The sequence below is a fragment of the Populus alba genome, chromosome 19, assembly GCF_005239225.2.
Source record: "Populus alba chromosome 19, ASM523922v2, whole genome shotgun sequence".
Taxonomy (NCBI): domain Eukaryota; kingdom Viridiplantae; phylum Streptophyta; class Magnoliopsida; order Malpighiales; family Salicaceae; genus Populus; species Populus alba.
In genome coordinates, this window is record NC_133302.1 from 8308328 (window position 1) to 8452506 (window position 144179).

Consider the following 144179-nt stretch of genomic DNA (forward strand, 5'->3'; position numbering starts at 1 on the left):
GTTCCATTAAAGATGGTTCATAAAACACCATTTGAATTATGAAAACCCAATTTAAAACATTTACATATTTGGGGCCATCCTATTGAGGTTGAAGTATATAACCTATATAATTAAAAAAATTAGATCGTATAACTATAAGCAAATATTTTATCGGCTATATAGAAAATTCTAAAAGCCCTCAAGTTCTATTGTCCCTCAAACACTCTAAAATTGTTAAGGCAAGAAATGCGAAGTTTATAGAAAATGATGATTCTAGTGCGAGTTATATTCCTCAAATGACACGATGGGAGGAAACACAAGATCAAGGCAATACTTCTGTGAATAAAGATACCTTGGTCATTCCCCAAGTATATCAAACCTCTGATATTTTACAGGAACATTCAATTCAAGAACTACCACCTCAAGAGGAACAATTGAACCATAAGTTCAACATTTACAAGTTATGGGTGAAAGTGAAGGTGTATAAGATCTTCAAGAGAAAGAAGATTAGCCATATTAGATGACTGTCTAGTATACCTAATTGAATCTAATTTTGAGGTTGAACTAAAAAATGATCCCATTATGTTTTCACAAGTTATGAGTGAGGTAGACTTTAAGGTTTGGTATAATGTAATGAAGGAAGATATAAAATCTATGGCTGGAAACCAAGTATAAGAAATAGTTGAGTTACTAAATAGAGTTAAAATTATAGGATGTAAATGGATCTATAAGACTAAATTGGACTCAAATGGTAAAATTAAGAGACATAAGGCTAGATTGGTAACTAAGGATGTCACACAAATAGAAGGCATTAACTACCATGATACATATTCCTCTGATATTAGAAAATGACTCATTTAGAATTATAATGGCTCCAGTAGCTCATTTTGATTTAAAGATACACCAAATAGCTGTGAAAACAACCTTTCTAAATGAAGATTTAAAATAAAAAGTATATATGGAGCAACCTAAAGGATTTTGTTATGATAAAAATAAACAATCAGTTAGCAAGTTAAGAAAATCAATTTATGTACTAAAATAAGCCTCTCAAAGTTGGTATTTAAATTTTTATAATGTTGTTACCTCTTATGGTTTTATTGAAAACATTGTGGATAACTGTACTCTCGATTCCCTTCCATAATCTGTCTTTCGATGCACCAGACTGTATATAACTTAAAATGAGTGGTAGTAGATTTATTTTCTTAGTTTTATATATGAATGACATCCTACTTGCAACCAGTGATGGAGCTTTTCTAAAGGATACTAAATAATTTCATTCAAAGAACTTTGAAATAAAGGACATGGGTAAAGCTAATTATGTTACAGGTATAAAGATTCAAAGAGACATGTTTAAAAGGACATTAGGTATGTCTCATAAAGCCTACATTAAAAGAGTTCTAGAGAAATTCAAGATGAGTAAGTGCAAAGATAATACAACATCCATAATGAATGGTGATAAATTTAATCTAAGTTAATGTTTGAAAAATGACTTGAAAAGCAAGAAATACAAAACATTCCTTATGCATCTTTTGTTGGCAGTTTGATGCATGTTTAGGTATGTATCAAGCTTGACATAGCACTTTGCAATAGAAATACTTAGTAGATATCAAAGTTATCCAGGAATTGCTCATTAGAAAGCTACCAAAAAGTTATGAGATATCTATAAGGAACTAAGAATTACATGTTATCTTATAAACATATCGAGAATATAGAAGTGGTTGAACATTTAGATTCAAATTTTGCTAGATGTCAAGATTCTAGAAAATCCTCTTCATGATATATCTTCATGCTAACTATAGGTGCGACATCATAAAAGAGTGTCAAACAGACATTTGTTACATCATCCACAATGAAGACAAAATTTATAGCATGTCTTGAAGCAACTTTACAAGCGAAATGGTTAAGGAATTTCATCACATAGCTTTAGGTTGTGGATTTAATAGCAAAGCCATTGATGATATATTGTTATAACTCAACAACTGTTTTCTTCTTGAAAAATAAAAGCGGGAGCTGTAGTAAATATATTAACATAAAGTATTTTGGTTGTTCAAGATAAGAGAAATTAACGATTTGAGTTATAATATAAACTAAGATTAATGAGTTGGTTTTATTTTAATTAGACGTTAAAAGAAAAGACAATGATATTAATTGGATTAAAAACAAATTATGATACCTTGAAAAAAAACAGTGCAAGCACGAAATTGGATAAAAAAAATGGTGAAAAAAGTGGACCGAGTTAACAAACATGAGAAAACATAACAGGAGAAAAAACTAAATATATATAAAGATCTAAAATAAAAAATGATAAATAAAAGAATGAGTGTGGAAATCAAAATAAAAAATAAATTAGAGGGCAACTAAATTTTTTCAATTGAAGGGTATAATTAAAAACAAAAATAACTCAAGCAAAAATGACAAAAAAAAAATAATGAGAAAAAACTAAACAAAAATAACACAACATAAACCTGGATTGAAAGGTGGGATCAAAAACCAATAAAACTTTTATAAAAGACTTAAGACAAATAAAAAAAAATACAATGAATAAGAACCAAATAAAAAAAATAAATGCATGGAAAATTGAAATTGAATAACTAAATAAAATGAGGAATAACCCTTATTCAAAAGGATAATGGACAAAAAAAAATTACACGAAAAAAGGACAAAATATTTCATTGGGAGGATTAAATTGAAGAGAAAAATAACAAATATATCAAAACATATTATTCCAAGGTCTTTTTTTATTATTACCACTATTATTATTATCATCAGCACAATTATTGTTATCACAACCATTACTATTGTTATTGTTGTTGTTACTACTACTACTACTACTACTACGATAATCATCACTATTATTAATATTATTATTACAATCATTATTATCATTGATATTATTATTACAATCATCAATATCATTATCATTATTACTATCATAATAAAATATTATTTTTACCACAATTATTAATAGTATTATCATTAATAATAACATTATTAGGATCATTATCAATATTACTAATACTAATATCATTACCTTTACCGTTACTAATATTATTATTCTTATTATTATCGTTATTATTGCTCCAACTACTATTATAATTACCATTATTATAATAATTATTATTATTACTACTACTACTATTATTATTATTACCACCACCATCACCACCATTATTATTATTATTATTATTATTATTATTATTATTATTATTATTATTGCTCCAACCACTACTATAACTATGATTATTAATATTATTATTGAAATAAAAAAAACCTATAAACTTATTCTGAATGGTAAAATTACCAATATTATTATTTATTACTATTATTGTCAGTATTAATATTAGTAATATTATTACTACTATTACTACTATCATTATTATTGTTGTTATTGTTATTGTTATTATTGTTATTATAATCACAATTATGAATATTATCATCACTATCATTATTATTATTAGCACCATTGCAATCATAATAAACTATTATCATTGTCACTATTATCACTATTAGTAACATTATTACTATTATTAGTAATCATTATTATTACTAATATGACTAACATCATCATCATCATTGTTGTTGTTGTTGTTGAAAAAACAAAAGCCATAAATTTATTTTGAATGATAAAGTTAAAAACTATAAAAACTTTGACAAAAACGCTGAGAAAGAAAACCAATAAATCAAGAGAAGAATGATCAAATTGAAATTTATATTATCATTGAAAAAAAATTATAAAATTGACTCGAATGATAAAACTGAAAGCATAAAAACTTTGACAAAAGAGAAATTAAACAAAATTAGAAATTAAAAGGAGAAGGATTGAGCAAAAAAATATTATATATAGAAATTAAAATTAAATGATTAAATTGAAAAATCATAAAACTTTAACAAAAGAAAAAATGACAAAAATAAACAATCAGAACCTAAAAATGCAATAAAAATGACTAGGATGCAACTTTCTATGTAGGAGAGAGAGTGAAAGGGGGGAAAAGGGTCATCGACGATAAACTGATCACCTTTATATGATACATGCCAATCATAAAGAAAAAGTGCACGACATAGCATAAAATGAGATGGGAAAAGACAATTTTTCATCACCAAGAGGCGTCGCACATGTTGCTAAAAGTATGAAGCGCCTCCCATACGCTGACGTGTGCCACGTGCCAACAACTTTTTAAATTAAAAAATATTAATTAAATTTTAAATTAATTCATCACCATAAACCAACCCTAGTAATTACAAACAAAAAAATAATAAGGAAAAGACATCAATACCCTTATTTATATGGTCTATATCAAAGGTAACATTTGGAATATTTTCATGATTATTTACTCATAAACAATCATGATATTTGATTAAAAAAAACACTATAGTAAAATTTGAATATAAGATACAAGATTGAATAAATATTCTTCATATCACCTACAACCAAATATTTATTTGATGTCAACTTATAAATAATAGAGCTCCTTAAACACAAAAATTATATCTAAAAATCTTACCAATACATATGGAATTTAAGACTAATTTTATCTCAGCTACTAGATACTCTTATTGTAACAGCCCGGCCCAACATGCTGAATATTGTCCGCTTTGGGCCTTACAGCCCTCACAGTTTTGTTCCTGGTGACGCGAGCCCACTTCTAAGCCTGACGCCCCAAAACGCGTTCAACATGTTAGCATCAGCACTACTAATAAGGCCAGCAACACATCCCTCACCCGCCGATGTGGGATCTTACACTTATACATAACTTTTTTTTTTTGTAAAGGGATTTCTTTCAATTTAGAATTTAGATTTTTGTTAATCAAGTGCTAATTTGTGTTTGAGTTAATTTTAATTTTGTTCCAAATACAAGGCATTGAATCCATCCAATCAAAACAGAATTCTGTGTGAAGTCACATTAGCAATGTCTAGGGTGGGCACATTATTCACGAAAGTCAACATCTAACTTCAAAAGGATAATGATTAGGGTAGTCGACAACTCATATATTTTTAAAAGTCATTTAATTTTTATTATTTAATTTTTATTATTATTTTAACTCATTTAAATTTATTTTTCATCTTAAATTATGGTAAAAAAATATTTTTATATTTTAAAAAACTACAATTTAATTTTTTTTAAACTGCAACAACTTTTTTTTATTTTATATTTTTATTAATGTGAGTGTCTAGGTTAGCTTGCGTACACATCGACTAATCCTACAAACTCTAAAGTTAATAACCATATAAGTCTTCATTAATCCTGAAGTTTGTGGAACTCGAATCAATAAACTTTATTAATAAACCTTAATAGTGCACAAAATATCAATTTTTTTTTTTTGGGTATTAGCACAAGTCTTTTAAGTGTTTATAGGCTACCAGCAACATCCTCGAGGAGGGAATAGGCCAGAGCAGCATGACTATAGACTACCAAATTTTCTTATTTTTAATATATATTAAAGAACTCTAAAACGTGTGGTGTTTTCACTGTAGTCGCCACTGTAGCTTTTTTTTTTTTTTTTTGCAGCAAGTTTTTTTTTTCATTTTTTTCAGCAGGTTTTTTTTTTTTCGTTTTTGTTTTTTTTACATGTTTTTTTTTCTTTTTTTTTACCCATGTTTTTTTTTCGCAACAAGTTTTTTTTTTTACATGTTTTTTTTCTCTTTTTTTTTAACCCAAAATTGATTTCTTCTTCTTTTTTTTTGTTTCTTTTTTTTTTTAATTTTTTTGTTTCAAAATTATCTTTACTAATTTTTTTTTTTATATTGAGTTGGTTGAAAATTTAACTATGTAGTTTTTTTTAAAAAAAAAACATTGTGGATTGCTATAATATTTTCATACATTGTTTTCTTTTTTCTTTTTATGATTTCTTTATTTCTTTTTTTTTTTTTCAAAATGGTCTTTGTAGATTTTAATTTTTTTTTATATTAAGTTGGTTGAAAATTTAACTTTGTAGTTTTTTTTTTTAAAAAAAAAACAATATGGATTGCTATAGTATTTTCCCACATGTTTTTTTTAAATTATCTTTATCAAATTTATTTTTTCAATATTGAGCTAGCTAATAATCTAGCTTTAGCTTTCCCCACATGTTTTTATTTTTATTTTTTTTATTTGTTTTTCTTTTTTTTTTTCAAAATTGTCATTTTTTATATATTTCTTTTTTTTTTCCGAATTATTTTTGTTGATTTTATTTTTTTACTATTGAGCTAGTTGAAAATTTAGTTTTTTTATTTTTTTCTTTAAAACACTATAGCTTTCCCCACGTGCTTCTTTTTCACTTTTGTTTCCTTTTTTTTACATGTTTTTTTTTTTTATTTTTTTTTACCCAAAATTGACTTTTTTTTTAAATAGTATTTTTTTTCTTTAAAACACTATAGCTTTCCCAACATGTTGTTTTTTTTCGCTTTTGTTTCCTTTTTTTTACATGTTGTTTTTTTCATTTCTTTTACCCAAAATTGACTTCTTCTTCTTCTTTTTTAAATAGCCTTTGTCGGTTTTTTTTATATATTGAGCTGGTTGAGAACTTAGCTTTGTATCTTTTTTCAAAAAAAAAAAAAAAACTATGGATTACTACAGTGTTTTCCTTACATGGTTTTTGTTTGGCTGTAGTGTTTCCCCCACATGTTGTTTTTTTAAATTATCTTTGTCGAATTTATTTTTTTAATATTGAGTTGGTTGAGAATTTAGCTTTAGCTTCAGCTTTTCCCACGTTTTTTTTTGTCTTTTTAAATTTTCCCCATGTTTTTTCATTATAATTATAATTATAATTATATTGTATTATATTCTATTATATTATATAACTGTTTTTTTCTTTTTAATTTTTTTTAATGAACTTTTTTTATTTAATTTAGTTTGTTAATGTTTGATGGTTAACCTGATTTAACGTGTTAGTTTTTTTTATTTAGTTTAGTTTGTTAAAATTAATTTTCTTTCTATTTAATTATCAGATTTCCATACTTTTATGACACGTATCTTGGGCTTGACGGGTTAACTTGGTTTAATTAGTTAACCCGGTTAATTCTGGGTAAACCCGTCATTTTTTTTTTCTGTTTAGTTATCAAACTTTCATGACGCGAATCTCAGGTTTTACAGGATGACCTGGTTTAAAGGGTTAACCCAAGTAATTCAATTTTTTTTCTTTTTTTTCATTGGTTTTTTCCTTCCTGTTTTTTTCCTTTGTTTTTTTTAATTAATCTATTTAATTATCACACTTTTATGATACGATCTTATAGCCAAACCCACATTCAATATTCTTGGGTTCGGTGTTGCAGTCAGGCTCATTTAGATTTGAGTCAAGCAAGTTTAATTTTATTATTAATATTATAAATATTACTTTTAGGTCAATCGTTATAGCCAAACCTAAGATTCTTGGGTATAACTTTACAAAAAAAATCCAAAATTTTTAAATTATTATTTTTTGTAATATTTTTATGCAAAAAAATAACCTGCGGCATCGCGCGGGTCAAGTGTCTAGTGTGTGTGTGTGTGTGTGTATATTATGTGAGAATGTTAACGGCATGAACACTGTTACTCTGTTTTTTTTTTAATGGTGTGGTGTGATATATATTTTGTTATAATTATAGATTTAAAAATATTTTATTTAATTAATACACACCACAATTTTCTACGAGTTTTACTAAAGATTCTCTCAATTTAGATAAGAAAAGGCTATTTAAAAAAAAAAACAATATAAACTATCAAGTGCACGAACATTACAAAATTTTTTTTTATTATAAATAATATTTTTCTATTATTTTTTAGGCTTAAAATATTTACAAAGAAAAATGAGAATTTGGAATGTGTTATGTTATAAACATATCAAGTGCCTCGTTAACATTTTGTAGAGATATGCTTGACAGAAGGATAAAATAAGTACACAAAATCAGTAGAGGGACCTATTAATTCAACAAATTAACATAAATATATAATCAAATAAATATTTATTGGTGCATTAATTTTTTTTATTATAAATTATAGTTTTGATTTTTTTAAATAAAAAAAATAGTTGTAATTTTAACATATTTTTTATTTTTTCATGAAAAAACCTTTTATAATTTTTATTAAAAAACTGAAAAAAAAAGGAACTAGCTAGAAATAAAGAAGTAAAATAGTTTTTTTTTTGTTATTAAACATGCATCCTTTTTTTTTATTCATTATCAACAAAACATACTATTCCAGCCCCACCTTTTAAGGTAAATCCCTTCTAGGATGCATCCTGATTTGCAAAAATGATAGAAACATTTGTTTTATAATCCTTTCACAATTGCAATTGGTACACTTACACTATTTTAATTATTTTATTTATTAGAAAATAATATAAATTATATCTTAAAATTTTATTTAATAACTTAAGTTAATAAGTTGAGATGATTTTTATTATATAATATTAGAATCTTAATAATTAAACGGTAATGAGTTCAAATTTTACCATCTTTATTTATTTGATAAAAATTAAGTATAAAATAGTATAAACCTATACAAGTTTCAAACTCAAAATATTTTATAATATAAACTCTATCTTGAAACCTCATTTAACAACATGAAATTTTGAATTAATATGATTTTTTAACATTAAAAACTAAAATATTTTTATCTAATTTTATACAAATAAGAATTTCTTGCCTTTAATTTCTAAAGTCAAACGAGAGTCAGGAAACGTGGGTGGCCCTTCACTATTACAACCACTTTGAGAGGACCCAGTTAGCCATGCTATGGTGTTGTGTTGACCTAATATAAAACTTGCAAGAATTATAATACCAGAGACATGTGAAGCGTGATGACCAAGCTTGGAAGAAATATTCATAAAGCATAAAATTATTAGGGTTGCCACAAGTACCACGACTCATGATGTCAGGGAAGACATCAGCAATGGCATATCCTCCATTACATGGTTATTAAGAAAGAAAAGAAAAAAAAAACCCATCCAATATACATATAAAATTGTGGGATTTCTTTTTTCTTGGATCATAGTTGGGAATGTCATATAGAGCTATCATGCATAATCTTAAGTTGAGAGCGATAGTTTTTATTTTTAGGTGTATTTTAAAAGTACATTTTACTTGAAAAAACATTAAATTGATGATTTTTATAGTATTTTTTAATAATTTTAAAGTATTAACATAAAAATAAAAAAGTATTATTTTAATATATTTTTAAATAAAAAAAATATTAAAAATCACTGTATATTATAATCTCAAACACGCAATAGATTATATAAGAGACCATTTATATTTTAAATGGTAGGTAAAGAAACACCAATTAGAGTTGCCTATTAAAGTGAAATTCTGCTTAGATGCCTACTAAATGAAGAACTTGAAGACAAAAGTAGTGGCTCGTAGAAAATTGACAATGGATTTGAGATTATTGGGTATCTAAGGTCAATGTAATAGAAGGAAAACAACTTATGTAGGAAGACAGCTAAAAACAAGTAAGAAGAAAGGTTCAAAGTTTAAAATAAGACAGGAGAGACATAAATAATAAAAAATAAAAAATATTTTTTTTATTTTTTATTTTGAAAATATAAAAATTCATTTAAAATTATTTTAAAAACAGATTTCTATTTTAATCTATACTCGGAAATTAACTAAAATTCTAGTGCTATAGAATTGGTTATTTTTGCTTCCCAACCAATACCAACTACCGAATAATCCATATGTGCGTGTATATATATACCAGCAGACACATATATGATAACAAAAAAATTATTTTAAGTTAAAAAAGGGTTAATAGAGTGTTTGGAAATGTAGGCTAACCCATGCTTTAAAAAAATTAATTTTTTTGTTAAAAATTAATTATTATTTTTTATCGTTTTGATGTATTGATTTCAAAAATATATATTTTTTTAAAAAAAATTATATTTTAAAATAAAAAATATTTTTTAAAAAAACCACAACTACACTTTTATTCATGCCCAAAGCTTGAAAGCAAACAAGGAAGAAAGATAGACAATATACTCTCAATTTAGCTTTTTGAACCACTAAAATAATGTAGAGGTGGAGTAAGATGAAGAAAGTATCCTTTTATGCCTTGTCGCCCATCTCTCTCGCCTATACATAACACACAGATGTATTATTTGCACTTAATATATATATATATATATATATATATATATATATATATATATATATAAACATGAAAATGGTCTATCTATGAAACCACGTAGGAAATAATTTGTTAATCTTGCATAGAAGACTAAATAAATTCTGAACTTTCTGCTATTCTTCATGATAATAAAAAGAAGTTGACATTTTGCCACAATTCATTGCACTTCAAAGTCTTCCAACTCAGACTTCGATAAAAAAAGAAAGAAGAAACTTAACTGGGATCATTTATTTTATGCTCTCTATTCTTTACGCGCAAAACTGGAGATCTAAAACTCTTCTTCCAGTCCCTACAAGGTAGAGTTTCTTTTTCTGGGTTTGGTTCCTTCTTCTTGCAGGCCATTGACCTTAGAGGTATGTGGTTCTAGAGTCATTAAAAGGCAGAACTAATGTTTTGGTCTTGTCTTCACTATTTTTTCTTCATGTGAATGCGACTCATTTCTGTTTGGTAGGCATGGAGAGAATATCATACAGGCTGCTCCCTGTATTTGTTCTTGGTGTTTCCCTCTTGTTTCACCAGTCCATGGGGCTTAATGCTGAGGGGCAATACCTCCTAGATATAAAGAGTAGAATTGGTGACACCTATAACCATCTTAGCAACTGGAACCCTAATGATTCCATTCCTTGTGGGTGGAAAGGTGTGGATTGCACCAGTGATTACAATCCAGTGGTTTGGTGTCTTGATTTGAGTTCAATGAATCTTTCTGGCTCTTTATCACCAAGTATAGGTGGATTGGTTCATTTGACACTTCTTGATCTTTCTTTTAATGCTTTGTCTCAAAATATACCTAGTGAAATCGGAAATTGTTCGAGTTTGGAGTCTCTTTATCTGCACAATAACCTTTTCGAAGGCCAGCTCCCTGTAGAATTAGCCAAGCTTTCTTTTTTGACGGCTTTGAATATAGCCAACAATAGAATATCAGGTCCTTTTCCTGATCAGATTGGAAACCTTTCCTCTCTCTCACTATTGATTGCGTACAGCAATAACATCACCGGATCATTGCCTGCTTCTCTTGGAAACCTTAAGCATTTGAGGACTTTTAGGGCAGGGCAGAATTTGATATCCGGGAGCCTACCTTCGGAGATGGGTGGATGTGAGAGTTTGGAGTATCTTGGTCTTGCACAAAATCAGTTAAGTGGTGAAATACCAAAAGAAATTGGAATGCTCCAGAACTTGACAGCTTTGATCCTTTGGTCTAATCAGCTTTCCGGGTCTATTCCAATGGAGCTGAGCAATTGCTCCTATTTGGAGACCCTTGCTCTCTATGACAACAAACTTGTAGGGCCTATACCCAAGAAGCTTGGAAATCTTGTATATCTGAAGAGGTTTTACCTCTACAGAAATAACTTGAACGGGACAATTCCAAGAGAGATTGGAAATCTGTCTTCTGCATTAGAGATCGACTTCTCGGAGAATGAGTTGACTGGAGAGATTCCGATTGAGCTGAAGAACATAGCCGGGCTGTCGTTGCTTTATATTTTTGAGAACATGCTTACCGGTGTCATACCAGATGAGCTCACAACTTTGGAAAACCTGACAAAGCTTGACCTATCAATCAATAATCTCACTGGTACTATTCCTGTAGGTTTCCAGCATATGAAGCAGCTGATCATGTTGCAGTTATTCGATAACTCATTGAGCGGTGTCATTCCTCGAAAACTTGGAATCTACGGCAAACTTTGGGTGGTTGACCTGTCAAATAACCACTTAACAGGAAGAATACCGCGCAATCTTTGCAGAAATGAAAACCTCATTTTGCTGAACATGGGGTCAAACAATCTCACGGGTTATATCCCAACAGGGGTGACAAATTGCAGGCCGCTGGTTCAACTTCATCTTGCAGAAAATGGCCTTGTGGGAAGTTTCCCATCTGATTTGTGCAAGTTGGCGAACCTCTCTAGTCTTGAATTGGATCAGAACATGTTCACTGGACCAATTCCTCCAGAGATTGGTCAATGCCATGTTCTGCAAACGCTGCATCTCTCTGGTAACCATTTTACTGGTGAATTGCCAAAAGAGATTGGCAAACTGTCCCAGCTGGTGTTTTTTAACGTCTCAACAAATTTTCTCACCGGAGTGGTACCGGCGGAGATTTTTAACTGCAAGATGCTTCAACGGCTTGATCTCACCGGGAATAATTTTGTGGGTGCTTTACCAAGTGAGATAGGAGCCCTTTCCCAACTGGAGATTCTCAAGCTTTCAGAGAATCAACTTTCCGAGCACATACCTGTGGAAGTAGGAAATTTGTCACGCCTAACGGAATTACAAATGGGAGGCAACTCATTTTCTGGTGAGATACCGGCTGAGTTGGGTGGCATTTCAAGCTTGCAGATTGCCCTGAATCTTAGTTACAACAATCTCACCGGGCCAATCCCCGAAGAGCTTGGGAATCTTTTATTGCTGGAATTCCTGCTTCTCAACGACAATCATCTGAGTGGTGAAATCCCAGACTCCTTTGATAAATTATCTAGCTTACTTGGATGCAACTTCTCAAACAATGACTTGACAGGGCCTTTACCTTCCCTGCCATTATTCCAAAAGACAGGCATCAACAGCTTTCTCGGGAACAAAGGGCTTTGTGGTGGACCTCTTGGGAATTGTAATGAATCTCCACATTTGTCATCTCATCCCCCAGATACTGAAGGGACAAATTTTCGTATAGGAAAGATAATTGCTATTATTTCTGCAGTCATTGGTGGGAGTTCTCTCATTTTAATTATAGTGATTATATACTTCATGAGACGTCCGGTCGCCATGGTTGCTTCTTCGCAAGATAAACCATCGTCTTCTCCAGTTTCAGACGTTTACTTTTCCCCCAAGGATGGGTTCACTTTCCAGGACATAGCTGTGGCAACTGACAATTTCGATGACAGCTTCGTTTTAGGGAGGGGAGCCTGTGGAACTGTATACAAGGCAGTCTTGCGATGTCGTCGTATCATTGCAGTTAAAAGGCTGGCGTCTAACAGGGAGGGAAGCACTATTGATAATAGCTTCCGTGCAGAGATTCTGACTTTGGGAAATATCAGGCATCGGAATATTGTGAAGCTTTATGGTTTCTGCAATCACCAGGGCTCCAACCTGCTTCTTTATGAATTCTTGGCAAGGGGAAGCTTGGGAGAATTGCTCCATGGATCATCGTGCAGTCTTGATTGGCGGACAAGATTCAAGATTGCCCTCGGAGCTGCTCAAGGTATCGCTTATTTACACCATGATTGCAAGCCTCGGATATTTCATCGTGACATAAAGTCCAATAACATCCTGCTTGATGAGAAGTTTGAAGCTCATGTCGGGGACTTCGGGCTCGCTAAGGTGATTGATATGCCACAATGGAAATCAATGTCTGCTGTTGCCGGTTCTTATGGCTACATTGCTCCTGGTAAGATATCCATGGTTTTTGTACTCATGATGCTTCTGCATTTTCCAACATAAATCTAACTGTTACTTGGCTTTTGCTTGATAATGCGTTTCAACCTGTTTTTTAAAATGTTTTTCAAACTGATTTTATCTTAAAAAACATTAAAATGAATGCATGATTGCCTTATTTATCAACAAATCAAAAGCTTGAGCTCCTACTGATATTGAACTTGTGAGTTTCAGGAAATTTATAATCTCTACAAGAACTTTTTAGCTCTCCGAATAATTTTTCCTTGATATTGTTGATGAATAGTTTTGATCTCAATGACAGAATATGCATACACCATGAAAGTCACCGAAAAATGCGACATTTATAGCTACGGAGTAGTCTTACTAGAACTGCTGACCGGCAGAACACCTGTGCAACCACTAGATCAAGGCGGCGATCTTGTGTCCTGGGTAAGAAACTACATTCAAGTTCATTCCTTATCACCTGGAATGCTTGATGATCGAATCAATCTGCAAGATCAGAATACAATCCCTCACATGATTACTGTCATGAAGATTGCTCTAGTCTGCACAAGCATGTCTCCTATGGACAGACCAACAATGCGAGAGGTTGTTTCGATGCTCATGGAGTCGAATAAACTTGAAGGACACTTCGATTCCTCCTCCTCGCCTTCACCGAGTCATCATTCTAATTCTAGAGATGAACTTATCATACATGGGTAATAAACGACAGTGTTTTGATTTTCTTAGAAGCTAATTTATCCTTAGTGTAAGTAGCACAAACCGCATTGTATATTCCTAACACCATGATATTGCTCATCTCCATTTTGGTTGTCTAATAATGAGCAGTGCCTTCAAAGGCAAAGTAACTTTTGTAGTTCTTATTTGAAAAATTAAGTACAAGAAAGAGTTTCCAGTGAGATGATATATATATATATAGTGTCTATTATCTTCAAAAGACTTATCAGAAATTAACGAGTTCTTCATGTTTTTTTTTTGCAAGATCTTCTTCATTATATAAATTTTCATCATCATCTTCATCAGGTTTCCATAGAACATCATCATCGTTGAAAGGTTCTTGCTCATATTAACATTCAATCAAATTGATCAATTTTTATCTTTTAGATCCTTCACAAAGACAAGTGATTGTTTGGATGAAGTTTTTAGGAATAGATCTAAAGTAAGGTCAGCTTCGAGATAAGTCTCCAAAAATGTTCCTTTTTTCTTTGCGATTCTTGTTTGTGTCTATCATAAACCAAAATAGATATTCTTTATCACATGAATACCTGTAGTCATACTAACCATGAGGATTTGCGTGAATTGATTCAATGACAGAGTGGTTATGGGTGTCATCCCCAGTGTGTACCTCTCTTCTTCCCTGGTTCTTCTTTGCACGTAACCCTAGTATCTTAAGGTTGGTGGTAATGTCATCAAATCTGGTATTGATGTTGTTATACCCAATTTGCATTTTCTCTTTAAAGATGCTATCGCTATTGAATAATGATATTGCTGATCCCAAATAGTCTGCAAGGATGTTAACCTGTTCTAATACCACCTGACGCAGTGTATAGCAAAGATAAAACTAGGATTTTAAAACTCTAAATTTATAGACCAAGCTATAAAAAAATCTAGAGAAAATTCATTGGTATTTTATTGAAACTGAAAAATAGTCTTCATCCTTATAAATTAGATATTTATATTTATATTAGTTCTAAAATCCTTACAAAAAAGTATTTCTGATTAAAACTTTTCTAACTGATATAATACATGTTAGGATTTATAAATAGTAAGTTACTAATTAAATTAAAAATTTTAAACTAATTAGAAAATATAAAATTAAATTACAAAATTATCTAGAAAAATAATTAGTTCATATGAATATGAGATGCTTTCCGGGTTTTTTTGCTTTTTTTTTTTTTTTCAAGTTTTACCTAGTAAACATGCTCCGTAAACTTTTAAAATAATTATTCTACGTCAGTATTCCTTGTGTTTTGCCCGGGAAGTGTAGTCTTCCTTTGGCACAACAGCCTGCAAAACATTTAAAAAGAAAGTCCCTTTAACATTTAAGGGTATTGAAAGAAAATATTTAATTTCCAAAAAAAAACAAAGCTATAATTAAAAATGAAATTTGTACAATAACTTTTACTAATACGAGTTTTTTAGCATAATTTAAAAAATTTCATAATCACATACACAATTAATGTGAATTTTTAATTCCCCCCTCCCATTCCTTAACATAAGGTTTGCTAATGAACCAAATCAGATTTTAAGGATGTTTAAGAGTATAATAGTAATTGGTTTTTAAAATATTTTTTATTTAAAAATTTATTAAAATAATATATTTTTTTTTTTTTAAAAATTATTTTTAACATTAATATATCAAAATAATTCAAAAATATAAAAAATTTAATTTTAAAAAAATTCATTTTTTTTATGAAACACAATTTTGAATACAATTACAAATAAATTTTTTATTTTATATTGCGTACAATTGCAAGTTACACCATAAAAAAATATAATTTTTATGTGGTGCGCTGCAAAAATAAATCATTATTCAGTCATTATTTAGGGTTCATATTTAAAATTATAACAATGATAACAGTTCAAAATATTTTTTTCTTAGAAATATATTAAAATATAATTTTTTTTATTTTTTTAAAAATTATTTTTGATATAGCACTTTAAAATAATCTAAAAATATAATTTATTTTTTATTTTAAATAAAATAATTTTTAAAATTTGAAATGTTAAACACACCTTAAAACTATATCTCTTCATGCTATGGCGCTTTCAAGGCGTAGTCGAGTCAAAAAAAAAAAAAAAACAGTCATCCTATAAAATAGTGTCAGAAAAAAAATGTTGCGAAAAAAATTAAAAACATTTCAGCTGTAGGAACTAAATTGAAACTATTTACATAATTGGGGCACCGAACTGTATGTTCTCCAAGGAAATAACTTTACACATCGCCTAATAAAATAAAATTGCTACAAATATTTATTTTATTTTAGGCAAAACAATTAAAAAGAAAAAAATATAAATATATTGAAACTTTGAGCCATTTTAGCGTATAAGGACAAAAGCCAGCTCAGCAAAAAGAAGCTACATAGATACGTGTCAGAACTAACCGAATCTCCTTTAACGTTACTCCAATGTAATGGAATTATCACCGTACAGTTCAACGGCTCTGATCTCTCCTCACCACCCTCCATCCGCACTATATAATCCGCCACCCCACTCTCTCTCCTCTCCAGAAAATTCCAGAAAAAGCGAAAAATCGGAGGAGCAAAAAGCTCGGAAACAAATAAATTTCTAATCTTTAATTAGCTGCTTAAGGTTTTTTTTATCTGTAAATCGAGTTCTTCAGAATTTTCGTGTGGGTTTTTACAGCTGTTTGATCTGATCTGGAGAATTGGCTGTTTCATTTCATGACTGGAGTTTGATCTTGGTGAGAAGAGAGATAGAGATCGAGATCGAGATCGAAATGATTTCGTTGCAGAGTGGTGGTCGCCCGGCTGCTTTTGGTTCGGCTCGCGATGACGCCGTCGGTGGCTTCCAGCTGAAATTGGAGCCGTCGGCTTCTTCTTCGGCTCCGTTGAGTTTGTTGCCTTTTAAAGGCCGCGATTCTCATCATGAAGGTTAGTCAGTTGCCTTTTAAAGGCCGTGACTCTCATCATGATAATTCTCTCTCTCTCTCTCTCTTATTAATTCTTATCATTTATTTTTTTGCATTTAAGAAGTTTTTGATTTAGGATTGTATTTTTTCAGATCGGTTAATTTTGAAAATTTGGTTCTTTTGGACGCAGTTGTTGATGAAGAAGCACACTTGACGCTGGCGCATAAGCTGTACAAATCTGGGAATTACAAACAAGCGTTAGAGCATAGCAGTGCTGTTTACGAGAGAAGTCCACAGCGGACTGATAATCTTCTTCTTTTGGGTGCTATTTATTATCAGGTTGTTTTCCATTTTCATTTATTTGTTAGGGTTTTTATTATTATTTTTTATTATTTTTTTTTTTTCTGTTTTGGCCAAAATTGTAAATTGTTTGCCTTTTTGCTTGCAGCTGCAAGATTATGATATGTGCATTGCAAAAAACGAGGAAGCTCTTAGACTTCAGCCGCGTTTTGCGGAGTGCTATGGAAACATGGCAAATGCTTGGAAGGTAATTAAGATCACGTGGGTTTGTGTGGAATTATGGATGTGTTTGATCCCTACAATTAATGATAGGGATTGATTACTGATGAAGGTGATATTTTGTTTGATAATTTTACAGGAAAAGGGTGATATTGATCGTGCAATTCGATACTATTTGGTTTCCATTGAGGTTAGTGTGCAGATATTAAACTTTTTCTTCCCTAACTAGATTTTTTTTCTTATTATTTACACTTGAAATGAGTTGTTTAGGAAGTTTAGAAATGCACAGGGTTTGTTAGCTGATTTAAACTCCATGAATGCTTACTTTAAACAGGCATGTGATAGTATTAAGTTAGTTGGACAATAACCTTGTAATTTTCTTTTATAACTGCACTACCTTAACATGCTAGCTTCTTGTTTATGATAGTAATGATGGTTGTGTTTGCAATCTTGGTTGCAGCTTCGACCCAACTTTGCTGATGCTTGGTCAAATTTGGCTAGTGCATACATGCGAAAGGGAAGACTTAATGAGGCGTCACAATGTTGTCGTCAGGCCCTGGCATTGAATCCTCTTCTGGTAATTTTTGTCTAACATGGATTTATGATGATCTGGATGACTGTCAATTAGATGGGCCAGAGGAAAAGAAAATTTATGATTTCAGTATTCTTTATTGCTCTATGCTAGCAACCAGGTGTGGATGGTATTACAAATGTGGTGAGGGTTCATTACTTGCTTGATTTCATCAATTGTCTTGCAGGTTGATGCTCATAGCAATCTTGGGAATTTAATGAAGGCTCAGGGATTAGTGCAAGAAGTAAGTGTCAATAAATGAGTACTGCAACTATGTTTAGTTTCTTAGTCCTTATTGCGTTTAGTGATTAGCCCAGACGTAAATTATTTGGGCTATGGTATATGGTCTTTTAAACTCTGTTCATACCCTCATTGTTTACCATGCCATATAGCTAGGAGTAGGATACCAGTGGATCTTTTAGCATCCAAACCAGTCCATTGGAAATTTAGCACTCCAGTTTGAGTGAATGACTGAAAGCTCTACTAGATTCACCTGGCCCAACTTCTCCATCTCACTTGTGGGAGAGAGGAGGTCATTGTTTCCATGTATATGTTTGTGTAGTATGCGTATGTCCTTTCCGGCAAAGTTACTGATCATTATAATTCCTGTGTGGGACTGTGTCTTAATTCACAGTTCAATACAGATATCAAGTTGTTACCACAGGCCAGGGCTCAGATGATGGTTGATCTAGTTGTAACTTCCATGTGAAGACACCAAATTGTCAGAATCTAACATTTTGTGCAGGCATACAGTTGCTACCTTGAGGCTCTACGGATACAACCAAGTTTTGCAATTGCATGGTCAAATCTTGCTGGTCTCTTTATGGAGTCTGGTGACCTTAACAGAGCACTTCAATATTATAAGGTATAGCTGATCTCCACTTCAATTTTTCAGCTCTTTTTTTTCAGTTGAGTTTTGGTTGTTTTCCCCTTTCTCTAGAGTTTGCTTTGACTATCTGCTTCAACTGCCATCACTTTCTAAAGTTTTCATTTTTTGCTGGAATATTGCATCAAATATGGTGTGTAGTCATCATGTCTAAACATTGACAAAAAATCTTCTTTGATTGCTTTTGGTAATCAATTTCAGTCAATTCTTTCCTTTTGGAGCTAGATTTTGACTGTCACTTGTGAGCTATGAATGTCACCAGTATCAATCTGAATCTGAATTTATTTGGTCACCATATATCATATTAAAGTTTGTGAATGATCTCCATTTGTAAATTTCCTGGTTCTGTTTCTTTCGCAACTGTTATAATGCTTGCTGATTGCGTTTTGTAATACTAAAATTGCAGGAAGCTGTAAAACTTAAACCTAAATTTCCTGATGCCTACTTAAATCTTGGAAATGTTTACAAGGTAAGCTGTGATGTCTTGTGTGCTTAAAGTGGAGCAGCTGCTTCTGCCTGGTCTGGCATTGGTCTATGTAGGAAACTACAGTTTTTCTTTGCCCTTTTCAGGCCCTGGGAATGCCTCAAGAGGCTATTATGTGTTATCAGCGAGCAGTTCAGACACGACCAAACTATGCGATGGCTTTTGGTGAGCCTCCTTTGCCTTGCTGCCACAATTTTTCTAAACATTCCAAATTTTTCTCAGTACTAGACAATTAAATGCTGATTGGATATTTGTATTGCTTAACTTGTATTTTTTCCATGTCCTTTCTGTGGTGCACTTCTGGATTATCTTCTTACAATCCATCTATTGTTGGGTTCTTCTTTTGTTATTATTGCTATTAAACCATCAATACTATTTCTTTTTTGAAAATGCAAATAATGTGACGCTGTGTATAACAAAGATAAAGCAAGGGTTCTAAAGCCTTAAGGTTACAGACCAAACTGTAGAGAAATTTGGAGAAAATTCTCGGGTATTTTATTGAATCTGAATAATAGTCTTCTCATCTCCATAAAATAAACCAGACATCCCTATTTATATGTTAGTACTAAAATCACCTATAGGAAAGGATTCCCAATTAAAACTTTATTTAATAGAATCCATCTAGCATTAGGATTCCTAAATAGTAAAATACTAACTAAATTAAAAGTCCTAAGCTAAGTAGGAAACAAATAATTAAAATCCAAAATTAACTAGGAAAATAATTAAAACAGGAAAACAATAACTTCATGCTTCATATGAGGTGCTTTTGGGTTTCTTTGCGGACTTCTTTTCAAATTTTGGCCTTGTTAATGTCCATAAACTCTTGGGATGATTGGTTTATGTCATAATGGTTTCTAGATGAACCTGTTTATAGTAAAATTTTGTGGTTGTGCCTGCAGTTGTGCTTAGACCTGGACCTTTTGTTTTCCAACTCTAGTAATTCTAGTTGTTGCTTCATTCATGCTCATTCCTGATTTTTCTATTGTTTTATTTGTTCTTTGGTTGATGATTATATATGGAAAATTTATCTTTAGGAGAAAATATTATTGATTTATTGGCTGTGAGTTTACTTTTTTCCATACATTGGCAAGCTGGATGTTAGGTTTTGTTAGGTATGGGGTTAAGAAATTTGGAGAAATGCTAAGTTGGTAAGATTTAATGGTTAAGTATTCAGGGTGTAAAAATGTTAAAGTGAAATGTCAAGGATGTTTGGTAGGAGTTGAAAGTAATAGGGGGTCCCACTTTAGTTAAATCAACTTTTCAATTACATGTAATCATCAAAAATATTAAATAATATGTATCTATGGTTCAAAATTTAAGATGGAATCGGAATGATAAAAAAAAGTTGAAAATTTAAAAAATAGGGAAAAACATAAAATCCAAACTTTTCCCCCTTGAAAAATCTGTTACTTCCCCCTCTCCAAGGTCAACATTTAACCCCCATTTTAATTTGTAACCTCCTTTAAATCTTTCCCTCCTCTAAAAAATCTACCAAACACTAGTAAAGGTGAAGGAAAATAACAAGGTTAAGTTTTTCACCTCCTTTACCCTTGTGTACCAAACATATCGTTAGGAGTGTTGGGGGGGGGGGGTTACTTCTCATCTGCTTTCATGTAATTCTGGTTGAAGAATTTTTATTTTCCTCAAACTTTTTGGCCTGTAATACGGTGCAGGAAATTTGGCTAGTACATGTTATGAGCGAGGCCAAGTGGAGTTGGCGATTCTTCATTATAAGCAAGCCATTGCTTGTGATCAGAGATTTTTAGAGGCTTACAATAACTTGGTTGGTCTTTCTTTATGCTAGCAGCCTTTTACTAGTCTTGAGTTCTTTCAATTTTGAATCTTAATTTTCATTTTCTTTTATATTCACTAACCTGACTTTCGGATTTATTCTCTAACTGGAAGGGCAATGCATTGAAAGATGTTGGTAGAGTGGATGAAGCACTGCAATGCTATAATGTAGGTTGACATTTCCTTTTTTCACCTTCTGCAATTTGCTTGTTTAAGTAATTTCTAACCTTCATCTCTTGTTGGCTTAAGCAATGTCTTTCAATACAACCAAGCCATCCTCAAGCACTTACCAACCTTGGGAATATATATATGGAATGGTATATGATCTTGAAATCTTGATATTTTATTTTTAATTAATTATTTTATTATGTCAAATATATATAGGATTTGAAGTAAATTGAGTCTTTATGAGAGTTATTTGAACATGCAGGAATATGTCTGCAGCTGCTGCTTCATGTTACAAGGCCACTTTGGCTGTCACGACGGGGCTGTCCGCTCCTTTCAATAATCTTGCTGTAATCTATAAACAACAGGTAAAGACAGCTGAATTGCTTCCAGTGAGCACTTCTCTGATGAACTTTCCTTGAACTGAAAGGACATTGCACAACAGTTGTTTTCCCCTGTTAATACTGTGTTTTGATGACAGTGGATTTCCATTTTTCCTTGGATGTTCCTTCTACATTCCTTTCTTTTTCTTGACAGGGAAATTACTCGGATGCTATATCTTGCTATAATGAGGTTCTTCGAATTGAACCCATGGCAGCTGATGGACTTGTAAATAGGGGCAACACTTACAAGGAGATTGGTAGAGTAAGCGAGGCAATTCAAGACTACATTCATGCTATCAATATTCGGCCAACCATGGCGGAAGCACATGCAAATTTGGCTTCAGCTTATAAAGACAGGTACATGCTAGTTACTAGTTTGAGAATCCAACGCAATTAGAATAGCTGTTGGATGTGCTTGGTGGGTGGAGAGAAAAGGAATCACTTAGTCGAGTGAGTCTTGGTTAGTTTCCCTAGTTTGATCTTGTAATGGGAGTCTCATCATGTTGATCTGCAATTGCTTGCTATTCATAAGGTTTTTCAGAGAACTGTTTATTTAGCTCCTGATTCATCAAGCTACCAGGTTATGTTATATTTGATTTGCTGCAATTGTGCTTAGAGCTTTCTCGAATGTTTCTTTGATTGCACTTGAGTGGAGAAATATGTTTGGCTAGAAATCAACTATTGAGTTTGAATGCATCAAAGGTTATGGTATTGAAAATATTCGTGTTGGCTATGAAGGAAGCGTTTGGGATTTATTTATTTTTTTTGCTAAAATTTAATATGGTTTGTATGTTTTGGATCGTTTTGATGTGCTGATGTCAAAAATATTTTTAAAAAATGAAAAAACATCATTGACATGCATTTCGGCACGAAAAGTTATTTGAAAAGCAACCGCTACCACACTGCCAAACATACTTGAAAACTAGCTAACTGCTGTTGAATTTGGATTTGTATTGCATGCAGCGGACATGTGGAGGCTGCTATAAAGAGCTATAGGCAGGCATTGCTTCTGCGACCAGACTTTCCAGAAGCAACATGCAACCTTTTACATACATTGCAGGTATTCTTTAAAATTGATACTCATACTGCACTGTCCTTCTAGAGGGTTTAACCTGGATTGGTATCGATTCGATGTGTTAGATTTATAGTGTAAAAGCCATACTGTTTGACTTGTTGAACTGAGGTGCTTATTTCCTTTTATTAGTTAACCTTGTCCTGATCAATACTGGTTGTATTCTGCATGCATCAAGGATGTGATTGATTTATGCATAACATTCTCTGTCCACAATGCAATGTTTGGTGTTGATTCTGATGAATTTACTGTCAAATATGCTGCATCTCCATCTCCCTCCTCTCTCCTTTCGTGTTTATGTATTTGTTCATAAAATCTTCCATTTCAGCTTGTTTAAGCCCTCCTCTCTCCTTTCGTGTTTATGTATTTGTTCATAAAATCTTCCATTTCAGCTTGTTTAAGCTAATTAGTTGGATGTTGAAGCACTTTGTTTACTACAAGAAAAGTTTTGAACTGATTTCTTCCTTATTTCTCATTTCCCATTTTACAGTGTGTCTGTTGTTGGGAGGATCGCGATAAAATGTTCGATGAAGTCGAAGGGATTATTCGGAGACAGATTTCGGTAAGAATTTATGATGTTTGTTAATGTTCTTTTTAAGTTCTTTCTTCATTTTGTTTAGCTTTTGAATACTGTTACGTGGAGTTACAAACTTTTCTAACTACCCTATTAATTTCAGATGTCAGTTCTTCCTAGTGTGCAGCCTTTTCATGCTATAGCATATCCTATTGATCCCGTGCTTGCGCTTGAAATCAGGTCTGATTATTGTTTTGGACTGGGCCGTACTTGATCTCTATGATCTAAGCCTTATTGTTCTTATTTTTACACCTATTTTACAGTCACAAGTATGCAGCTCATTGCTCCATAATTGCATCTCGTTTTGCACTTTCTCCCTTCAAGCATCCTGCTCCTCTTCCTGTTAAGCATGAACGTGGAAGTGGGAGACTTAGAATTGGATACGTGAGCAGTGACTTTGGCAACCATCCGTTGTCACACCTTATGGGCTCTGTATTTGGTATGCACAACAGAGAAAATGTTGAGGTTTGTAAATTCAATTTTCCACTGCAAGGGCTATCTAGCTTTTTATTTTTCTACATTTTTGGGCTACAGGTGCATGTTATGACTAACAAGATGTGCAGATTTTCTGCTATGCTTTGAGTCCAAATGATGGTACTGAGTGGAGACAGCGTACCCAGTTTGAAGCTGAGCATTTCATAGATGTATCTGCCATGTCATCAGATATGATTGCCAAACTAATTAATGAGGACAAGATACAGATCCTTATCAACCTTAATGGGTATACCAAGGTACACAGTTCAGAATTTTCCTAAAAATTTAACCATGTGATGTGGGGATGAAAAAAGACAATAAAGGGAATTGGTCTTTGATTATTTTTAAGTTTAGTGCTGCATGATTATTTTATATTTTTGGTGTTTTGAAATATTAGTATTTATTATTCAGTAGTTAGAGTAGAATTTTAGTTTCCTTATTGAATTAGGACTACTCAGTGGGTTTTTCCTTATTTTATTTTTATGTTTCTATAAATACACACTTATCTAGACATTATGTTATCGTTTATGATATTTGTCAAATACATCGAGTTTCTCTTAAATAATTGGCAATCTTTATTTTGTGCTCTTGTTGGTGGTTCTACACTTTCAACATTCTGAGGCCTTTTTACAATTGTAATCATCATTAGAATTTGAAGTCTGTTATTTTTATAGGTTGCTTGGGATTGTGTCACTTGTTTTTATTTATTTTGCTGGTGTAAACTTTTGAGTGGTTGATGTCTTTAAACAATGGTTTTGGTAAATGTTCATATTGACTTCATACCTGTAGCCTGCTGGTACTGTTACTAATGGTTTTATCCATTCTAAATTTGCAAATCATTGAGTTCCAGCTTTTAACTTGCGTTCTGTGTATTATGTCCATCCAGGGGGCCAGAAATGAAATATTTGCTATGCAACCTGCACCTATACAGGTTTCATACATGGGATTCCCTGGGACTACAGGAGCAACATACATTGATTACTTGGTCACTGATGAGGTTGGCAGGGAACAAGAATCTAAATTTGCATCACTATCTGCTGTGTTATTGTTTGTCTTTGTTGTCTGAATTCTGATGCACCTGCTCCTTCCTTCCAGTTTGTTTCACCCACCCGTTTCTCGCATATTTATTCTGAAAAGCTGGTTCACCTGCCACATTGCTACTTTGTGAATGATTATAAACAGGTTGGTCCCAGACTATCTATTTTGCTTGCTTCATTGTGGAACATGAATATTTAAAACCACCACTGTTGCTTTCAGAAAAACCTGGATGTGTTGGATCCAACGTGCCAGCACAAGCGATTGGATTATGGTCTCCCTGAAGATAAATTCATATTTGCATGCTTCAATCAGTTGTACAAAATGGATCCTGAAATCTTTAATACTTGGTAATCCAAAGTCAAAGGACAGCCCTGACATTTAATTCATTTTTATGACTGCAGGATTTTAATACATGGTATCTTACAATTCATATTTATTTTTAATATTGCAGGTGCAACATTCTTAAACGCGTACCCAACAGTGCACTTTGGCTCCTTAGGTTCCCTGCTGCAGGGGAAATGAGACTGCGAGCATGTAAGTGAAATTTTTCCTCACCTCTCCCAAGGATCACAATAACTCTCTTAGCATCCGGCACGTGGCCTTGTGTTAATGACCATTGGACTTTGTTCAGATGCTGTTGCACAGGGGGTGCATCCAGACCAAATTATTTTCACAGATGTTGCCATGAAACAAGAGCATATCAGACGCAGTGCTTTGGCAGATTTATTTCTCGACACGTAATTATTACTCTCTTACATTCACTACTGAATGCTGTCATTTGTTGCCTTGGGGCTTCTTTGATGTTGATGGTTGGATTTTTCTTTTAGGCCATTATGCAATGCACATACCACAGGGACAGATATTCTGTGGGCAGGTTTGCCAATGGTGACCATGCCCCTTGAGAAAATGGCTACAAGAGTTGCTGGATCACTTTGCCTTGCCACCGGACTTGGGGACGAGATGATTGTTAACAGGTGGGGTACAAAGATGAATTGAGTTGGCATGTTCCTATGCCATACGCTTTGATTGCTTGCTTGCTTGTGAGATTTATCTTCTCATTGTTTTGCCCATGTTTACAGTATGAAAGAATATGAAGAGAGGGCTGTGTCTCTTGCATTAAATAAGCCAAAGCTTCAGTCCCTGACAAACAGATTGAAGGCATTCCGAATGACTTGCCCTCTGTTTGACACAAAACGCTGGGTAAGCTTAAACAGAAGCTTTATTTTCTCAACTACCATGCTTTTGTTTTGAGGGACAAATGTTCAATCTCTCTTCGCCTTTGCAAATGCAGGTTAGAAACCTGGAGAGGGCATATTTCAAAATGTGGAATATTCATTGCTCAGGCCAGCAACCCCATCGCTTTAAAGTTGCTGAAAATGATTTTGACTGCCCTTACGATAGATAGAACAGATTGGATAGACGGGATTGTAGATAAGAGCAAGAGAAAATAATCAAGAATATTTAGGTGAAGGTTGGTCAATTATTCAGATGAAATTGTGATGTGTTTACCATGTCCATGGATGAATTCAGTTATCTAAACACACTAGTCAAGAAATGAAATGATAAAATTTGTGCTTGCTGATCTCATACTGATTCTTTCGTTAATCATACATGCATATGGATGACAATGTTAAGTATGTGTGTGCTTCTGAAGAGAGATTCAAGCCCAGGTCTGAAATTGATTACATCATACATATTTTCTAGTTACCAAGATTCTCATTATCATATAGCCATGAAGGACCTGAAGCACATGTTAATCTCAAAAGAACCCAAAATAATTCTTTTATTATTATTATTATTGTTGTTGTTGTTTAAAATGTATCGTATGAATAATGTTGTACAAAATTTCATATATGATTATATTTCAAACATACGTCTACCATTCATATATAGACATGTTAGTCTGTAAGAAAAATAAGTGTGAAAAATTTGTTAATCTTTTTGATGAGCATGAAATTTAAAATATTAATATGGCAATAATATATATTGCCATGTACACAAAATATGAAGTAAAATTACAAATGGCAAATAAAAAAGGAAAAAAATACTTTAGGTTTGTAAAGGAGAAAAAAAAGATTAATCATTTACTAGTAATATTTGCTGGTGTGATTTTTTTTGTGGTTATTTTTGTGGTTGGATAATGATAGTTTTTTTCTTGGGAAATTTAGGGATTCTCAAATATTTTAGTTGGTATTTTTGTAAAGTAAAAGTGCAATAAATATATAAAAGAAAAGTAAAAATGCAATAAATATATAAAAGAGCATTGAATCTTGGTTATTCATTGTTGTTTTGGTATTAAATCAATTATTTTTTTAAGAAAATAATGTTATGTTTATACATTGAGAATGAAACAATTGTAGGATGCATGGTATTTATAGGAAGGAGAGGTTAAATACCTTTTGTATATGTTTGGTGAAAATGCATAAAAATAAATATTTTAGATTTGTAAAGGAGAAAAAAAAAGTAAATTCTTCATTTCCTCTCTTAAACCACTTGAATCATGTTTTTCTCTCTTAAATCAACACTCTTCCTTAAACTAATTACTTTAAAAAAAAGAAAAAAGAATAGAAGATAAAAGAGGAGCTCCACTTCTGGAAAATTCAACTAGAACAGCTACTCTTTTTTTTTATTATTATGATTTAAAAAACGGATGTTCTATTTTATCATTTTACCCTTATTATTATTATTATTATTATTATTATCCCCAACACATACTTGGCTGTCAACCTAAATTGCAAGGTCTTTCTTAAATCCGATTTGACCTGTAATTTTAAACTCAATGTATTACTATATGTCAACGATTCCTTGTAATATTTTATCTCTAATAATCAAATTGAAAGAGAATTAAATTGAAAGATATTAATACTATAAAATTAGACTATATAATTTTACATCAAAAATTTGAATTTAATATACCATTTTATTTACTTAAATCATCATGATTTTTAGACCAATCAATTGATGACTTTCATTCATAACCATTATAAATATTTGCTCTTATTTTTCACCATTTTCAGTAAAAAAAAAATAAAAAAATACCGTGATTGTTTGCGGGGCTTATACCGACAATCAATGTTTTTTGCGTTAAAAATCATACATCATTTTATTTAAAATTCTACTATATTGTTGTTGTTGTTATTGTTGTATAACTATTTTCACCCCAATTCATAAAGATTTCTCTTACATAATTATTTTACCTGATTGAGGAATTTACATAGTTCATTACTGGTTTGTATTTCATATACTGATTGTTGTTTTATTTCATCCAAGATCTAAGTGAAATTTATAAAAGTTATTACCCCCATCTATAAAAAAAATCCTTTTTAATTATCATTTTTTTATCATTTCTAAAAACTGATTTACCAGTTTTAGGTTGGTTTAAATTATTATTCTTAATATTACTATAACTATAACTATAACTATAACTATTATTATTATTATTATTATTGAAAAAATTAAACTACGAAACTGGAAGGAAATAATTAAAAATTTTAAAGACTTTGACAAAGAAACCAAAAAAAATAATAAGAAATTAAAAGAAAAAGGACCAAATTGAAATCACTATCATTATCATTGAAATAAAAAAAAAATTATGAACTTGATTTGAAGGATAAAAATGAAAGCATAAAAAAATTTTTTAAAAGAAAAAGTGAATATAAATATGAAATTAAATGATCGAATTGAAAATCATTATATATACAAATTAGAAATCAATGGTTAAATTAAAAACACAAAACTTAAAAAAAAAAAGAAAAAATAAATATATAGCAATCAAAACTAAAAGAACTGACTAATATCATAGTATTTTGAATAATTAAATTACTCTTATATATACTAAATTAAAAAATCAATATATGACAGAGGAATATTCTCTTTTTGAGTGACAATTCTCTCTTACTAAGAAACCATCGTCTCTCTCTTTTTGAACCAAAATTAAACACAAAAATGTGGTTTTTTTTTTTTTTCCTAATCAAAGACAAATATCTATGAATTATGAGTTTTTCTCAATCAGGAAATTAGGGTAATTTTCTATGAATTGATTTTTGAGTCATCAAAAGTATGCATTTCCTTTATATAATGAAAGGGTTGTTTGGTTTTTAATAAGATGAAACTATTGAGTATTCTTAAACCGCAACATGCTTCAACTTTTGGTGATTGCCTGGACATGCTTCACGCAGCAACATAACAAAGAGTTTGGCAAAGCAGGCTGAACTAGCTAGGAGTTGAAGTTGCATAAATGCGACTAGACACTATCTGATAGATTCGAAGAAGTTATAGGAGTTGAAGATCTCGTGGAAAAATAACTAAAAAAAAGCCATTTGTAGATGCTCTTGTGAACAAAGCTGGAAGATCTTGTATATGAAGTTTTTATGAGAAATAAATTGTTTGAATATTCTAGCTTGATGTTGATAATATTTGGAAATCAATGGATTTTTGCTCGTTGAAGGATTCTTTAATTTTTTTAAAAAAGTAAATTTAAGATTTCAAATTAAAATTTAAGCCTAATACTAAAATTAATTCTTAAAAAAAAAAACCTTTAAAATTGATTCAGGTCTAATAAGAAAAAAATCTTGTATTGCTCCTTCATATATGTGAGACAATGCTTATAACTTAGAGGAAGTGAAAGGAGAAAAAGAGAAATTATAAGTTGTGTTCACTTTCTCTTTTCTCCTTTACAATTTCTTTCTATTCCATCCTTTAATTAAAACCACTATTTTTTTTTTTTTGTAAAAATAGTTTTTTGACCCTCCTTTAAATATACCTTGTTGAATAAGATTATTTCATTAGAAATATAAGATATAAGACTATAACTTTCAACTCTCATTCATCAATGGAAGCAAGCAATATATCATCGGCTTCCATTCAATAATAAAAGCTACAAACATAGGTTTCTTTCCAATGATAAAAAGTAACATGACAATGACTTTCATTCATCAATCAGAATAAGCAATATATCATTGGTTTCTATTCAATAATGAAAGCTACAAATATTAGCTTTCATCTAACAATAAAAGCAATATAACAATGACTTCTTTTCTCTCTTTCTCTCTTTAAGAAAACAACACATACTGGCTTCATTCAATATTAAAGCAACATAATTATTGTTTTCTCTTCAATAATAGAAGCAACAGACATCGACTTCTATTCAATAATGAAAGCAACATAATTATTAGTTTTCCATTAACCCTTTTAAAATATACTTTTGTCATCTTTACCAATGTTTATCAGGTGTAAGTTGTAAGATTAATATACAAAATTAAAAAGATTAAAGTACAAAAAGACCTACATGGTGTTTGACCTTTAGATGCAATATCTGTTGTTGTCTTCTCTTGTACTAGTAGAGACAAATATCACCGATAAGTTTCATGAACAACAAAAGTGTCATTTTAATTCTCATCAAATCCAAATTTTAACTCACTAAATAAAAAAAATCCTTAAAGTTTCATACATGTACATGATGTTTCATTTGTCATAATTTATATAGTGCCGAATTCTAAGCAAAGGTTGACAATTAATTATTTTTGTCACTTCAGTCTAAGCTTCTTAGAATACTATTTTATGTTTTGATCATAACTGGAGTTGTAGAACTCGGTTTTAAGAGCGACTTGTTTCGTTAGAAAATTAAGACATAAGGCTATAAATTTTATGAAGGATGATGAACCCAGATCTTTCATTTATATATAAATTTTTTTTCATAACAATAACATGTGGGATTGTCAAGTAGATTCTAAGATAAACCTTCTTTTAGTTTTTAGCCCATATATGGAGTTTCGTAGCTTCAAATTACACAAAAGCAGTTGAATTTAAAAGATAACACCGATACCTACAATTTTAATGAGATATGCATTTCAAATTTTATTATTTTTAAAGTCAAATTATTTTTAGCTTTACTTTAACAACCAACCAAGTGTTTTAATGCATCACTTCATCATTCAAGGCACCTATTCCATTTCAATATCCTTTTTAATACCATTAAACATCAATTTTACATTAATCAAACTAATTAAATTTACCATTCATAAATAAAAACTTTCTTAATCAAATCATGATTCAATGACTACACATAGTAAACAACATAATTCCACCATAACAACATTAAAACACACAACTAAGGTTTATAATCTCAATTTCACATACACTAGCATCTTATATCACATATTGATTCAATCTAATTAACTTGGATGAAGTTCTTAGGGTGATGAATCAAGAGACAAATGTAAGGAAATACTAAGTTATCTTCACTTTCTCTTTTCTCCTTTCACTTCCTCTAAAATTCACACTTACAATTTATATTCTATTCCATCCTTTAAATTTTTTTTTGATGGTTTTGATCTCCTAAATCCTTTAAATCTATGTTTTTGTGTTTACCAAAAAAAATTGTAAGAAATTTGCAAGGCTTCCTCCTCTCTCCCTAGCATAACAGGCTAGTTGCAACTTGGCTTTCCTTTGGAAAGCCAAGTCTTCTATTTATACTCTATAAATCCTTTATTTGTATATTAGACCCTCATAGTTTTCTTAGTTGTATATTCACCCTTTATCTTTTTTGTTATTTACACATTAACCCCATATTTTCCTTTTATTTCCACTTTGACCCCAATTATAATATCTTTTTCCTTACATTGGCCCCAATATTGCCTTTATTTTTACATTGGCCCTATAAACTCTTCCTTTCTAATAATTTAATGCTACACCTTTTTGCTCATTCTTTCCCCCCTTTTAATTAGAGTTTTCTTTAGATTTAATTATTTATTTCAAGGTTAAATTGTCCAAGATCCATCACTAATTTATTCTAAATTGAGGCTGAGTTGTTGCGGATTTTCATTGAATATATATAGTAAATTTTTCTTATATAAATATTATAATATTAATTCTCAAAGCTATTATATTCCATACACAATAAATTTTCTTTTATTAATTTAATATGTTAGATTTCTTATTATCTATTTATATTTTATCCAGGAGTTTATATTTTTTTGACATATAAATGTTAATTGAAATGCTATAGAAGTGTTTATAAAATAAAAATAAAAATAAATTTGATCAAAGATTAAATTAAGCCGGGACTGGTAACTCTGCTTTAACCCGAACAGCCACCGAGACTGCACAACGCCATAACCCCAGCCTCAGCTTCAACTACTCTACCAACTGAACCACAAAACACAAAAAAATGCTTCTCCGCTCCACAAAACCTCTCCATCACCACCTCTCCGCCACCAAACTACTCCTTCTCCGCCAACTCAAAACCCTCCCCTCCACCACCACCAACAACAAAGACGCCTACTTCTCCTTAATCCACAACATAACAAACATAATCCGCAAAGAAGTCTACCCAGAACGCACCCTCAACAAACTAAACCTTCCCATCACTTCAGAACTCGTTTTTCGTGTCCTTCGAGCTTGCTCTAACTCTCCTTCCGAATCCCTCCGTTTCTTCAACTGGGCTCGCTCTTATTACTCTCCTACAACTATTGAATACGAAGAACTCATCATAACCCTTGTACGTAACAAGAAATACACCTCAATGTGGAAACTCATAGCCCAAGTTAAGGACAACCTCGGCGACAAATTTTCTGTTTCTTCTGACACTGTTTGTTCTATCATCGAAGAGTATGGTAAACATGGTTTGATAGATCAAGCGGTTGAGGTTTTTAATAAATGTAGTCGTAGTTTAAATTGTCAACAAAATGTTTGTGTTTATAACTCCTTGCTTTTCGCTTTGTGCGAGGTTAAAATGTTTCATGGTGCTTATGCTTTGGTTAGGAGAATGATTAGAAAGGGGATAGTGCCGGATAAAAGGACTTATGGGGTTCTTGTAAATGGGTGGTGTTCGAGTGGGAAGTTACGAGAGGCGAAAGGGTTTCTGGAGGAAATGAGTAAGAAGGGGTTTAATCCACCGGTGAGAGGGAGGGATTTGTTGATTGAAGGGTTGTTGAATGCAGGCTACTTGGAGTCGGCGAAGGATATGGTTAGGAGGATGATGAAGGAAGGGCTTGTGCCGGATGTTAATACATTTAATTCAATGGTTGAGGCGATTTGCAATGCGGGGGAAGTTGATTTTTGCGTTGGTATGTATCATAGTGTGTGTAAGTTGGGGTTTTGTCCGGATATAAATAGTTACAAGATTTTGATACCAGCTGTTTCAAAGGTGGGTAGGATTGATGAGGCTTTCAGGTTGTTGCATAATTTGATTGAGGATGGGCATAAACCATTTCCTAGCTTGTATGCGCCAATAATTAAGGGGATGTTTAGGAGAGGGCAGTTTGATGATGCGTTTTGTTTCTTTAGTGAGATGAAGGTCAAGGGACATCCTCCGAATAGGCCGGTGTATACAATGATGATAACAATGTGTGGACGTGGAGGGAAGCATGTGGAAGCAGCGAATTATTTGGTGGAGATGACTGAGATAGGTTTGGTGCCAATTTCTAGGTGCTTTGATATGGTTACTGATGGGTTGAAGAATTGTGGGAAGCATGATCTTGCTAAAAGGATAGAGCAGTTGGAAGTGTCTCTTCGCAGTGCTTGAATTGACAGCTGCAAGACATTACCAATTGCTTCATTGAATATGGATATTGGTATCGGTTAACAGCATCAAACTGAAGGCTGATATGATTGCTGCTTAAATATGAAAAAAGCTGGCTAGTATCGAAAAGGTATATTTCTATCATGCTGCTCTTAATTCAGTATTTATGGTTATGAATTCTCAAGTATTGGCAACATTTAAGTTCAATTTCACAGGCTTGTGTCTGCTGACATGCACTTTTTGGCCCTAGACATGGAAATTGAGATGTTTTTCTTCAGAATAATTAGAGACTGATCACATAAGCTTTATTCCATTCTATTTTAATGCTCTGTTTCTTTGCTAGCAAACACAGTGCGTGGGCATTTGTGAATTTCTTTGTTTTTTTTTTTTTTACTGCCTCATGTAATTAATTCCTTATCCAAGTGCCTGTTTGATAGAGGCTGTTGTTTGATGTGATGATTACCAGTCATTCTCAGCATCTTCAGTAGATAAATTCATTAGTTATGCTAATAGGTTAATAATGCTTGCATACTTCCACTTGAATTGTCTCCAGTCAGTTAAAAAAATGTGTCAAGGATTGCCATTTGCAAATGTGGGATTTACAGTTGGTTGTATTTTCTGAACAGACTGTAGATGTCATAGAAGCATCATTGAGGTTCTGTTCCCTGTCAAGAACTTATTTCATGAGAGATGAACTAGCAAGGGGAAGAGGGTCAGTCAGCTTTCAAGACCTGCACTGGTTTTCTGATCTCACAATTCCTTGCAGTACCATCTTAACTTTCATGGCATGTTCCCATTTCAGGTTTTTCTTTCTATTACATGGCCAGATATCGTTTTGCAGCTACAGGAAATATGCTCTAATGTCTGGGTATTCTAGATAGCTCACATGACTGATCAAGCATATGCCAAAGGGATATGAATGTGCTACATTTCTCATCTATATTATTTTCCTAGATATCGATGGCTTGCATTCAGCCTTTTTGGTACACAGAATTTCTGATTCATGGCATCATCTTTTAGCATTGTATAGGCAGTAGATGAAGTGTTGAGATGCGAGTACAGAGCAATTTCACAGCTTGTCTTTTGAATGTTGATGCATCAATCTTCAAAATTGAGCATGATATCTCTAATCTAAAACAAGTTATTGTATACACTAGTATTTTGCCAATTGACAGTTCTTGATCTTTGAATTTATATGCCTTATTCGTAGTCTTCACAAGTCGATGTTTGGAACTTGCTATTAATTAATGGTTTGCTAATTGGACTGACTTGCTTTAGTTGTGTGATGAAAAAACAAAGCAAGAATAAACTAGAGCTGTACGTAAAAATAAATTGGTTTGTTAAAAGATTGGTAGTTGATAATGACATTAATTACACAAAAACAAGACAGTTTTTGTGGATTTCCGTGTGGTCGGTGATAATGAAATGAAGAGCCTGCTTGTTTTTATATTTTTAAAGTATTTTTGAAAAAAAAAATGATTTTTCTTAAATATTTTTCGTTGCCTTAAATTTTTTTTTTTGTTTTCATATAGTTTTCATGTGTTGATGTTAATTTTTTTTTTTAAATAAAAAAAATATTCTTTTAATGTATTTCCAAGCAAAAAACACTTTGAAAAGTAGTTGCTATCACACTACCAAACGGGCTCAAAATCCATGGAAATTTCTGTTATTGCAGTGATCCCAGAGACTAGGTAAAAGCTTTACCTTATTTTTGTATCTCACTAATATAGTGACTTGTCAAAAGTTGCTTATAATTGCCAATGTATTTCCTAGTTTTGGGCATCTGTACCCAATCTTGTTTTTAAAATAACATAATTGGAGGCTGAGGTCAACTGAAATAACATCTTAATATCACTCCAAACAAATATTGATCGCACCATATCTTTTCAACTTCCAAAATTTTTTAATGAACTTGTCTTTTTTTGATGAATATCTTTTGTCGAAATAACCACGACCCTAACACCTGAAGCTGGACTACAGAAGTAAAAACCATCAGGTTTTAGTTGTATCTGGACTTTTCTGCCTTTCTTTAATGATGTATGGTGGAATATAACAAAAGTATCCATTTTCAAATTGTAGCTTTATTGCATATCAGTGGAGTTGATTAGATGTCTGCTTCGAAATATCATGCTCCAATCTAAAATGTCTCAGTTTTGTGGTTCAAGTCTTAAACAGTTGGGACTATGCAGAAACGAGGAGCAGATGGCTTCATGTTGCTCTTCATATTTCTCTGGGCATCCCAATCTTGATAGATCATTGTGTGAAAAGACTAGGATAGAAAACAGCAACAACAACAGCAACAGTTTCGTATCGAATTTGGATACGAAACTTTGGTGTGCGTTACTCTATGTATTATACACGTATGTTGTATGGCCTGTGTTCAAGCATTTCTGGTGTTTACATGTGCTTCAGAGTGCAATCAAAATTTGGAAAAGAGAATCAGCACAGAAAAGCACATGAGAAACCAGATTATGTATTATGGGTATATATATGACATAATGAGGAAACATTGCTAAGCATAATCAAATCAAGCTGCCAGTTTATGGAAGTCCTGCATGTGTCTGTTTTTGGAGAGTACTCACTACATTCTTTCCCAATTGGAACGCCTTAGTGAGAACATCAGGGTTGATAGGTGGATTAGACCCAAAGACAGCATTTGCATTGGTGATGACGCCAGGATTTTGGCTACTCAAAGCAGCAATAGCAACTGCATTAGTCTTTGCACCATGGAATTGAAAATGAACTGAGGCCAGTTGGAAACACGAAAACATCTCCTGGGCTCAAGACTTTCGTGATAAGATGATTATCTGGATTTGACGTGACAAAACCAACATGGAGGGTGCCCTACAAACCTAGCAGAATCTCTGTTGCTCGACGGTGGATGTGGGGTGGGTTCAGGCCGCCATTTGGTGGCATAGTCGTCTATGCGAGCCAAAGATAAGCCCCAGGTATTTGATCAACATTTAAGAGTTACATTTGATCCAACTCGATTCCTAGTGTTTCTAGGAATGTTGAGCTCCGAAAAGAAATCATTTGCCGTGGCAAGCTTTGGGTCTTTGCGGAACTTCCCCCATTCACAAACGCTGTGAAAACTGTTAAAAGCAATCTGTTAATTCGAAGAACACTGAAAAAACTGAAAATAAACATTGATGGTAAAAAAAAACAAAAGGTAGTTTTTTCTTGAATATTTTTTCTAGTTGTATGGGCTTGACCTAAATGATTAGCATTTTGCAGTAGTTTGGACCAAGTCTCTAGATGACTGGAATTTTAACCCATTCCAGACCTAGTGTTAACCTGGCTTGTCCAATTCTGATAGGCATCTCCTTTATGTTCTTTTTTTTTTTTTTTTTTTTTTTTTTCATATTTTTATGAGTCACCAACTCAAATTTTCCATGCATAATTTTTCTATGCAGTGCAGGTAGCATTTTTTTACCCAGACCATCACTAATTTTTTTTTACCAATAGCAAGCATGCCATAATAATAAATGGCATAACACATCAACTAAGAGCCACCCATGTTCAATATCAATATCAATTTTTCCACCAATTATACAATCTTTTTTACATGAAGAAATTCCAAGATTTTGGTGTATAAATACACTTAGTCACCAAACAAAAAAGCCAGAGCACAACCAAGTCTATAAGCCAGAGAGCATTTTTTAGCAAGATAAGTCCTAGCCAAAGCTAGCTAAATGTTGTAGAAGATAGCCAAAGGCTATGAAAGCCAGACCAAACTAGGCTAGGCCATTCAACTTCTAGACTAGATACGCACTCCTTAACTTTCACTTTATTTTTCTTAACCTATATATATTTTCCCTCTACATACATATACATGTATATTTCTTGACCATATCTTTCACCGTCACATGTGCTGAGATGTTAGTTGTTATTAAAAAAAATATATTTTATACAATACCTACCTCTTATAAAAAATGAATCAAATATAAAAAACCCTAGCAAGTTTTATCTCTTCATCATGATCATGGGCGCGACATATATATAAAGTGCCATGGACTAAAAAAGAAGAGATAGAAAAATTAATCTACAAAGAATAACTTAATAATTTCTTAAGGAGATGCAACTGAACAAATATTAAAAAATCATTATGATGCGTTACTAGATAAACTAAATCTTAGAAATTGTATCTCAACTCTTTTTGAATTTTCCTTGACAATTTCTTAAGGAGATGCAACTAAACAAAAATGAAAAAATCATTATGATGCGTTGCCTGGGATAAGCTAAATCTTAGAAATTGTATCTCAACTCTTTTTTTCATGTTTCCATGAAAATCTCCATGTTCCCATGAAGCCTCCATGTTTCCATATATATCCATTAAAATTCTACTGGTTTCCATGACTACTTGTCTGCAAAAAATCAAGAATCATTTTCCAGGTCTCGTGACAATTTATTTCCAAAAAAGGATAAGAGATCCTTCTTCAAGTCTCCATAATCACTTGTCCCCAAAAACGATTGGGATCCTTCTTCAATCTTTCTAACCACTCGTGGAACATTTTCATCTAAAATATGTTCTCAAAACACATATATAGACCATATTACTTTTACACTCATTTTCTTGTTACTATATTGCTTAACTTCATAGGCAACACAATTAAATTCTTCTCTCCAAAAAAATTTGATAAAAATTTATATGAAGAAATTTCACATATAAAACATTAATAAAAAAGGCCTAGCCACGATAACATTTTCATGCGAGCATGACCAAAAAAAGATAATATTTGTGCAGTAAGTATTTCCCCTTATTTTTGTTGGTAAAAAACTTCAAAACATGCATGTTTCAGAGGATTTTGATGGAGTGGAAATGGCAAATAAAAATAAAAATAAAAATAAAAATAAAAATCATGGGTTCTCGAGTCATTCTCTTTACATTTGGTGTACTTGGATGTGTAGAGCAGTCGGATTCAGGAGAGAAAGTTCATACGGTATTGGATCAATTCAATTCAAATGGATAGCATCACTGAGAGAAAAGAATGTACAAAATACTGAGTGGGATTGAGTGCTCCTATAGTGTACATAATTTACTGGAAAGTCTCCATTGATCCTATCCACAGATATCTTGAAAAATTACTGAAATCTGCATGTCCTTATCTTCTTGCCAATACTTCTAGCACTTATAGATAACCCTCCCTGAACAAATTATGGAGAGCCATTATAAATTCATAGCGATTGTTGTTTGAGTAATTATTGTTTAATCCCTTTGTTTTTAGAATCATAGTTAGCTAGACCCTTTGGTTTTAAAAATCGGCAACTGATGAAAGCTAATGACTTCGAATCCTAGGTAGTTTGCTGCAAATATAAAATTAAAATCTTGTATGAAGAATTTATAAAAACTATTAAAGTGGTCTTGGGTGAGGGAGGCTCAAACTCTCAGGCCACACGATAACTAAGAAGCTGCGCCACCGCATCTTTTCAAGTGCGTTTGGTAAATGTGGTGGATGTTTTCTAGAATGTTATTTATCAGAATTTATTATTTTATTTTAATATTAATACATCAAAACTATCTAAAACCATCTAAATAGAATTATTTTGATGTTTTTTTAAATAAAAAACAATTTAAAAAACACTTTAAAAATAAAAACTACAGTGATGCCAAACCGGAGAGATATAGGTGTAAGATAATTCAATGTAAACAATCAACTTGACCACCTCGTCCAGCATTAGTGCTGGAAAGTCTTAAAACATGGTTTTTAAGATTTCTATATGTATAACTAACCCAACTACTCTTTTGTCTACAATCTTATCCAATGTAGTTAAAATAGAGGGCCCTGCTTACTTCTGTGTCTGAAGGCCTCCTTTACTGGCTCTGTCATTTTTTTTACTCACAAAAATATGGATGATTACACATTAGGTATGCTTTCAAAATTGTTTTCTGCGTTTAGAATGTGCTAAACATACATTTCTCTACTTTATTTGGTGTGTGGTTTCAGTTGGTAATCTACTTTAAGCTATGATCCAATCTTAGACGAGTTTAGTAGGCAGCACACTGCATCGTTTCAACTTGTACACCTACATAATTAAAGGGGGTGAAGTTGACCTTATTGTTCAGGAAAATCCCACATCTACAAAGAAAATTATTTCTCCACCTAATTCTTTGTTTCCCCCTCCAAATTCCGGTAGTTAGATTAGAGACAATCTTTTTTACATAATGTCTTCCCTAGAATAATAAATAGGCTATGTACTGACCTTTTTCTTTCTTTTTTGGTCTTAAAAGTCGACATTTATAGTTTTCACATACCAAGACTGGTGTATTTACAGTATATTTTTCTCATATCCTTCCATCCATCCATCGGATTCTAATTTCTAATTGAAATTGTTGAAAATAAAATTATTAGTCAAAGTACTTCACTTACAAGTTTAAAATTTTAAAATCGATATAATTCACATATAAAAACTTAAAGAAAAAGAGATTAGAAGTTCGAATCTAGCCAACTTCATTCTCTTTAGTAGTAAAATCAAGCACAAAATATTAGTTGGCGGTGCAGTTTTTAACCTTAAGAGCTTTTACTGTATTAGAGTGTAATATGAGCATCATAAAACCATTCTTCTTTGTCAATGACGTCATATACTCTTGGAAGAACTTGTGATCTTACTCTTACATCATTCTTTTCCCCTTGGGGCATGAAATGTGCTTGACAGAAGAAAAGAAATTAGACTGTCTGAATCTTTGTGTTTGTTTTTATGGTTAAAATCATATTTCATAATATTTTAAATTTTGTTTTGTTTGAAATTTATTGCTTTTAATGTTTTTGGATCATTTTGATATAATTTTTTTTTTTTTTCAAATATTTTTAAAATAAAAAACATTTTAAAAAACAACCATTACCATACTCGCAAACACTTACTTCACAGTTTTGATTGTGCTTGTTATTTTTGAAGCTATTGCTCTTCCATAGTTAAGCAACAAGGATACTCCACTTCTGTCCAAAACCAATTGTTGCATTTAATTGCAGGGATTGGACATCAAAGACACAAAATTTTATGAATTGTGGTTATGACAAAGGATGCGAGGATGTTTCCTGATATTCAAGAATTTATAGTAAAAAAGCTGTAGAAGCCCTGTTGAAATTTGGTCCCTTTATAGACCCAAGAAGTAATTGTGTGTATGTTTAGACTTGAAACATGGAGAGGGCTAATTAACGAACTTAAACATTATATATGTCATCCAAGATAAGACAGGAACACATTGAGGTTTATAGGAAACCATTTTATTGTATTTTAGTATTATAACATAACAACGAAGGTTGCCAGACATTGTAAAATCAGGCTACTAGTCCATGTTACACGTCTTAATCACTCACTGTTTCCTCCAAACAGTTTCTGAAGATAGTTCACTATCTTGAGGTCCAAATGGAAGGCCTTGGCAAGAACATCAGGACTGATGAGAGGATCGGACCCGAACACTGCATTTGCTATTGTAATAGTACCAGGATTTTGGCTGCTTAAACCAGCAAAGGCAACTGCAGGGGTTTTGGCAATATTGAGTTGGAAGTGAATGAGGCCAAATGGAAACACAAAAACATCTCCAGGGTATAAGACTTTGCTGATGAAACGATTATCTGGGTTTGATGTGACAAATCCAACATAGAGTTCGCCTTCGACGACTACTAGAATCTCCGTGGCACGAGGGTGAGTATGGGGTGGGTTTAAGCCACCATTTTGTGCAAAGTCAATGCGAGCCAAAGAAATGCCGAGCGTGTTAAGCCCTGGTATTTGATCTACGTTTAAGAGAGTAACATTCGATCCAACTCGGTTCTCTGTGTTTCTGGGAATGTTGAGTCCTGAAAAGGAGAAATCATTTGCTGTCGCCATCTTCGGGTTCTTACAGAATTTCCCATTTACAAACACTGCACAAAACAAATGCTGGTCAATTCATGCATGCATGAGCAAACAAGGGAACAATTTTCATGTATAGCAGCTTTTTATGAAATGTAAATGAAAGATGTAAGAAGAAGGCATTACCGGCAGCCTTGGGATCATTGATGGCTACACAGAAGTCCTGAAGGGGACTGGGGTCAAAGGCAGAGGCAATTGAGGATGCCAAAGCCAAGAGAACAAAAGCTAGTAGGAAATGAACACTTCTCATTGTGGTGAAGCTCTATAACTTAACACTCTTTTAGCTGTTATTGCTTGAGTTGAGGGGGTGAGATTTCTTGCATTTGAAAGGAGTCTATTTATAGACTGGACTCAGTGAACCGATCTTGCATTAAAAAGTCTTCCAAATACTGTTATCTGTTTTTTAATTTCTGCGATATGAATCTTCCTTCAACCACTACATGCATTTGTCATCCTTCGAATATTCTATCTTCTTATGCTTGCATCACTAGACTCTTGGTTACGCAAGATGTCTTGTTACAAATTTAGATGTACTTTTTTCCTATTTTCTATGACCAATTATACCTGGGAAAAAGCCATAATAACAGCACAGAAAAAGACTAACCACTTTTTGACCCCTTAATTATAAAATTGTATAATCGAATCCTTAGTTGATCAAATTGGAAAAGCAAGTATGTATTGTACAACAAATAAAGTTGCATTAGCCAACATTAATGAGTATAATATCCTTTGTATATCATCTGGTTTTGATCATATAACGCACAATATTCCTACAGGTAGTGGTAAACCTAACGCAATTGATAGTTTAAATAAAATTGATAGTTTAAAAAACTTAAATTAAAAGACAACCACTACCACAATCTTTATATTTACCGATGGAATTTTCCATAAATATTTGTATTATTATTCCATTGGTAATTAATTTACCAATAAAATCACCGATGGAAATGCTTCGTCTGTGAATCTTTTGTTAATAATTTTTTATCCGTCGGTAAGTCTGTTGGTAATAAAAAAATATTATTACCGATGGATTTACTGACGAAAAAAGCGCGCAAAAAAAATAAAATTATCTGCTTTATTTGGTTGGTATTTTCCTCTGAAAAATACCGTATGTAATTCTATCAGTAATTATTTAAAAATATATTTTTTAAAAATCCATTTTACAAAACTATAAAAATAATTAAATTAATATAAACCAACTCTCTATAATACTCAAAACGTTTGGAAAAGAAGAAGAAGAAAATCAACTCAAACAAATTTGCAACAAATAAATAACATGAAAAAATAAATTCAACTAAAAAAATCATGTGAAAAAAATAAAGTTGCGATTGCTAAAAATTTAAAAATTCTATAAATAAATCAACTAAAAATTGATCTCATATGGAAAAAAATCCTACAAAAATATTCATACAATTATTAAGAATACAAAAAAAATAAAAAAAAAATAAAAAAACAAATATAGTGAAAAAAAACATGAAAAAAGAAGAAAAAAAGAAAAATCTTACCTTAATATGGTTGTAAGTGAAGCTAAGAAGAGAAAAAAAAAATCAAATTCATAAAGTATATTAATAAAAAAAAACTGAGAAGAAAAAAGAAGAAAATAAAATAATAAATACTTGAGCATGTAGGAGAAGAGAAGTAGTTGAGGAGAGAAGAGAAGAGAAGAGGAAAAAAATGGATATTGATATTTTTTAAATATGGGGAAGAAGAAGAAGAAAGGAGCCTTGTCTATTGTGAAATTAAGAATTCTAAGCTTTTTATTAGGGTGTTTTACCACAAAATATTTTAATTATTCCGTCGGTGATTCTGTTTGTAATATTTAATTTAAATTTTCAATTCAATCAAAATTTTTCAGAAATCACCAAATATCACTGATGACTTTTTAATTTGTCAATGATTTTGTCTGTAATATTTAATTTCATTGAATTTTTTCAGAAAACTGCCAAATAACACCAATGACTTTTCAATCCGTCGGTGATTTTGTCTGTAAAGAACAATAATTAACAATGCAATTGAGAAGTGAACAATTTTAGATCTTTCTGGAAAATACCGATGGAATTTTTCGTTGATGATTCCCTTTGTAATTGACATAATGAACAATATTCATGGTTTACCAATGATTTTACTGACGGATTTTACTGATAGACTTTATTTCATTGGTATAAATGGCATGTCATTGTTTTTTTTTGCTTTGTTTTAATTTTTTTTCCTACTGTAATTCTCTCGGTATATATAAAGAGAATATTTCCGAAGGTAAAATTTGTTGGAAATTTATCGACGAAAATATTCTCTCGATATTTCTGTTTGTATTTATCAATTTTCTGATGGTGAACATAACTTTATAAATGAAAATTTTAGAAGCATAAGATTATCAACATCTAGAGCTTACATATGATTTTAGACATTTAAGAGAGATTAAATGAAAATAAATAATTATAGTTGAAGGGAACTTGGATACTCCGAACCTTTATAAATTTATAAATATAGTTATCATTAATTTTGAAAATTCTGAAAGAAATATAATACTACTAAAAATTTAAAATAAGTAATGAAATAAGTAAATTTAGCCTAGATGAATTCCAAAAGATATCTTGATAAAAAATGAAAAATCTTCAAACAAAATAATAAGTGCTATTGTATACACTAATGATACTGTATCTAGGTAGTGAGAACTAATAATATATATATTAGAAAAAAGAAATTATCAATAAATAGGATTATTGAAACTAGAGGAATTGAACTCCATATATTTTGATATCAATGCCTTGGATTAAAAGTAAAAGTAAAAGTAACAGACAAAATAAGCTAAAAAAAAAAAAAAAAAATCTAATGATCAGATTTATTGTGACCTGAGACTCATTAAAGGCATCAATTTTGGGCAAGACATAACTAATATCTCTCATTTTCAGTATGCCGATGACACTCTTATTTTCAGTCCTGATAATTTCTCTTCTCTTCAACACATTAAAAGAATTCTAAGATGCTTTGAATTGATCTCAGGTTTGAAGGTAAGCTTTCATAAAGATTTATCATTGGTGTTGGAATTGAGGATCCATTTCTGTTTTTTTCCATGGAAGTTGGAGTTCAAGAAGCTCTGCTCATACTGCAAATAGCCTTATGTGTCGGAAGGAGGGGTTGTCTTTCAAGTATTTAGGCTTGCTTATTGGTCTTTTGTGGCCTATTATTAGCAAAATAAAATTTAGATTAGCTAATTGGAAAGGGCGTCATCTATTTCTTAGTGGAAGGGTTTGCTTGATTAAATTAGTGTTGAACAATCTGCCAATTTATTATCTTTCCATGTTTTTTTTTTTTTTATAGTAAACGAGAGAATTATATATTAAGCAGCCCCATCAAGTACGTGGAGCTGAAAGAGAAATATAATACAATGTGAATACAAAAGAAAAGACCAAAGCGACGAGGGACCTAATTAGTTAGTCCAATTCATAATACATTCATGATTTCTAAAAAGATCTAAGCATGTGTAGCTGAAATTTCTAACTGAGGACTTCAACTAGAAGACCAAATGGTGAAAGGTCAGATAAAAAATCATATCCCAATCTAGAGCCTTGGATTCAAAAATTAGGCAGTTGCACGCTATCCAAATTGACCAGTACAAACCTTTACAGCGGAGGGTAAGAGCATGTTGCTGAAAATTTTCATTGATCAAGCCGGACCATTCCTATAGATTTTGATTTGGGTCTTTATGCAGACAACTTGAGCACCTGAACCAGTTTAAGAAACAATCCCAAAGAGACCATGTTATAGGAAACCAATGGAAAAGATGATTAGTTGTGTCAGTTTCCTTGCAGCAGAATGGATAGTGAGATTCCTCATAATTAATGATTCTCCTCTCAACTAAAAAGCTTCTTGTACTTAGATTGCCATGAAGAAGAAGCCATATGAACACATCCACTTTTGAAGGGGCATAACCATTCCATAGCAGAACAGGGGAGTGATTATTTTTAGTGGCCGAGAGACTATCAAAGAAGAGGCAACCTGATTGAACTGAGTACATGCCAGAGCTGCAGAATTTCCATAACTTGCGGTCTACACCATCTGAGAAAACGAGACCACGTTGTACCTTTGCGATCAAACTCTTCCTCATGCAGCATTCATGGGGCAGAGGGGTCTTCTCCAGGATAGGTTGAGAGATGTATCTGTAAAATTATATATATCTGCAAGGCTTGTTTTTTTGCTACAGGGAGAGGTTATAAAGTCTGGGGAATAAGAGTTGGAGAGTGGTTGTAGAGCCTAGCTAAGAGTCAGTCCAAAACTGAATGTTCCTCCCATCACCCACCTTGAACCCGACATTTGCATATAAAAGATTGGCTATGTTTTGTGTTGAAGAGATCGCCGAAACCATGCCATGCCAAGTTGGAGATAAAGAACTTGTAAACGCAAGGATACCATTCATAAAGTGAGGTCGGTATTTTAGAAGAATGTGTTCTTGCCAGCCTCCTGCCACTCCATTATCTAGATTCCATAGCAATTTAAAGAGCAGAGCCAAATTTTTGTTATGGATGGATCCCAGCCTGAGACCACTAGAAGATTTACTCTTTATTACCTTGTGCCAAGCCACCTTAAAAATGCCATGAGATGTTGAGGTTCCCTTCTAGAGAAAAGACCAAGTTAGAGAAGAGATGATTTTAATAATACCTTTTGGCATAGAGAAAATAGACATGTAGAACAAAGGAAGAGAGCCCAAGACTGATTTAATTAGACATAACCTTCCTGCCATGCTCATAAAATTCCTTTTCCATGTGCTTAGCTTTGCTATGATTATGGACAACACTGGTTTCCAAGTAGAGAGTCTGCTGGGATTGACTCCGAGAGGTAGTCCAAAGTACTTGGCCGGGAAAGTATTACTACGATAAAAAACTGAGTTCGCCAGACTAGGGGTGTAGTCATTGTCCAAGTTGATACCTATTAGTGAGCTTTTATAGAAATTAACTTTTATTCCAGAAATGATCTCAAGCCAATGAAGAATCATCTTGACATGTAGAATAGAGGAAAAATCAAAATCAGAGAGTCATCGACATATTGCAAATGAGTTATGTAATGTCCTAAAGCAGTCTATAAGCCTTTAAAGTAACCTGAAGCTGATGCCATATTGAATAAAACCATCAACCTCTGAACTGCGATGTCAAATAGGAAAAAAAAGAGAGAGTCCCCTTGCTTGAGACCCTTCTCCAGATTGAATTCCCTACTGGGGGAACTGTTTATCAAGATGGCTAATTTGGAAGTGGATAAGCATTCAAAGATCAACTTTCTCCAATGTGAGCCAAAACCCATGTATCCCATACTAGTGTCAATATGTTTGGAGAAGTGGATCAAGACTGTGGCTTTGATGTGTTCTGATAGATGTAATCAGTGTTAACCATTTATCAAGACAGTGGATGCCATGGACAACCTCATTTTCTATCATGAACCCGTCTAAAATCCGATGCCCAGCAATGAATGTAGACTGGTTAACAATGATTACTTCTATCAGAACACATCAAAGCCTAGTGGACAATAGCTTTGCCACTATTTTATATAACCCATGAATCAAGCTTATCAAACGAAAATAGGAGAATTTGCTTGGCCCTTTTGTTTTTGGAATCATAGTTACAAAGGAAGAGCTAATACCCTTTGGCATTTTACCAGTTCTGAAAAACTTTTTAACTAGCATAAAAACCTCTAAGCTGATGATCTTCCATACCTTTTTATAGAAGGAGAAGGTGAAACCATCGAGGCTAAGGGCTTTGGAGAACCCTGAACCTCCCATTTTAATTCTTTTACACGCTGGTTTGCGAAACAAGGAGGAGAAGAAGTTGACAATGCCTTTTTTGATATCATTTGAGGAGACTAGGTGACTACCATTATGTTCAATCTTATTAATGTAGTTGCGGCCTTTCCTTAGACTTGCTAATATGTGAAAAAAAAATGAGTGTTCTTATCCCTTATTTTGCACCAGTTTTGAAGGGATTTTTGCCTCTAGATATCTTCAACCCTTCTGTTAACCTCCCATAGTTTAGAGTTCAGCCCCTGGGGCTTTATTTTTTCAGTCTCAGACAAGGGACGCACTTCACTTAACTTTTCAAGCGTTGTAATGGAGTTCTGGATGTCTGCAAGTTTTAGATTATGATCCCTGAAAGTGGATTTATTCCATTGTCTTAGCTTTTTTTGCCATGATCCCCAACCTCTTAATCAATCTAAAATCACTTAGAAATTCCTTGCAACTATTACATTAAAGGGCCTCAAAATCTGTTAAGAAAGAAGAATAGATCTTATCTCTGTCAAAATTTGTTATTATCTTTCCATGTTACCTATTCCAACTAGTGTTGCTGTAAATATTGAAAGAATGATTAGATCTTTTCTCTGGTTTGGTGAGGAGGGTGGAAAGAAACCGTGTAATGTTAAATGGGCCTCAGTTGTTCTTATAAAAACATGGGGGGCTTGCTATTGGATCTATAAGACCCAAATCCAAGTTCAAGTCAACCCACACCCAATTTAAGTTAACCTTGATATTGGTTGAACTCACCCTTTATTTTTAATATTATTTCGGGTTCTTAGTTTTTGTTAGCAGATGGACTTTGTTAAGTGTTTTTGCTTTTTCAATTTTGGTCGGTATGCCTTATTTGTTTCACGAGGCTATCTTTTTAGTTTTGATTCGATGTTTTAGACGCTCCAGTATTACCATGTTTCAATTAAGTTTAGATTTTAACAATGCTATGAGTATTATGAATTATTATTTTTATTTTAATTAGTGATGAGAAGTTTTGAATAATTATTTGGTTTTATTAGTTTTGAATAACATAATATTTTGAAAGATTATGAAATGCTAAGTATTTTTAAATAACTTACTCTTTTGTTATGTCCGTTATGAGGCTTAGCGTAGATGAAGTTTCTTTTGACACTGCTCCTGCGTTGCCGATCATGGACTTGAAATTCAGGTCGTGAAAGGATCTATCCTAGATAAAATAATTCCCTACTCTTCAAATGATTGTGGAGATTTTGATCATTAGGTTCAGGTTCATGGAAGAATGTTATTTGCAATATACATAATTTGGAAGCTTCTCTTAGTTTTCCATCCCCTCTTACTAACCTTTCTAGAAGTTCATGGTCTAATATTATTAATGTTTGTTTCAATGATGAAGAACTCCAGAACATTGTCAAAAGGGAGGTTTGTATTTTGATTGGGAATGGTAGAGATACTAGTTTTTGGCATGATGTTTAGCTTGGAGACTCTTGTTTGGCAGTTTAATTTCCTAGCTCTGCAGTCTCTCGGTTGATCAAAAGTCATTTGTGGTAAATATGGGTATGGAATTTCAGATGGAAGAGGGCTATTAGAGGTACAGAGGTGAGGTGTTTTAAGGATCTTTTCAACAAGTGCTGTCCTCTGTGGTTCTACATTGTGAAGTTGCTGATAAGCTGATTTGAAAACCTAAATCTGTCAAGTCTATGTGTGGTATGTTATCTACTTCAACACAATCTAATGTATGTAATTCCTTTAGTAGGATATAGAAGGGACTAGTTCCTCTTAAGATAGCTATTTTCTGTTGGATGGCAATTTTTGGTAAGATCAATACTAGAGGAGTTTTGGTTTGCAGGGGAATTCTTGATGCTAGAGATGCTAGCTGTCCTTTTTGCTTGGTCTTAGAAGAATCTGTAGACCATGTTCTCATTCATTGTCCTAATACTTTGCATATTTGGGCTAGGTTTATTGATTGGTGGAGTATATCTAGGAAATTTGTCTGATATGTTTCAACAACGGGAACATCTTGTTCTTGGGAGATTTCAAAGAAAGGTATGGTTCATGATTTTCTTTGCAATTTCATGGTCTATTTAGCTGATTCGTAATGGATTAGCCTTCAATAAGAGGCTGCCTGATTATGATACTGCTTTTCTCTTAATATTGACTAGACTGTGTGCATGGATCAAAGCTATTTTCTCATATTTTCCTTATTGTGCACTCGATCTATTAATCTCTGCTGAAGGCTTAGTTTGTTGGGATAATATCATATGTTTAAGGGTTCTCACCTTATGAAATTCTCCTGATTTGCATACTCTAAAATGGAATGTTGATGGATCTTCTAAGGGCAAACTTGCACCTGCTGGATTACGTGATCATAATGGCATAGTGATGGGATTTTTTTTCCAGTCTTTATAGGAATTAAGAAGTCAAACGAGGCTGAAATACTCGCTGTAATCAAAGCCCTAGAATTATCCTCTTCAAAGAATACATTTTTGGGAAGGAATTTCATTATTGAGTCTGATCATTTCGCCTATGTTGTTAACGGGATGAAGAAGCACCATTTTATGCCCTGGAAATATCATGACTTGTTCATTTGTGCCTTTCGTTATGCTGATCTTTTGGGTTCTGTATCTTATTAATGTCATGTTTTAAGGGAAGCAAATCATATGGTTGACAATCTGGCCAAACAAGGAGTTAATAGAGCGAGTTTCTTGCTTGGATTTGATATTGTGCTTCTTTTACTCTACTCCTTCCATTTATGTAATTTTGATGGCTTTGATATTAAGTGAACATATGAAGATTGATCAGGAACTGTTGCTGGTGCCTTACCTCGCATGAGGGTGATCTCTAAAGCTTTTTATTGTCTTGCTAGGGTCCTTTGCCATTTCTAGGCATAAACTCTGTTGCTTATATATATATATATATATATAAAAGATCAAGAAACTGTGTATTATACCTGATCCTGTCTGCCATTTTCTCACCCCCCTTTTTTTCTCTCTGGCTTGGAACCAAGACCACCACTGCACCAGCCTTCACCTTCCCTCTCCGGCCACAACTTCCTCTCCTGCCCCCCGGAGATCAAAAAACGCAAATCACACACTCGGTCCCCTTCATCTCCCCTCTCAGCCGTTCTTCTCCCAGTCACAACACAAACCTTCAGCCCCTCCGTCTCACTCACTGTTTCTCTTCCCCATCGCCGGCCAGCACCCCACAGATCAACTATACTGAGAACTAGACCACGAACGCCTACTAGGAACTCTTACAACAAGAAGTAGTGCCCCAACAGCCATATCACCGGCGTTCACCGTTGGATGAGGCCAATATTTGGTTATGTTGTGCACCTCATCATTGTCTTCATTCTGACCGCAGGGATCGTTCAGATCTGTCGCCGTTTGCGAAATCTAATTGTTTGAAGGTTTCGGAAACCCCTTTTAGACCTGTCACCGTCGTCAGCCGATTTCTCATTCTTCTACCGTTGGATCAACTTGATTTTTGGGTATATTATGTGTCTCTATAGTCCCTACATCCAGACTGGAGGGATTGTTCATATCTGTCACCGTTTGCGAAATCTAATTGCTTGAAGATTTCTGGACAAACCACTCTCGGAACAGTAAGATCCGCCGGCCTATTTCTCACTTTTCTACCGTTGGATGATTCTGAATTTTGGATATGAAATGCTTATGGTTGTATTACACATTCTGAACGGTGGAGATGAGATGAAACCCTTCCAGCAAAGTGTTATGAATGTTTAAATGGTGGCTCGTCAATCTCAAGTCAGTTTTGGTCTAACTCCGATCTAGGAAGATCTAACCGTTAACTTGAGCTGATATTTGGATATATGCTGCATAAGATGTGTGTTTACCTTTGTACTGATGAGATTTGCTATTGTTTGAATTGTTAGTGAGTAATTATTGTTTAAAGCTTTGTCTAGAATTTGTCATGGCTTTTAATCCGAAATCCCAAACACCCAAAGCTAACATCACCCCGTCAACCACTAAACATCCCACAAACCAACACCAAAACACAGCCTCCCCAACGCAGGTTTGATTTCCAAAATCCCACGAATCAACAAACATTCAAAAATCCCTTTTCAACAACCACCTTGGCCCAAAACAACAACCATCCTCTAAACACAATTACAGTATTCCTAGCCCAAAGAAAAACGATTCAATAACAAGATCTCCTAAAATGCTCCCAACCAAAAAGCCTTCGCTCACCCCTGCAAACCAAACCCTAGCAACGTTACTCAAATCTCACCTGAATAATACAGTCTCTCAAACACCTTCAAACACAACCTTCAAGCTCACATATCCTCCCCCTCCCCCTCCTAAACACCTTTAACAACCTTCCATTCTCCCTGTTACACTAAGCCTACCGAGACATGTGCACCACACAATAAACGTCCAAAATGTTAACAAACCTTCTTCTAACACAACCTTCCCGACCTTTACCCCTTCTAAGTTCTTTATTGAATGTTTCCCATCATGGTTAGATTATCAAGACCTCAAAAAGACGCTTGCAAAGATTGATCCTGTTACCAATCTTTTTGTCTCCAAGAAAAAAACATCACGAGGGAGACGATTTGGGTTTGTTTCCTTTCTTTCCACCTTAAAAGAATCAGAAATTTGTGACAGCTTGAACCTTATTTGGTTCGATTCATACAAAATTCATGCAAACCCAGTCAGATTTCAAAAACCTCTAGAAAAAAAAAACCAGACCTTGCTATAAAACCACAACAAAAAACCATGCCCAAACTCACCTTCAGAGACACCCGGACCTTCGCTGAAGCTCTCTCTATCACAAAGCATCCAAAGAAAATGGTGATGTATGAGTCTATCCCCGATGACAAGGAATGGCTTTAGAGAAGTTTAGTGGGATTCATAGCCACAGACGTAGACTATGCTCACCTTGAGCATATGGTGCTAAACAATGTCAAGCAGACAGTTGGGTTTCTTTTTTTGGGAGGAAGCCAAGCATTCATCACCTTTACAAATAGAGAATCAATGGAAAAAGAGCTGGTAAATGGATCCTCTATTTTGGAAACATCATTCTTTCATCTGAAACCATGGGAAAAGGGAGCTAAAGCCATAGACAGATTTGTGTGGGTGTCTATATTAGGATTACCTTTGATAGGATGGAATCGCAGATGTATTGAATCCATTATTGAGAAAGCAGGGAAAATGCTTGGATATGACATTACTAGCGTGAGCCAAGGATCTCTCACGGGAGTTAAAGTGCTGCTGAGCACAACCTCATTTGAGACGCTAAATGAACATGTTTTGCTGGTTTTAGATGGCGACGAATTCGAAATCTCAATCATGGAAATGAAACCGGATTTTAGTCCCCTGCTGTCAACAATCAAACATTCAATGGGTGCAACAGGCATTCAAACATTAGATGAAGAGTTATGCAGCGAATTTGCAGCTTCAAATGAGGTTACGACAACGGCCACAAAGATTACTGACACTGACGGTGATCATTGTGCAACAAATATTACTTTAACACAACAACAAAAGGCGGATACAGATTGTGATTTCTCTCTCATTCTTTATCAAGGGTACACTGGACCAATAAACAACTTGGATCATACTGACACAAGTTCAAAAATTGCCTGCCTTTTTCCTGAAACAAAAGAAACGTGTGACCCTCGGATGAAATATCAACAACTGCACTCTGCTACATATCAGACTCCCTCTGCCATGTCACACAATAATAAATTAAAGGAAAACACACAAGTGGCAACCGACAGTGGTAGCAGCACAGATGTCTCAGCACATTCAGTTACAAGAGTGGACCTTGTAAAAAACGGCATCACAAGCCAGGTGAAAGGAACAAGGCTAATCAACAAGGCAATAAACTCATGTAACTCATTCTCTGATTTCATACGTGACCTGGTAGAGCCCCAAGAAGTAGTGGAAATGGAGCTAAAGGAAAAAAAAAGGAAAAAGCTTAAACGAACCAGAAGACTTGGCCCTAAATATACATACGGAAAAGGGAAGAAGGGGAAGAAAGACAGGCATGCTTTGGCTCTTAATGGCATATCAGATATTGTTCCTGACTCATTCAGAAATACATCTAAAAAAGAAAACGGCTCACCCCCTGCTAACTGATAAACATGAAGATATTACCTCTAATCATGTATCCATGGATATAAAGACCAGTGATATACAGGCTCATCTACCAACCCTTTTGAACTCTCAGTGCAGCCAAGAGGCCTCCTCAGAAGCGATCAACGAAAACAACAGGAATGTTAGAAGCAAATCCAGGAAAATAAAACTGTTGCAAGCTAGTGGTAGTGTAGCTAACACTACTAAGAAATGTGTCTCTTCTGATTCCCTCAATTCAGAAATTAAGCAAAGCAATGTCTAGTTCCAGACAACCTGTGAGAATAATCAAGCTGATGGTTTTGATACAGATAAGGAAACCTAGGAAATGTTACATGATGCAGCTGCTCTGGGCTTGGGAACATTCCAAGATCTTATAGGGTATGAAGAGGGAGTTCGGGGGAACATTGACAGAGAAGTAGACGAGTGGACATCAGTCAATCAGTTGTAAGTTTCTTAACTTGCTAAGTTTTGTTCTGTCATGGTTTTGATCTACCTATGAATATTTTTGCTTGGAATAGTTGTGGGTTGGGTATGTTGAACAAACAACATTCCATCCGGAATAGGTTACTCAACAGTAATGTTGATATCTGCTTTCTATTAGAAACAAAAAAAGATAATTGTTGCAATTCATACATCAGGAATTTGTGGAATGTGGTAACTGTTAAATGGGCTTTGCTAGAGTCTGTAGGCAAATCAGGAGGGATAATTGTGATGTGGGATAGTTCTATCTTTGAGGTTAATTCCATAGAATTTAGGGGGCAATGGATCAGCCTATGCGATAAACATGTTTATTCTTCCTTTAACTGCATGGTAGTTGGTGTATATGCCGCATCTTCTGTGCAAGATCATGCTAAGCTATGGGAAGACATCACTACTCTGAAGTTTGCCTTTGAATTACCAATGGTGGTGATAGGTGATTTCAATGAAACTCTTCAAGCTAATGAGAGAAGTAGCGGCTACATTAATCATTCAGGGTCAGCTGCTCTCTGTAATTTCCTGTCTGATTGTGCTCTGATTGAATTCAAACTGCAGGGCAACCATTTCACTTGGTTTAGGGAGGTTCTATGAGCTGTATTGACAGGGCTTTCGCATCTCCAGAGTTCCACCTCCAGTTTCCATTCTTATCACTCTACTGCTATCCTAGAGGGATGTTTGATCACTGTCAATTGCTTCTTCAGGCACCAAAGGTAGATTGGGGATGGAAGCCTTTCCGCTTCATAAATAGTTGGTTGTCACACCCTACATTCTCAACTGATTTTGAGAAATTCTGGTCTGATAGCTGCAAGGAATTTCCCGGTGACTATAGATTGGTAAAGAAACTAGGAATTTTGGGGAAAAGATTGAGACAATGGAACAAATCCACCTTCGGTAATCAAAATTCAAAACTTGCAGACATTCAGAACTCCATCAAAACCATCGAAGATTTAAGCGAGGTACGCCTCTTGTCTGAGACTGAAAAAACAAAGCTTAAGAATCTAAACTCTGAGCTTTGGGAGGTTAGTAGGAATGTCATGGGCATTTGGAGGCAGAAATCCCGCCAAAACTGGTTCAAAATGGGAGATAAAAACACTCGGTTCTTCCATCTTTCGGCAAGTTTGAGGAGTGGTCGGAACCATATTAGCAAGATTGAGCAGAATGGCAGATTTTTAGACTCTCCAAATGACATCAAAGAGGGTGCTATCAACTTCTTCTCAACTCTGTTTGCCAAGCCACAATACGGAATAATTGAAATGGGAGACACAAGGTTCTCTAAAATTTCAAAAGAAAGATCAGTTTGGTTAGAAAGACTACCTTCATTAGAGGAAGTGAAGCAAGTCGTATGGGATTGTGAAGGTTCAAAAGCCCACGGTCCTGACGGGTTCACCTTCTCCTTCTATAAAAAGGAATGGAATCTTATTAGCCCCAACATCTTTGTGATGGTCACAGAATTTTTTAGAACAGGTAAATTACCAAAGGGGATCGGCTCGTCCTTCATGACTTTGATCCCAAAGACCAAGAGGGGGTCTCAAGCAAGGGGACCCCCTCTCTCCTTTCCTTTTTGACATAGCAGTTCAAAGTCATGAAGGACGAGCCGATCCCCTTTGGTAGTTTACCTGTTCTGAAAAATTATGTGACCATCACAAAGATGTCGGGGCTGATAAGATTCCTTTCCTTTTTATAGAAGGAGAAGATGAACCCGTTAGGACCGGGGGCTTTTGAACCATCACAATCCTATACGGCTTGCTTCACTTCCTCCAATGAAGGTAGTCTTTCTAACCAAACTGATCTTTCTTCTGAAATTTTAGAGAACCCCGAGTCTCCCATTTCAATTCTTCTTCATTGTGGCTTGGCAAACAGAGTTGAGAAGAAGTTGACAGCACCCTCTTTGATGTCATTTGGAGAGTCTAAAAATTTGCCATTCTGCTCAATCTTCCTAATGTGGTTCGGACCATTCCTCAAACTTGTTCGAAGATGGAAGAACCGAGTGTTTTTATCCCCTATTTTGCACCAGTTTTGGCGGGATTTCTACCTCCAAATATCCTCGACATTCCTACTAACCTCCCTAAGCTAAGAGTTCAGATTCTTGAGCTTTGTTTTTTCAGTCTCAGACAACAGGCGTACCTCGCTTAAATCTTCGATGATTGTTGTCATAACCCAATTTTTGAACAAATAAAAAAAAATTAAAATGGGGTTAAGACAACAAATTTTGAAGTTTAGGGATAAAATTATCAGATTTAAGAATAATTCAACAGGGAAAATTCCAGCAAATCACGGCCACTACACTGAGATCCCTAGCCTCCACGATGCTAGCCAGCTGAAGGCTGATACACACAACCTTCTCTGGCTTTATATAAAAGCCAAAGAAAGGCCTCACAAATGGAGGAGAGAGGACTGGACGAAGAACCAGAGCAAAAGAAAAAAACAGGGAGGGGCTATCAACCAGCAGACCTGGTGCTTAGACCACCATTGTCTTCATCTTGAATAGAGAAGATCGGGCAGAGGAGCAAGGGGAAGGACCAAAGCAAAGGGAGAGACCCAGAACGCAGAAGACTGAAACAGGGGGGAATTAGGAGGAGCAAAACCCAGGAGATTGAACAAAAAACACTGGGAAACAGAGGCAAAAAACCCAGGGACTCAGGAGACAAACACAAGGATGATAGAACAAAAAAGATGAGAGAAGAAGAAACTGAGGGCAGGTTCAGTTTCCTTACACGCCTTCACTGATCTTCGCCCAAAAACGCTAACACTCCAGGAGAGCAATCTGCAGCACGGTAAGCTTTCTCTTCCTTTTCATTCTTTTTGAATCTTCAGTGCATTTAGCACTGTGCGAAGGTAATTAATTACCTTCGCATTGTGCCCATGCACGCGTGAACAAGTTCACGCGTGCTTTGCGCAGTTGGTCACTGGCTTGGGCCAGTGATCGGGCTGGCTGGGTCCAGCCCAGCCCAAAAAAATAAAATACATGCTGAGCCCAACCCAAAATATATAAAAATTAGAAAACAAAAAAAATAAAAAAAAGGTAGAAAAAATTAAAAAATGTGTATGCACAAATAAAAAATAATATAATTTTATTGGTTTATTCACTAACGCTAGAGTCAGAAATAAAAATACTGGTTTAAATTTATATTATTTTTATTTAGAAAAAATTAAAAAATGTGTATGCACAAATAAAAAATAATATAATTTTATTGGTTTATTCACTGACACCAGAGTCAGGAATAAAAATACCGGTTTAAATTTATATTATTTTTATTTGTTGTATTTTATTTTATTTGCTAGAAAAATAAAAAAAGTATGTGCATGCGTAGAAAATAAATCTATTTTTATTTATTCACTGGCGCTAGAGTCGGGAATAGTCAGGAAAAAAAAAATATTAATCTAATTTATTTTATAGCTACGTGATATTTACCAACGCCAAAGTTGGAAGTATCCGTAATTGAATATTCACTGGCGCCTGAGTCAGGAATATTATAAGCAAATTATCGTAGCGTGAACTAATAAACATTTAGCAATTTAAGACGAAACTAGCAATGCAGCCTGCCTCAGGCAGGACGTTTAAAGGGTGATAATATCTTCCCTTTTAGGTAACCAGTCCCGAACCATAGAATCTCTGTTGACCAGTTAGGGTTCCTAGTGACCATAATACTAGGTGGCGACTCCTTAAACAAGACCTTTTCCCCTAAAAGAACAAGATGCCAGATATCTGTTCTTTTTTATATAGATAAGATCTTGGAATATTCCCAAGCCCAGAGCCGCTGCATCATGTAACATTTCCTGGGTTTCCTTATCTATATCAAAACCATCAGCTTGATTATTCTCACAGGCTGTCTGGAACCGGACATTGCCTTGCTTAATTCCTGAATTGAGGGAATAAGAGAGACACATTTCTCAGTAGTGTTAGCTACACTACCACTAGCTTGCAACAGTTTCAGTTTCCTTGATTTGCTTCTAGCATTCCTGTAGTTTTCGTTGATCGCTTCTTAGGAGCCTCTTGGCTGCACTAAGAGTTCAAACGGGTTTGTAGATGAGCCTGTGTATCACTGGTCTCTTTATCCATGGATGTATGATTAGAGGTAATATCTTCATGTTTATCAATAGAAGACTTAATAGCAGGGGGTGAGCCGTTTTCTTTTTGAGATGTGTTTCTGAAAGAGTCATGAACAATATCTGATATGTCATTAAGAGCCAAAACATGCCTGTCTTTCTTCCCCTTCTTCCGAGGGTCACGTGTTTCTTTTATTTCAGGAAAAAGGCAAGCAATTTTTGAACTTGTGTCAATATGATCTAAGTTGTTTGTTGGTCCAGTGTACCCTTGACAGAGAATGAGAGAGAAATCACTATCCGTATCCGCCTTTTATTGCTGTGTTAAAGTAATATATGTTGCACAACGATCACCGCCAGTGGTAGTAATTTTTGTGGCCGCTGCCGTAACCTCATCTGAAGCTGCAAATTCGCTGCATAACTCTTCATCTAATGTTTGAATGCCTGTTGCACCCATTGAATGTTTGATTGTAGACAGCAGGGGAATAAAATCCGGTTTCATTTCCATGATTGAGATTTCAAATTCATCGCCATCTAAAACCAGCAAAACATGTTCATTTAGCGTCTCAAATGAGGTTGTGCTCAACAGCACTTTTACTCCCGTGAGAGATCCTTGGCTCACGCTGGTAATGTCATATCGAAGCATTTTCCCTGCTTTCTCAATAATGGATTCAATATATCTGCGATTCCATCTTATCAAAGGTAATCCTAATATAGACACCCACACAAATCTGTCTATGGCTTTAGCTCCCTTTTCCCATGGTTTTAGATGAAAGAATGATGTTTCCAAAATAGAGGAGGCATTTACTAGTTCTTTCTCCATAGATTCTCTAATAGTAAAGGTGATGACTGCTTGGCTTTCTCCCAAAAAACAAAACCCAACTGTCTGCTTGACATTTTTTTAGCACCATATGCTCAAGGTGAGCATAGTCCACGTCTGTGGCTATAAATCCCACTAAACTTCTCTAAAGCCATTCCTTGTCATCGGGGATAGACTCATACATCACCATCTTCTTTGGATGCTTTGAGACAGAGAGAGCTTCAACGAAGGTCCGGGTGTCCCTGAAGGTGAGTTTGGGCATGGTTTTTGGTTGTGGTTTTATAACAAGGTCTGGTTTTTTTTCTAGAGGTTTTTGAAATCTGACTGGGTTTGCATGAATTTTGTATGAATCAAACCAAATAAGGTTCAAGCTGTCACAAATGTCTGATTCTTTTAAGGTGGAGAGGAAGGAAACAAACCCAAACCATCTCCCTCGTGATGTTTTTTTTCCTGGAGACAAAAAAATTGGTAACAGGATCAATCTTTGCAAGCGTCTTTTTGAGGTCTTGATAATCTAACCATGATGGGAAACATTCAATAAAGAACTTAGAAGGGGTAAAGGTTAGCAAGGTTATGTTAGAAGAAGGTTTGTTAACGTTTTGGATGTTTATTGTGTGGTGCACAGGTCTCGGTAGGCTTAGTGTAACAGGGAGAATGGAAGGTTGTTTAAAGGTGTTTAGGAGGGGGAGGGTGAGGATATGTGAGCTTGAAGGTGTTTGAGAGGCTGTATTATTCAGGTGAGGTTTGAGTAACGTTGCTAAGGTTTGGTTTTCAGGGGTGAGCGAAGGCTTTTTGGTTGGAAGCATTTTGGGAGATCTTGTTATTGTATCGTTGTTCTTTGGGTTATGAATACTGCAATTGTGTTTAGAGGGTGGTTGTTGTTTAGGGCCAAGGTGGCTGTTGGAAAGGGATTTTTGATTGTTTGTTGATTCGTGGGATTTTTGAAATCAAACCTGCGTTGGGGAGGCTGTGTTTTGGTGTTGGTTTGTGGGGTGTTTAGTATTTAAGGGGGTGATGTTAACTTTGGGTGTTTGGGGTTTCGGATTGAAAGCCATGACAGATTCTGGACAGAGCTTCAAACAAGAATTACTCACTAACAATTCAAACAATAGCAAATCCCATCGGTACAAAGGTAAACACACATCTTATGCAGCATATAGCCAAATATCAGCTCAAGTTAATGGTTGGATCTTCCTAGATCGGAGTTAGACCAAAACTGACATGAGATTGACGAGCCACAATTTAAACGTTCATAACACTTTGCTCGAAGGGTTTCATCTCATCTCCACCGTTTAGAATGTGTAATACAACCATAAGCATTTCATATCCAAAATTCAGAATCATCCAACGGTAGAAAAGTGAGAAATAGGCCAGCGGATCTTATTGTTCCAAGAGTGGTTTGTCCAGAAATCTTCAAACGATAAGATTTCTCTAGTGGATTCAAATATGAACGATATCTCTGATCTGGATGTAGGAACTATAGAGACACACAACATACCCTAAAATCGAGTTGATCCAATAGTAGAAGAATGAGAAATCGGCCGACGACGGTGACAGGTCTGAGGGGGGTTTCCCGAAACCTTCAAACAATTAGATTTTGCAAACGACGACAAATATGAACGATCCCTCCGGTCAGAATGAAGACAATGATGAGGTACACAAGATAACCAAATATTGGCCTCATCCAACGGTGAACGCCAGTGATATGGTTGTTGGAGCACTACTTTTGGTTGTAAGAGGGTTGGATTTTTAGAAATAAATGCATTTTAGTACTTTCTCTTAGATAAAATTTAATTGAGTCCATAAACATATGATTTTAGACTTTTCTTCCTCAACTTGAATTTTGTTTGTCATTAAGGCTCTCATTAGTAAAAAAAAAATAATGTCAAATTTCAATTCTTGTATTTCTGAACCTTATCAACCAATTCCTAGCCATTTTATGGGAGTTCTAGCATCCTTTTCTCACTTCTATCCTTTTTTATTATTATTCCTTCTGAATATATTCTTTTGATATGCTTTTTTTTTTTTCATTTTTTTGTGGGGAACCCAAAAATGGGTAACAACAGTTCACATGCAATGTGAACAGTGGAGCAGCCCGGGAGGTTTACCTGGCGGTCGTCCATTCTTGTGGGAGCTGTAGTTGCTGGTTCTATGCTGTTAGACGACGATTCTATTTTTTTTATGTTACTTCTTCTACCCGCTTTTGTCTCTTTTTTCTCCTTTTCTTCTTTTGTTTGTAATGGTGGTTGTGTTGTCGTTGATGGTGGCTTAAGGTGGTGCTGGTGGCTGCAGACGGTGGCTCTTCTCTGCGGTGGTGGGCAGTGTTTGCTGCTGTTCTTCCTGTTTGTGCAGAGGCACAGGCTTCTTCTTCTTCTTTATGGGTGTTACAGCAGGGGCAGGAAGATGGTGGCGGCGTTGCTCCAAACGGTGAAGAGAAAGAGAGACTGAAGAGATTTAGGTTATTGTTATTCCTTTCTCTTTTGTGTTCTTGTTCTTCTGTTCCTTTCCTTCTCACTTAGATCAAACTCTTTCCCCATCTCCTCTAATTCTCATTTTTTTTCCCTCTCTATGTCGTCTTCTTCGTTCTCTCCTCCATATCCTCTCCTCTATCTTGTTCTACTCTCATCTTTTTCTTTATGAATTTTTTATTTTATTTCGTTCGTCACCCTCTTCGGTTTTCTTTCCTCTCTTCACTGTACTCCCTCTGTTTCCCCCCTCGTTTTCCTCCTCTCTGGCTACTTCTTTCCTCTGGCTTTTATAGCTAGAGGATGCAGACGTTTTCTACCAACAGAGTAACGACCGGCGTACATGGTGGCGTGAGACATGCTCCCTAATTCAAGTGGCTCCATTATCATTGTTAAAGTCTCCTACCTTTAACGCCATAGCTGCAATGTTTAAAAAGACAATGAATAGTGCTTCAATGGAAACGACGCCATTTGGATTCTTCTGATTTGGTCATTTAAATGTTCGCAATTTTGTAATCAAACCCCGAAAAAATTGTAGTTGGGTCCTTTAATTTTAGCGCCTTTTTTGGTTTGGTCCTTGGTTTCGGATTGTTTCAATTAAGTCCCTAATTGACCATCAAACTTCAATAATTATGCAATTAAGCCCCTAATTTGACCAAACCAACTGGTCAAAATTCTAATTGGACCCTAGAACTTCAATTTTTTTCAATAAAAGCCTAAATTGACTTAAAAGATCAATTTTCTTGCAATCAAACCCTTCATAAATTCAATTAAACCTTGGATAAAATTTAATTGAGTCCATAAACATTTGAACTTTTCTTTCCCAAATTGGATTTTCCTTATCCTAAGGGCTCTCATCAGTAAAAAATATACTGTCAAAATTTCAATTCTTGTATTTTTGAACCTTCTCAACCCATTTCTCACCATTTTGTGGGCATTCCAACGTCTTTTTCTCTCACTTCTATTGTTTTTTGGATTCCTTCTGAATATATTTTTTTATAGATGTATTTTTTTTCCATCTTTTTATGTGGGAACCCAAAAATGGATAACAACAAGTACCTTCCCTAGCGGAGTCGTCATTCTGTTGCACGTCACGCGACGTCGTTGGTGATTTTTCATTTCTTTTCTTGATTGGTTTTGGGAGTCGCCTCCTAGTATTTAATTCAGGGCTACTAGGAAACCCAGGTGTACAGCTCTTGTCAGAAATTCACGGGTAAGGTACTGGTTGTGGCTAGGGAAGGTATTAACACCCCTAGCGCACCCTACCCGAGGTAAGCTGCTTTGTAATTTGATGAAATTTAAAAGGTTTTGAAAGCTGTCTTGCTAATGATTTCTTAAAAAGAGAAGAAAAGTTCTCTTTAGTAAGGAGATCCTTATCTTATCAGGTAAAAAAAAAAACTAATTGCTCTAGCATCAATAAAAAACAAAACAAACTTTTTAAATTTTGTTTTGATATTTTTTAAAACTTCTATTTAATATCAAGAATACATCTTATATATAAGATTATAATCTCTAATACCAAAAGAAAAATATTGTTTTGATATTTTTTGAAAAATGAACCAAATTCAATGCAAATTAAAACATTTCAATTTTTTTCTTTTTAATTCTTTTTATCTTTTTTAATTTTTATCATTTTAAAAAATTTATACATAAAAAAAATACAAACACAAACATCACTTTTTTACTGTATTTTACCTCCACCAGGACTACATATTACAAAATACTCAACGTTCAAATTAATCTAAACAACACATTAAACAGTTTGAATTTACAAAAAGAGGCCCCAAAATAGAATCTGGAACAGTTTAGCCACACAAACAGTGTTGGCAGGCTTCTATGTCACCAAAATAGTGGTGGCACGTCTTCTCCTGGCGCCGCTGCAAAAACTCTAGGCAGCTGGGGAGATCTGAAATGACTTCCTCCCTTCTTCCTCGCCAGCTGGGGAGGCACTGTTGCAGGGCCGACTTTGCTGCGGGAGGTAGAAGACGGGCAGATTTGTGGTGACCGTCAGGTGAGGGAGGCTGATAGGTCGGCTGAGAGAGGAGAGGGACAATGCTGAGAGGAAGGGAAGATGGGGACAGCTAGTTCGGTTGGCTGGTTTAGGTGGAGGCGTCTGTGTTGTTGGCTGAGAGAGAGGTAGTGTTTGAGAGGTAGGGAAAGCTTTGGCTAGCGAGAAGGGAGGCTGGGAGGCTAGCTTTTCAGGAGATGGGAGCTCTGGTGATGGCTTAGAGAGGGAGAAGTAACCGGGAGCAGAGGTTGGAGGGGGAACTGGGGCCTGAAGAGAGAAGGTGAGATGGCCCAGGTCTATGTGGGTCTGGGAGGCAATTTTGGTTTCTATGTGTGGGGTGCTTAGCAGGTCTATGTTGATGAATGGAGGGGCTCGAGTTCGGTTTTTTCTAAGAGAGAAGACCAAAGGAAGAGGGGGGCAATGGCTTTGGTTGGAGAAAAGGAGCGGCCAAGAGATGGGTGGGGCGGCTAGTGTGGGTAGAGATAGGTTTAGGTTTAGGTTTTATCGTGTTTCTCCTCTTTTTTGAAACCTCTCCACTTGTGAATGTGTTGGAAACTCCTCTTAGCAAGTCTATGTTGCTAGGATTTCAAACTTGATCCCTTAACTTCTTCTTGTTTTTTTTTTGTAAAATCGATTTTTTTTATTTTTTTTTATTTTTCTTATCAATATTGACTCGAATGAGAAAAATTATTGATTTAAAAAATAATACGTTCCAAAGATCTTTGAAAATTGAGATGATGCAAATATATTAAAAATATATATTTTGGATTTTTGTTGTTTTTTCGCTAATTTTGGATTTTTCAAAAATGTTATCAAAAAAATGGATAAAGAATTGGGTAAAAAAATCATGATTAAACATAGTTTTCTAAACATTAACATCAAAACTCATTCCTTCACTTTTCCTTCATTTGGCTGAATGTTATGTTCTCTTTCCTCCCCCAAATTTTTCTTTATTTACTTGTTATTTCAACTTGTTTTCATTATATTCCACTTCAACTTCATCATTTTTCCTTCCCCTCCTAATTCCCCAAAATTTCCATAAGGATTCTTAAGTTCAAGAAGCAAGGATTTAAGGAAAATTGAAGTAAAATTCCATGAAATTACTTTTTAACTTAATCAAGTAAGCTTAAAAACATCTAAATCAAACATTAACTTTAGACTTCTCATGCTTACCAATTGACTTGCTTTCAATTTCTCTTCTCTCCTAAAGTTAGCCAATTTCCCTCTCTCAATTCCTTCTTCCTTCACTTGATTCTTTCATAGATTAGGGTTTTATAAGTTGAACTTTGCAATTTTACAAGGTTATTCTCTCGATTTTCTTATTTTTTCCTTTTCTCTCTTTCTCTCACGTTCTTTTATGTTCTTTCTTTTCCCATTTTGCTTTTGCCTAGTTGGCAATATATAAAAGGAAGGGAGACCTTATTTTTTTTTTATTTTTTAATGGCAAATAACTATTTTACCCTTAATGAGTCATTTTGCTCTATTTGACGGTCCTTATTTTTTTGCTAGCACTACTAAGATTTGTTCATCCTAAAATTTTAACTAGATTGTATTCAATATATTTTAATGTCCCTTATAAAATTTCAGCTTAATCTGATGGCTAGATTAAAAATTATATCTAATAACGTAAAACTGGTCAAATTGTGATTTTTCATCAAATTTATGAATTTATATAAAAAATCTAAAAATTTAACCCTGGCTAAGACATCATATTGGAAGGCTCCACACAAATTTTTTTAATTTTCTGATAACCCGATTGAGAATTATGAAATTTTTTGTTTTGCATAAAACTAATCAATTTATGATTTTTCATCGAGAGGGTTTACACAATGGCCGGGTTCGGCGTCGGCCCAGGGTCTTCGAGGCCGGTCTCGACCCAATTCCTTATGGGTTGTGTCTCGACCCATGCTTCTATTGGGGCAGGTCTTGACCCACTTCTTTGTGGGTTCGGTCTCTCTTAAGCCTCCTTTGTGGTCGTTGGGACCCATTTTCTCATGAGTCCGGTCGCCTCCCAGTTTCCTCTAGGTTAGTCTTGACCCAATTCCTTTGGGGCCCCATCGTAGCCCAGTTGCCTTTGAGGGCCAGCCTTGACCTAATTCTTGAGCAGCCTAGTCACAGCCCAAAATCCTATTAGGGTCGGTCTAGACCCATTTTCTCATGCGTTAGGATTCAGCACAACTCCTTTATGGGCTCGTCTCGATCCAAATTCCTTTAGGCCCAAACCTAACCATTTTTATATAAATAATATGTTATTATGTAATATGATTTAAAAAGAAATCAAAAATAAAAAATTGAAAAAAAAATCATTTCCAAAAATTGGTGATTTTCTTGTTTACTTTATGCCTTTTTTTATTAACATTGATTTGTATTTTTATATCATAAAAACACAAATCCGGTGTTAAAATTATCCATCTTTTTTTCAAAATGTTGCAAAAAAATAATTATATATATAAAAAAATCTTGTTTCATGCATACAACAAAGTTCCTCAAAGCTTATAAATTGTTTTTAGCATATTTGTTTTAAAAAATCACAAAAATATCTTAACATGCATTTTTAGTTTTAATAACCAATCTATTAAAGTCATGAGAACTAGGCTAATATTTTAAAATTTTCAAAAAATTTATTTTGTTTTCTTATAATATCGAAGATTATGAATTTATATGTAAAATGTATTCCTGATATTAAAAAAAAGATTCTCTTTTATAAACTTTAGAACTATTATGTTTTTACTCGATAAGATAAAGATCTAATTATTGAGGACTTTTCTTAAAACATAAACAGACTAACACTTAGAAAATACAACAAGACAATAGTTTAATCAAACAATTAAACAATGTAACTTACCTTAAACAAGGTGTATTTAGGGTGCTAATACCTTTTATTTACGCAACCAGTCCCCGTGCCTGATCTTTGAGACTAGTTAGGGTTTTTAGTAACCAAAATACAAGATGTCGACTCCCATTCCCACTTTCCATAGATAAAAAACAAGGATACCTTGTCTTCCCCATTTTCCTGAACAACCCCAAAAACCGTTTAAAATAAAACAAAATCCAAATCAAGCTCTTTTGAATCAACTTGCCGTGGAAGCCAAGATATTATACCTATAATTTGGTGGTTGATATAAATTGAATGAATATCTAATAATTATAATCTATGATTCCGTCTTGTAGTTTGCTTACGTCAAGTCAACTTATTTTGGCTTTTATAAAAGTCAAGTCTCAATTTTGGTATATAATTAATTATTCGTGATAAAAATTAAAAAAAAATATTTCTAATTGGGTGTTGAATTCACAAAGTAATAACTAAATATATGAGGTTTAGCTACCTCTTCCACTATCCTCTTAAATTTTCTTCCTCTTGAATATTACACGCATAAACATATATGGAGCAGATTCGCCGGGCTGCTGTAGCTTATTATGAACATCTGCCCGCTAGGAATAAGAAGCTGGCCTGGAAAACTTTCAAAGCCATGGATAAGAACGGAGACGGGCAAATTAGCCTTCTTGAATACGTGAACTATCTCAAGAAAAACAAAGCCACAGATATCATTCATCCGAGCATCTTTACGGCGCTGGACAAGGACGGCAATGGAAGCTTGGATTTTGAGGAAGCCATCGTCTTGTACTACATCATGAAGAGTGGAAGGGCTTTAATTTGCAAGGGTTGTGATTCGTTCTTGGCAGGAGCATACTTCAGTTGCTCTCAATGTTTCTTCAATGGCGATTCAGATAGCACCTATGAAATTTGTTGTGCTTGTTATGGTGGTAAAAATTACACACACCACGGTGATGCCATCTTCTGCGATAACTATACTTTACTACGTCAAAGCAGGAGCGTGATACAACAGGCCCCCATAAAGGTAATTACTTTTAGAAACTAAAACACTATAATTATTTCTTTACTATTTATTACTATACATTTACCTAAATTCACTGATACCTCATTGTTTATGGATCATATTTTTTTTCATTTTGATAATCAATTTTGTTTTTTCTTGTAATTAATGTTAGTGATAATGAATTTAATGTCTCGTTGTCCTAATTGTTGCGTGGCTTTTATTCTATAGCATAGTAATAGTGATAATGAGAATACATCAGAATCGAAATTTGTTTTATAGTTTGGATGTTACCAATTTGTTTCACGTAATTTACCCATAACAGGACATTAGTATCTAATCATCATGCTTTGTTATCTGTAATTTCAGAAGCGAAGAAAGGTGCTTAAATCCCATAAAAAGACACTGCTAGTTGCAGAGATAACTGTTGGTCTTGCAGGCTTAACTGTTGGCGCTGCTGATCTTGCATCAAAATGTAACTGCAGCATTATGTGAAATAAGCAATGATGCATATGTCACCAGTCAAATGCTTCCAATCGTACAGTAAGCTCAAGTTACTTTTATGGAGTTGCATTTTTGTTGCAATGGTATTCTCATGCATTCGATCTCCATATTCTCATGTGTGCCTTTGGAGGGCATTGTGAATTTGTTACTTTAATGTTAAGCTGTTTTTGTGTACATCATGCAGTAAATGAAGCTTATCTAGTAAAATCATTGAACACCCTCACAAGTGATTTCATTGTACGTTAGATTAACTCTAAATAAATATATAGACATGACTGCTGGATAAAATGAGGTACTTATAATTTGTTTATATGTTTAGAAATGTATTGAGATAAATTAAAATGACATAATTGAGATCAAAATAAATGATTTGATAGAAATCTATACAAATAATAACTAACATATATTTTTGACTTAGTGAAAAAAGAAATAGATACATTAAGAGCCTAAAAAACAAAACAATCACTACTATATCATAAAAGAATAAGTATTCTTAATGCCATCATTCTGAACTTTCCGATTATATTACCATCGATGATTAAGCAATAAATAACATGTATCTATAGGAATTATATCACACCGGACCTGGTAGCCAATTTTTTCCAACAAAAAGTAAAACAAGACATCTATTTGTTGCCTTATTTTATTTTTTTTGGATTCGAGGAAACCTCATCCCTCGGAAAGTGCATTTTGTGGGTCCAGGTGAGCGAGTAAAACCCCGGCTGTCTCAATCTCTTACAAGAGATGCATTTGTTACCTTATGTTCATGCTTCTTTACCAAAGACCTCAATTTGTAGAGATGAGGGTATGCTTCCATCTTAAGGTGGAACTTGCTTGTCATATTAGTAAATACAACATTAACAAATGCACCACTATCAAAGATCACATCACATACCTTCCCATTTGCAGTAAACATTATTGCAACAAATTCAATCTTCACTTTCATGATGAACAACTCTCAAACTTCTTTGAATGATAAATAACTCACTTTAATTAGCATAAGTCACTTTATCTTCTTGATTTGATTCAATCAGCAAATCATTTTGCTAGCTATTTCTTCCTCCATAATAGTATAATTTTGCAATTTGGATAGTTAGAAGCAATATGTTTATACCCTTGAGACATAAAATACTTATTTGAATTAAAATTTGAGGGTTGGATCATCATAAATGACAGGATTTCTACCATTCTGAATAAGAAAAATAAGACTTGCAGCATGCACCCTTACCCATCTGATTTCTTTCCTTTTATTTTCTTTGCAAATTTCCTGTTGGCCTCCATGTTTGTTTTGTTGATTGGAGAGTTGCAGACCATGTTTTTATTGACTCATTTCAAAGGAAACAGTTGGTGCCTCATGGTCCCAGCTATGGAAGGAAAGAAAGGAGTTTTACCACCCTTTGATCAATGGAAACTAACTGCTGAAATCAAAATAGGAATCAGGATATTTCAGTTTCCTTTTGCGTTTTCTTTTACTGCAGATTAAAAGGGATTTACTTCCTAGAATTAATGCATTGAAGCTTTCCTAAATAAATATATATTTAGACTATATATAAACCCTCCTAATGACCTAACGGAAGAGGAAAAGGAGCAGAAAAAAATAGCAAAGAGAAAGACATGAAAAACACAAGAGAGGCAGGCAGTAGAAAAAAAACACAAAAAACAGAGGGAGTTTCTTTCTTGCATTCTTGCGTGCGTTGCTGTGAGGAAAGAGGAGAGAAAAAAAAGATAAAACGAAGAAGGAGCTTTGCTGCTAAACCTTGACAACAATGTTTGTTTGGTTTATATTTCAACTTTCAGTGAGACTTGCAATGCTTGAAAAAAGGGAGAGGTGTGAGTCACAAGTTTTGCTCTAAACCTTGATAGCAATGTTCGCTTGGTTTATATTTTAGCTGCTACAATAGAACATTTCAGTGAGACCTACATATACTATTTTTGATATTTAAAAAATTGTTTTGTCTTCTAGCTTTGCACCTTCGATTTCTATCTTAGTAACAAATTTGCATGCTTGCTCACTGTTTCTCCTATGTCTTTGAGTTAAGAATTTATTTTTTAATTATATTAGAGCTGCGTTTGTTTTGCTCTCTTATTGAGAGTAACTCTAAACTTTAAAGGTCTTCATTATTTCTCCATTTCTTTGTCCACGTGCTCTCTATTAGAACGTTGCATAGGAATAATTGGCTTATTGGCGCAAATTTGTTTTTTTTTACAGACAGAAAAAATAAAAAAAAAGTGAGGGAGAGCATAGTTAGTTAAGGGATTTTTTGTTGGTTTTTTGGCGGATTCGGGGTTCACGCTGTCCTCTGCTTCGATTTGTAGAAATAAGACAGCATGCATTTTTCTTTAGCCTTAGTATTTACTACACGTTCCTGCTTTTTGTGTGAAAAAAAATACATGGCAGTGCTTGAAAAAAAAGGGAGAGGCGTGAGTCAGGGGTTCTGCTACAGGATTGGGTTCAAAGGGTTTTTTTTTTTTTTTTTCATGTGATACGGACTTACTATTTTCTATCGAAAACAATGGGTCAAGCTATGTTTAGGTTTTGAGTCATTTGGCCTTGGAGGTTTATTTATTTATTATCCTGCTTTATTTTAGATGAAACGCTTAAGTCTTATGAATTTTTTTTTTGAAATATATGTGATGACTTGTTGTTTTTATTTGTGATTACCATAATGCTTATGTTTCGATCAAATAAAAAAAGAAATTTCTTATGTGTTGCATACAACTAATACCATAACATATTTTGAATGTTTTTTATATAAAATTTATTGAAAGTTTCAAAAATGTATTTTCGCATGGATTTCTTAAACACAACAAAAATTATTTTCTTGCGTATCTGAATTTTACAACATGTTTGTAAAACTCCAAAGGGTATTGGCTAATATTCCAAAAAAATAAAAAATCTTATTTTGGTGGGAATTCATCTTTTATTCACCGTTAATGTTTTGATAAAGAAATCTCAAATGGATAAATATCCAAAGTATTATTGAGAATAACTTGTTATTATTTACTGTTAATATTTGGATTAAGAAACCCTAAGTGGTGAATTTATAAAATAATTTTATAGGAATAATAAATCACCACAAATTCTTGAAAGAAGCCTTGATTGTAATCGAGGACATTTGAAAAAAAAAAATTATAAGCAAAAACTATTCAAGCGGAATGAATTCTCTGTATTGATTTTGTTCAATATATATACAAGATACATTAGGGTTCCCTTATAGACTAGAAACTGATAAGGAATGACAGCTAAATCAATGTAGATAAATACAAAATATTCTTATGTATCTTTCCTATTTATCTCAAGATATAACTTTCCTATTTACATCAAAACACTATTGATATAATTTCCAACACTCCCCCTCAAGTTGGAGAGTGAATATCAATAACTCCCAACTTGCACATGAGCTGTTTGAACTTTTCCTTTCCCAAAGCCTTTGTAAACACATCTGCTAATTGTTGTGAAGAAATCACGTATCGAGTAGCAATTTCACCTCGCAAAATTTTGTCCCGAATAAAGTGGCAATCCATTTCAATATGTCGAGTTCTCTCATGAAATACTGGATTTTGTGCAATGTGTAAGGCAGCTTGATTATCACAATGAAGAGTAACAGGATCTGAAACTGGCATATGTAAATCTGTTAATAAATGTCTTAACCAAGTGAGCTCACAACATGTACCTGCCATTGCTCTATATTCAGCTTCCGCACTTGATAAGGAAACTATCTTTTGCCTTTTAGTTCTCCATGAAAATAAAGAATTCCCAAGGAATACACAATACCCGGTGGTGGAACGGCGAGTGACAGGGCAACCCGCCCAATCAGAGTCATAAAATGCCTTTAAGTGTAATGAATTATTTGAATGAAGAAGCAAACCTTGACCAGGAGCTAATTTTAAATAACGAACAACTCAAAGAGCAGGAGCCATGTGAGGTTGACGTGGTTCATGCATGAATCGACTGAGAATGTGAACTGAATATGTGATATCTGGTCTAGTGATGGTTAAGTAAATTAATCGACCAACTAGACGCTGATATATACAAGGATCTTTGAGCAATTCTCCTGTATTTGAAAGTCTACATTCTTCCATAGGAAACTCAACTGGTTTGACACCCAAGTATCCACTGTCTTTGATAATTTCCAAAGCATATTTGCGTTGGGAAATGTAAATACCTTTCTTGGAATGGGCTATTTCAATGCCTAAGAAGAATTTCAGATCACTAAGGTCTTTAATGCGGAAACGAATGTGGAGGAACTGCTTTAAACCTTTGATGGATTCAATGTTGTTCTCGGTTATTAAAATGTCATCCACATAGATTAATAGGACAGTAAGGGATGTGCCATCTCTTTTGATGAACAAGGAATAATCGGCTTTTGACTGAAAGAAACCAACAGCAAGAATAACTTCTGTGAACTTAGAGAACCACTGTCGAGACGCTTGCTTAAGCCCGTATAGTGATTTGTGGAGGCGACACACAATGTTCTCCCCCTGTAGCCAAAGACCAGGAGGAGGAGACATATAAATTTCTTCCAATAAATCACCATTTAAGAAAGCATTGTTGACGTCTAGCTGATGTAAAGGCCAGTTCAAACTGGCAGCAATAGCAAGGAGGGAGCGGACAGTGACCATTTTTGCAGTGGGGGAAAAAGTATCATGATAATCAATTCCAGCAGTTTGTGTGAAACCCCGAGCGACTAGGTGAGCTTTATAGCGCTCAACAGATCCATCAGCCTTGCGTTTGATGCGATACACCCATTTACAATTGATTGGGTGTTTGCCAGGGGGCAAAGGAACGAGGCTCCAGGTGTGATTGTCAATGAGAGCTTGAAGCTCAAAATTCATAGCTTCCTGCCACTTAGGATCAGTCATAGCAAGTTCATAGGAAGGAGGTTCCTCATCACGACTAACATTGGCAATATAACAGAGATGTGATGGAGAATACCGATTATAAGAAATAAAGTGACAGAGAGGATATTTCATACCTGGTGTAGGTGCAGACAAGGCCGAGAACAATTGGTGTGGAGGCAGAATCACCTGCAAGCAAACATAATCCTTAAGGCGAACGTTGGCTTCTCGAGGTCATTGAGAACGACAAAGTGGTTGGTCATGGATAACCAGAGTAGGTTCAGGAAGGACAGGGTCATCCGATTGAACAGAGGTTTGCGGTGCAGCTGATGGAGTTAATGGAGTAGAGGAAGGTGGCTCAGGAAGAGAAGGTGCTGAGTCGGGTGGTGCAGTTGAAGAGGATATAGGGGGATCAAAGGGATCAATGATGGCTGATGAGGGAGGAAGATGGGAATAAGAATCAGATACAATAGGAAGAGGAATAGGCAAGGCTGGTGGATTGGGTGCTGTAGGATTGATTTGTGGTGGATGATAGAAGGTGTCCTCAAGAAATACCACGTCCCGATTGGTGAAAATTTTCTGAGTTGCAATATCATAAAGTTTGTAAGCTTTTTGTCCCATAGGGTAACCAAGAAAAATGCATTTTGTGGCATGGGGAGAAAATTTTGAGGATGGATTGACTATGGTTGCAAAAGCAATGCATCCAAAAACTCGCATGCGAGAATAATTAGGTAATTTGTTGTAAAGAATCTCAAAGGGTGTTTTTTTATGAAGCAATAGAGTAGGAAGGCGATTAATAATATGGACAGCAGTAAGAATGCATTCTTCCCAGAAAGTAATGGGTAAATGAGATTGAAAATGGAGAGCGCGAGCAGTTTCAAGGATGTGTCTATGTTTGCGCTCAACGACACCATTTTGCTGAGGTGTATAGACACAAGAGTGTTGAAAGAGAACGCCTTCCTCAAGGAAAAAAATTTTTAATGAAAGAAATTCAGCCCCATTATCAGAACGAAGTTTTTGAACCTTTGTATTGAATTGAGTGTGAACATAGTGAAAGAACTGACGAAGTAGAGTTTGTGTTTCACTCTTGTTACGCATTAAAAAAACCCATGTAAAACGAGAAAAATCATCCACAATGGTCAAGAAATAAAAAGCACCAGAAATAGAGGGGGTTTTATAACGACCCCAATTATCACAATGAATAAGAGAAAAACACTTTGAAGTTGAAATTGAACTAGAAGGAAAAGGGTGACGAGTTTGTTTTGCCAATGGAAAAACGTCACATTTATGACTGGAATCAAAATTAAATTTAAGTGAATTATCAGCTAAAAATTGTAAACGATTAGAAAGAAGGGTGTCCCAATCAGCGATGCCAAAGATCGGATGAAATAATCAAATTGCAAGCAAAATGGGTAGAAGGAGGAGTTGAAGCCAACGCCACAAGATAATACAGGTCATCACGTCGCTTACCCACAACAATCATTGTCCTCGTAGCCAAGTCCTGCAAAATACACCAAGATGGAAAAAAAGTCACTGAGCAATGTAAATCATCGGTTGTCTTGCCAACAGACATAAGATCAACTTTAAAGCTTGGCACACAGAGGACATTGGTCAATTGAAAAGAATTGTTAAATTGAATGGAGCCCGTCATAGTAATTTTTGCCACGTCTCCACTAGGTAAGGAAACAGGTGCCAAAGACAGATTCTTGTTGACATGCTTTAATGATGTATGAGAAGAAGTAATATGATGGGTTGCCCCACTGTCAAGTATCCAATGATTGTGAGCAACCAGTAATAAACCTGATGCATTGAAGGTTGGGTCAGCAGCAACATTAGCCTGTGGAGTGACAGGCTTGGTGGCCAAGGCACTGAGTATCTAAACATATTGATCCTCAGTTAAGTTGGGCAGAGACACCTGGAGTTCCTGAAAAGTGGGATTAAAATCCACTTGATTTGCAGAGGGTTTACCAGATGTAGAGTGTGAGTTATGCCTGTCGTAGCCTTGGCGCTGGTGTGGTGCCTTTTCTTTACCTTTTGGATGACTAGGAGGGTAGCCAATCAATTTGTAATAGGTTGCTTTCCTGTGATACATATCACCACAGTAAGTGCACTTAAAAGGCTCTTTGTTACGTGAATTATTTGATTGATTCCCATGAACTTGATTATTGTGCCGACCCTTAGGCATGTTGTAATTTCCACGCACAGCCATGGCTGCTGTATTTGATGGTATGATGACAACAGCCCCCAACTCACGCTGTTTTTCTTCTTGCACAACAGAGGTATAAGCTTGACGAACCGATGGTAAAGGGTTCATCAAAAAAATCTAACCTCTTGCACCTGAATATGACTCATTGAGTCCCATGAGAAACTGTATAAGTTTGGTTCGATCATTCCGCGCGCCACAGGTACATGTTTCTGAATTAAAGGATACAAGCTCGTCCCATAAACCCTTCAACTTTGTGTAATATGCTGCCACTGACATCTGACCTTGCTCAATCCTGTAGATGTCTCGCTGAATCTGAAAAATACGAGGAGCGTTCCTTAAAGAAAATCTTTCACGAAGATCTTCCTAGATGGCATGAGGAGTATTGCATGAAAGAACATAATCGGCTAATTCTGGCTCAAGAGAATTTAGGATCCATGAAAGCACCATGTCGTTGCAGCGCTGCCAAAGGGCATGTTCTTCAGGATTTGAAGCCTCATGGGGTTCTTTGATTTTGCCAGTAATAAAACCTGTCTTATTCTTGGCACTTAGAGAAATTTTCATAGCACGGTGCCAAGAATTATAGTTGTCACCATTCAATCATTTTGAAACAAGAAGTAAACCAGGGTGATCTGAATGGTGGAGAAATAATGAAGAACCAAGGGTGCTGGGAGCAGAGGGTGAGTCGCCAGAGCTCAAAAAATCAATATCATTAGCAGCCATGATTTAAAAGAGAAAAAAGAGAAGACAAGGCTGAGACTAACAAAACAGATGCGTTGGAGAATAAGAAGAAATAGGGTTAGGTCGTAGCCTGCTCTGATACCATATAAGCAAAAACTATTCAAGCGGAATTAATTCTCTGTATTGATTTTGTTCAATATATATACAAGATACATTAGGGTTCCCTTATAGACTAGAAACTGATAAGGAATGACAGCTAAATCAATGTAGATAAATACAAAATATTCTTATGTATCTTTCCTATTTATCTCAAGATACAACTTTCCTATTTACATCAAAACACTATTGATATAATTTCCAACAAATTTTCTCCACGGTTTACGAGCCGTGGGAGTTTAAAACACTAAGGCAAAAATAGATTCTTAAAGTGGCCTATATTTTTAAATTTTTGTCTCTCCTCCTTGCGATTTACGAATCGCAAACTCTTGAAATTATAAAGGGAAAATGAGCTTCTAAAGAACATAGAAGCTCTTTGGATTTCTATTTTAATAAATTTAGTTTGAATCAAACATAGGAAAACTGATGGGATTAAACAACACCAACACCATAGCAATTATAAAGCAAATCAAACACTAAGCAGCTTACCTTAGGTAGGGTGTATTAGGGGTGTTAATACCTTCACTTTACGCTACCAGTCTCTTGCCTTTAAAATCTCTTAAAGACCAGTTAGGGTTCCTAGTGACCAAATACTAGGTGGTGACTCCTTTACATAAAAAAAAAACCTGAAATCAATCAAGGGTCACAACGCTTCTCCGTGTGGGTGCGAGTTGAGAATAATGGAATGTGTTGGGTTGTGCCTTAGCCAACCTTCCTATTTATATATATACGGTAGAATACTGCAGTAACTGTAGGGATTACAACATTGGAATAATCCTATATTAATTTCTTATTCTGATAGATACATGCTATATATACATTCTATATATAATAGTGCCACAATTTCCATCTATCACCACAAAGATCCCGATTCGAGAAAAAAATTGCCACGACATCGCACACTGGCTACAGTTTCTTGGATAATTGATCTCCTTTCAATTATCCAGTGTAGGATACGAACATCAAACGAAAATCTAAGCTTGGAAATGGATACCGAAACAATACACTACTTAAAAAGTAGTTAAAAACAAAAGATAAAATTTGGCTTAGTTTTATTTTTTTGTTAATAGTTGAAATTTTATTAAGAAAAAGGCTACAAAGATAATAGCCTAACTTACATCAGATGAACAAGCAGAGGAAAGGAAAGCACAAAAATTATTGCATGAAACAAGGGAGAGCAACAAAAGGGGAACAAACAAATAATAAGAAACCAACTCCTCCCGACTAAACATTCTCTATATTAAGCTCTAAAGAGTTGGAATCAAGCCTCAGCCATAAAGCTATACTTTGGCGCACCATGGAGAAATAGATTTGAAGGTTAGGGGCAGCATCATTCAAAATAACATCATTTCGATGAAGCTAAAGATTCCAAACAACACATAAGAAAAGAAGTTGCCATGAGAGATTTTGTTGCTTGCCTTTAACCATAGAAGACCATTGGTAGCACATATCATCAATAGATTTTGGAAAAACACTGCAAAAGCCCTGATTAGAAAGCAGTTTCATCCATATATTCCAAGAGAAGTGGCAGTGAATGAAGAGGTGACTTGAAGATTCCAAGCTTTTATTGCAGAAAGCACATATTGACTCCTGAAGGGTGAGGTAGTCATGCTGAAATAGAAAATCTCTTGTGATTACTTTGTCTTGGACAAGGAGCCAAAGGAAAAGTTGCACTTTTGGTGGGGTTAGTTTTATCCAAACAGAAGATTGGAATGGTTTGGCACCACCGTATAGCAGCTGGTCCATCATTTTAGAGCAAGATTTTACACTGAAGAGGCCATCGTTGTTGAGGGTCCAGATTTTCTTATCCATCTTGTGGCAAAACATTGGCTTGGATTCCAGCAAAGATGATAAAAGTGATAGTTGTTCTTGTTCAAAATGAAATGGAGGTCTGCGCCATTATAGGGACCAGAGCCAGATTCCATTGCTCCATCTACCCATGTCAGCCACCAAAGCAGATTTAGAGGAAGACAAAAGATATAGCCTAGGGAAGGCTGTTTTGAGAGGGTAGTCACCAATCCAGTTGTCTAGCCAAAAGGATGTTAAACTGCCATCCCCCACCATGAATTTGCAATGATTCGTGAAGACATGGTGAACGTCGATTTGAACAATGGACATAATATCCTTCCATATCTTGGAGGGTTGGTTGTAGAAAATTGGGATCCCATTCTTATAAGCTGGATTGTACATTGAAGAGATAATCATTTTCCATAACTTATACCTGGGGAAGAGAGTCTCCAAATCCATTTTAGCAGCAAGGCTCTGTTTTTCGATATAAGGGAGCCTACACCGAGGCCTCCTTGTTTCTTATCGCGCATCACTAGTCTCCATTGGATCTTGCAGAAAGATCTTTGATTGGTACATCCACACCACAAGAAACATCTTTGGATGGATGAAAGAAGCCTGCTTACCCCTTTTGGCATCTTGAATACAAACATAAAATATATAGGCAGGGAATTAAGGACACTTTTAATGAGACATAGACAACCTGCCATGCTTAGTAGTCTCCTTTTCCACATATGAAGCCTTTTATGAAACTTCTCTATCACTAGCTTCCATGTAGAGATACGAGATGGATTGGCTCCTAGTGGCATGCCAAGATATTTGCTTAGGAGGGAGTCTGATCTGCAAAAAATAGATGTAGCCAAGTGCAAGCACAAGTGATCGTCGACATTGATACCAATAATGGAGCTTTTATAGAAGTTTATATGAAGGCCTGAAGTCAGAGCAAACCATCTCAAAATTCTTTTGACTTGAACTAACTGATCAATATCTGTCAGGATGAATATTAACGTGTCATCTGCATATTGTAGATGGCTGATGAAAATTCCTGATGCAAATTGCAGCCATTTGATAATATTCCCACTAGATTTCCTTTGAAAGAGGACTGAGAGGCCCTTAGCAGCTATGTCAAATAGAAAAGGGGAAATCAGGTCTCCTTGACGCAGTCCTTGCCGAACAGAGAATTCTTTTGAAGGAGATCCATTGATGATGACCGAGAGTTTTGATGAAGAAAGACATTCATAAATCATGGTTCTCCATTTTTTGCCAAACCCCACATAACCCATGATATCATCTAGGTAATCCCAGGAGACTGAGTCGAAGGCTTTATGGAAATCAATCTTGAAAATGAGACCTGCCACTTTTCGCTTTTTTAGATCACTCACTAGCTCATTTGCAATCATAAAGCCATCTATAATGTTGCGGTCTACTATAAACACTGATTGGTTAATGCTAATGATATCTTGCATAACAGTTTTCAGTCTAGATGTAAGGATTTTAGCAATGATCTTATAGATACCATGAATCATGCTAATGGGCCGAAAATCTTTAAACTCAATGGGTTCTACTGTCTTAGAGAGGAGAGTTACGTAGGTTGTATTGATTCCTTTGGGTAGCCTTCCTGTTCTGAAGAAGCTTAAGACTATATCGAGAATATCTTGGTTCATAAAATTAACATCAGGCATAATATATACTTACCAATAGACGAAAATCCAACCAACATTGCTATGTTCTTTAACGTCTAAAGCAGGTTTATATAAATTAAAAGAAAATATTGCCAGACCTATTCCTTTCCTCATCAGGGGACCACAACCTCAAATCTCCATCTCCAGTGAGATTGATTGGTAATATGTAACAAAACGACGATAAGTATAAGTTCAATAAGAGGTCTAAGTTCAATGGCAATTGACACCATACGCGTTATGCCATTGAATCTGGGCTAGTTGAACAAAACAACATGTCGTATAAAAACAACTATAATTTTTTTATATGTTCATTGAATCTATTATATATATATATATATATATATCTTAATAGAAATTAAAGTAGGTTTATTTTAATGCTGTGTTCCCTATAATTATTACCGTGTTCTATAACACACACACACACACACAATGCATATTAAATAGAAAATTTTGAGTAAGGCAAACCTAAGTCATTCTATTATTCTCAACTGAATCATACACAAATTTCACCAAGAAATACTATAGGCATTGTTTTATAATCAGACTAGAACATGCTGGGTTGCATGGTTTGATCAGATTGGTTGATTGTAATAGTCAATGGCCTCTGGCAGAAGTAGTGTTAGAAGTTGCTGCTAAATTTCCTAGGAAATGCAATTTCTTTAATATATACGTACAGATAGCAATATGCAACACTAACATATCGATAGTTAAAACGAAAACTGTTTTCTCCACTCAAAATCTTCCATTTTGTCTTTTAAGTGAAAAACACGTTCGGTTGATTTATTTGCCTTCTAGCCCATTGACATGCAATAATTTATTATTTTCATAAAATAACCATTTCGTGAAATTAAATTTATTTCATATAAACTAGATCTAATTAAGATATTAAAATAAACTATGAGGTATTCATTCAATTTATGTACCAAACTTGAGACTTGACTTTTATAAAAGCCAAAATAAGTTGACTTGACGCAAACAAACTACGAGACGGAATCATGGATTATAATTATGAGGTATACATTCAATTTATATCAACCACCAAATCATAGGTATAATGCTTCCTCGGCTGGTTGATACAAATTCATCCATTATTTGGTAGATTTAGCCAAACTTGATTAGGTCGACTAAGTCTAAGAAATTTTAGATTAGAGCTGAGCCACTTCCTTATAAAGTCCCTTTGGAGTTTTGAAGCTGCAGAACTAAGCTACTTACCTCTTCCATTATCCTCTTAAATTCTCCACTTATTAAATAGATATGGAGGAGATTCGCCGGGCTGCCGTAGCTTATTATGAAAATCTGCCCGAGGAGAAGAAGCAATATGCCAGATTTATTTTCAATAAAATGGACAGAAACAGAGACGGGCGAATTAACCTACATGAATACGTGGAGTATCTCAAGAAAGATAACAACACAGTTTTTACTCATCCAAGCATGTTTAGAGCGCTGGACAGGGACGGCGATGGAAGCTTGGATTTTGAGGAAACAATCACCTTGTACTACATCTTGTTTAGCGGTAGAGCTCTATTTTGCAAGTGTTGTGATACGTTCTTGGCAGACATATACTTCAGCTGCTTTCAATGTTTCTGTCTTGATGAGTCACCTAGCACCTATGATATTTGTTGTGATTGTTATGGTGGAAAAAGGTTCACTCACCACGATGATGCCATCTTCTGGGATAACTATACTTTACTAAGTCAAAGCAGGAGCTTGGCACTTGAAGCTCCCGTACAGGTCATTAATCTTTGAAAATGATATCCATGTTAGATGATGGCATGCTGCAAAGAAATACTTCAGATTGCTTAAAATTTCCAATTAATTCCTCTAATTATGTTTCTTTAGTTGTGGATTTGGTTTGAATTGGATTTTTCTTGCAGATTGCTTCTTCACTATTAGGGATTGATATATGTTCTTTCATAATTTCCTGTAAAGCCTATCCTATACAAATAATTAACCATAAAATGCTAAATTTCTATTCCATAATCTTATTAATAAAATGTTTTTTATTAGTTATCAATATTTATCGGTATTTTCTAAACTAATATTAAATATTTGATAACGAAATCTTTAATCAATAAAATGAAAAAAAAAAACTATGACAATGTGCATCGATGTTTTGAACTGATTTAATAGAAATTCTAGCTTGTTTATGCTTGATATATAGTAAAATATACTTAGTACAAACCCAACATTACAGGTAGTGGACTTTTGATCAAACAAGTGATCCAAATAGTTCGTTTCTATAAATTTATTGTCGGATTTGATATCGTCTTTCTAATTAAATTTCCATAACTTTAAAAACAAATCACAAAGTTTTCCATAATTGCAGCTTTTGAATTTAATGTCTTTTGTCCTAATCGTTGTGTGGCTTTTATTATATAGTATAGTGATAATAAGAATACATCAGAATCAAAATTTGTTTTATAGACATTGTTCCAAATATCTAATCATATGCTTCTTTATGTTTAATTTCAGAAGCGAAGACATGTGCTTAAAACAATTGGAATGATAGTGCAAGTTACAGGCATAGTTGTTGGTGGTGCTTGTCTTGCATCATCCTCTAGCTGCAGCATTATGTGAAAGAACGAATGATGCCTTTTATTATCACCGTGTTTCAATTTTATTAGAGTTTTGTAAGGGGTGGAACTTGAACCGCTTGGCTATGGAAGACTATTATTGATGAAGTAATGAAAAACTTTAGACTACATCGAGCTTTTCACGGGCTGCGATCTTCAGCTAGTGAAATGATTGGCTTCAGCACTAGGATCATGAGCTCTTCATACAAAACAAGATTCCTATTGAAACAGGAGATTTTCTGATGTTCAAGTTAGTAAAATGTAAGAGGGAGAAAATACACAAGAGTGTAAAGAATATTGGAGAGAGTATTTGTGAATATTTTGTATTCTATTTGAACTTATGAGATATATGCTTGTAGCTGAGAATTTTTCATGGTACTGTTAGAGTCCTATTAATGCAAGCAATATTTAGTTTGAATAAATTCCTAGCTTTTAGGAGCTACGACTAAGTCTTATATTCGGTTACCTCAGTTTTCGGGATGTGAAGACATGGTTTATTTCTTTTCTGTTATGTTCCAGCTGTAATGGCTATTTAAGCCATAGAACTTCTGTTTAACAAGTATTATTCATGATCTATACAATCTTTAGTTCTTGAATACATCACAATTGGTATCAGAGCCTTGTGGCCTGACTGGGATTATAAGAGTGAACGAGAGTTTGAGAGTTTTTTCTTTTCTTTCAATGGCAGAAGGAAGCAGCACCAGTTATGTGCCTAAATTTACAGGGCACTATGATCATCGGGCTGAACTGATGGAAAATGTACTTCGTTCCAAGGAATATTGGAATGTTGTGGATTGTGGCATCATGGTGCATGTTGCAGGGGAAGCACGATCTTTTTCATCAGTGGTGACAGAACATACTCAACTCACCGATGCTCAAAGAAAGGAGCATGAAGAAAACAAGTTAAAGGATTTGAAGGCAAAAAATCTTCTTTTTCAAGCAATCGAGAGAGATGTGCTTGAGACCATTCTTGACAGAAGTTCCTCAAAGACAATCTGGGATTCTATGAAGCAAAAGTTTCAAGGTTCAACATGGGTTAAAAGGGCACAGTTGCAGTCATTACGATGTGACTTTGAAGTTCTTCGCATGAAGGAAGGAGAATCAGTGAATAATTATTTTGCCCGTGTTATATCCATAGCCAACAAAATGAAGGCTCATGGAGAGAATATGAGTGAAACAACAATTACAGAAAAGATTCTTAGATCAATGATTTTCAAATTCAACTATGTAGTATGTTCGATTGAAGAATCAAACAACATGACTACCATGACCATTGACGAACTACAAAGCAGTCTTCTTGTGCATGAGCAAAGAATGAAGAGTCAATGTGAAGAAGAACAAGTCTTCAAGATCACTCATGAAGCAAATGCAGGAAGAGGACGAGGAAGAGGAATTTGGCGAGGTGGACGTGGCAGAGGAAGACAAAGCTTCAACAAAGCCACTGTAGAGTGCTACAGATGTCATAAACTAGGACATTTTCAAAATGAATGTCCTAGTTGGAAAAAGGTGCAAATTATGCTGAGCTAGATGAGGAGGAAGAACTCTTGTTGATGGCTTATGTAAAGGACAAGAATGCAAAGAGAGAAGATGTTTGGTTCCTGGACTCAGGTTGTTCTAATCATATGTCAGGAAACAAAGATTGGTTTATGGACATGGATGAACAGTTTAGACACTCAGTAAAATTAGGCAATGGTGCAAGGATGATGGTGATGGGGAAAGGCAACATTAAGCTTGAAACTGAAGGCTTAACTCAGGTGATACGAAATGTGTTTTACATTCTTGAGCTCAATAATAATTTATTGAGCATAGGTCAACTGCAGGAGCGAGGACTAGCTATTGTCATGAAAGACAGAGCTTGTAAAATATATCATCCTACAAGAGGCCTCATTATGCAAACTCTGATGGCTGCGAACAGGATGTTTGTCTTACAAGCAACCATGATTCCTCAGTCTTCTACGTGTTTAATAGCAATGGATGATGACTTAACAAGACTGTGGCATCGTCGTTATGGTCATGTGAACAACAAAAGCCTCAAAGTTTTGGAGAGCAAGCAACTTGTCAAAGGACTTCCACCACTCAAGGTCACGGACAAAGCCTGTATAGTGTGTTATCAGGGAAAACAACATAGAACAACCATTCCTAAGAAGAGTCAGTGGCGGGCTTCAAGGAAACTTCAGCTAGTACATGCCGACTTGTGTGGTCCAATTACTCCAACATCAAGCAGTCTCAAAAGGTATTTACTATGCTTTATTGACGACTTTAGTAGAAAAGCTTGGATTTATTTATTAGCTGAGAAGAGTGAAACATTTTCAATGTTTAAAGCATTTAAACAACTTGTTGAGAAAGAGTCCAGGTGCAATATAAGTTGTTTAAGAACAGATAGGGGAGGTGAATTCACGTCTATGGAGTTCAATGTGTTTTGTGTCAATAATGGTATTAAGAGGCAACTTATTGCTGCCTATACTCCTCAACAAAACGGAGTGGTAGAACGTAAGAATCGAATAGTATTAAACATGGTTAGACGCTTGCTTTCAGAAACGAAAATGCCTAAACTATTTTGGCCAGAAGCTGTTAGATGGGGATTACATATATTGAATAGAAGTTTAACTGTGGCTGTGAAAGGAATGACTCCTGAAGAATGTTGGAGTGGAGAAAAACCGAATGTCAAATACTTCAGGGTCTTCGGTTGTATTGCTAATGTACATATTCCTGACAGGAAGAGAGCCAAGTTAGATGAGAAGAGTCATAGATGTGTATTTCTTGGTGTTAGTGACGAATCCAAAGCCTATAGGCTTTATGATCCTAATGCCAAAAGAGTGATCATCAGCAGGGATGTTGTGTTTGAATAAAATGAAAGCTGGAATTGGACTCAGAGTACTGGTGAGGTCCAAAATGATGTCTTCACCTGGGAAGATATTGAGTGTCGCACCCGACATCGCGGCGGCCCTAAAAATTAATTCTCGTATTATGGAAAAAGAATGGATTTCTAGTATCCTGTTCTTTTAGGGAAAAAAATGTCTTGTTTAAGAAGTCACCACCTAGTATTATGGTCACTAGAAACCCTAACTGGTCAACAGAGATTCTATGATTCGGGACTGGTTACGTAAAAGGGAAGATATTATCACCCCTTAAACGTCCTGCCTAAGGCAGGCTGCATTGCTAGTTTTGTCTTAAATTGCTAAATATTTTATTAGTTTATGCTATGAAAATTTGCTTATAATATTCCTGACTCTAGCGCCAGTGAATATTCAACTGCGAATATTTCCAACTCTGGCGTTGGTAATTATTACGTAGCTATAAAATAAATTAGATCAATATTTTATTTTATTCCTGACTCTGGCGCCAGTGAATAAATAAATAATAATAAATTTATTTTTTACGAATGCAAATATTTTCTATTTTTCTAACCAAATAAAATAGAATACAACGAATAAAAATAATATAAATTTAAACCGGTATTTTTATTCCTGACTCTGGCGTCAGTGAATAAACCAATAAATTTACATTATTTTTAATCGTGCATACACATTTTTTTATTTTTTATTTTTCTGGCCCAGCATTTGTTTTGGGGCCGGGCCCAGCTCAACCCATCGGGGCTGGGCTGGGCCCAGCCAGCCCGGCCAGGTCACTGGCCCAAGCCAGTGACCCGGCTGGGCAAAGACACACACAACGCGTGCATAAGGGCTAATTAAAATGCACGACAACAATGTCCAATGAATTAAATTGCAGAATGGGAAAGGATGAGCTTACCTGGTTTGCGAAGCGATGGAGACGGTGGTGAAACTCTGACTGGCCGACTACCTCCTCTACTATGCTCCTTCTTATGCTTTCCTTTGTTTCCTTTTGATTATGTGCCCGTATACTTTAGGTTTCCCGCAGCTCCTGAGATGATGAAGGTGCCGACTTTAAGTGATGTTTTTGGGTGTTTTCTTTTTCTGCGGAGATGTCTACAGAGATGAAGGCAATGGCCTTAGGCTGAGTGTTTTTTTTCAGCTATGGTTTTCCGTTTGTGCTTCTCCAATCTCCCCTCCTGCTAGCCTCTCTGTTTTCTTGGAATTTCCTTTGTTTTCGTTCTTCTCTCTGTCCCCTGCGTTCGAGAAGATGGAGATGTTAACGTTGGTCTTCTGGTTTTTTATGGCGTTTGTCTCTGTTTTTTGCTCTGGATTTATGCTCTCCCTTTTTTTTGTTTCAATCCCTCCCCCCGGGTTTTCTTCCCCCTTTTCTCCTCTCTCCCCACTCTCTTTGTTTCTGTTCTTTTCTCCTTCGTTTTTCTTCCTTTTTTTTTTCGTCCTCTCTATGTTGTGTTTTCTTCCACCCTCGGCGCTCTCTCATCTTCTCTGGCTTTATAGCCAGGGAATGCCAAGCATCTCTGCAATTGAAAACGGCTTCAAAGCCATTACTGCAGAAACCGTTCCTGTGGAAGGAGACGAAGAAGGCGATGGTTGGTTTCTAGAAACGGCGTCGTTTGTGTTATGGGAACGGCTATTCGCAATGTAGTCACTGAAGTTCTGAAATCATGCAATCAAACCCCTGGATAAAATGTAATTGGATCCTTGTATTTCCGCGCTATTTTCAAGATGGTCCTTGGATTTTAAGTTTTGCAATTTGGACCCAATTAAACTCTAAACTTTGATATTCTCCAATTAAGCCCTTAATTGGATTAATTAAATCAATTCCAAGCTTAATTAAGTCTCAAAACTTATCAATTCTCCAATTAAATCCTTGATTGGATGAATTAAATTAATTCCAAGCTTAATTAAGTCTCAAAACTTATTAATTCTCCAATTAAACCCTTGATTGGATGAATTAAATTAATTCCAAGCTTAATTAAGTTTGAAAAATTTATCAATTCTTCAATTAAACCCTTAATTAGATTAAATAAATTAATTCCAAACTTAATTAGATTAATTCCAAAGTTTAATTAAACCCCAAAACTTCCAATCATGTTGCCCTTAACCCAAATTTTAATTCATTCTTCATTTATTTCATTTTACTTGTTTTTTCATCATCATCATTATTATTTTTTCATCAATTTTTTATCCTTTTTAGTAAATAAAATAATAAAAATAAAATGGTCAAAAATTGGGTTATGACAGTTGCCCCCTCTTTATAATATTTACTATGAAAAGATATTAGAAAATTTCATTTTCTTTTAACTTTGTGAGTAAATTTATAAAGAAAAGTAGATAGAGAAAGAATTTTTTTTTTTTGAAAACTTTGAAAACAGTAGATTGACACGACCTTCCTCTTCTCCAGCGTCAGCTTCCACAGCCAGAGGAAGAAATTAAAAAGAAGAGAGGAACGAGCAGCTGACAGAAGGAATACATATACAGAAGGGAAACGAACGAACACAGGGATCTTGAGGCAAGGATAGACGATCAAGAAAGACTGCAAAATCTGGATCGCCATTTCCAGCACCAGGTTAGTTGCGCTTTCCCTTTTTGCATTTTAATTATATGTTCCTATAGCTGGCGTGCGTGAACTGCTCACGCACGCCTACTGGTAAAGTAAATGGCCAGCCGGGTCAAGCCTGTGACCCGACTAGGCCTGCTGGGTCCAGCCCAGCCCCATGGGCTGAGCTAGACCCAGCCCAAAATAAAAAATAAAAAAATAGAAAAACAGAAAAATAAAAAAAATAAAAAAAAAAAAAAATGTGTATGCATGAATAAAAATAATGTAAATTTATTGGTTTATTCACTGACGCCAGAGTCAGGAGTAAAAATACTGGTTTAAATTTATATTATTTTTATTTGTTATATTTTATTTTACTTAGCTAGAAAAATAAAAAAAATGTGTGCATGCGTAAAAATAAATTTATTTTATTTTTTTTATTCACTAATGCTAGAGTAAGGATTAAAAAATATTTATCTAATTTTATTTTTCGTAGCTACGAATTTTTACCAACGCCAGAGTTGGAATTATTCGAGTTTGAATATTCACTGGCGCCAAAGTCAGGAATATGATAAGCAAATTTTCAAATAACCCAATTTTTGACCGATAGCAAACAAGTACGGAGGGTAGGAGAACTAAAAAATAAAAAATAAAAAATATGAAAGCTGGAATTGGACTCAGAGTACCGGTGAGGTCCAAAATGATGTCTTCACCTGGGAAGATATTGAGGATGGGGAAGTCAGTGACTATGATGACGAAGAAGGAAGAGACAATGACCATGTACAAGCAGCTGGTCAGGGTACAGAAGAGTTGGGTGGAGAAGCTGATACTGCTGCAGGACAAGATACAAAAGAGTTGGGAGGAGAAGATAATCCTGCTACAGGTCAGGGTCCAGAAGAGTTGGGAGAAGAAGATGATCCTGCTGCTCCACATACAGAAGTAGAAAGAGAAGATATTGCAGGATCAGGGGAGAGAGTAAGGAGAGCACCTCGATGGATGGAAGACTGTGTCAGTGGAGACAACATTCCTGACGAGTCAAACTTGGCTTGTTTCATGGTACATGATGATCCAATATGCTATGCAGATGCGGTAAAAGAACAAAAATGGAAGGAAGCAATGGATTTGGAAATTGCAGCTATAGAAAAAAACAAGACATGGGATCTTGTAAGTCAGCCGAAAGGAATAAAAACTATTGGTGTCAAATGGATTTTTAGAACGAAGTTGAATGAAAAGGGAGAAGTGGATAAATGCAAAGCACGTTTGGTAGTCAAAGGGTATGCTCAGAGGTATGGGATTGACTATAGTGAAGTCTTTGCACCTGTGGCTCGTTGGGACACCATTCGTTTGATCCTGGCTCTAGCAGCGCAGAAAGGGTGGATTGTTTTCCAGCTAGACGTCAAGAGTGCATTCCTTCATGGGGAACTAAATGAGGCAATTTACGTAGAGTAGCCAGAAGGATATGTTCATAAAGGGGAAGAGCATAAAGTGTTGAAGCTTAAGAAAGCTCTTTACGGCCTGAAACAGGCTCCAAGAGCCTGGTATAGCAGAATCGAAAGTTTCTTCATAAAGGAGGGCTTTGAGAAATGCAGTCATGAGCATACATTGTTCCTCAAACATGAAGCTGACGGTAAATTCTTAATCATTAGTCTTTATGTGGATGATTTAATTTATACAGGGAATGATGTTAAATTATGTGAGAAGTTTAAGAAGTCAATGAAGCTAGAATTTGACATGAGTGACCTGGGGAAGATGAAATACTTTCTGGGAGTTGAGGTCCAACAAAGTTGTGAAGGAATTCATTTATGCCAAATGAAGTATGCTGGGGAAGTCTTGGAAAGATTTGAAATGGGAAGCTGTAATCCTGTGAAAAATCTTTCCAAGACTTCCACGAAACTGGTAAAGAACAGTGAAGAAGCCAGCATAAACTCAACACTATTGAAGCAGATAATCGGCAGCCTAATGTATTTATCAGTAACAAGACCAGAAATCATGTTTGTTGTCTGTCTGTTAAGCAAATTCATGACAGACCCGAAAGTATCTTATATGGCTGCAGTAAAACGGGTCCTCAGGTATGTGAAAGGGACTGTGAACTTGGGAGTATTTTACAAAAGAGGTGCTGAGAACGTGGGGAGCTTGGGAGTGAAGTATGAGAACAATTTTGCTAATCTTGAGGCTTATACTGACAGTGATTATGCGGGTGATACAGAAGATAGAAGAAGCACTTCTGAATATGTGTTTATGCTGAGTGGTGGTGCAGTTGCATGGAGCTCAAGGAAACAACCTGTAGTAACTCTTTCCACCACTGAAGCAGAATATGTAGCAGTTGCAGCATGTGCTTGTCACAGCATTTGGATGAAACGAGTGCTCAACAGTATCGATTTTTCGTCATGTAAGTGTGTCAAGATTTTTTGTGATAATAGCTCAACAATCAAGTTATCAAAAAATCCAGTTCTTCATGGACGAACCAAACACATTGATATAAAGTTTCATTTCTTATGCGACTTGGTTAAGGAAGGTGTTGTGGAGCTGATACATTGTGGCACTAGTGAGCAAATGGCAGATATCATGACAAAGCCGTTGAAGCTTGAATCATTTTTGAAGCTACGTAATATGCTGGGAGTTCAAAGCATGAAGGCATGAAGTTTTTAAACTGACTTGCAGTTTAAGGGAGGAGATGTTAGAGTCCTATTAATGCAAGCAATATTTAGTTTGAATAAATTCCTAGCTTTTAGGAGCTACGACTAAGTCTTATATTCGGTTACCTCAGTTTTCGGGATGTGAAGACGTGGTTTATTTCTTTTCTGTTATGTTCCAGCTGTAATGGCTATTTAAGCCATAGAACTTCTGTTTAACAAGTATTATTCATGATCTATACAATCTTTAGTTCTTGAATACATCACAATCGGGGTCAAGACCCAAATAATTTCATGGAGTCAAAACAAGAGGGAAAAAAGAAGAAGAAGAGTAATCCGTTGAGGCCAGCTCAAATGACTGGAGGCAGCCCACATGACCCAAATAAGAATCTTCATATTTTTATGACAAGCAAGAGCTCGAACTTGCATTCTTTAATTCTATCTCTATGTGAGATCGATTAACTCTAGATAAGTATGTATACAGTTCTAGGAATATTGTGGCCTTTAATAGTTCTAGGAAACATAAAAGACTTCATCGTGGCCTCACAGAGAATATTGAAATTACACCTAAATAGCAAAATATTAATTTTATACAATGAAATTTCATGCTTGTCTAGGTTAATGACCTGTGGCCAAGGACTTAAAAGACGAGTTGAGTCTCCCTTGGGTAATATTTAGTGAACTGGATTAATTATGAATGCTAAAACAATCACATTATCTAGACTCAATATTGCATTAATTAATTATGATGGTGGAGTCTATGGCAACATTAATCAATCATTAATTGTTTTTGTTAAAAAAAAATAGTTCTATATATGTTCCTTAAGATTAAATTAACCACCAGTCTATAGGTCTTGACACCAACTATCACTTGGTCCCTCATGTTTCAATGCTTGTAATTTAATCTTTTGACTCTTGTTGACTATTACCCATTAAAACTTCTTTTGGTTTGTTGCAATCCCATTGTAGATTTCAAAGTAAGAGAATTGAGAACATGAGCCCACGAGACTAAATTATAGATTTCAAACATAAAAGACTAGTTTATAGTCAAGTTCATAACTTAAGGACCAAATAGTACCTAACTTTTCCTTTGACATTGGAGTTTGTTAATTTCTAAATAATTGTACCAAGCTTTAGACCTAGAAGTATTAGCTTGGCTGAGCTTCGGGATACTTAGGTTGTCACTCAGCCTCTAATTCCTTTTAATAGGGATCTTGGTAGAGGTAAAAATAAAAATAAGAATAAAACATGTTTATCCATCCATAAACCCTCAAATCTTGGTAGGGCACCATTGGAATTCTTTGTGGCTAGGTAGCTCATATTTATTTAAAGGAAGCATTTCTTGAAAAACAAAATAGTAGCTTGCATTTAATGCTATAATTAAGTGGACTTCTGAAGATCAGAAATGATATGAAAAATCATTCATTCAACTATAAGGATAAAAAGATGCTTTCTTTATAACTTTATCCTGCCATTATTAGGGAATCCCTAACGTCCATCTCTAACAAGGAGGAGAGTAACTCTCCTCATAGAAGTGACTGACTTCAGTTCTAGTCCACAAGCTATTCATGCAAAACAAGATTCCTATCAAAACATGGGATTCTATAATGTTTAAGTTAATAAAATATAAAAGGTAGATAATATCCAAGAGAGTAAAGAATGTTGGAAAATATATTTATGAATATTATGTATTCTATCTGAACTTAATTATGAGATTGTTGAATGATTATTTATGATTATTCAATTTGTTGTACCATTCCTTGTGATTTCTAGAATTATTGTATGGTTACTTGTGGTTACTCGTGTTGTTGTATGGTTGCAGCTGCTTGCTGGATTTGTGGGTGATGGTCACTACAATTAGCGTAGAAAATGGACTTGTTTTGCACAGAAAAGGTTTTGATATATGCTAGTAGTTTTGAATTTTTCATGGTATTGGGTCAAGACAAAAAAAGAAAAGAAAAGGGTAGTCCGTTCAGGCCAGCCCAAACACACTGGAGGCAGTCTGCTCAAGCCATGGTCCAAACAAGACGTTTTTATTTTTTTGAAAAATCTTGCACAATCAACTAATGAACTATAAGACTTGATGAATATTTCAATAAGAATCTTCATATTGCATTAATTAATTGTGACGGTGGAGTTTATGGAAACATTAATCAATTATTAATTGTTTTGTGAAAATAAAATAGTTCTATGTTCCTTAAGATTAAATTAACCACCACTCTATAGGTCTTGACACTAATTATCACTTGGTCCCTCATGTTTCAATGCTTGTAATTTAATCATTTGACTCTTGTTGACAATTGCCCCATTAAAACTTATTTTGGTTTCTTGTAATCCCATTGTAGTTTTGAAAATTTTATTTTTTTAGAAAAAGACCAACACAATTGAGTTTTAGAGAGAAATCAAAGTAAGAGAATTGAGAACGTGAGCCATGGGACTAAATTATAGATTTCAAACATAAAAGACTAGTTTATAGTCATGTTCATAGATTAGGACCAAATAGTAATTAACTTTTCCTTTGACATTGGAGTTTGTCAATTTCTAAATAATTGTACCAAACTTTAGCCCTAGAGGTATCCATGTTTAACTATGGGTGAGTATTTACATTTTTCAATTCGTTTTGAATATTTCATTGATGATATTTGTTGTTATTTATTTTTTGACCCCACATGCTGGAGACAGTGTAAACCTCTTTTGAACCAAATGCAGGAGTTTAGTTTATGATTGTTGAGGAATTGACAAAGGCAGAGAAGAAAGAAGTGTTTTTCGAACCATGTTTCAACTACTTTCTTCTCTCTTTTGCTGCCAAAATCATCAGGTTTCTTAGACTGATTAGGATTCTTCATGATTGTAAATTTGTTCCTTCTTTATATGGTCTTTAAGGTTGGATAAATTTTTTAGAATTTGCACTATAAAAACTGATTCTGCTGCTGTTGTAATTTTTTTGTTCCAACTTAGGTTTTGATTTTGACTTGGTTTTCGTGTAATATTTGACCATCCTACTTATATTCTGTCACTTATGACATGTTAAAGAGTTGACTTAGGGCAGCTCCGTTAACGAAGAGCCATCTGTACTATGGCTTCTGGGCCCTGGGGGCTTTCACTGTTGGCTTATGGCAGATTGTCTGAAGATTGTACTCGACATTGTCATCGTTTCTGAATTAAGATGCTTTAAGTTTTTCTACTTTTGAGAAAACCAGATTGTAACTAGATTTTGTTCTTCAAAAAACAAATTTATCTCACTTTGAATCCTTCATAAAGTTTAGACCTGTACATGTAGATGAATTTGGGTTTTTTAATCTCCTGATTTGATACTAGAAGCCCAAGATATTCCCACTTGAATATCTAATGTGAAAATAGAGAATCCTGCCACGAGAAATATTCTAGCTCGAGCTTTTGCAATTCTGTTTTTCAAAATGATTTTATCTAACTTTTAATCTTTCATGAGAGTTATAGTCATGTACGTGATGATGAATTTGGGCTATGGAATCGCTTGATTTTGATATCATAAGCTCAAGATATTCTTATTTGAACATTTAGTGGAAAAGAGAGAATCCTGTCTGAGAAGTGTACCTGATCTGAGTTTGCAAGGTCTGATTTGAATTCTGGACCTGATTTATTGTTTGCTTTGGAAGGATTTATTGGGTTAATTAAGGACCAACTTTAAATTTAAAAAAGTTAATTAGTTTCATTGAAAAAAGGGGTTGGATCAAAAAACGTCAGAATAATTTTTGTCGCACTGGATTATATTTTGTTTCTTTTCACAAAACCAATGATGTCATTTCCTTACCCTCATATATCCGACTCAAAAAAGGCCACCATTTAGAACTTGGCCGCATAAAACAGCCCTCACAGGATTTAATTAGCATGGTACTGTTCATTGTCATTTTGAGAACAACCCCTCGTCTGATTTCTTTCCTTTTTATCTGCAACTTCCTACTGGTTTCCATGATTCTCTCGCTTGATTTTGGAGCTCCAGACCATGTTTTTTTCTGCCTCAGTCCAAAGGAAGCAGTTGGTGCTTCACGGTCCAAACTATGGAAGGATAGAAAGGAGCTACACCATCCTCTAATTATTGGAAAGAAATCGCTGGAAATCATCAGAATATCAATCAATATATTCTGGTTTCCTATTTTTGCTTTATTTGATCACCCCAGATTACATCCTATAATTAATGTAATATTCGTTTACTAATAAGAGCTGCATATAGACGATATATATATGCCTCCTCTGCTGACCTAAAAAGAAGAGGAGAAAAAGGAGAGAGAGGCAGGCAATACGAGGCAGAGAAAGAGAGAAAAAAAAAAACATAGAGGCAAGAGAGAACATAGGAGAGGAAGAAGGCGGAGAGTTAGAAATAAGAAGGAAACAAATGGAGAAGATTAAGTTTTGTTAAGATTATCAAAAGCAAGAATAAGAAGGGACTGCCTTTCGGTCTCTGCTCCATGTTCTGCAAACAAAATCTGCAGAACAGGGAAGAACAGAGGAGCTAAAACCAGTAGAGAGAGAGAGGGACAAAAACGCAGAGATAAAGCTCAAGAGATGGACGCCAACAGAGAATAGAGGGGAAAGAGCCGAAACAGACGACAACATTGATAGACTAGCCAATACGCCTTCCCCATCATCATCATCTTCCTTTTTGTTTTCTGCATCTAGGTTTGTTCCTCCCCATCTCTTTGCATGCATTTTCCTTTGTGTTTGTACTGTTCAAGTGAATTATAATTCACTTGAATAGTAACCAGGTCTCTTTGTATACATTTTTCTTTGTGTTTGTACTATTCAAGTGAACCGAACCGTAATTGGAAAGTTTTCATTGAATAGTAACTGAGCCCTTTTTGTGTCCATCTAGGTCAGTTGCTTGGGCAAGTGACCCGGCCGGACCTATTGGTTCCAACTTTTTTTTTCTTTCCCGAAAAAAATAAAAAAAAGAGAAAGAGATTTATGATTTTCTAGCATATTTATTTTAAGGTCTGTTTTTTTTTATATTTTAAAAAAAATATCAATCTCGGATTTAGAATACTCGATTTTCAACGCAAATGTAGCAAATATAAATATGTTTTCATGTATACGGCCAATACCCTAACATATTTTGAATTTCCTTAAAAAAAATATTCGAAGTTAAAAAAAAATGTGTTTTAACATGAATTTTTTAAACACAAAAAATTATTTTCTTGCATTCTTGACTTTACAACATGTTTGTAAAACTCCAAAGGGTGTTGGCAAATATTCCAAAAAAAAAAAAATCTTATTTTTAGGGGAATTCATCTATTATTCACCATTAATGTTTGGAATAAAAAAATCCCAAATGGATTAATATCCAAAATATTATTGGGAATAACTTTTTATTATTCCCTATTAATGTTTGGATAAAGAAACACCCAGTGGTTAATATCCAAAATATTTTTCTAGGAATAATAAGTCATCACACATCCTTGAAAGCAGTGGCGGAGCCATGTAGGAGAAAAAAGGGGCAATTTCCCCCTTAAGTTTTTTTTAAAAATATTTTTTATATTAGAATATTAATATAATAATATGGTGAGGGGTTGATACACAATTATTATTGTTGACTTGTGTCTTAATATAATAAAAAATATACATAATATATGTGCAGCACCCCAGCTCATTTCTCATTTCCCCAAACTTTTCCTTTTTTTTTTTTTTTGTCCGCTAACTATTCAAGAGCTTTTTTACTCTTTTTTAGTTGCTTTCTTCCTTATACATTTTTTTTAAAAGTCAATTAGGCAACTTTAGGTAAAAAAAATTCATTTTTTTTTGTTTCATTATTTAATTTTATTTTTATTTTTTATAATTAATTATTGAAAATGTTAGGGTTTATAATAATTTAGAGGTTTTGATATATATAATATTTTGAAAAAATTAAAGATAAATGGTAGTGGATTAGACTGCAAGATTTTGAACAATAGGTATTTATTTGATTGTTTTGAATTAATTAAAGGTTATATCATTTCCAATTGAATTGGTTACGATATGGAACTAAATTTTTTCACAAGATGAACAAGCAAACATTCAAATTGTTGTCACCAAGTAAAGATTGATATTTGCAGAATTAAAATTGTTTTAGCTTGAGATTGGTCCTTTTTATGTTGTTAATTTCCTTTTTATGATTAAATAATTTATATTTTCTTTTTTTTCTCTCTTTTTTGTTTTCGTCAGACAATTTGTGTTTTGCTGGAGAAGAATTAACACGTGCGTACAAAGTGCCTGATTTTAATAAATACATGTTGGTTTTTTCTTAAAAAAGGAAAGAAAAAAACAATTTTTTTTGTTTTTAAAAATGATTTGTCATAATAAATTTAGACTATCAATCCTGATCCATATCCATGCATTATATATAGCATGCTACATGGTAATGAGGTGTGAAATGGATTTTGATGAATTAATGTGTATTTTACTATGAATTTTATATGAAAAATTTACAATTATTATGTAACTCAACTGAATTTTGTTATTATGAAAACCCAAAGAGGACAATTATAATGTAAGTTTTCTCATTTTAAAAGTATTTTTAAATTAATTTTGCTTTATATGAGTTAGTATATTTGTTTCGAATTGATTTCTAATGCATGTCTACATAATATAATAATTGTTAATAATTTGCCTCCTCATTTATAAAACTTTAGCTCCGCCACTGCTTGAAAGAAGCTTTGATTATAATTGAGGACATTTCAATTTTTTTTGACTCCATGGTTTACTAGTTGTGAGAGTATGAAACACTGAGCCAACAATAGGCTTTTAAAGCGCTCTGAATTTCCTTAGATTTCTAAATTTTTATCCATTTTCCTTGCGATTTACGAGTCACGAACACTTGAAATACTAAGAGAAAAATGAGTTTTTAAAGCACATTGAATCTCCTTAGATTTCTATCTTAGCTATCTTTTAATTCATAGGTTATAAATTTATTTTAAATCAAATACAAATTTTAAGAGATCTGCATCGGCTCTTTTTGGCACTCTGTAGTCATATCTAAAGGTATGACCTATATTGGCCAAGGGTTCTTGCTTTTAGACTTTGAACCCATGCCCATTCATCATAACAAACCTATTATAGGAAAACTAATTAGAGAACACCAACACCATAGTAAGGCAAACCAAACACCAAGCAGCTTACCTTAGATAGGGCGTACTAGGGGTGCTATTACCTTCCCTTTATGCAACTAGTTCCTTGCCTTAGAATCTTTGAAAGACTAGTTAGGTTTCCTAATAACCATAATACTAGGTGGTGACTCCCTTATCACAAAATCAAAAAAACCAAATATGAATCCCCGCTCTCAAGGAGGGTCGCTATGACGCTGCACTCTACACAAGGATGCAACAATATCCAAGGACTTATATATGCTAGATTATCACTCGACCTCTAGTTCCTTTAAATGATGATCTTGGTAAAGGTAAAAATAAAAATAAGAACAAAACATGTTATCCATCAATAACCCTCCAAGTCTTTACGTATTTATTATGCAAAGATTTTTAAAGGTTACCAATAATAAATGAGATCATTGTTTACCTTCTTTATAATATTTCTGTCTCATAGAGGACTGTTGGGATTCTTTATGCTAGGTGACTTGTCTTTATTTAAAGGAGGTGTCTATTGGGAAGCAAAATGGTGGCTTGCATTTAATGCTATAATTGAGTGGATTTCTGAAGATCAGAGATGATATGAAAAATCATTCATCCAATGATGAGGGTAGAAAGATGTGTCCTTTATAACCTTAGTCATTGTTGCCTCTATCTTTTCTCTTACTTTATGTTGTTGAAAAAATTGAACTATTTTAGTTCTAATCCAATCAGACAAACTTATTTCCATGTATTTTCCACCACCAGTTTCTTTCCTTTTCTACTTTAAACCAAGATATGGACCCAAAAAGATTTAGATTTGTCTTTTAAAAAAAAAGTGTTGTTGTCCCTAAAAAGGGATGTCACATAACTAAAAGTGGTGACACCCCAGCATCCATCTCTAATAGGGGGGAGACTAACTCTCCTCGTAGAAGTCCTTCTCCTACCATTACTAAAGAATCCCAGGAGAGAGGGAGGCTACGTCAAACCCTCAAGGATGACGTTCCTTTATTCCTTGGCATAAGAGCTCAATCTTGTTGAGAAGGAGAAACTTTAGCTAAATCTATAAAAGAGAGTTCACCAAGGAAGCTTTTATCTCTTGTTGATGTTAGAGGCAAGGTTGAAGAAGTTGTTTCTTTGTCTCAACTTCCAGCTTTGCTAACAGAGGCTGCAGCAGTTAGGCCCTCTACCCGGCTGTTCTTGAGGGAGCTGAGTTTGAGGATGCTTTAACCAGCCTCGCTCTTGGTCAAGCTCCCATTGCTTTCCTCACCTTCATTGAGGAGGAGAGGAAGCTTATGGAGGTTATTGTTGGTGGAAGGTCAGGCATTGAGAAAGATGACCTTGAGGTGGTGAGACCGCTTAAAGGATTCTTACCATCTTGTTAGACATTTAAATGATGTTTGATGAGGGCTACAACTGTTATTTGGCTTTAACTAGTCAAATGGCCTTTAATGTAAGGAACCTTCTTATTCACCTTTTTTTTTTAGTTCTATGACTATTATTCCTAACACTTGTTCTTGGCAGACTTTCATGATGTGCCCCTGTGCCAAGGCATTGGGAAATATGAGGTGTTGTTTAATGTCTCCAATGAAAAATTACTTTTAGCCATTTATAATCAAGTTTATACTCTTGGATGGTCTGAGGGTTGACCTTCTCGCTACTAGGGAGGAGGCCCATAGTTTTCAGGCTCAGCTAAAGGCTTTAAGCAATTCTCCTGAGGATTTCTAGGAATGTTTTGGGTGATTTGCAGCTTTGACCAAGACAATTTAGGACCAGATATTTTTTACCATATCCAATATGCATTTCTTTAATCAATCAACAAAAATGTTATTTCATAGTGGTATTCCTTTATTCTTATAGATAGAGGCTTTCACAATTGTTGTTTATCTTATTAATAGATTTCACTCCTCTGCTCTTAATTCTAACACTCCTTACTTCTTATTACGTGGTAAACATCCCTAGGGTACAGTCTCCATACTCTTCTAGCAACAATGATATAAATAATTATTTTGTATACATATTACCTTTTAGGAACAATCGTGACAAGCCACCAACAAGATACTCACTAGACCATAGAGGGAAAGGAGCAAAGTACCCAATCTCCAATTATATTTGCACCAAAAGATTATCATAGCCTCTTTCATATATAAGTTATCTTTAGAGAATATTCCAAACATGGTATAGGATGCATTGCATGATCCCATGTAGGTTCAAGCAATATCTAAAGAGATGACAGACTTGCAGAAGAATGATATATGGAAGCTCATTCCACTACCTAAAGGAAAGAAGATAGTGAGGTGTAGGTGGGTGTTCTCTATGAATTACAACGCAGATGGATAAATAGAAAGGTATAAGGTAAGACTTGTAGCAAAGGATTATACCCAGACATATGACATAAACTATTCGGAGACGTTCTCACTTGTAGCAAAGTTGAATACTGTCATAGTGTTATTGTCTCTTGCTATAAATTTAGATCGACAACTACATCAATTTGATGTGAATAATGCATTCCTCCATGAAAATCTAGCAGAAGAACTATACATGATGCTACAACCAAAACCATCAGCTACACTTGTAATTGCCATTATCTTTCCAATATTTTCAAGCACATTTCTTCGCTTATGAAATTAAAGATAACAAAGCATATGATTAAATATTTGTAACTAATGTTCTGTTATGGTTAAATTGAATCTTTTATATGTAGTATTTTTTTCAAAGTAATGCTATTAACAGTCAATACACATATTCTTGACACGTGTTGTATGATTTATGAGAATTGAACTCAAGGAAAGAAACCTTAACAAGACATATAGTGGAACAGTACATAATCCATAAAAATGAAAAATAATTTTATATAAGGGAAAAAACTTGTAAGAAAAAGAGTACAGGAACAAAACATATGATCAATGAAAAATTTAGCATTTTTTGATTAATTGTGTGTTTGAGATAATTAGGTTTTACATGAAAATAAGGACAAGTATGAGTTATTATTTTCCTAAAAATAACATGTATTTGATAGTTTCATATGTATATGTATGTATGTATGTATGTATGTCTTTTTCAATTTCTTTTTTTTTTTATGTATAATAAATATTCTTCACAAAATGCTAAGTTTATTTTTTGAAGAAACATTGAGAGCATCTGAAGTATACGTCTGCCAAGAACGTATTACAAGACTGGCAAAATAGAGCTCTTCCACTCTGCATGATGTAGTACAAGACGATTGTTTCCTTAAAATTCAAGCTTCCATTGCCGTCCTTGTCCAGCGCTGTAAACAAGCTTGGATGAGTAAGAACCGTACGTGTTGTTATCTTTCTCGAGATACTCCACGAATTCATCTAGGTTAATTTTCCCGTCTCCGTTTTTGTCCATTTCATTGAAAGAAAATCTGGCATTTCGCTTCTTCTCATCGGACAGATTCTCATAATAAGCTTCAGCAGCGCGGCGAATCTCCTCCGTATCTATTTATGGGTGTAAGATTTAAGAGGAGGAGAATTTAAGAGGATAGCATTGGCCTACGATTTCAAGGCTCCAAAGGGACTTTTAAGGAAGTGGATCAAGTCTAAAATCCTGCCTCTAGTCATTTCGTGCATAGTTGAAAGATCTACGGAAATAGAGATGTAGGTTAATCTACGGATCATCGTGTTAATTCTTATATTACCGTCTCAACTTAGTTTTTTAAAAATATAATATCATTTTTTAATTTTTTTTAATTTATTTTTATATGTTAATAAATAAAAAATTTAAAAAATAATGCACATGATGTAGTTGTGAACAGTAAAAAAGATTTAAAAAAAAAAAAAACAGAGAAAAACGGGAGAGTAAATAAATACCTCACCTCTCCATTTCCTCATACTAGCCACCAGCCATACACCCTGTTTTTTTTCATGCTGAAGCCGCGACCCAGCCCAAGGAAAACCAGCTGCTACTATGAGAGGCCCCACCAAATTTGGTTTTTTCTTAGATTCCACCGTACTCATTTAAAAAAAAAAAAAAAAAACTAAAAAGAATACAGTTTTTTGCCTTTAGGATAGGAGGAAAATTATTGTGTATTCAAGTAGATTATTTTACTCTTTATTATTTTTAACAATTGTCTTGGTATTGGGGTAAGATTATCTTTTATAAAGGATACAAATCATTCCTCTTTGAAAATGCACAGTAAAATTACATTTTTACCCTTGAAATCTAAAAAAAATGATGTTTCATTGAAGGTTTTTTTTGTCTTTTCATTTTATTTACACAGTTAAATAATATTTATACCCCTAGCTACTAAAAATAATGAACTTGTAGAGGGGTTCATTTGTCTTAATATTTTTTTTGTACAGTAAAATTATATACTTAACCTTCAACTTTTTAAAATTTAAGAATGACTTTGAAGGGCATTTTTATCTTTGTCTCATAGTTTTTTTTTTTTGTAATAATGATATACCCCTGGGCTCTTTTTTATATTTTACCTTATTAAAATATTAATAAACTAGTAAAATATGATGACACATGCCACGCAAGCGTTAGTACATCAAAGTCTTTCATACTCTTATAGAGGCACGTGGGGACAATTCTGGTGGCAAAAAATATCTGATCACCATCTCATCAATGCACAAGGTTGTGGCACAACTTTTAAGGTGGTGTGTTGGGCAAGGCGAACAACAATGATATTTTTTTCAACTACCCTTCTTTTCTCTCTCTAGGTCTTGGTATTTGTGACAAGCCTTTAAGAATTCAATTGTGTCCTCTAGTTTGTATTTATTTTGAGTTTGGTCCTTTTCTTTATATTTTTATTTGTTTTGATTTTAATGTTTCGTAAAGTTGTATTTTTCAATTTCATCTCTTCGCATTTAATTTAATTTAGTTTTTGTATCCAATCTGATCATCATTTTTTTTATTATTCCTTTTCATTTATTTATTTTTATTTTGTCCTTTTAATTCATTTTTTTTAAATTTTGGTCCTCGTTTTTTTCATTGCTCCTTTTCTTCATTTATTTTATAATACCTGATTAGTTTCTTTCAATTATTTATGGTGCAAGATTTAGTTCCTCATTGTTTTTTTTTTTATATAATTGAAAATTTTTCTTTATAGTTTTTTCGTGTTTGCCTTTTATAAGGTAGTCATACTCTCATAATTCAGTCTACAATTTCAATGATTTACTTGGTTTGAGTTCACTCTTTTCTTAAAATCCATTTTAGAAATTGTTTTCTTTTTATTTTCATAATTTGACATTGAATTTATTAGGCCTTGGGTTTTGTGATTTGTTTTGTTTTTCTTCTTGTAAGGTTTTCCCTATCATAACCCATTTTTGGATTCCTCTCTAAATTCATTTTTTGTCTCATTTCTTTTTCCTCCTACCCGTTTATTAGTGAAAATAAGTTGAAAATTATTTTTTTTTGGAAAACCAATAAATGTTTTTATAGAAGGGTTAAGGAAAAAATATAAGAAATCTAAAGAATAGGACCAAAAAAAAAAAAAAGAACACATAAAATTACATGATGGATAGATAGTTTTAACTATTGGGAGGCATTGCATGCAACAACGATAGTGTGAGTACACCTTCTATACGTTGACGCATGTAATACACATGAGATCAGCTTTTTGTGTTGCACTGTGAGTGCATATTTTTCTTCGTGGAAAAAAAAAATGATAAAAACTATTACTACTACTCTTATAACTATTATTCTGAATATTAATAGTATTATCATTAGCGTAATTATAATTATTTACTACTATTATTAGTACTATCATTATTATTATTTTTACTATCATGACTATTACTACTAGTATCAATATTAATACTACTATTATTACTAATATTGTTGTCATTATTATTACCAGCAGCTATTGTTATTATTATTATAGTAATTGTTCGACAAATGAAAGGAAGGGATAAGCTTCTTTTTATTTGGATATTTGAGTGTTATCGATTAGTAGGAAAACTGATTAAAGATAATTGAAAACGTGCGGAAAACAGCTCCTGAATCTTGCTTTGCTTTGTTACCTTGTATGCTCTTACTTCTTCAATACAAGATGGGCAATAGTCATCATCAGATATGTGTGTGTGTGTGTGTGTGTGTGTATGGATGCAAGAAAATAGATACAGAGCATCCTGAACTTTCAATTTGAAGAATTTAAGGTGTGCTAGGAGAGTCTTGGGCAAATCACTAATAGTTGTCAAAATGAAGCCCGGCAAAAAACAAAGAAAAAAACATTAGGCCATGAACATGCTTGATTTCCATAGAAAATGCTTGGGATTTTTGAATCGTTTCTGGTTGAAACGAATGAAAAAACATTAGTTCACAATACCAACACCTTGATGGCCATAGAAAACGAGGAACATGTCAATAGTTAGTGGCAATAGTCATCATCAGATACATGTGGTGTGGGGTCGTGGAATTATTGAAGATACCAAAGTTTCCACAACCAACTTGACTTCAATTCTTTAATATTTCTTCGCTGTGTGGTCTCTTTAATAGCTACTGTGATTCCGACAATAATGCTTATGGTGAATTGATGATGTTACTGTGCAGAGATTTCGGTTTGCATTCCTCGGCAAAATTGCTTGCAAAAACTTTCATGTTATCATATTGTTTTTTTTTATTTTATATATTCCGTCCGTAATGCCGTCAATATATACCAACAATATTAGTTGGAAAAATGTTTAAAGATAATTGAAAACATGCGAAAAACAGCTCCTGAATCTTGTTTTGCTTTGTTACCTTTATGCTCTTACTGCTTCAGCACAAGATGGGCAATAGTCATCATCAGATATATGTGTGTGTCTATACATATATTTATATATATGGAAGCAAGAGCTGAACTTTCAATTTGAAGAATTTAAGGTGTGCTATGAGAGTCTTGGGCAAATCACTAATAGTTGTCAAAATGAAGCCCGGCAAAAAACATAGAAAAAATTATGTATACCAAAAGAAATTATTAGGCCATGATGAACATGCTTGATTTCCATAGAAAATGCTTGGGATTTTTTAATCGTTTCTGGTTGAAACGAATGAAAAAACATTAGTTCACAATACCAATAGATTGATTGCCATAGAAAATGAGGAACATGTCAATAGTTAGTGGGCAAAAGTCATCATCGGAGAATATTTCTTCGCTGTGTGGTCTCTTTAATAGCTACTGTTTTCTTTTGTTGTTGATAGAGAAGGGTTGAGGAGAATAAATAGTGCATGGGTACGGTGGAATAAAAGATAAGATCTTTGTCTCCAAAAACAAATTTGTGTGGGTAGTAGCTGGGTTTGCATGGAATCTGATACGGGAGTCAGGTTTCATGTGTTGTATGAGATAGTTAAATTATTGAAGATACCAAAGGTCCCATCATGTACAATATTTTTTTTTGCGCACTAAAATTATATACTAATCCTTTTACTTTTCAAAATTTAAGAATGACTTGAAAGGCATTTTTATCTGTCTCCTCGCTTTTTTTATAATAATGATATGTCTTTGGATCCCTTTTCATAATTTATTGTATAAAAATATTAATAAATTAATAAAATAAATGACGTATGCAACATATACGTCAGCATTTGAGAGTCCTTCATGCTTTTATTACAGAGGCGCATAAGGACAATTCTGATGGAAAAAAAAATCTGATCCTCATCATCTCATCTGAAGCGCAAGGTTGTGGCACAACTTTTAAGATGGTTTGTTGGGCATGTCAGTCGGCAATGAGGTTTTTTTCTCCTACCTTTCTTTTTTCTCTCCTAAGTATTTGTGCTCAGCCTTTAAAAATTCAGTTGTATCTCCCAGTTTGAATTTGTTTTAAGTTTAGTTTTTATTTTTTTATTTTTTATTTGTTTTGATTTTAATGCTTCATAAAGTTTTTTTTGTCAATTTCATCTCTTTGCATTTATTTAATTTATTTTTTGTATCTAATCTAATCATCATTTTTGTATTGTTATTTTTTATCCTTTTCATTTATTTGTTTTTATTTTATCCTTTAATTCATTGTTTTTTCAAATTTTAGTCCTTATTTTTTTCATTGCTCCTATTCTTCATTTATTTTGTAATCCCTGATTAGTTTCTTTCAATTATTTATTGATGCAAGATTTAGCCCTCATTGTTTTTATTTTTTATAATTGAAAATTTTGCTTTATATTTTTTTCATGTTTGCCTTTTGTAAGGTAGTCCTAGTCTTATGATCTAGTCTTACTAGTTTCAATTATTTTCCTTGTTTGAGTTCAGTCTTTTTCTTAAATATATTTTGTTTCTATCCAATTTTTGACTCATGTTTTGATAAATTTTCAGAAAAATCCAAAAATAGCAAAAAATAACTAAAATCCAAAAAAATATGTTTTTTTAATATATTTGCGTTATTTTTAGCATCGTCTCAAAAGAATTTAAATTTTAAAAAATCATGAGAACGCGTTCGACTTTTAACGCGTTATTTTTAAAAATCACCGATTTTACTCATTCGAGGTAATGTTGATAAGAAAAATCCAAAAAATTAAGAAAAATCAAAATTTATAAAAAAGAAGTTGAGGGACCAATTGTGAGGCCCAAGCAATATTTTTGCCTATAAATACTGGTCTTTAACACACACAAAAGGGGAGGCAATTTTGAAAGAAAAACACAAAAAAAGGGCAAACCTAACCCTAAAATCCATCTCTACCCAAACATAGCCGCCGCCACCCCTCACCAGAATTCTCCTCTCTCAGTCGACCCATCACCTGTCCTTCCCCGCATAAGCCTTCCTCTTTCCTTTTCAGCCGCCCCCCTTCCCGATTGGAATTTTTCTTCTCCCAAAACCAGAGCAGCCACTCCGCTCCCCAATCCCTTCTCCTCTCAAGCCGCCACTGAAAATCCCCTCACTTATTTGTTCTCCCTTAAGTCGACTGAGAAGAACATAGACGTCCTCTCTCTCATCTTCAACCTACATCACAGCGGCCCCATTTCCCTTCCAGCTGCCAGCCACACCTGGAGAACCCCACAATAGCAGCTGAGCTCCTCCACCACAGAGCCATCCCCATCATCTCCTCAGCGATGGACTCCATAGAAGCAAGCCACCACCTCCCAACTTCTTCACCCGACCTCGAAGCAGACACACAGCACGCCCTCCAGACCCACCAGTGTCCCTCTCCCTAGCGGCAACACCCACGACTCCGCCGCCACTTGAAACAGAGAAGAATGAGAAAAAAAAGGAAGAGAACCAATCTATAGAGAGAAGTAGATCTGAAATGGAGAAGAAGAGAAAGAGAAGTCGATCTGGACCAAAAAGAAAAAAAAATTAAATTCAACTATTGTTGTGTGTTGTTGCACTTGTTGCAGGTGACGGTGACCTTCACTGCCGGCGTAGGAAGACAGAGAAGAGGAAGACAACTCCGATCCACCGGTTCTACCACCTTTAGCGGCAGCGGTGCATGAATCCAAGCGTCGCCAGTGGTGATGGCGCATGGAACAATGTGCCACCACTATTCCTACAGTTGCAGAAGGCCTTCCCTGCAATTTTTTCAGTTTTTAGGGGTTATTTTGTAAACTTGAAATTGTGTAATATAATTTTTGTTTAGTTGTTTTGAATTTGTATTTTGAAGTGTAGATGAAAAAAAAACAAAAAGAAGAAAAATAAAAGAAAAGTAAAAAATAAAGTAAAAGTGTATGGGTGTGTTTGTGTGTTTTTTTTTGTATGATAAAATTGCAAAGAATAAAGAAGAATTTAATATTTTGATTTCCTCACAGTCAAGAATTATTAACTTATAAGTAAGTTGTATTTCTAATATCCGATGAAAAGACAAAAATTTTAAAACTTCTTTAACACATCAAAGCCATGAAGCAGTTTACCTCAGGTAGGGTGCGTTAGGGGTGCTAATACCTTCCGTAACCACAACCAGTCCCTTACCCGTGAATTTCTGACAAGACCAGTACATCCGGGTTTCCTAGTAGCCCTCAATGAAATACTAGGTAGCAACTCCAATGAACCAATCAATCAAACAACAACGAAACGAAAAAATTGCCAGCCGAAGCCCTGCGGGTGATGTGCGACACATTTCAGAAATTGTTGTCTTTTCATTTTCATCATTTGACATTGATTTATCAAGCCTTGAGCTTTGTGATTGATTATGTTTTTGTTTTTGTAGGGTTATCCTTGTCATAACCCTTTTTTTTATTACTCCCTAAATTCATTTTTTCCAAAGAATAAGGACCAAATAATAATAATAAAAAAAAAAAACAACACATAAAACTACATGGTGGATGGATAGTTTTAACCACTGGGAGGTCATGTTGCATGCTACAACCAAAGTGTGAGGACACCTTCCATACACTGACGCATGTAATGTACATACCAACAACTTTTTACGTTGCATTACGAATGCATATTTTTCTTTGTGGGAAAAACAGTGATAACAAACTATTAATACTACTCTTATAACCATTGTTATGAATATTAATAGTATTATCATTAGCGTAATTACTACTACTACTATTATTATTAGTACTGCTATTATTATTATTTTTACTATCATGACTATTAATTCTACTATCACTATTAATACTACTATTATTACTAATATTGTTGTCATTATTATTACCAACATTATTATTATTATTATTATTATTATTATTATTATTTATTATTATTATTATTATTATTATATAGTAATTGTTTGACAAATAAAAGGAAGGGAGAAGCTTCTTTTTATTTGGATATTTGAATGTTATCTATTAGTAGGAAAATTGTTTAAAGATAATTGAAAATGTGTGAAAGAGAGCTCCTGAATCTTGCTTTGATTTGTTACCATGTATGCTCTTATTTCTTCAGCACAAGATGGGCAATATTCATCATCAGAAGTGTGTGTGTGTGTGTGTGTCTATATATATATATATATATATATATATGCGCAAGAGAATAGTAACAGAGCCTCTATTTAATGCTTCTTTCAATGCCTTTATTTTAGATCTTGTAATTAGTTCATTTAGAACATATAATAGATACATATTGGTGTTCATGGGCTGATCCACATCAATTATGGTTACGTGAAAACCCTAATTAGTCTTTAGATTTCTAAGATAATGGACTTGTGATGCTAAAGAAAATATATTATCATCCTAAAGTATCATACCTATAATAAATTCCATTGCTACTTGTTTTTTATCCCTAATAATATGTTATGCCCAATCTACCGATGGTGTATCTACATGGATCTACTGTAATGAGTTAGACCTATGGCGGGTTTTATTCCTATCCGTTCTAAAGTTTTGATTATTTTTGTTACTCCTAATTTGTTTGGGGAATTGATATTTCTATCATTATTTACTCTAGATCATGACTCGTGACTATTAATATTTTATAAAGCCATGTTCGTGAATAATACTGATTGGGAGCTCCTAACGGTTGAAACACTATAGGTCGCCCGCAAGTTCTCGACCATAGTGTTAGAGAGCTCGTACACCTAATTTTTATCTTTCCCTCAACCGGCTATTATAGGTCTCCTAAAAATTAAAAAAGAAATCATTGTCACACCTAGACATCGCGGTGCCCCGCTAAAAAATTATCACTCGATTGGAAAAAAGAACAGATATCTAGCATCTTGTTCTTTTAAGGGAAAATATCTTGTTCAAGGAGTCGCCACATAGTATTATTGTCACTAGGAACCCTAACTAGTCAAAAGAGATTCTATAGTATAGGACTGTATACGCAAAAAGGAAGATGCTATCACCCTCTAAGCATCCTACCTGAGGCACGCTAAATTGCTGGTTTTGTCTAAAATTGCTTAAGAATTTGTTCTTCTTTTTTCCTTTTTTATTCTTCCTTTCATGTTCCTAACTATGGCATCAGTTAACAATTCCTACGAATATTTCCAACTCTGGTGTTGGTAAATATCGCACAAATCCAAAAAATATGATATTCCTAACTTTAGCGTTAGTGAATATTTTCGCAAAAAATGAATTTGAAGAAGAAATTTTCCATGTCATTTTTTTCTTGTTTATCCTTTATTATTATTTTTCCTTTTTAGATGGAAATAAAAATACATTGCACGATATATTTGCATTTTAACAATAGTAGGCCACAGAAGAAAAATAAATAAATCAAAGTGCGAGGGGCCCACAACTAAATCAACAAAGATCCCTAATTGTTTTTGGAATTTTCTGATATCGAAAATGGGCTTGTTTGGCCAAATATCAAACTAAAATGGGCATAAAAATTATGGCCAAGGCACAAGGGTGTGCCCACCCACCATGCACGGGTTGGCTGGGCCTAAAGCCCAAATCCAACCCACTCTCTTTTCTTTTTTCTTTTTCTTTGGGAGGGCGGGGTCTAGCCCACCCACCATGCATGGGCTAGGTTGGACCTAGTCGGCCTAGCCTGGTCACTGGCCCTAAGCCAGTGACCCGGCTGGGCAGCAGGCACGCATGGCTCAACCCACGCGTGCACTACACAGTGTGAAGATAATTAAATTATTTTCTTAAAACAATTACACAAAAACAGAGAGAAGAAGAAGACTTTACCTGGTGAAGCTGAAGGCGAAGGTAACAATGTTGGCACCAGTTGGAGAATGCTCTCCTTCTCCTCATTTCAATCTCTCCTCTCTTTGTTCTTGGTTTTTTTTTCTTGCCTCTGTTTTCTCACTTTTGTCGTCTCCCCTGTTTTACTCTTCTTCTTCTTTTTCTGTTTTTCTCCTTTGTTTTTTTTTCTCTGTTTTTTTTCTCTATATCATCTCCTCCTCTTTGTGCATACACTATGATTTGTATTTATATTGTCAGAGTCCCTTCGCGTCGTAGAAAAAAGTTTCAATCCAACTCATTCTCTTCTTTGAAGTTCAAATTTGATTACGAACCAAATTTAAAAGCAGATAACTATCATTATCTTGAAGACAAGGATTATCTTGAAGATAAGGATAGAATGATAAAAGCACAATGTAGTCCCTTGTTTTTACGCAAGTTGACAAATCACAGTTTTCATCGAAATAAATTTTTGATCTTTTAGTTTTCCATTTTAAATCCTGTAAAATTAAATTAAAAAGTCAATGGGCCAAAATTAGGTTACAACAATCATCATATTCAATTCAAGAAAATAATAACTTACAAAATAAAATGGTTGAATGAACATACCATAAAGTGTTGAGCGCGGTTATCCATAAAGTGTTACACCCCCTTTTGGTGGTCTTTACTTCGCACGTGCGTCTCTACAAATAGCTCTATTGGGCTCAACTCACGTCCAAGAGACGTAACCTTGGAGACTATTATCTCTCATGTATTTTTTGGCTTTTTTTGTGATTCATACTGCCGCGGGCCGACATTGTCTGGCGATGGTGGAGGCTCTCTGTCGTGCCTCCTGTGTGAGGTGTTATGTATTGGAAAGGGTTTTGGATTTAATCATAAAATTATGATTAATATTCAGGAGTCGCTACCTAGTATTAAGGTCACTAGGAACCTATGGTTTGCGAGAGTCTGAGTAAGGGATTGGTTGTGCAAGGGGAACATGCATCACCCCTAGTGCACCTTACCTTAGGTAAGCTGCATTATTGTTTGATTATTTTTTTCTAAGTCGGGTTTATATTCGTTGGTCTTTTCTAAGGTTCAAGGCAAATCTCTTTTCATGAGTGAGTCTCTACCTTATCGGGTTAAATCCTAACCATTCTAAAGTTTGAACTTTAGAATCGCATTTTTACACGTCGTATCTTTAATACCCGAGGGTGTACTTTATCATGTAATTCTACACTCCACAAATATTAAAGTCTACATTTGGATCCTCAAAAAGAGATTGGAAAAAGATTTTTGACATGTTGGCCAAATCCTAATGGATAATCCATAAACTGGTTACGATATCCATTTCTTTATTTTTTATAAAACATTAAAAAGATGCCATTTTTGTTATTGTTTCTTTTTATGAAAAATATGCTTGAAAACTTTTTAGGAATTGGCCATATGCAACAAAACCGGGTATTTTAATTTTTTTTTTCTTTTTGAAGATGTTATAATTTTATTTTATTTTGAAATATTTCGGACAAAACCGGGTGTTTTAATACCGAATTTATATTTTACATTGTAAATATACAATTCGATATTATGCAAAATTGGTAAAAAAATATTTGAGAAAATCACAATTTTTTGAAAGGATTTTTGAAAAAAAAATTGAAAATTTTTGCTTTTTTTAAGAAACATATAATATTATATTATATATATTAATTAAATATTATTAAAACATTCGGGCTAAGCCGGCCCAACTAACTAGGCTGAGCATAGCCCCATAAAAAGTGGGCCAACATCGGCCTAACGAGTTTGGGTCGATATCAGCCCAAAAAATTTTTTGGGCCGGGCTAGGCCAACACTGACCCAACCCAAAGGCAAATGTTAATTATTTACAGAACGTGAACAATAGTTACAGAAAATGGAGCTTGACAGAGGAGTAGCTCACTCGAAGTAGGAGTCTCAGCCGTGATCAAGAGGATTAGCTAGTGGTTCTGGCGACGTTTCTATAAGGAACGATGGCCGAAGTCGTTCACGGGGAGAAGAGGAAGACTTCTGCAGAAGTGAGAGAGAGCAAGCAACAGTGGCTGTTTCAGGCATAGGGGTGGTCGGCTTGTGGTTGGGCTAGCTACTTGTGGTGGAGCTGGTGGTAGCTAAAACGGTAGAGAGAGAGAGAGGTAGAGAAAAACTGCAAAAACTGGGGGCAGAGGGGCTGGTTTTTAGCCGACTTTGAACCCGATTTTCTCCTCAATTAGGCCATGAAATGCACCCTTATTTATAGAAGGTGGAAGATGGACATCTTGCCTTTAATGGTGCCAAATTGTGGCCTTTGGTTTGGTTGGTAAGCATCCCAATCGTTGGTTCAAAATGTGCATCGTGAGTTGTCACTTCTGCAGGAAAAAGGTTGCTCGAGTTTGCCTCTTCAGGCCGGCATCGACGCTAGTTTCATGTTAATAGGCCTGAATGGACTATACTCGGGGATAGAGGGATGTTAGGTGACCATTTTGGTACATGATTTGTCAATTTTGGTGGATATATGAGGCATTAAATGCACCTTAAAGTAGCTCCCTAAGTTGTCATTTTTGGGCAAAAATCGGGGAAGACAATGAACAGACCAGATGATGCGTTGTCTGGACCTTTTTTTATTGTTTTTTAAAGCTGAAATGACACTGTTTTCGATTAAAATTATGGATTTTTTCTAATCTTCAATTTAGTCCTCCATCTTTCAATTGATTTCATTTGAACACCTAATTGACCCTAAACTTTTGATTTAATGCAATTAGACCCCTACGGAACTTCAACTTCAGCCTTGTATTTACGTGCCTTTTCCAATATCATTCCTGGTCTCGGATTTATGCAATTTAACCCCAAATTAAACTTTTAATTTCCTCAATTTCACCCCCGGTTTTTGTCAATTAAGCCCCTATAGTTTGGTGTCTTTTGCAGATTGGTCCTTGGTTATTAATTTTGTTTTTTTCATTTTTGGGCATAATGGGGTATAATTAGGCCTTGAAGTTTCTCCAAAATTGCAGCTTGATTCCTCAGTTTTCTTTCTCCATGTTGCCAGCCTTTATTATTATTATTATTATTTTATTTTGAAAAAGAAATGTGATTTTTGGGTAATGACCCAGAATTGGGTTATGACACATACCAAAAATCACCCAACCTACTTTCATAGTGAGAAATTAGATTTTAAAACATAAATTGTTTCTAAAAAATATCTTATTCTTTTTTATGTTACCTAGTTGCCGCATGATTTTCCCACACCCTCCTCACAACATTGTCATACACGTTGTCCCACTCGAATTTGTGGGGTGTGTATAAATAATTTATTTAAAGTAAAAATAATTTATTTGTAATTATAATAATAATTTATTAAAAAAAAGCTAGAAATTAAAACTTAACACCAACCTGAAATCTTCGAAACCCTGCATCGATATAAGGTCTCCATTCAAGATGTTTGGAAAGCTGATTATATTGAAATGATGGAATCTCCATCGACAATTTAAAGGTCGATGTTATTACTCAGGCGGCCTCAATGTTTGTGAATCTAAAAATAAATTAAAGTACTGAAATATTAATTACTTGTTCATAAATTATGTTATAATTAAATAAAACTAAAACCGAAACAAACTTACATTGAAAGGTTGTCCTTCCAAAGTGCTTGGTACTTGCGGGTGAATTGATTTCGCTGTGAAACAATACTCGAAGAGGCAAGGCCGTCACCGGGATTTATTCTACATTTTTATCGACGGCATCACCGACGAACTATTTAAATAATATTATTTTTTATTATTCCATTCGTGAATTTTCAAACGTTCGTCGGTAAATTTTAAATTCTGGATTAAAATTTTTAAGTGACCCTCCAAAATTTTCACAGTCCGTTGGCATATACACGCTGTCAGAGATGCATTATTACTTGTACTTTGGAATTTACACAGTCCATCAGTGAGTGTGAACTGCACCAACAAATGCCAACGGACTATATTCGTCTGTAGAGACATCGATGATTATGGCATGTGCATAAAATATTTTGCAACTCTCGGTAAAATATGGATAAAATATATCTGTCGGTATCATCATTGATGATAATGGCATATGCAGTAAATATTTTTCAACTCTCTGTAAAATATCGAGGGCTACATCCGTTTGGAAATCCGTTAATGATTGTGCATTGTTCATGACATATTGTGTCCTATTTATCCTCCTACAAACACTTAAATTACAAACTGATCGCACAAAACAATAACAACAGTGAACAATTATAAAATAAATATTTTGTGTTACAGAATATCATCCATAATATTACATTATAAAAAAATGCTTTACACTTTCATGTTCTGATATTTAGTCAGAATTTCTTCTTCTTCGTCAATTGAATTTTCATCACCTTCATCGCAATCTTCAATGTGGATATCATCATCTTCATCGATATTTGCTTGTCTGATAGAGCTCAGAACAACATGCAACTCCTCTGCACCAACATTAACAAGACTATCATCAAAAACATGTAAGTTTGAATTTTCTTCCAAGTCAATCGAAGGAGCAACTCGATAAGGTTCAACCAACTCACCAACTTGAAAGACTTTATCTCGCACACTTATGTCTTCGTTCTCATCCTGAACAACCTCAACATGACCCCTAGGTTTTGTTTTTAAAATGGATTACCAATCAACACTTGATCAGTCCTTTCTAAAGGAAAGGGTGTATGTGTTATAAACTTGTTGACATTACTTTGCGAAAACAAAGACATCGATTACCATGCAAAGTCTAACTTTTGAGTTGATTTCGACCAGATCAAAGTGAGGATCTATTATGATTCCTCTATCAATGGTGTCATACCAATAGCATTTGAATAAAAACACTCTATTCTGCTTGCTATGATATTGTAATTCGACAAGCTCTTCTAATTTACCATAGTAGTCAACTTCAAACTCACTACAAGTCGATCCTTTAACACAAACACTGTTGTTGTATATCATTCTTACATACCCATATTCTTTAGTATGAAACACATATTCATTAACAAAATGCCCGTTATAGCACTTAACTTTTCTTTTAGGGCCCAGACTTAGTGAAGACAATGAAATAGCAGCACTCCTTCATATTTGATAAACCTTGTATATCATGTACAATAATGAACAGTAAACAAGAATTCTACAATGACATGCAGTAAGTTTGCAAGAGATAATGAGTTTGTGATAGTACTTACATGTGTTTTGAAGCACATCATAAATTCTTCATCTTGTAATTGAAAGATTTGTGATTTGGTCAGCTGTGAGTTATTGGACAATAAATATTGTCGATGTTGCCTTTAAGGTTTTTAAAATTATATGAGTTTATGATATACTTACTGAATAAAAGGTCTCAGCTCATCAAAGTTAAATAAAACATAATTGTGTGCTTGTCTGAACTCTATTTCAAACAAAGTCCTTTTTACGGCATTTTTAGGTGTGGGTCGTCTAGGATTGGAGAATATTGACACGTTCCTACTGAAAGGCACTTCACCACCATCATCATGTCATGGAACGAGATTTATTCTCGTTCTCAATTGAGGTTTGAAATAGTACGAGATAAATGTTGAGATCTCCTCAACAATATAGGCCTGACATATTGAAGCCTCAATATGCGCCTTGTTCTTAACCTTTTTCTTAACATTGATTAGGTACCTGCATGGAATTAATAAAAAAATTTCAATTAAGAAAAACAATGAAAGTACTTTTATATATGAATTACATTGCAACTATAATATATAACCGTTCCAATGGATACATCTATCTATGCTGGACCGGCCCTTCAACTTTTGCCTCAAACGGTAAATGTATGGATAGATGCTCTATTGAGTCAAAAAATAGAGGTAATATCATCTCAATTTTGCATATTGTCTTGATGATATTTGTTTCAAGCCTTTCAATGTGATCAACATTCAACTTGCTCAAGCATATATCTGTAAAGAAATGATTGATCTCCATGAGAGCATCCCATATCCTTTTTGGAAACAAATCATGATAAGCTAATGGTGTCGCACGTCAAATCCACGCGATATCGGCTGGCAATTTTTTGTTATGCTTTTGCTTAAATTGGTTCGTTGGAGTCGCCACCTAGTAATTTATTGAAGGCTACTAGGAAACCGGATGTACTGGTCTTGTCAGAGATTCACGAGTAAGGAACTGGTTGTGGTTAGGGAAGGTATTAGCACCCCTAACACACCCTACCTAATGTAAGCTGCTTCGTGGCTTTGACGTGTTAAAGAATTTTTAGAATTTTATCTTTTCATCGGATACCAGAAACACAACTTACGTATAAGTTAATAATTCTTGACCGTGATCCAATTAAAATATTAAATTTTTCTTTAATCTTTACGATTTTATCATGAAAATACATCCACAAATAAATAAATAAAAATCCAAACACACACACTAACTTTTGCTATATATTTTTTTGTTTTTCTTTTCTTTTCTTTTCTTTTTCTTCTACATCCACATTTACAAAGTACAAATTATAAAAACTCAAAATTAAACAAACATTACATTAAACAGTTTAAAAATTACAAAAGTAATCCAAAACAATTTGGAACAGTGTCAAACGCACTTCTGGAGTTGCCAGAACAGTGGCGGCGCATGGACCTCACGCACCACCGCCACTGGCAGCGCGTGGACCTACGCGCCGCTGCAGATAAACCAGAACAACTGGTGGATCCTCTTCCCTCCTTAACCGGTAGTGTGGAGCATCATCACCTACAAAGAAGAAAAGGACGCAATCCAATTGGTTTTAGCTTTTGTTCTTTATCACGGATCTGCTTTTTTTCTTCTCCGTTTTGGATCTGCTTTCTCTCTATGGATCTTCTTTTCTTTTAGTTTCGCCCTCTTCTCTGTTCAGGCGGCTGGCTGGCGAATGGGTTTCTGTTGATGGCTGCGCAGCTGCTGGTGTTTGGTTCAGCGGAGATGAAGAAGAACGAAGTGCTCTGATCATCGGCTTCAGTTGGCTTTGCTGCTGTAGCCTGCAGCCACTAGAGCTGTTGCGAAGATGGGAGAGGCTGCTGGCAGTATTGAAGTGGAGGAATGGACAGATTGGTGGGTGTCGGTGTAGTAGTCAGCTGCCATGGGAAGGAAATGCTGGAGGCGGCTGTTCATGGTGTCTGAGAGGGCGACCGTGGGTTTGTGGCCAATTGAAGAGAGGCTAGGAGTCGCTGGGTTTGTGAGAGTGGAATCGGGGAAGAAAAAAAGTGGAATAGAGGTTGGAGGGGCGAGGGGGAGATCTCTGGTTTGTCTTTGTGGGGGGGAGGTTGAGAGAGGAGAGGTTGGCTTGTTTGGTTGATTTGGTTGTTGAGCCGGGGATGAGAGCGGCTGCTGGGGAGAAGGGACTATGGGTTTGTTGCCGGCTGCTGTGGGGAAGAAAAAAATCAAAAGGGAGGGGATTTATATTGTTGGCTGGAAAAGGAAAAGAAGATGGGGAACGGTGTGGAGGCTGCTTATGCAGGGGAGACGTTGGAGAGCCAAAATGGCAAGGGTCCTTAGCTCCGTTTTGAAAACAAATTAAGGAACTCGGGGGACAGCGACTTTTTTTTTCTTTGGTGAGGACGGGGCGGCTGGTTTTTGTTGGTAAAGATAAGTTTAGGTTTAGCTTTTTTTGTATTTTTTTCAATTATGTAAAATTACCCCCCTCCCCCTTTTGTGTGTGTTGAAGACCAGTATTTATAGGCAAAAATGTTGCTAGGTTTTCAAACTTGGTCCCTCAACTTCTTTCTTTTTGTAAAATTTGATTTTTCTTATTTTTTTTGTATTTCTTTCGAAAACGAGCAATATCAACGTTGACTCAATGAGAAAAATCAATGAATTTAAAAATGACGCGTAAAAAGTTGTACGCATTTAAAAGATCTTTGAAAATTTAAATTCTTTTTAGATGACGCTGAAAATGCTAAAAACGATGCAAATATATTAAAAAACATAATTTTTTGGATTTTTCTGAAAATTTACCAAAGCACGGGTCAAAAATTAGGTAGCAACAAATGGAATGAGTGTTTGCATAAACACGTGGCGGTCATGACTTTTCATTCCATACAATCTGCATTCCTCCATATTGACCAACCTTGATATGTTGGAGGAATGTCAATCGGGAAAACGCGGACTATTAAGCCTATTGTTGTAGACTAGCAATTGTGTATTTTTCTCTAATACAAAGCTTGTCCATGGTTTTGCAACCCGTGACCCATCAAAAACCAACTCCATATTTTCAAGGATATATATAACAAAGCTATATCAAATTTAGTGTTAATGTTGTCATTTGTCTTCCCCTTCACATCCATGACGGTGTTAAAAATGTTTTTCAACACAGTCTTTTCTATGTGCTTGACATCAAGGTTATGGTGGAGGAGATTGGTCTTCCAATAAAGAACCTCCCAAAAAATTCTTCGCTTTACCCAATTATGGGTCAAACAAAAACCAAAAAATTTATGCTTACCTGATTGGAAACCAAACATAATATCACTGTACTCTGATACACTATCATTCAATTCTTCATGAGAAAGATGCCGGGGTGCAACTTCCTTTTCAACTCTGCCAACAAAAAAAACCTAGCTACATCTGCATTAGGTTCTTCTTCTACAATTGGACATTGACTGACTTTACCTTGATTCTTTCTCATTGCATCTATAACCATATCCTGTAAGGATTACTGTTATCATTTGTAACTCCATGCATGTTATTAGCACTAAAAGTTGACCCAACCACCCTTTCTACCATGCTCTCATTATGAACAAATAGTTCTCTATATGCATACCAACTCAAGTAATTCTATATGAACCCTTTTATGTAGAAGATGCATTATTACAACATCTTAATGCAGATACTTTTTTATTTTTTACACTTCCGGCATGGACATCTAATACCACCTCTAGTTAAATTTCTATGAATAGATGTTGCAAAATTAATAAAACTCTTAACCCTATTACAATAATTCATCCTTCGCAATCCTTGTGGTGAATCTTAATACATCCATGAATGATCATCCATGACATGTATCGAACCTTTATAAATTATAATGATAACATATATTAATTAACTATGTTAAGTAAATAAATTTGCAAAAATATTGGTTTACCTCGACATTATCCAACAAATTAATTAAAACTTCTCATAAATATTCATTATCAATTATCAACATCCATACAAATTTATACATATAAATTTACAGAAATTACAACTCCGCAATAGCATTGATAAAAATTAAAATGGACTCGTTAAACAAGCTATTAATCATTTATCACAGCACATCTAATTTGGTAATTCAACAAAGTTCCAACAATTTACAAACAAATACAATTTTACAAAATCTAAAACAAATTGTAACAAGTACAAAATTATAAATTCATACTACAAGTTTGTTTGAGAAATAACAATAAAACATGTACATATACTAACAAAATACATATACTAAAAAAAAAATTAACATTTAAATGTTAAAATTAAAAAGATAGATTTACTTACAACAAATGATCAAATCCACAATAAATCAGAACACGGATTTTGTGACCATAAAAGTTAAAGAAAGATGACTTGTGTTAAGAAGAATGGGACATATTTAGGGGGGGTTTACAGTTTAGGAGGGGAGAGTTAGGATGGAGAAGAAAAAGGAGAAATAGGGGAGAAGAGAGTCGGTAAAGTGGTAATATATTAACTTTTATTGATGGAATCACCGACAGAATACTTTCATTGGTGATTCCATCGGTAATGTTGATGGTGAATTGCTGACATCACTATACGGAGATCCTAGTTTGCATCCCTCGGTAATTCCGTCGGCAAAATCGCCCGCAAAAACTTTCACGTCATCAAACCGGTTTTTTATAAAAAAAATCTATATATTCCGTCCATAGTGCCGTCGGTATAGCAACAACATTAGTTGGAATACTGTTTAAAGACAATTGAAAATGTGTGAAGACAGCTCCCGAATCTTGCTTTGCTTTGCTACCTTGTATGCGCTTATTGCTTCAGCACTAGGCAATAGTCATCATCAGAAATATATATATATATATATATATATGGATGCAAGAGAATAGTAACAGAGCATCCTGAACTTTCAATTGGAAGAATTTAAGGTGTGCTAAGAAAGTCTTGAGCAAATCACTAATAGTTGTCAAAATGAAGCCTGGCAAAAAACATAGAAAAACATTATGTATACCAAAAGAAATTATTAGGCCATGAACATGCTTGATTTCCATAGAAAATGCTTGGGATTTTTGAATCGTTTCTGGTTGAAACGAAAAACAAAAAACATTAGTTCACAATACCAATACCTTGATTGCGATAGAAAACGAGGAACATGTCAATAGTTAGTGGCAATTGTCATCATCAGATACATGTGGTGTGGGATCGTGGAATTATTGAAGATACCAAAGTTTCCACTCCCAACTTGACTGCAATTCTTTAATATTTCTTCGCTGTGTGGTCTCTTTAATAGCTACTGTGATTCCATCAATAATGCTGACGGTGAATTGATGACGTCACTATACAAAGATTTTGGTTTGCATTCCTTGGCAAAATCGCTTGTAAAAACTTCAATGTTATCAGACTGTTTTTTTTTTATTTTATATATTCCGTTTGAAATGCCGTCAATATATACCAACAACATTAGTTGGAAAAATGTTTAAAGATAATTGAAAACATGCAAAAAACAGCTCCTGAATCTTGTTTTGCTTTGTTACCTTGTATGCTCTTACTGCTTCAGCACAAGATGGGCAATAGTCATCATCAGATATATGTGTCTGTCTATATATATATATATGGAAGCAAGAGCTGAACTTTCAATTTGAAGAATTTAAGGTGTGCTAGGAGAGTCTTGGGCAAATCACTAATAGTTGTCAAAATGAAGCCTGGCAAAAAACTTAGAAAAACATTATGTATACCAAAAGAAATTATTAGGCCATGAACATGCTTAATTTCCATAGAAAATGCTTGGGATTTTTGAATCGTTTCTGGTTGAAACGAAAGAAAAAACATTAGTTCACAATACCAATACCTTGATTGCCATAGAAAATGAGGAACATGTCATTAGTTAGTGGCAATAGTCATCATCAGATACAGGTGGTGTGGGATCGTGGAATTATTGAAGATACTAAAGTTTCCACACCCAACTTGACTTCAATTCTTTAATATTTCTTAACTGTGTGGTCTCTTTAATAGCTACTGTTTGCTTTTGTTGTTGATAGAGAAGGGTTGAGGAGAAATAAATAATTCATGGGTACGGTGGAATTAATAAAAGAAAATATCTTTGTCTCCAAAAAAAAAATTGTGGGGTCTCTCACAACAGTAGCTGGGTTTGCATGGACTCTGATACGGGAGTCAGGTTTCATGTGTTGTATGAGATAGTTAAATTATTGAAGATACCAAAGGTCCCATCATGTACAATATTTTTTTTTTGCGCACTAAAATCATATACTTATCCTTTTACTTTTCAAAATTTAAGAATGACTTGGAAGGCATTTTTATCTTTGTCTCCTCGCTTTTTTTATAATACTGATATGTCTTTGGATCCTTTTTCGTAATTTAACATATAAAAATATTAATAAATTAATAAAATATAATGACGTATGCCACACATACATCAGCACTTCAGAGTCCTTCATGCTTTTATTATAGAGGCGCATGAGGACAATTTTGATGGAAAAAAAAAATCCAATCGCCATCTCCATCTCATCTGAAGCGCAATGTTGTGGCGCAACTTTTAATGTGGTGTGTTGAGCAAGTTAGATGGTGATGAGTTTTTTTTTTTTATTATTTTTTTCTTTTTTATAAGTCTTGGTATTTGTTTTAGACTTTTAAAAAATTAGTTGTGTTCTCCGGTTTATATTTGTTTTGAGTTTGATTTTGATTTTTTTAATTTCTATTTATTTTTATTTTAATGCTTCGTAAAGGTTTTTTTATCAATTTCATCTCTTCACATTTAATTTAATTTATTTTTTGTATCTAATATGATTATCATTTTTTATTGTTATTTTTATTTTATTTTTATTTTGTCCTTGTAATTCATTTTTAAAAAATTTTGATCATTATTTTTTTTATTGTTATTTTTTATTTTTTTTCGTTTATTTATTTTATTTTGTCCTTTTAATTCATTTTTTAAAAATTTTGATCCTTATTTTTTTCATTGCTCCTTTTCTTCATTATTTTTGTAATCCCTGATTAGTTTATTTCAATTATTTATGTGCAAGATTTAGTCCTTATTATTTTTTTATTTTTTATTTTTTATAATTAAAAAATTTTGCTTCATAATTTTTTCGTGTTTGCCTTTAGTAAGGTAGTCCTAGTCTCATGATCTAGTCTTACTAGTTTCAATTATTTTCCTTGTTTGAGTTCAGTCTTTTTTTAAAATTCATTTTAGAAATTATTTTCTTTTCATTTTCATCATTTGACATTGATTTATTAAGCCTTAAGCTTTGTGATTGGTTCTGTTTTTCTTTTTGTAGGGTTATCCCTGTCATAACCCCTTTTTTGATTGCTCCCTAAATTCATTTTTTCTCTCTTTTGTTTTTTCTCCTACCCGTGTTTATTAGTATTTTTCGGTGAAAATAAGTTGAAATTTTCTATTTTTTTTGGTAAAACAAATAAAATTTTTATAGAAGGGTTAAGGAAAAAACATAAAAAATTTAAAGAATAAGGACCAAATAAAAAATAATAAAAAAAAGAACACATAAAACTACATGGTGGATGGATAGTTTTAACCAACGGGAGGTCATGTTGCATGCTACAACCAAAATGTGAGGACGCCTTCTATATGCTGATACATGTAATGCACATGCTAGCAACTTTTTGTGCTGCATTGCGAGTGCCTATTTTTCTTTGTGGGAAAAACAATGATAACAAACTATTATTATGAATATTAATAGTAGTATCATTAGCGTAATTATTATTACTACTACTATTATTAGTACTATTATTATTATGATTATTATTATTATTATTACTATCATGACTATTAATGCTACTATCACTATTAATACTACTATTATTACTAATATTGTTGTCATTGTTATTACCACTACCATCATCATCATCATCATCATCATCATCATCATCATCATCATTATTATTATTATTATAGTAATTGTTTGACAAATAAAAGGAAGGGAGAAGCTTATTTTTATTTGGACATTTGATTGTTATCGATTAGTAAGAAATCTGTTTAAAGATAATTGAAAATGTGTGAAAGACAGCTCCTGAATCTTGCTTCGCTTTGTTACAATGTATGCTGTTATTGCTTTAGCACAAGATGGGAAATATTCATCATCAGATATGTGTGTTTATGTGTTTGTTTCTATATATATATATATATATATGCAAGAGAATAGTAACAGAGCCTCTATTTAATGCTTCTTTCAATGCATTTACTTTAGATCTTGTCATTAGTCCATTTAGAACATGTAATAGATACATATTGGTGTTCGTGGGCTGATCCACATCAATTATGGTTACGAGAAAACCCTAATTAGTCTTTAGATTTCTAAGACAATGGACTTGTGACGCTAAAGAAAATATATTATCACCCTAAAAAATCATAGATATAGTAAATTTCATTGCTACTTGTTTTTTATCCCTAATAGTCTGTTGTGCCCAATCTACCGATATTGTATCTACATGAATCTACTGTAATGAGTTAAACATATGATAGGTTTTATTCCTATCCGTTCTAAAGTTTTGATTATTTTTGTTACTCCTAATTTGATTGGGGAATTGATATTTCTATCACTATTTACTCCAGATCATGACTCGTGACTATTAATAGTTTATAAAGCCATGTTCGTGAATAATATTGATTGGGAGCTCCTAACGGTTGAAACACTATAGGTCGCCCGCAAGTTCTCGACCATAGTGTTAGAGAGCTCGTACACCTAATTTTTATGATCTAGAGCTTGATTTAGATTTTATTTTTATTTTAAATTAATTTTTTGATATTCACTTAGTTACATTTGGATGACTCAACATATTGATTCATTACTTAGTTATGTACTGCTCATGTGAATTGTATTTTGATGCTAGAAAAATTAATTATTCATGATTGTGCGAATTTGCAGCTTTTTCAGGGAAGAGAGATGATGACAAGATAAACTATAACAGGATGTCTATGTGAAAGGAGTCGAAGATACCTTCTGCGACGCGTAAGCTGCGATTGGCATCTACGACTTGCAATAATGGAGGTTCAGAAGGCATTCGTGACTCACGGACACACATATCAATTATAACACTCTCAATTATATTAGATTTCTAAATATTATGTTATTTTACAAAATAATTTTTTAAGGCTGCTCACTTACCAATAACTCTATCCTGGCTAGATTCACTTTGTCATGTTTCTTGGAAAAATGCAACTCGGCTTTTCATGACTTTGATGCGTGAACCGTGTTTCCTTTGGTGTGGGATCGTGGAATTATGGAAGATAGCAAAGTTTCCACACCCAACTTGACTTCATTTCTCTAATATTTCTTCGCTGTGTGGTCTCTTTAATATAGCTACTGTTTTCTTTCGTTGTCGATAGAGAAGGGTTGAGGAGAAATAAATAATTCATACATTATTGTGTTGTGACATTTTGGAAATTAGTGGGGGCCTCTCATAGTAGTAGCTGGGTTTGCATGGGCTTTGAGTGGCGGCTTCAGCTTGAAAAGAAAAAGGGTGTATGGCTGGTGGCTAGTACGAGGAAAGGGAGACATAAGGTTGTAAGGGTTAGAGTTATAACTTGGTAGTACGAGAATAAAAATGAATTGTATGTGATACTCCTTCGGTGTCGAGATACGATGTTTGGATAAAATTTAAATTTATTTTGTTTAAAATTAATTTTTTACAATATTTTTAGATTATTTCAATGTATTGGTATGAAACATATTTTATTACAATATTATTTTTTTTTTATCTTAATACATTTTGAAGTACGAAAACAATTCAGAAATTAACCAAATATACACTACCATGCACGGCCCTTCATGACTATGATACCAAAGGACCCATGTACAAGAGCAAAGTTTCAAACAAGTTTGGAACACAACGATAATCCACACCCAAATTCACTTCAATTCTTCAATATTTCTTCATTGTGTGGTCACTTGCCAGTACTATAAATCACTATCGAACATGAGAGCTTTGTGATCAGATGCACACCAAAGTACCTTTGGAGCCAGGTTGTTAAAATCATGATTTTAACATAGTACGGAAATTACAAAAATAAACTTGGTTCGTAAAACAGATCGTAAAATTGTAAGAAAATTTTAAAATACATGAAAAAAAATTCATGCTTCAAATAAAAATCAATACATAGTTCAAGCACCTTAAAATACATGCTTCGAATAAAAATTTATACATAATTTAAATAAATTTTTATTAACTAATAATTCACAAATTTAAATTTAAAATCCTCAAGATAAACATGGCTAAACATAAATATAATATATTGCAGGTCAATTAAAAATCCTCAAGAGCTAGAGCTTAATTTAGATTTTATTTTTATTTTAAAAATTAATTTTTTATATTGACTTAGTTACATTTGGATGACTAACATATTGATTTGTAATTTAGTTATCTGCTCCTTTTGTGAATTGTATTTTGATGTTGGAAAACTAATTACTTGTAATTGTGTGAATTGCAATTTTTTTTTTTTTTTTTGAAGAAGAGAGTTGATAACAAAATAAACTATCCTTATTTAGAGAAGTTGAAAATACCTTCTTATACAACACGCGAGTTGCAATTGACATTTATAATTAGCAAGTCATGGATTGTATTTGCAATAATAGAGGTTCAGATGACATTCGTGACTCACGTGATGTACAAGACAGTTATAATACTCTCAACCATACTAAATTTTCAAAAACAAAAGATTGCTTGTGTTATGGTAACTTACCAAAAGCTCCATCATGGCTTTTCATGACTTTGATACGTGAATCGTGTTTTATGCGTTGTGAGATAGTGGAATTATTGAAGATACAACTTCACTTCAATTCTTTAATATTTCTTCGCTGTGTGGTCTCTTTAATAGCTACTGTTTTATTTTGTTGTTGATAGAGAAGGGTTGTGGAGAAATTAATAAAAGAAAAGATCTTTGTCTCCAAAAACAAATTTGTGGGGTTTGCATGGACTCTGATACGGGAGTCGTGTTTCATGTGTTGTGTGAGAAAGTTAAATTATTGAAGATACCAAAGGTCCCATACAAATTCACAATGATAATCCACAGCCAAATTCACTTCAATTCTTTAATATTTCTTCATTTTGTGGTCACTTGCCAGTACTATAAATCACCATCGAACATGAGAGCTTTGTGATCAGATGCAGACCAAAGTCCCTTTGGAGTGTTAAAATTGTTGATCTAAGCTACCTCTTCCGTTATCCTCTTAAATCTTCTTCCTCTTAAATATTACACGCATAAATAGATATGGAGGAGATTCGCCGAGCTGCTGAAGCTTATTACAAACATCTGCCCGAAAATAAGAAGGAAGAGGCCAAAGAGACTTTCAATGCCATGGATAAGAACAGAGACAGGAAAATTAACCGAGATGAATACGTGGAGTATCTCAAGAATGATAACAACACGGTTCTTCCAAGCTTGTTTAAAGAGCTGGACAAGGACGGCAATGGAAGCTTGGATTTTGAGGAAGCCATCGTCTTGTACTACATCATGAAGAGTGGAAGGGCTATAATTTGCAAGGGTTGTGATTCGTTCTTGGCAGGAGCATACTTCAGTTGCTCTCAATGTTTCTTCAATAAGGATGATTCAGTTAGCACCTATGATCTTTGTTGTGATTGTTATGGTGATAAAAAGTTCGTACACAACGATATTGGGCACATCTTCTGCGATAACTATACTTTACTACGTCAAAGCAGGAGCTTGATACAAGAGGCCCCCCCAACGGTAATTAATTTTAGAAACTAAAACAGTATAATTATTTCTTTACTATTTATTACTATATATTTGCCAAAATTCACTGATAACTCATTGTTCATGGAGCATTACGTATGGAGTTCCTTCAAGATTCTGAATTTGGATCTAGTTAGGATCTTTTGAGCTAAACGCTATGCATGACATGGCTTTTGAGATAGGAGAGCTATTGATTACTACTGAATCAAAGGTTAATCAATGATTTCTTTTCTCTTGTAGTATAGAGCTTTACAAGCTCGCTATGTTTTTTATTATTATTATATTTCTTCTCTGCTTTACATTTGAATTCCCATTTGTCGTATTGATTGAAGTTCTTTAATTCTGTGGATGAAGAGATTAATTATATTTTCAGGACTGGCTTCAAAATAACTAGTGGAATCCTCATATTTTCATTAATACAAATATTCTCTCCATCTAATTGATAAATAAATACTATATTAAGTATAAAATTATGTTTGCTTATAAAAATATGAACTCAGCCTCTAATATATTTGCGTATTATCTTTTATTTCAGAAGCGAAACACGGTGGTTAACTTCCTTAAAAAGGGAATGCAAGCTGCAGGCATAACTAGTAGTGATATTGGAGGCATGGTAACTGGTGACGGTGGTGTTGATTCATCAAGATGTCGCATTATGTGAAAGAAACCAATGATGCATTTTATCATGCATTCGATCTCCACAAATGTATCCAATCGTACAATAAATATTGCCGATGAGGTGAGAGGAAATGGCTGAAAATTTACTGGAAACTCTTCAAGTGGGCTCAGATCCGGTAGAGAATAAACTCAAGTTACTTTATTTGCTGTATCTTTTTTGTGTGGCAATAATTGTATTCTCATGCATTCGATCTCCATAGTCTCATGTGTACTTTTGGAGGGCATTGAGAACTTGTTTAATCTTAAGCTGCTTGTGTGTGTGTAAAATATCATGTTGTTAATGAAGCTTTTCTTGTACTACATCACAACTGATTTCATTGCAAGCAAGACGTTATTATGGTATATTTTAAAATTATATGTGACTTGAAAAAATATTAAATTTATATTGTTTTATGATTTTAATAGTTTTTATTTTTTTTGATGTTAAAAAAGATTTTAAAAAATCATTCTAATATATTAAAATTATTTTTGAAAATCAACTTATATCACAATATCAAAAATTCATTCCGGCGCAAGAGAATATAATCTCTTTAACAGTAACAAAATATTAATTTTATACAATGAAATTTAATTGAAAATTGAAGGAGCACCTAAGCAACTATATATTAATCTTATACAACTAATTTTAATGATTGTGTGGGTTAATGACCATGGTTTTAAGAGATGAGTTCCTCTAGAAATAGGTAATAAGCTGGATCGGTCCATGAATCATGAATGAAACGAGTTAACTCACAATGAACCGATCAAAAGTGAAATAATGATGAGTTACTCTAGGCATAGCACCCCTATTTTATTTTTTATTATGTCGTTTGAATTCCTACTTTTCTACTAACAAATAATGAATAATAGCTATATAATCTCACCGTAAAACAATTGTTTCATGTAAATTCAAAGTTTAAAGCTGCTGCTAATTCTACCATCTTAAATGCCATGCTAATCTTAGACTAAAAGTGCTCGACTATTAGTCGGGCGTGGAAACTAACCCTTAAAGTTTGTGTATTGCTACGTTGGTAAACCTCATCTATTTGCAGATTCTTGATGTACTAGAATGGTTTTATTCTAAGGGTTTTCATCGAATAACATTTAACATAAGCTGCACATTAAAAATCTTAATATATAAAGGTTGATCAAAAGAACACGAAACAAGAAGTATAACAACACAATCAACATACAGAACCTGGACAGAGATCAACTATTGTCTTGTAAAAAAAATATAAAAGAAGAAGCTTCAATTCACTATCGGAAAATTGGCCAATAACAATGGAATTATTGACGGAAAATATTATGTTAGTCATGTTGTCAATAGGGAGAAGTTGGAGGTGGAAGCAGCTTATGATACCAAAGATAATAGGATTGTAGAGTAGAAACATTTAGTATACGGTCACCTCTTTAAGGTACAAAATCATAGAAATATAGATGTAAATAACCCATCACTTTAAGGATATATATTTTCTCACCACTTTCCGGATATAAGATTACCAGTTTAAATTTTATAACTCGAAAATATAAAACTGAATAGGGTGTCAAAAGATCAAGCTAAAGACTTTTACTCAAATTTTCACCAAAGATGTAGTACATAATACAAATGATCATTATACCCTTGAAAATACCCTTAAAGTCTAGAGAAAAATAAAAATAACATAATTAAGATCAAAATAAATAACTTTGACTTGAATCTAGACAAATAATAACTACCACATATTTTTAACTTGTTGAAAATACAAACAAATACATTAAAAGCTTAAAAACTAAAACAATCACTACTACATCATAAAACAATAAGTATCTTAACCCCATCATGCTGAAGTACTTTCCTATCATATTACATGAATGACCAAACAATAAATAAAATGCATCTATATGAATTATATCACAGCACTATTTGTTTTCCAAAGAAAAATGAAACAAGACATCTATTTGTTACTTTATGTCCATGCTTCTTTTCCTACCACCTTAATTGTAGGTATAAGGGTATGCTTCCATCTTAAGGTTGAGCTTGCTTACCATATCAGTAGATACAACATTAGTAGAAGCACCAGTTTATAAATAAATATAAATAGAAATGTCTAATTTATTTTATAGAGATTAATAGTATTATTTAGATTCAATAAAAATACCAAAAAAAATTTCTCTAGATTTCTCTATAGTTTGGTTTGTAACCTTAAAGCTAGAGAACCATCTTCGTGACGATGATCAGGGGATAAGACTGTGTCAGGTGGAATTTTTTTTCTAGTTTTATCTTTGCTATATGTTGTGTCAAGTGGTATCAAAGCAGGTAAATATCTAGATCAATGGCAAATTATAAAGAGAATTGTGGAGTAGTTGGCCACAAGAATCTCTGTGATGATGATCAGGAGATGCAGGTTGCTTGAGATCAACTAAATCATTATTCATTAATGATAGCAGCTTTAGAGGGGCAAATGTAAACTAGGTTGGAGACATCAATATATGAGATGATGACCTTACAACCAAGCTTAGAATTTTAAAAAATAAAATTTAATCACCTGTCTTAGATGCATTATTATTATCAATTAACACAAACACAATAATATGGTGAAAAACTTATTCATTTGCATACAATGAGACAATCAAATTTTAATCACCCCATGCATCGCAAGACATTTCAAAATAATATAAGTAGAAGAAGTCACAAAGTTAGAGAAAAAGAAAAAGAAAAAATAATCACCCAAACATTGGCATTTTTTTAATTTGAGAGATGTATTTTTATTTTAAATTATCTAGATTTTTTATATTTATTCTTATTGCTTTTGGTTTTATCAAATTTTAAAATCAAGATAAAAAAAATAATTTAAACTCAATAATATGCGTTATAATTAGATTCTAAGAAAAATGCAATTCGGCTTTTCATGACTTTGATACGTGAACCGTGTTTTATGCGGTGTGAGATAGTGGAATTATTGAAGATTCAACTTCACTTCAATTCTTTAATATTTCTTCGCCGTGAGGTCTCTTTAATAGCTACTGTTTTCTTTTGTTGTTGATAGAGAAGGGTTGGGGAGAAATAAATAATTCATGGGTACGGTGGAATAAAAGATAAGATCTTGTCTCCAAAAGCAAATTTGGGGGATGGATTGGTGTGGTTCCTCTACGCCTAGGACACCAGAATATCTGAAAAGGCATGAGAGAAAAGCATATTGCACATATTGGCTAGTGATTGTGAGGCCCCAATTCTTCTTTTTTTTCTTTTTTTTTTGATAACTCTGGGTGTTCGGGCCAGTTTGCGCGCACCACAACTAATCCCAGGGGTCTACTGAACATCCTGCAAGTTCAGTGAATAAGTAAAGCACCGCGGGGATGACAGACATACACAGAAAGGATCGAACTCGGAGCGTTGGCAAGGCAATCCTTGTAATTGACCATTGAGCTAGACTCTCAAGTGTGTGAGCCCCCAATTCTTGACTGGGCATAGTTGTAGATGAGCTTTGAGTGGCGGCTGCAGCTTGAAAAAGAAAAGGTGTATGTATGGCTGGTGGCTAGCACGAGGAAAGGGAGACATCAGGTTGTAAGGGTTAGAGTTAACTTGGTAATACGAGAATAAAAATTAATTGTATGTGATACTCCTTCGGTGTCGATTGTAACTGTATACGGTGTTTGGGTAAAAGTTTATTTAAAAAAAAATTAATTTTTTAATTATGTTTTTAAATTATTTTACTGTCTTAGTGTCAAAAATAATTTATTATAAATAAATAAATATTATTTTAATATATTTTCTAAAAAAATAACCATTTTACAATGGCATGCACGACCCTACTCGGATACGGGAATTGTGTTTCATGTGTCGTGTGAGTCTGTGAGATTGTTAAATTGCAGATACCAAAGGTCCCATCATGTACAAAATAACCTTAATTAATTTTAAAAAAACTAAAATTAATAATTATATAAATATTTAGTAATTTTAAAATTTATAAAACTCTAATGGGTATTTTTTTAATCTAAACAACTTGTTACTTTAATCTTATGCTGCTTTTGTGTAAATCATGTCGTTAATGATGCTTTTCTAGTAAAATGATTAGGCACCATCACAAGTGATTAACTCTTAATAGATATATAGATGAGTAGATTGTAATGTATACGGTGTTTGGTTAAAAATTAAATTTTAATTATGTTTTTAAAATTATTTTAATATCTTAGTGTCAAAAATAATTTATTATAAATAAATAAATATTATTTTAATATATTTAAAAAAAAAACAATTTAAAAAATAATCTTTCTATAATAACATGTGCGACCCTTCATGACTAGGATACAGGAATCGTGTTTCATGTGTTGTGTGAGATTGTTAAATTATTGAAGATACAAAAGGTCCCATCATATACAACAACACCTATTTTTATGTAATTTTAGTAATTTTAAAATTTATAAAATTCAAATTAATAACCTCTAAAAAACTTGTTATTTTAATCTTATGCTGCTTTTGTGCAAAATCATATAGTTAATGACGTTTTTTCTAGTAAAATAATTGAGCACCATCACAAGTGATTAACTCTAAAAAGATATATAGACATGACTGCGGGATGAAATGAGAATATTTTATTGTGTTTATTTTCACTTGGAAAAAATATTAAATTTATATTTTTTAATAATTTTTATTTTTTGATGTTAATTTTTTTTTTCTACTAACAAATCATGAATAATTGTTATATAATCTCACATTTGTTTATTTTGTTTTATGTAAGTTCAGAATTTAAAGCTGCTATTCCGCACATTGTTTTTATTTTTTGAACACATGATTTTTTTTTTTTTTTTTTTTTTTTTGTTATGATTTTAAAAAATTATTTTTTTTATTTTAATTTTTAATATTGAAATGGTTAAAAATTTAGTTTTATAATTTTTTTTTCTTTTTCTTTTGTCTTTCTATGAGGTTAGCATGGGTTTTTTAAAAAAAAATTAAACTTGATTTTTTTTATAGTTTTTTTTTCTTATATTGTTAAGAAAATAGTTTTATAGAAAAAACATATTATTAAACTTTATGAAGTAACAAAACTAAAGAATTTGGGGGAAATAATTGTTCATCCAACACTTATTGCACTATGGATTACAATAGTAATCCATAATGTTTTGCTTTCTTTTTTATTTTATTTTTTTGAATTTTTTTATATGATTTTTTTCATATCTATTTTTGTCGATTTTATCTTTTCAAATTAGGTGGGATTTGACCCCTCTTACAAATTAACTAAATATGATAAGGCCTCCTCTTGATGCTCCAATGGACCTCTAATTTCTACATTGAACAAAACTTGCAAGACTAGTCTATTTAATATTTCTTTCAATGTTTTTATTTTGGACCTTGTAATTGACCCATTTAGAGCATGCAATAGATACTTATTGGTGTTCGTGAGCTGATCCACATCAATTATGATTACGAGAAAACTCTAATTAGTCTTTAGAGCTTTAAGATAAGGGACTGTTATGCTAAATAAAATGCATTATCACCCTAAAGTATCATATATATAGTAAATTTCATTGTTACTTATCTTTTATCCTTAATAGTCTGTTTTGCTCAATTTAGCGATGATGTTTCTACATGGATCCACTGTAATGAGTTAAATCTATGGTAGGTTTTATTCCTATCTATTCTAAATTTTTGGTTCTTTTTGTTATTCCCATTTTGTTTTGGGAATTGATATTTCTATCCATATTTACTCCAGATCATGACCCGTGACTATTAATAGTTTATAAAGCTGTCATAATCCAATTTTCAACCCTTTTATTTTAATTATTATTTACTGAAAAAAAATGAAAAAATGATAATGAAAAATAAAATGAAGAATGAAATAAAATTTAGGTTAAGGACAACATGATTAGAAGTTTAAGGATTTCGTCTCGGCTTTACATTTGAATTCCCATTCTTCGTATTGATTAAAGTTCTTTAATTCTCTGGATGAAGAGATTAATTATATTTCAGGACTGGCTTCAAAATAACTAGTGGAATCCTCATATTTTCATTAATACAAATATTCTCTCCATCTAATTGATAAATAAATACTATATTAAGTATAAAATTATGTTTGCTTATAAAAATATGAACTCAGCCTCTAATATATTTGCGTATTATCTTTTATTTCAGAAACGAACCAAGGTGCTTGGCCTCCTTAAAAAGGGAATGCAAGCTGCAGGCATAACTAGTAGTGATCTTGGAGGCATAACTGATATTGTTGATGGTGAAGATGGTGATGGTTCATCAAAATCGAGCTGTAGCATTATGTGAAAGAAACCAAGGATGCATTTTATCACCAGTCAAATGCATCCAATCGTACAATAAATATTGCCGGTGAGGTGAGAGGAAATGGCTGAAAATTTACTGGAAACTCTTCAAGTGGGCTCAGATCCGGTAGAGAATAAACTCAAGTTACTTTATTTGCTGTATCTTTTTTGTGTGGCAATAATTGTATTCTCATGCATTCGATCTCCATAGTCTCATGTGTACTTTTGGAGGGCATTGAGAACTTGTTTAATCTTAAGCTGCTTGTGTGTAAAATATCATGTTGTTAATGAAGCTTTTCTTGTACTACATCACAACTGATTTCATTGCAAGCAAGACGTTATTATGGTATATTTTAAAATTACATTTGGCTTGAAAAAAAACATTAATTTATTTTTTTATGTTTTTTTAATAGTTTTTATTTTTTTATGTTAAAAAAGATTCTAAAAAATCATTCTAATTAATATATTTATAATTATTTTTCAAATTCACCTTATATCACAATATCAAACACACATTTTTTTTTTACAAGAGAATACAATCTCTTTAACAGTAACAAAATATTAATTTTATACAATAAAATTTAATTGAAAATTGAAGGAGCACTTAAGCAACTAGATAATAATTTTATACAACGACATTTGTGTGGGTTAATGACCATGGTTTTAAAAGATGAGTTCCTCTAGGCATAGGCAAGAGGCTGGATCCGGTTTCATGAATTAAGCGAGTTGACCCACAAGTGAACCGATCAAAACTAAAACAATGATGAGTTCCTCTGGGCATAGCACCCCTATTTTTTTATTATGTCGTTTGAATTCCTACTTTTGTACTAACAAATAATGAATAATAGTTATATAATCTCACCGTAAAACAATTGTTTTATGTAAATTCAAAGTTTAAAGCTACTGCTAATTCTACCATCTTAAATGCCATGCTAATCTTGGACTAAAAGTGCTCGATTATTAGTTGGGTGTGGAAACAAATCCTTAAAGTTTGTGTATTGCTACGTTGGTAAACCTCATCTCTTAGTTGGGTGAGGTTTCTGGAAATAATTGGTATGCTCAAGATTACCATATGAAGGTTGAGATTTTTTTTTCTAGTGGTGATTTAGGAGTAGAGGATTTCCTTTATTGGTTAGCTGAATATGATCCATTTTATAAGCATACAAAGGTTTCATATTCGAGGATAATAAAAACTATATAGTTTAAATTAAAGCATGGGGCCTTAGTCTGGTGAGATAGGCTATTGGAAACTAGGAGGTGAAAAAATGGACCTATTGAGACTAGGGAGTGGATGAAGCGGTTGTTGAGAGGTAGATTTTTTCCCATAGATTATGATCCGAAGACCTATTCCTTAAGTATTAGAGGTGTTTCTAAGATTCTCAAAACATGCATGAATATACAGTGGAATGTTTTCTCCTACCTGAGCCAAATAATTTGCATGAAACTTGTTGCATCTCAATGGATTTGAGTGATTCAAACCGATAATCTCTAGAAAACTTGTTAGTTTAATCTTATGCTGCTTTTATGTAAAATCGTGTAGTTAATGACGCTTTTCTAGTAAAATGATTGAGCACCATCACAAGTGATTAACTCTAAATAGAGATATAGACATGACTGCGTGATGAAATGAGATACTTATTGTGATTATTTTCACTTGGAAAAAATATTAAATTTATATTTTTTAATGTTTTTAATAATTTTTATTTATTCATGTTAAATTGTTTTTTAAAAAATATCATTCTCATGTATTAAAATTATTTTTAACAAGCAGTTTGTATCTTAATATCAAACACCCAACCCTGATTTTCGGCACTTGAGAATACAATCTCTTTAACAGTAACAACAATTGAAAATTGGAGCCCCTAAGCAACTAAATATTAATTTTATACAATGAAACCCAATGCATGTGTGGTGTAATGACCTATGGTCATGGTTTTAAAAGATGAGTTGAGTCTCCTTTAGGCATAGGTAAGAGACTGGATCCTGTTCATGCGAGTTGACCCACGAGTGAACTGGTACAAAGTAAAACAATGTTATAACACTTCTTTTTATTCTGTTGTTTCAATTCCTTCTTTTCTACTAACAAATAATGAATAATTGTTATATAATCTCACTTTTGTTTATTTTGTTTTATGTAAGTTCAAAATTTAAAGCTGCTAATCCGCACATTGTTTTTTATTTTTTGAACACATGTTTTTTTTTGTTATGATATAAAAAAAAAATATTTTGACTATTTTATTTTTTAATATTGAAATGGTTAAAAATTTAATTTTGTAATTTTTTTTCTTTTTTCTTTCTATAAAGTTAACGTGGTTTGCGGGTTTGTCAAGGGAACCCACGTTATCCCAATTTATAGATTTGTTGGGTTTTTTTAAAAATTAAACTTGATTTTTTTTATAGTCTATTTTTTTCTTATATTGTTATGAAAATAGTTTTATAGAAAAACTATATTATAAAACTTTATGAAGTAACAAATACTAAAGGATGTGGGGGAAATCAGTGTTTATCTAACACTCATTTCACTGTGGATTACAATAGTAATCCACAATCTTTTGCTTTTTTTTTTTTTTTTTTTTTTGCTATGATTTTTTTTAAATCTATTTTTGTCGATTTTATATTTTCAAATAAGGTGTGATTTGACCCCTCTTACAAAATAATTAATGTGCTAAGGCCTCCTCCCGATGCTCCAATGGATCTCTAATTCCTGCATTGGCTGAAACTTGCAAGACTAGTTTATTTAATACTTATTTCAATGCCTTTATTTTGGACCTTGTAAGTGGCCCATTTAAAACATACAATAGATACTTACTGGTGTTCGTGGGTTGATCCACATCAATTATGGTTATGAAAAAACCCTAATTATTTTTTAGAGTTCTAAGATAAAGGACTTGTTATGCTAAAGGAAATGTATTACCACCCTAAAATATCACACCTATAGTAAATTACATTACTACTTGTCTTTTATCCTTAATAGTCTATTGTGCCCAATCTATCGATGGTGTATCCACATGGATCTATTATAATGAGTTAAACCTATTATGGGTTGTATTTCTATCCATTCTAAAGTTCTGGTTATTTTTGTTACTCCCAATTTGTTTGGAGAATTGATATTTATATCCCTATTTACTCTGGATCATGACTCGTGATTATCAATAGTTTATAAAGCTATGCTAGTGAATAATTGGACGGGTCTATGTTAGGTTCATTAAACAATTCAAATCGTAGGATGAGATGTCACTAAACAATTTGTTTATGCAACGGTGGTCTATGGATAATGCCCCGTTCAAGTTCATCTATCCTATAGTACTAGGATTCACTCCTAATTTTTACTGAATAAAGGTTTTGTACCTTGATCCTAAAATGTCCAAGCATTAACTGTTGTAGGTTAATCTACTTAGATGTGTTTGGGTGGGAGGGTTTTTTTCAAAGGTACAATCCTTTTAAAGCACACACAACACCTCCTAAAAGCAAACAATACATGCTTTTCAATTTAAAAAAACCACCACACCTCCCACCCAAACAAACATTTAGTGGTGGGATCTAGTGGCTCACATACTTTAGACAATATTGGGCTTAGATATTTTTAAGACTTGTTTTTTTATTTAAAATGAAAAGAAACAACTAATACTTTTAATATAAAATGTAATGATCCATGTTGAGTCTATTTATCCTAAATACCAAGAGTGAATAACAAAACATATTTTGATATAATTTTAAAACAACAAGGATGAGTTGTAAAGGCTTGGAACATAATATTAAACACATAAATAACAATAAAATATTTATCCGGGTTCGAAATTGGGTGGAAAAACAGCAAAAAAAGTTAAAAAATACCACTAGACCACGTGGCGCACTCGCTGGCTATTTAACCAATCTTAGGATTACGCCCGCGTGCCTTCAGTACTCACCATTTATAACCGGCAAAGGAGCGGATTAATTTGGCCAAAACAAGACACCAGCTTGTTTTCTTCTCTTGCTCTTAGTTTTTTTTTGTCTCTCGGTGTTTCTTTTCTTTTCAGCTGGTGGTTTTTAAAGAAAATTCAATAACAAAATATATAAAAATCAAGTTGTAATTTTAGAGAAAATTTAAAATCTAATTGTATTCTATTATGTTAAAAAATAGAGAAATAATAAAAATTCAAGGTCAAATTAAATAATTATTGAACGAATGTGAATACAATTAAGTCCAAGAACATAATTAAATTTTTAATAGGCCAATTTAATTTAATCATGGGTCAAATTAAATTTTAATTATATTTAAGAATTAATTTGGGTCCAAATTAAATATTTAATTAGGTGCAAGGATTTAATTATACTTTAAATGAGTTAAATGAATTTTATTAGGGCTTAATTAGTGAATAATTAAGTTTGGAAATTTAATTTGGGCTTAGTTGATAAAATTAAAATTTTAGAAAATCAAATTAAAATTTTACTAAGTTAATTAATTAAAATAAAAAATAAAATAGTAAGAAAATAAGAGTTAGGCGATTGAGAGTGAAGTCGTTGTTGGTAAGAGTGGCAGGCAAGTAGGCCAAAAAATAATAATAGATAGCTGTGACTGTGAGAAAAATAAAGTAAATAAACGAGTAAATAAATAAAAAGAGAGAAGATGGAAGAAAGGAGAGACAGGAGGAGAAGGAGAGGAAGAGGAGAGAGGGCGGAGAAGGAGCACAAAAGAAAGAAAAAAAAAAGAAAAAAAAGAGAGGAGGGGAGCGGCCCAACTGGGCTGCTAAGTTGACATCCTAGACTGGGCTGCAAAGAGCCTTTTTCTACCTAGCTAGGCCCAGTCTCGGCTGTTGCAGATAACCCCGGTCTGGGCCAAAAAGGCTCTACCAGGAGCTGCTGCATCGCAAGACATTTCAAAATAATATAAGTAGAAGAAGTCACAAAGTTAGAGAAAAAGAAAAAGAAAAAATAATCAACCCAATCGACTGGGCTCTCTTTGCAAGGGAATTTGATATTTTTATGTTTTAATTTAAATTCATTTAAATTAAATGATTTAAAATATATTTAGAAAATTATTTTTCTTAAATTTTGTTTGTCGTCTTTTCTCTGCATATCTTTGAAAAGAGTTACAAAAGTTACGTGTGACAATGCGCAATTTGTGTGTTATTCTTATATTCTCACAATGAAATTATTAAACATTGGCATTTTTTTTAATTTGAGAGATGTATTTTTATTTTAAATTATCTATATTTTTTTATATTTATTGTAATTGCTTTTAGTTTTATCAAATTTTAAAATCAAGATAAAAAATAATTTAAACTCAATAATATGCGTTATAATTAGATTCTAAGAAAATACATTCAAGTCTTCATGTTTGAAGAAAAATATATTAATAAGGAAACGAGGAATTTTACAATTAAAACCATTTTTTCAATTGAGTTTAAATTATTAACTTCTAAAAAAAAGCCCTTATATTATTGTATAATTAAAAAATAAAAAAGCTCTCATTGTCACGACTCACAAGATCTAATATTTTAATATGTAAATTCCTTTTAGCTTCCAGACTCAATTTTTAATTATCATTAAAGCTTTTTAAATATTTGTTGGCATATATAAACCTTGTTTTATTTTTTTAAATACAACATTAAAGCTTCCAGATTGAGTTTGTCATGTTCCTTGAAAAAATGCAACTCGGCTTTTCATGACTTTCATACGTGAACCGTGTTTTATGCAGAGTTGTTGGTTCTGTTCCGTTTCGGCCGGAATGCCCGGAACATCTCGCACCAGTTAAAAAAACAAAACAAAATGGAACAAGTTTCGTCTCGCGTAAAATCTCGGTCTGATCCGGAAATTCCGGGCAAATTCTGGCCGGAACGTTCCGGCCGGAATCAATGCGTTCCGTTTCGGGTCAACGCTGCCCGAGTCAAAGACTCAAGGTTAGATTCAAAATTAAAGTATTAAACCCGGTTTACAATCTACAGTCTACAGACTCTACACCCGTGCCCGTGCTCTTTTTCTCTTTTGCTAAACCAAATCCCTAATTTCTCTTCCTCCTCGCAGACTCAACCCGACCAAAACAATTACAATCTTTCGTCTTCTCTAGTTCTCTGAATCTCTGTTGTTTGTCATGCTCTTCCATGCGGCAGTAAGCCACTGACTTCCCGACCGAAGAAGAAGCCAATAACTGCACAATCAACAAAAAAGAGAAGAAGCCGCCCCCTGCAACCTGGCAAAGAATTATCAAAGAGGTTGATAATTCTCAAGTCTCAACCTCCCCGTCAAGAGGATTATCACACAGAAGACAGAACCAGAAGATTCATCAAACCTCAATGGCCATCCGCTCCCTTCCCTGCAGAGCTAAGGTGCGATCCTTTTTGGTCTTTCTGTTTTTTATTTCATTGTCTCCGTGCTCCGTGTTAATGTCAGAATTGGTATCTGCCTTTCTGTTATTTTGGAGGTTTTCTGTAAATGAAGTTGATAATTCAGCTCTGGTGGTTCTTTCTTGAGCCAGCGGAGATGACAACAAAATCAGGACTGTGGGTTTGTGAATTGTGAGAGAGTGCGCATCTGTTAATTCAATTGTGAACTGCCCTTAATGTGGAAGAGAGAAGGGTAGAAAGCTAGTGGATGTTCAGTCTCTTCAGATCCTAATTACTTTTGGGGATGCCTTAGAAAATCAGGACTGTGGGTTTCCTTTTATTGGATTCTTCCCTGCGAACTACGAAGGAGAGGAGGGGTTTTTTTGGCATCAATGTCAGCGGATCAATCTGATTAATTGCTGGAACGTTAATATCAATGTCAGGGGTTTTAATTTGGTCTTTCTTTGTATGTAATTTAATTCTGAAATGGAAAACTTACATTGCTGGAAGTCTGCGAAGGAGAGGAGGGGTTCATTGCTGGAAGTCTGCGAAGGAGAGGAGGGGTTCTTTGCTGGAACTTTCTTTGTATATAATTTAATTTGGTCTTGTATCTAATTTAATTCAAGTTCAATGTAATCTTTTCTTTATATATAATCTTACTGTTGGGTTTGATTTATATTCTGTGCACAAGCTAGGTTCTGTATATTAATTGCTAGGTTTGGTAGTTAATAATATAAGTAACTTGACCATGACCGGATTAATTTCTTATTAATTATAAGAAATGATACATAATTATTATATGAAACTGAATATATATATATATATGTTTACTGCTATGTTGTATTAATTTCTAAGTAATTATTATATGTATATGTGTAAAATATAAGTAATTTAAGCATAACCGTATTATATAGTTTTTTGAGAATTATTATATGTGTATATATATATGTGTGTGTGTGTGTGAAACCAAATGTACCAAACCTTAATTAATTATAAGGAAGGATACATAATTATTATATGAAACCGAATATATCACATAATAAATTTAAAGTGTGAAGCTAACAAATAATATTTGTAAATCAACATGGTATCTTGAGAAATGTCATTCTTTTGATTTTAAGTTATTGTTATTATTACCATCATTTTACTTTAAAAATCACATTGATGTAAATTGTAATAGCTGAAATTAATTGTGTTTTATTTTTTTTTTTCAGATCAAATTACATGAATGAAAACTCATCAAGTGGTGGTTCTTCTATGCCTTCAGCTCCAGCAAGATCAGATGATCCAGCATGGGCTCATGGGCAAGTGGTTGTTGGTGCAAAGAACTCAAGTATATGTGTTCATTGTAGCAAAAGGATCAATGGTGGTGGTATTACTCGTCTGAAGTATCACCTTGCTGGTATCAAGGGCCAAGTTGAAGCTTGTAAAAAGGTCCCTCCAGATGTGAAATGGCAAATGAAGCAATTGATTGAGGACTTCACAATGGAGAAAGATAAAAGAAAGAGACTTAGGAATGATATTGGAAATTCTCAATCACTTTCCAATGATGAAGTTGAAGAGGGTGATAGTGCAAATCCTACTTTAAGTGATATCAACTCACAAGCAAATAAGAGATTGACAATGCAAGGCACAAGTGCAAATAGAAAAAAGATGACTTCATTCGTTCCACGAAATACCCCAAATTCACAACCTGGCATTAAAAGTGCAATGGCTTCTAAAGAGAAGGAACATAATGCAAGGAAGGCCATAGCAAGATGGTGGTACGATGTTAATGTACCATTTAATGGTGCTAAATCATACTATTATCAACCAATGATAGACGCCATAGCATCAATGGGACCTGGTTTTAAAGGACCATCATATCATGATTTAAGGGGACCACTTTTGAAAGGTGTAGTTCATGATGTCCATGAATATCTCTTTGAAATCAAGGCTGATTGGAAACTTTATGGATGCTCCATTATGTTAGATGGGTGGTCAAATAGAAGGAATGTACCAATTGTGAATTTTCTTGCTTATTCTCCAAGAGGTACCATATTCTTGAAGTCAGTTGACACTTCAGGTCTTCGAAAAGATAAAGAGACATTGCTTGAAATGTTTGATGAAGTTGTCAAAGAAGTGGGGCAAGAAAATATTGTCCAATTTGTTAGTGATAATGAGTCTGCATTCAAGGCTGCTGGGAAGGCTTTACAACAAAGGTATGACACTTTCTTTTGGTCTCTTTGTGCTGCCCATTGCATTGATTTGATGTTAGAAAATATTTCTGATCCAAGATATTTTCCGATGATTGATGAAACCATTAAAAAGGCAAGAAACATAACCAAATTTATATATAATCATGCATGGGTTTTAGCTTTGATGAGGAAAGACTTTACTAATGGAAATGATCTATGTCGTCTTGGCATTACAAGGTTTGCTACCCATTTTTTAAGCATCCAATGTTTGCTCAAGTTTAAGAAAGAGCTTCGACAAATGTTTACTTGCATGAAATGGGTACAATCAAGCCATGGTAAAAGTAAAGTTGGAAAGGAAATAACTGCCATAATTTTACAAGATAAAGACTTTTGGCCTCGATGTGAACATATAGTCAAAGTTAGTGAGCCTTTAGTGCGAGTTCTTCGGTTAGCAGATAGTGAAGAAAAACCAGCAATGGGTTATTTATATGAGGCAATGGATAAAGCAAAAGAAGCCATCAAGACAAGGTTGAAAAATAGAGTATCTCAATATGGACCATATATTCGGGTAATTGATGCTAGATGGGATAAGCAACTTCATAGTCCATTACATGTAGCAGGTTGTTTTCTTAATCCTGGAATCTATTTTAGGCCTTCTTTTTCAAAACAAAAGGAGGTTACTCGAGGTTTGCTTAGCACAATTACTAGATTGGTCCCTGATTGTGACACTCAAGATGTAATTAGTGGCCAACTTGAGGAGTATAAGAAAGCAACTGGTGATTTTGGCATGACCCTAGCTATTCGTCAAAGAGAAAAGTTAAATCCAGGTAATAACATTATGTTTTTTTAAATATAATATTGTTTTGTATTTATAGTATCTAATTTATTAAACTTTTGTCTTATCTAGTTGCATGGTGGGAGCAATTTGACAATGATACTCAAAGAACTTCAAAAGTTTGCAATTCGAATTCTTAGTCAATGTTGTAGTGCAACTGGGTGTGAAAGAAATTGAAGTATATTTGAATTCATTCATTCCAAAAGGCGCAATAGGCTAGAGCACAAGAGATTAAGTGATCTAGTATTTGTTCGTTATAATTTGAGGATTCAACAGAGGTAAAATATTGATATTATCATATTAATAATAATATTGAAAATGATTATTACTATTTTTATTAACAATGATATTAATTTTTTAAAACTAAACTTATCACTAATATATATGTGATTTATATTCATGTTGTTTTTTGTAGGAATTTGAGCAAAACAAGGGATGCTTTAGATTCCCATTAGCCTCGATAACATTGACCTATTGAATGAATGGATTTGTGAAGAACCTAGCCTTCTTGATGGAGATGATATAAGTTGGGAGACTATAGAAGCACCTTTGTCTACTTTGACTTTAGAAGATGAAGAGACATGTTTTGAAGAAGAGAATATTGAGCTTGGTGGAAATGATCAACTATTGGAATGTCTAGTTGATGACTTGCCCTACATACCACCACAAGATCAAGATCCTTATTTTTATGTTAATGATGGAGATGATGTTTAATTTATGTTTATTTTGTGTTAAAACATTTTACTTTCATAATATTTTGGTATTTTGTTTAAGTTGAATTACTTTAAGATTTTAAATTAAAGTTATATTTAATCTTGACTATTTAGGAATATTTTAAATTTTAAAATTATGTTGCTTGATATTGTGTTTGTATTTTGTCATGCATAATTTATCTTGAATTTAAATTATATTTGTTGAATATATATATATGAACAGTACAACTCCGAAACGGCACGCCGAAACGGTCCGAAACCGGAACATTCTGTTCCAATTGAAAAAACGGAACACCCGCCGAAACGGAATTGACAACCTTGGTTTTATGTGGTGTGAGATAGTGGAATTGTTGAAGATACAACTTCACTTCAATTCTTTAATATTTTTTCGTCGTGTGGTCTCTTTAATAGCTAATGTTTTCTTTTGTTGTGATAGAGAAGGGTTGATGAGAAATAAATAATTCATGGGTACGGTGGAACAATGGAAAAGATCTTGTCTCCAAACACAAAATCCAAAACACATGTTAATTGATTTAGCTTGAAAGCTGAAAAATAAAGATGCACATTCTTAAAGTGTTTTCATGCTCCACCCTCAAAATCTTATCTAATGTCATTGTGGCAAATGTGTGGAGACAAAGAATTCTTATCTTTTATTAGTGAAAAAAATAGAATGGGAGTCGCCACCTATTATTTTAGTTATTAAGAACCCTAATTAGTCTCAGAGATCGGGTACGAAGACTGGTTGCATAAAGGGAAGGTATTAGCACCCCAAATACGCCCTACCTAAGGTAGACTGCATTGTTTTATTTGTCTAATAAAATCTAAGGTCATGTCGTGTTTTCTAGTTGTTGGTCTGTCTATGGTTTAAGAAAAGTACTCCTCGGTAAGAAGGTCTTTATCTTATCGGGTAAAACCTAACCGTTCTAACCTCAACAAAAGAATTTAATATCTGTAATACATCTTACGTATAAGATTATAACCCTAGATATTAAAAGAAAAAAAATAAGTTTTTTTGAATTTTTTTGAAATATTGGCATAGTTCTCGTGACTTTAATAAACTAATTATTAAAGCCAAAATACATGATAATACATATTTTTGAAATTTTCTTTGTTGTATTTAAATAGAATATGATTTTTATTATTATTTTGAGAGAGACTTGGTCGTATGCATGAAAACAAAAAACAAATATATCTTTTTAATGTTTTGACGAAAACCAAGTATTTTAATACCGGATTTGTATCTTTACAGTATAAAAATACAAACTAATATTAATTAAAATGCAGTAAAAAAATTGCGGAAAATCACATAATTTTTGAAATAATTTTTGAATTCTTTTTGGGACTGGACCCAGCCAGTGACCCCGCCGGCTTTAGGATGCATGCGCGAGTTCTTACTGTAAAAATGCAAAAGGAAATTGCATGCACAGAGACGAAAAACGCACCTGGAAGTGGAAACGAAAGGGGCAAAGGCGATGGCGAGGCGTGCTAGCTGGTCTCTTCTGTGCTTTCGTCTGTTTCAGTTCTTCTCCTCTGTTCTTTATTTCTTTTCTCTGTTTCTCTTGTTTTTTTT

General features: G+C 33.8%; 9 protein-coding genes and 1 pseudogene across 12 annotated transcripts; 8 read left to right on the forward strand and 2 right to left on the reverse strand.

The window, feature by feature from the left end:
- Positions 1-10184: 10184 nt before the first annotated feature.
- On the forward strand, positions 10185-14341 carry LOC118046750 (uncharacterized). Its single transcript, XM_035055758.2, has 2 exons — positions 10185-13434; positions 13744-14341. Exons 1-2 carry the CDS (start codon positions 10512-10514, stop codon positions 14142-14144), a joined length of 3324 nt encoding a protein of 1107 aa, XP_034911649.1. The 5' UTR covers positions 10185-10511; the 3' UTR covers positions 14145-14341.
- A 2315-nt stretch (positions 14342-16656) lies between these two features.
- On the forward strand, positions 16657-26578 carry LOC118046751 (probable UDP-N-acetylglucosamine--peptide N-acetylglucosaminyltransferase SEC). The gene is made up of 27 exons (XM_035055759.2): positions 16657-17056; positions 17225-17373; positions 17483-17581; positions 17693-17743; positions 18014-18130; positions 18312-18368; positions 18870-18989; positions 19417-19479; positions 19581-19659; positions 21168-21277; positions 21400-21453; positions 21535-21602; positions 21716-21818; positions 21988-22190; positions 22797-22893; positions 23396-23467; positions 23583-23659; positions 23743-23944; positions 24043-24210; positions 24840-24950; positions 25049-25135; positions 25211-25338; positions 25443-25525; positions 25623-25728; positions 25819-25965; positions 26071-26191; positions 26283-26578. The coding sequence occupies exons 1-27, from the start codon at positions 16903-16905 to the stop codon at positions 26394-26396; spliced, it is 2940 nt and encodes a 979-aa protein (XP_034911650.1). The 5' UTR covers positions 16657-16902; the 3' UTR covers positions 26397-26578.
- Positions 26579-32049: 5471 nt separating this feature from the next.
- LOC118046752 (uncharacterized) lies at positions 32050-34704 on the forward strand. Of its 2 annotated transcripts, XM_035055763.2 has the most exons (3): positions 32050-33642; positions 34139-34224; positions 34315-34704. In XM_035055763.2, the coding sequence occupies exon 1, from the start codon at positions 32160-32162 to the stop codon at positions 33513-33515; it is 1356 nt and encodes a 451-aa protein (XP_034911654.1). In that variant the 5' UTR covers positions 32050-32159; the 3' UTR covers positions 33516-33642; positions 34139-34224; positions 34315-34704. The 2 variants fall into 2 exon arrangements, with proteins under 2 accessions (XP_034911654.1, XP_034911653.1); XM_035055762.2 differs by having other exon boundaries at positions 34139-34704.
- Positions 34705-36052: 1348 nt separating this feature from the next.
- Positions 36053-36954, reverse strand: LOC118046773 (germin-like protein 8-2; annotated as a pseudogene).
- A 3765-nt stretch (positions 36955-40719) lies between these two features.
- LOC118046753 (germin-like protein subfamily 1 member 7) lies at positions 40720-41679 on the reverse strand. Its single transcript, XM_035055764.2, has 2 exons — positions 41490-41679; positions 40720-41374 (listed from the first exon to the last, which is right to left on the reverse strand). Exons 1-2 carry the CDS (start codon positions 41611-41613, stop codon positions 40821-40823), a joined length of 678 nt encoding a protein of 225 aa, XP_034911655.1. The 5' UTR covers positions 41614-41679; the 3' UTR covers positions 40720-40820.
- An 8394-nt stretch (positions 41680-50073) lies between these two features.
- Positions 50074-53957, forward strand: LOC118046754 (uncharacterized). The gene is made up of 2 exons (XM_035055765.2): positions 50074-53651; positions 53846-53957. The coding sequence occupies exon 1, from the start codon at positions 52017-52019 to the stop codon at positions 53208-53210; it is 1194 nt and encodes a 397-aa protein (XP_034911656.1). The 5' UTR covers positions 50074-52016; the 3' UTR covers positions 53211-53651; positions 53846-53957.
- A 12347-nt stretch (positions 53958-66304) lies between these two features.
- On the forward strand, positions 66305-67578 carry LOC118046755 (uncharacterized). Of its 2 annotated transcripts, none has more exons than XM_035055766.2 (2): positions 66305-66881; positions 67227-67578. In XM_035055766.2, the coding sequence occupies exons 1-2, from the start codon at positions 66405-66407 to the stop codon at positions 67350-67352; spliced, it is 603 nt and encodes a 200-aa protein (XP_034911657.1). In that variant the 5' UTR covers positions 66305-66404; the 3' UTR covers positions 67353-67578. The 2 variants fall into 2 exon arrangements, with proteins under 2 accessions (XP_034911657.1, XP_073262933.1); XM_073406832.1 differs by having other exon boundaries at positions 67297-67578.
- Positions 67579-79738: 12160 nt separating this feature from the next.
- Positions 79739-81876, forward strand: LOC118046756 (uncharacterized). Its single transcript, XM_035055767.2, has 2 exons — positions 79739-80438; positions 81180-81876. The coding sequence occupies exons 1-2, from the start codon at positions 79962-79964 to the stop codon at positions 81282-81284; spliced, it is 582 nt and encodes a 193-aa protein (XP_034911658.1). The 5' UTR covers positions 79739-79961; the 3' UTR covers positions 81285-81876.
- A 43060-nt stretch (positions 81877-124936) lies between these two features.
- Positions 124937-126651, forward strand: LOC118046757 (uncharacterized). Its single transcript, XM_035055768.2, has 2 exons — positions 124937-125670; positions 126212-126651. The coding sequence occupies exons 1-2, from the start codon at positions 125194-125196 to the stop codon at positions 126335-126337; spliced, it is 603 nt and encodes a 200-aa protein (XP_034911659.1). The 5' UTR covers positions 124937-125193; the 3' UTR covers positions 126338-126651.
- Positions 126652-138493: 11842 nt separating this feature from the next.
- Positions 138494-142726, forward strand: LOC118046758 (uncharacterized). 2 transcript variants are annotated; one of them, XM_073406803.1, is made up of 5 exons: positions 138495-138887; positions 140099-141085; positions 141299-141888; positions 141969-142174; positions 142312-142726. In XM_073406803.1, exons 2-4 carry the CDS (start codon positions 140109-140111, stop codon positions 142034-142036), a joined length of 1635 nt encoding a protein of 544 aa, XP_073262904.1. In that variant the 5' UTR covers positions 138495-138887; positions 140099-140108; the 3' UTR covers positions 142037-142174; positions 142312-142726. The 2 variants fall into 2 exon arrangements, with proteins under 2 accessions (XP_073262903.1, XP_073262904.1); XM_073406802.1 differs by having other exon boundaries at positions 138494-138887; positions 140099-141888.
- Positions 142727-144179: the final 1453 nt, after the last annotated feature.

What these genes read in the sequence shown, in the direction of transcription:
- LOC118046750 (XM_035055758.2), top strand. Translation starts at nt 10,512, where the DNA reads ATGGAGAGAATATCATACAGGCTGCTCCCTGTATTTGTTCTTGGTGTT. An exon ending in TTATGGCTACATTGCTCCTG is followed by an intron (nt 13,435 to 13,743) that starts GTAAGATATCCA and finishes TCTCAATGACAG; the next exon opens with AATATGCATACACCATGAAA.
- LOC118046751 (XM_035055759.2), top strand. Translation starts at nt 16,903, where the DNA reads ATGATTTCGTTGCAGAGTGGTGGTCGCCCGGCTGCTTTTGGTTCGGCT. An exon ending in CTCAGGGATTAGTGCAAGAA is followed by an intron (nt 18,369 to 18,869) that starts GTAAGTGTCAAT and finishes CATTTTGTGCAG; the next exon opens with GCATACAGTTGCTACCTTGA. An exon ending in ATTACTTGGTCACTGATGAG is followed by an intron (nt 24,951 to 25,048) that starts GTTGGCAGGGAA and finishes CCTTCCTTCCAG; the next exon opens with TTTGTTTCACCCACCCGTTT.
- LOC118046752 (XM_035055762.2), top strand. Translation starts at nt 32,160, where the DNA reads ATGCTTCTCCGCTCCACAAAACCTCTCCATCACCACCTCTCCGCCACC.
- LOC118046753 (XM_035055764.2), bottom strand. Translation starts at nt 41,613, where the DNA reads ATGAGAAGTGTTCATTTCCTACTAGCTTTTGTTCTCTTGGCTTTGGCA. An exon ending in CAATGATCCCAAGGCTGCCG is followed by an intron (nt 41,375 to 41,489) that starts GTAATGCCTTCT and finishes TGTTTTGTGCAG; the next exon opens with TGTTTGTAAATGGGAAATTC.
- LOC118046754 (XM_035055765.2), top strand. Translation starts at nt 52,017, where the DNA reads ATGGTGCTAAACAATGTCAAGCAGACAGTTGGGTTTCTTTTTTTGGGA.
- LOC118046755 (XM_035055766.2), top strand. Translation starts at nt 66,405, where the DNA reads ATGGAGCAGATTCGCCGGGCTGCTGTAGCTTATTATGAACATCTGCCC. An exon ending in TACAACAGGCCCCCATAAAG is followed by an intron (nt 66,882 to 67,226) that starts GTAATTACTTTT and finishes CTGTAATTTCAG; the next exon opens with AAGCGAAGAAAGGTGCTTAA.
- LOC118046756 (XM_035055767.2), top strand. Translation starts at nt 79,962, where the DNA reads ATGGAGGAGATTCGCCGGGCTGCCGTAGCTTATTATGAAAATCTGCCC. An exon ending in CACTTGAAGCTCCCGTACAG is followed by an intron (nt 80,439 to 81,179) that starts GTCATTAATCTT and finishes GTTTAATTTCAG; the next exon opens with AAGCGAAGACATGTGCTTAA.
- LOC118046757 (XM_035055768.2), top strand. Translation starts at nt 125,194, where the DNA reads ATGGAGGAGATTCGCCGAGCTGCTGAAGCTTATTACAAACATCTGCCC. An exon ending in TACAAGAGGCCCCCCCAACG is followed by an intron (nt 125,671 to 126,211) that starts GTAATTAATTTT and finishes CTTTTATTTCAG; the next exon opens with AAGCGAAACACGGTGGTTAA.
- LOC118046758 (XM_073406802.1), top strand. Translation starts at nt 140,109, where the DNA reads ATGAATGAAAACTCATCAAGTGGTGGTTCTTCTATGCCTTCAGCTCCA. An exon ending in AAGAGAAAAGTTAAATCCAG is followed by an intron (nt 141,889 to 141,968) that starts GTAATAACATTA and finishes TGTCTTATCTAG; the next exon opens with TTGCATGGTGGGAGCAATTT.